Source organism: Strongylocentrotus purpuratus, unplaced genomic scaffold, assembly GCF_000002235.5.
Source record: "Strongylocentrotus purpuratus isolate Spur 01 unplaced genomic scaffold, Spur_5.0 spur5_scaffold_5, whole genome shotgun sequence".
Taxonomy (NCBI): domain Eukaryota; kingdom Metazoa; phylum Echinodermata; class Echinoidea; order Camarodonta; family Strongylocentrotidae; genus Strongylocentrotus; species Strongylocentrotus purpuratus.
In genome coordinates, this window is record NW_022145611.1 from 8446582 (window position 1) to 8558546 (window position 111965).

The following is a 111965-nucleotide window of genomic DNA, read 5'->3' on the forward strand; positions in this document are numbered from 1 at the left end:
TATTCGCTCATCAATAATCGTGATAATAGTCCTTGAAGTTGTTCCTGGTGTCTTTTGAAAAGTTCCTCGCAGATAATGGAAACATATTGATTAAGACTGAAGTGTTAAACCCTTCAGTGCTTCAGAGTGGAAGATTGCGTAAGGATTTGACGTCAATATCGGAACAAATCGAAGACAGATAAGATAAGTCCTACCAGTGGTTTGGGATGTTCTTCATCTCCGCATAAAGTTGGTATCACAAGTAAACGCGATCGGCTGAAGACCCACTGTGCGTGTCGGCTTGTATGTTATGCATACATCTATTGAACACATTGGACTAGGGAGATCAAAATTGTCTCATTTATTGAGTATCGAGGAATTTGGAAGTACTGGTGCCTTACTCCAAATTGGATGGATGTCGAAGTTTCCTTGATCGACATGTGTTTAGTAATAATGTAAACATATTTTGAACCTCCAAGGCTCCAACACACGTACATTTGGAATAAATTGATTGTTAATTGATTAATGTTAACGGCACAAAAGTCAAAAGTAGAAAGAATTATTGCTGCAAAGACAAATTTAAGCGGAGCTGCCTGTATGACAAATTGACAAGATGTCTACTGGAAGTAGTTTTTCTAGCGCCAACAATGTCCTCCAGAAGCGATGGAATCAGAAGACTTATCAGATGCATGTCGCAAAGGTAAGTAAACAGAAAATGTGAAAACGATTTATAAAATGGCCAAGGAGTGAATAAAACTGGTTTGTATTACATCAACATGATCACGTATGATTTATAAATTGTATAGTAATATTCCCATGCAATCATTACTTGGAAAATGTTGTCTTTTTTGTATTGTAACATAATTTCATTTTGTGGGTGTGTGTGACAAATGTTGAAAACTGCCATTGTTTTAGATATAGCAAATTCTAAAATGAATATTGTTTGATGTTATTATTCAATAGACTAGAATGGTACATTAATGAATGGTATGAAATATAACACATTTTAAGAGAAACAGGAACCAAAGATACAACAAATGCTTCAGTAAAAATAGAGTCCAAACTATATACGTGTAACTGTATATATCTTCATGTAATACATGTATATATATATATGTAAAAGAAATGCATGAATTGATCTTACTTGTCATGGTTAATTGATCAAATTGATGACCTCATAGAAAAACTTAATGGAATATGAATATAAGTGCATTTGAAAAGTATGAAAAGAACAAAAAAAGAAATATCTGAATAAAGTTATGAAATTATTATATCATATCATATTTTAAAATTGTCAAAATGTATATGTATTTCATGTTACTGAATACATGACAAATTGTGTGCAGGGATTTTAAAGGCCCTTGACTTTTAAGATCCACCTTATGCTATGGTCACATTACCCAAAAGTTGCCTGCTCGGCGGCCGAGCGGCGAGTTTTTAACAAATTCTGCCCGGCGGCTGCCCGGCCACCGAGCGGCGGCCGCCCAGGCATCGCTCGTTTTTAGGGCATCGCTCGGTCGCCGCTGAAGTTTTAGCGCGGAGTTAAAATTTGGGCGGCGCCTGCTCACTTTTCACTCGCCACCTAAAATACGCTCGGTGCCTGGGTGGTCGCCGCCCGGCACCGACCTAATTGCTGGGCGATGCCTAAATTCCAGCAGCGACCGAGCAGGCTACTGATCGGTCGGTCGCTGCTCAGATTTGTGACCATAGCATTACACTCTTCATTATGAATGAGAACGAGTGCATGACATCACCATGACTCCCTCATCATGTTTTCAGTTTATCATAAAATTTCCTGACAATTGTCTGCTTGGGAATTGTCATATTTGGTTACTGGTAGTTCATCCATAAGTGTGTGTGTGTGTACACAGGTATATGATGGGGCTGGATTCCATCATTCTGTAGTTTAATGTTGGAACCTTTGAAAAAGTGAGAATCCAGGGGGTACAGGGGGTATGTGCCCCCCCCCCCATATATAAACTTTAGGAAGGCTCTAGCGGATCCCAAGGGCACAGGGAGCATGCACCCTGCCTCCTCAAGTGTAGGAATTTTCATGAAGATAATGTTGGATCGGGGGCATAAGGGGTACATATAGGGCTCATGCATACATACTATAAAAAGTATGATCCGGACCCCCTTCCAAATAGTGTGGAACCCTGGGCACATGGCCCCTCCTCTACATTTACATGTACCTACGAACCTGTAAAGGAGGTGGAAGATATAGGGTGGGGGAGGGGGGGTACAGGCCAGTGGCATGTGTGCCCCCTCCCCTCGCCACCTGTTTGTCCAGACCAAACCTGCTGTACCTTTAATATACACTTGACTAACCTGACTAGAAACATATTCAAACCTCCAAATGTGTCAAACAATTCTGCTTCATCTGCAGGAAGTACACAACAACACATGGTGGACATAAAATTGTTAGACAATAAGCTATACACCTGCAGGTCCATCTCCATAAACACCAGCGTTCATCAGATCAATGACTAAATGCTATAGAATGGAATTATTGTTGTAGGCTAGCATTATACATGTAAATCATTGGGGAAATTTTTGTGTGAAATGTACATATAAAGTTTACGGTTCCACCATGTGAGAGAGGGGGAGGATTGGGTAGTCCTGAAAAGGACTGTTGGTAATTTTTATTGAGCTTATAGTTCTAAAGAGAACTGCAGTGTATAGCGCCAGTTGTTGAGGATGGGTAGTACATTGTAGGAGGGCTCAACGTTTTGAACAGGTTGACTATCCGTCATCAGGAATGAGTTATAAAGGATAAAGTTTTACATTTTTCGAGGAACGCCATGGCACTAATGTCCTTTGGCAAGACATTAACCAACATTAGTCACTTTCCACCCAGGTGAAGTAGATACATGAACATGTAGATACCCAGTAGGAAGAAATTCCTTAAACGCTTTAGCGTCTTATTGTGGTACAGCTACAGCTGGGTAATAATGATACTTTGCATGAAGCACAGTTGAGTATAATATACAGTACATGTATATATGTACATGTACAGTATTGCTTGAAGCAAAGTAGACAGAGTCACACCAAAGTCTATGGAATAGTATATGCAGTCACCTGTGACACAGCTCAGGAGGGTCTTTATATTAAGATGACTTATAAGAACATCTATCCACGATATATTTTGACACAGCAAATGGGAGTGTTGTCTGTGACAACGTCACAACACAATGAGATTCGCATTGCTTTAGTGATTCAATTTTTCAAACATTAATATCTTTTTCATTATTACATCTGATTCATTTCAAATTTCACCATTCCCTTTATTCTATTATTCTGCTTTCATACAAATAAATTTACTATAAAGGTTGGGGTACTCTTGTAAATGATACAAGTCAATACTTTTCTGGCTCCGTGCAAACAGACAAAATTCTAAAAGCATGTTTTTGGCCCTATCATGGGAGCAAGTACAGTATATATAATACACTGTATCATCGATTGCTGGACCAAAACTGATAAAGATCAGTATTCATGTGCATTGTACTAAATTTATTATGGATTGCTAAATCAGATTCAATCAAACTGGACACACAAGCAAACAGTTTTGTGCAGTCCCCAAGCAGATACAAGCAGGTGCTCAAACTTTCAATTTCAATTTCATTGACACAAAATCAGATAATATCTTTGAAAATCAATACTAAAATCAATAGGGCACAAGTGGGAGGTACATGTGTGGCATGCTGAGAGCCAGAAGGTTGTTAACTCTTTGTAAGAAGCTATAGTAAGTTCATCCTACTGGCTTCTAACAGATGATTTCATCTGGTTGGAGACAGAAAGGCATTAATTCTTTCATTGTAAAAAAACCAAGTTAATGCCCTTCTGGCTCTCAAAAATGATTACATAAAATTTTTATTCCATTTCAGCAAAATTGCTATAACACTCTATATTGTCTGTTTAGAGCCAGAAGGATATTAACTCTCTGTGAAAGTACATGTAGATGATGTTATTTTCATTTTTGTTATTATTATTATTATTATTATGATATTTGTTGTTTGTTTGTTTATATATTTATACAGTATACATATAGTTTTCCCCTGATAGCTTCCAGAAGTCTGTGGGAAATGCCCAAGGGTCATATGAGTTCCATATTACTTGACACTGAAAGCCCTTTAAAAGAAGCAGCGACCTGATGTCCCCACAAAAGAGTAGAATCAATATCTATCATGACATTATGATTGATTTGCCGAACCACTTGAGTAAAGCAAAGAGCTCGTCTGTGTGCACTTTGTACAGGAGAAAAGAAATATAAGGATGCTTAACTTTGAAAGTGAGGTGGATGGAATATTTTGCACCCTTGCTCCAGTTGCTAAGAGGCACATGTTTGGTCATGAAGACTCATCGAGTACGTGTATGTGTGTACCCTTTTCAAATATTAACGTCAATTTGATTTTAATATTCGAAATGGGTACACACATATAGTCAAGTATAGACAGAAATTAGGACACTTTTCTTAGCCTTAGATAAAGGAGAAAGATGCTAAAGATGGAGAGAAAGAAAAAATTCTATTATCGTTGTCTTTCTTACTTGACCTGTGAACTGAGCAGTAAATTTAAAGTAAAATATAATGCAGCTTAGCTCACTTTTTATGGATAGATTTTTCAGTTTCATAGAGATATTATTATTATGCACACTGGATAAATGGTATACATACGTGTACATGCACACTGAAATGTATGTGTACATTCACATGAGAGTACCATATAAATATGCATGTAGACCTTTAATTTAATATAACACCTTCATAATCAGATTTTTATAAATCAAATAATCTTCAACCATACCCATATACCCGGTGATCTAATTCCATGTGTGGTATCCAGGGCTAGATTTCTTTTTGAAATGTAATGCTCTGCTTGGAGCAATAGAGTACCAAAGCTGTGACATCATACAAATCTATTTTGAGAATTTCTCAATTTTGTCTTCATTTTCCAAAAGAGCATCAAAAATAATGTCTGAATTAAAAAAAAACAATTGAATATGTTAAGTATTGGCTGAAATATGACCATCTGAATGAATATATGTCCCATGGGAACTCAGTGTTATAGTGCCCTGGTTCCTCATGTTATGAGGCAGGGTATCGGAACATAAAATAAAATTAAAAACAGGGAAGGAATCTTCTCTGATTATGGCATTGTGTGTGCCTTAATTTTTATATATTGATCAGCTTTCGCTTACACTTTTTTATATACTTGTTTGATTTATTTATCAAAGTGTATTCATGAACATAAGGCAAATTTTGTTTAATCTCTTTCATTTGAAGGAACATGTATTAAGATCCAAGAGATAAGAAGAAGTTTTAAGTAGTTTGAATAAACAAAATGTCCTTTCTTCAAATATCTCAAATGTCAACTGTACCACATGTCGAACAAAGGGCCCCCATTTGCACCAACACTCAAACTCCTTTCTGCCGTTCCTGAGCAACTACTTGTACGTGTCAGTTGCCTAGCAACAGTGACTAGTTGATTTCACTTTGGCCGTTGTTCTTATGAATTATTCTACCAAATTATGACAATAAAACTGCCAAAGTCTGAAGCTTGCTTACACATTTTTAATGAGGAATTGTAATTCGGAAAGAAGTATAATGTCATGCTCATATGTAGGGAAGGCTCTTGTACTAAACTGTACATGCAGCATATATTGCAAGTTGTCTAATATGCTGAATTAGAATCATTTCCTTTGTTGGTATACATGTACATTGTACTTGTACGTTAAGAAAGAAAGACTACATGTATTTCACCAATACATCAACACTTCAAGTGCACTACAGTATTTCATTAGGTAAAAAATAGAAAACAAAAGCTGTGATTTCTATTGTACATGTATGTCACTAGTCTCAGAATAATTCAGTGTTAAGAAATATTATTACATTTATATAAACAAAGGTGATAAAAATGAAAAGATATTTGTCCCTATATGTTTTATTGGTATCATATTCATAATCCTTTTCTATCAAATCATGATTTTTGTGTACCTCGAATCCATGGATTAGTTGAAAAAGCAAGCTGGTAATCATACAATACATGTAGTTTTGTTTACACATGTAGTTCCATGTTTTAATGATTTTTTAATTAGATTCTGAATCTGTAGACTATTTCATGAATTTTGATCATCGATCAATCTCCTTTTCAGAAAAATGGAATGAGGACCAAGGTGGATGCCTCCTCACCCAAGGTGTACCCTCATCTTCAGGTCAACATGAAGAAGCTACAGGTGAGAATTCAAACTATCAGGTAAAAAATACACGGGGGCTCAGAGCGAGTTAGCCCTCCGAAATGCCAAAAGAGCCCCTGAAAGTCATAAAAGAGCCCAAAATTTTGTGCATAGAGTTCAATGCAAAACAATTTAAAGAGTGTTATTTTCATGCAAGCAAGCTTGAAAAGTAGCCCCCCAAATTTTTTAAATATTTTTTTCCCTGAAAAATATTCAAATTTTATCTTGGTGCAGACACGTATTTTTTATGCCTCCGCTACAAAGTAGCCGGAGGCATTATGTTTTCGGGTTGTCCATCCGTCCGTACGTCCCATTCTCGTGATCGCATTATCTCAAGAACCAATTGATGGATTCCCGCCAAACTTGGGTCATGTATGTATCATGCAGAGCCAATGAAGTGATTAGATTTTGGGGTTGCGAGATCCAAGGTCAAAGGTCACAGGGCTCATTATGTATGCAAAAATAGCTTGTGATCGCGTTATCTCTAGAACCCATTGATGGATTCCCGCCAAACTTGGCTCATGTATGTATCTTGCAGAGCCAATGAACTGATTAGATTTTTGGGTAACGAGGTCAAATGTCAAAGGTCACAGGACTCATTATGTATGCAAAAATAGCTCGCTTCTGTTTTGGTTTGTAAAATTGCTCCATGGCGGAGGCATCATTTTTGACTGCGCGCGGTCCATCTAGTTTATAAAGGATTTTAAAATCCTGCAAAAAATACACTATAAACAGAAAGATTTGGCGGTAAGTACATAAGTTACATGTACAGTGTAACATCCTTTTGTCTCTCAACTCAAATTACTTTTTTTACAAATATACTTATTCCATTTTCAGGCGGAGGAAGAGAAGCAAGCTCAGATCGACCATGAGAATCGCATCTTATTAGCAAAGCTCACCAACATCATCAGATCAGGCGGTCAAGTCGATAACTGGAACTTTGAAAGTGAAGCGCAACCCAAAACGTGAGTTTTCTTCCCATCATAAAGATATTCATGAAGACTTTGCAAACGTGACAATTTTAAATCAGGGTCTTGTTTATTTCAACCGTAAGTTGTCTGTATTTGTTTTTCTTGGTGTAAACAAGAGAATCTGTCATTTGATTTCACCCGTGAATATTGTTGTCTAAGAGTCTAGTTTTGTGTTTCCTTACATGTACATGTTTGTTACATTGAAAACTGCAAATGGTTTTGGCAAAGAAATACAACCACAATTGATGTTGCAAAAAATAATTGTTGCTTTGATTCTGTTACTCCTGATGTATGTACATGTACCTGTAAGTGGTTAGTTTTTGAGCGTCAAGTAACGCCTGGCTGGAATGCTCCTCAGGGAGTGGAGATTGTGCACACAATGTGTGCGGGCAAGCACTGAATCCAATGACCGGGGTAATAGTATATGTATATTTGTAAAGCGCTGAGAGACATTTGTATTAAGTGCTATATAAAAGCTAAATATTATTATTATTATTATTAGATTAGACTACTCTTTTTACACATATTCATTGTCATGAAATTAAGTTTTTCTATTTGAGAAAGGAATTTAAGAACATAATGAATATGATAAATCAAGTTAAAGAAAATGTTCACTTAGTCTGTGGAATTGACAGACTGCGATATATATGCAATAAAGCATAACACATAAAAAGGTAGTTGAACTTAACACTGATAATTTATTTGTTTTTGTCTTTCGTTGAAAGGTTGCATGCTCCATTTAGAAATAGAGAACAGGAGAGGATAGAGCGAGAAAATGCTGCGTTACTCAAACGCCTCAACAGTGTCAAACCACAAGTCAACTTCGACAAGATGGTAAGCTTTGTGAAATGAATGGGTAATGGATGGATAGAAATAGGAGGGCCACAAAAGAGAGATGTAGATGGACAGGAAAAGAAATACATGTGTAGATGACAGTTACAGATACACATGTAGAGAAAGAGAGAGAGAGAGAGAGATACATGTATAGTATAAAGAGAGATGTACAGTCAGAAAAAAGAAACAGATGACAGATACAGAGATAGATATAGTGAAAGAGAGAGAGAGAGAGAGAAACAGACAGAAACAGGAAGAAAGAAAGAGAGAGAGGGAGAGAGGGACATACTGAAAGATACTCAAAGAGATACATAGAGATCGAGATTGAGGGAAAAAATACTGGTACAGACATACTGGTATAGAGAGAGAGAGAGAGAGAAACATATAGGGGGCAGGTAAGAATGATATGAACATACCATCTGTTGAGAGCCAGAAGGGTGTTAACTCTGTGTTTAAAGTATACAGGTTTAATACCGCCCTTCTAGTACCAAACAGATGATACATTGCAGATGAAGCCCAAAGCATCAGAACATAGGCATACGGTGCAAAGATCAAGTGAGGATTAGTAATAAATAACACCCGTCTCCATCTCTTCCACCTTGCCCCTTGTAGGAGGATGAATACCTCATGCATAACTACTTCCTAGCTCAGAAGGCCCAAGCTACCAAGAGCTACGAGGTGGATCTTAGAGGGGTCCAAAAAACAGATAAATTTGTCTTCTATGCCAAGGACAGACATGCAGACAAAGAGGTAAGTTGACGGTAACACTCCGACGCAAACTCTGGCGTCAATAAAGCGTTTTTTTTTTAATTTATTCAATTTTTTTTCTTTTTCTTTGGGACCTATTGAGGAGTTATTCCATTAAAGATAAAGACCAATTATGGTTATGCAATTGCATGGTGAACGAAACGTTGTGGAATCGATCAGAAAAGGTTGATCATCTAGCATATGGTGTGTACTGCAAGGTTCTGGAATCATCAAAATGATAAAAAAATTGGCACAGCCTTTTTAAAGTTACAAGCACTGTACACAGAAAGATGTATACGAGACTACACGACACGTGCGCGATATCTATAAGGTCCAAATAGATATAATAATTTACCAAATATATCACTTGATAGGCGGTTTATCAGCAAAATTTGTATTATCACATATTAGTCAAAACATATTCTTTCACATGATTGGTGATAAGAGCTTCCATTTCATTTTTTGAGAGGGGGCATTTCCAAAACTGATCTTTACCTTTAACATGTTATAAAATGAACTGCAATACTTGGAATTCAGTCTGCATACATTAATTGTTCTTCTTGATATGTCAAGAACAACCTTTGATTAAAAAGTATGCATAATTTTTGAATATGTTAGTAAACCTGTTCCTCAAGGATTTTTTCATTCAGAGTTTTGGGTTGTGTCTGGTTGTAGGTTAGTTATTAGTGATAGGTCCAGGGATAAAGTTATGAACTTAGTTAGTGTACAGTAGGTTCTAGAACACAGTTGTCGCCCGAGCATGTGTTGTTTTACCAAGTGGATTGGGCACTACATATTTGTTACTGCGTTATATGGATATCATGAACGTTTCCAGAAGTATCATCCCACTATCATTTTACATTTTGGTTGACTGACTTATTTTAGGGGGATTCAAAGGTTGGAAATTTGTCTTTATTGGAAAAATAGACAATATTTGTGATTTAATCTTCCATATCAATTATCATGTAGTGAATAAATTAGGAAAAACTTGATCTGAGGTAATCCAATGGTAAGCACATTACTTCTTCAATTGATACATCCTAGTTCCATAGACATTTGACTACTCGTTGCAGTCATGTAACTTTGTTTATTCTAGAAATCATTTGTTGATGGTGACATTGAAGTGATTATGATTTCATTCATTTGTTTAATGATTTCATTTGTTTCCTGCTTTCTAGAAAACATTTGTTGATGGAGACATTGAAGAGACGATAGAAAAGCCAGAAGAAGGAGAAGTCCGGGAATTGACCTCATCAGCCAAAGCGGTAAGTCCCAATTTTGTAGTTCAGTGAAACCTGTCTATAAAGGCCAGCCAAGGGAGACAAGAAAAGTGGTCTTTACAGGCAGGTGGTCTTTATCATGATGTACGGGTTCCTTTAGTACATGTTTCAATGAGAAATCATTTTCTAGGGAAATGAAAAATGCTGTCTTTGTAGACAGGTGGTCTTTCTATACAGGTGGTCACTAAAGCAGGTTTGACTGTATAACTATTTTGTCATGTCTTAGAGGTGGTGTTGTCTAATGGAAATGTTAAGCAAACATTGACAGCAATGTAACCAGACCTTATTAAAAGTTTTACTTTAAAAGTAGGTATTTCAACAGTGTGATTCCAGGGACAATATTGCATTGTAACAGTGAATTTACCCATCATTTATATTTATGTTCTTTTAGGGTGCTTCTAAGAGGTTACCGACCAGGCAGCAACTCAAGAGACGGTCCACAAAACTTCCACTGATAGGACCGGAGAGGAAAAAAGCAGAGGAAAAGAAAAAGGTAAGTTATATACAGAGGTTAAATAGGTCACCTCTGCATTAAGGCCACCTCTCTTTTATAACCATCTTTATGCATGTTCAAAACTCCACTGTAACTGTTATTTCTGTAAAAGGAAAAATGATGAACTCTCTAAAAGCTTTCTAGTCCACCAATTTTTGTAGAAAATTTTGAAAACTGAACTTAAAGATTGAAATTATGACTTAATTTATTCCTTTCATTCAGGCAAATGTATTATGTATGACCTCTGTAGAAAGACCACTTGTCAATAGTGGGCAGTTTCTGGCGGATGGCCTTTATAGGCAGGGTTGACTGTATGTAACGTTAAACCTTCTTCTATACACACAACTGTCCAAAGGTCACCAGTCATGTTCATTATGCATTGTCAATTGTGGTGAAGAGACTAGAAAAGAGTTTGGCGTTGCCTTTTCTATTAGAAGATTAATATAAAGAGCAGGAATTATTCCAAATAAAAGATTTTAAAATGTTGCAAATTGGAATGTTTTGTTGCATATATAGTCTACGCATTTAACTACGTAAGGTGCAGGAGGTATACTTCATGAAATTTATAGTGCTAATATAAAAGCCTAATTGTGTTCTAAAAGAGTGGTGAATTTTGATTGTTTTGCAGAAGGCTACAGTGGTCAAGATCGCAACGTATAACCAGAAAGAGGAAGCTGCTAAACTCTTCAAAGCAACAAAAGGAATGGGTAAGGAATATCGGGAAGACGACAAATATATCTCTGCAATGAAAAACATCCTAAAATTATAGGATAAAAAATGCAAACACGTACTCAAAATGTCACTATTTGGAGCACTTTTTTTTTACCCCATGAACTGACTGTGGAAAAAGGTGGTTATGTCATACACATGTATACCATTTGCATTTATTTTGTTTTTTTAATTAAAATGCACAGTATCTCATGTGAAAACTCATTTTCTCGAAATTATATTTTTTTGTTGTCTTCATCATTTTGCCCTACCAGTAATTTAAAATTGAAAGAAAATCTTTTTTTTTTTTAAATCTCTTAAAGAGTGCGGTAGAAATGTTCCAAGAATGTGAAATGGAATTGGTAAGGTCAGTGTTTATAATGTACCTATGTTTATTGTTAGGAATTGGTCTATTTTTACTTCAAAAATATCCTTTTCGTTGTATTTGCAGGTAATCCTGAACAAATCTTGGTTCAGACGTTAGCAAAGCGTCAATATCAACAGAGACAAGACACAATGGAGAAATTTGAGGAAAATTATGGTCTGGTAAGTGAAGATCGTACATGTATGCACAGCTCGTTCATATCTCTTTCTCTTTCTCTCTCTTTCTATCTTCTCTCTCTCTCTCTCTCTTTACCACTCTCTCTCTCTCTCTCTCTTTACCACTCTCTTTCTCTCTCTCTCTCTCTCTCTCTCTTTCTCTCTCTCTCTCTTACATACACACACACTCTCTGTATGCTACCTTGTTTGGCGTTCAACAATAAGGGATAGAGCAACGTCGATCTGGCGCTGCTCAGTGGCTGCCGGGCTCACGATCAATTGGGCAAAAAGAATTTCCGTTTCGGTTTAATAAAATTTGGAGTGGACTATTAGGCTATTATTATTATTATTATTATTATTATTATATACATGCAATTCAATAACAATGGGTTTGTGTAAATTTGTGAAATTGGTTATACATGTACAATGTTTTCAGAGAGCCGACATGACCCTTTGATTTTTAGAATGATGCCAAATGATATTTGCTCTTCTAGATCATAACTTTAAACCATAAATTTGATTAATTGATAAAAAACAATACTTAATTTATTTCTAGAATACACAGCCGCTTGATATGTTTGATACAAAGTGCCCCTGTAATTTTACATACTGTAATGTTATTACTGACTTGACACTATGAATATGACGGACAAAGAAAGCGGACAAAATATACAGTTCCTCAGGTAGATAAAGGAACATCCCTTCACCGCTATTATGTAAAAAGGTGAATATGCATGTGACACCTGTTCTACACATTTTTACATAATAGCAGTGAAGGGATGTTCCTTTGTCTACCTGAGGAACTGTATATTTTGTCCGCTTTCTTTGTCAGTCATGTTCCTAATGTGAGTCATTGAAGTAGTCTATTAATTGTAGCGCCGTGAAGATGCCCCAATGTTCGCTGGCAGCCTTTATTTGGGGTCTAATTAAAATTGTGAATTTGATATGTGTCGTAAATGGCCCATGGAGTGATTGCGGTTGTAGCATGTGTCAGAGAACTGCCACCTACCATAGAAATAAATGGTTGTTCTCTTGTTTCACAGACGTTGGAGGAGGAGTTAAAGAATAACTTGAACGCAGAGTACGATGACATCGTCGAAGCCCTCTTATCAACCAGAGAGGATTTGGATGCCGTAACGTTACGAAGAGCTCTTAAGGTATGGGGCAAGAACTTACCTTTCCAAAATGAAAATATTTTGTAAAAGTAATTTTAAAAGGTATAAAATGTTGATTTAAATTATTCATATTTTCAATTATCAAGGAAATTTCAGGTTCTTGAATTGGAATTTATAAAAAGTCTAAAATAATAATAATAATAATAATAATAACAATATTTATAAAGCGCAACATATTCATCTCTAGAATACTTGAATTCTCACTTTTAATATATTTTATTTTAAGACTACAAATGGCTCTCAAATATTTTTAAGTCTAACTTAGAGTTAAGTTCGACTAAGGATCTTTGCGAAACACCCCAGGGGGGTGTTTCACAAAGATTCTAAGTCGAACTTATCTCTAAGTTGGACTTAAAAATTATGGACAGCCATTGGAGTCTTAAAATGAAATATATTCAAAAGCAGAAATTCAAGTATTTTAGACTTTTTATGAATTCCACATCCAGAACATGAAATCTCCTTGATGATAGACAATATGGATGATTTGAATAAACAATTAATGCCTTTCAAAATAACTTTTACAAAATATTTTCAAAGATGCTAATGGCTTTCCATAATTTTTAAGTCCAACTTAGAGATAAGTTCGACTTAGGATCTTTGTGAAACACCCCCCAGGTCATATTGAAAGCAACATGGCGAACTGTTTAAAAGATAGCAAAATGTAATGATGTAAATATCGTCTTTTTATCTTGACACTCTTTGTGCTGTAGAAAGTATGAGTATATGTACTCCATATAGAAATAGATGAATTATTAAACGGTATGTGATTTGTGGAGACAAGATATGACAAAATCTTTAAATAGTACCTTGATCTGGTTTCAGATTTGAAGCAACATTTTCGCTAAGATTTTTTTTTTTTTTTTTTTTTTTTTTTGTTCAACAGGGTGAAGATTCATTAGTTGAACCGGTCATTGAAATCCTCTGCACGAGAAGTAATGCGGTAAGTTGATGATGATGATGATGATGATGATGATGATGATGATAGTGCTGGTGAAGATGATAATGATGATGATGGTGAGGACGGTATTGTTCATGATGATGATGATGGCGGTGGTGTTGGTGGTGATGATGGTTGGGGGTAGTGGTGGTACTGGTAGAGTGATGATAATGACGATACGGTATAAAGTTGATATTGTTGATGATGGTTAAAATGATGGTGGTTGCGGTGGTGGTGGTGGGGGCGGTAGTGGTGCTGATGGTGATAGTGGTGATGATGTTTGTCACTTGTGACAGTGTTGATGAAGATGATGGTGATGACGACGATAAAGAAGATGATATTAACTATGATAATTATTTCTATTTTCTGTAGGCCATTGGTTGTATTAAAGAGGCATACAACAAGAAGTTTGGTATTTCCCTGGAGGATGACATTACAGCAGAAATCAAAGGCAAACTCAAGAACTTATTCTTGGCTCTTGCAAAGGTAAGCAAAGCAATTATACTTCTTTTATAACCAGGATTTAAACTTACTATAAATCATGAGGGATAATGGCAGCACAATTTGACCTGTTCACTGAAAGCTTTAAGAAATGATCAAACAAGAATCAAGGTGAATAGAGAGATGTGTTAGTAGTATGTTTAATATCTTTGTGGAATAATGATATTTATATACCTCACTTAAGAAGTCCAGCCATTCAGGAGGGAAAGCATATCTCAAAGTTTTGAGTCAATATTGCCATTCATTTGTAAGTTGGATGTTTTTGCTGGTTGATGATGTAAATAGGAAAAAAAGGAATTTTGACTACTTTAAAGCCACAAACTTTCTTAAATTTTACAACTGGTTGAAATTGTCAAAACTTTTGATGTTGCCACATGATTAAGTTCGGACGAGGATTTTTCAGGCTGGGAAAGATCCTTACCATGAAGCAGCCATCATGTACAGCTTCAAAATTTTCTGTTTTTACATTACTTCTTCTAGTAGTAGTTTATCTTACTGCATGTCTATGTGATCAAGTTTATAAATGCTATTTTCCACCTTCCTCATCTTATCTACAGGGTATTAGATCAGAAGATGCAGACGTGGATGAGGATGTTGCCCTACAAGATGCTGAGGCACTCCGGGATGCAGGAGACGAACGATGGACTCCTAGGAGCGAGAAGATGTCCGAGCTTCTCCAGTCGTCCAGTTTGCTTCATTTCAGGGAGGTCCTCCTGCAGTATGCTGAAGTAAGTGTAAGGTCTTTGCAGTCAATAAGACGTTATAGGGATATCAGTGATAGTGGTATAGCTAGGATTTGTCTCAAGAAGAGGCAGGTCTCCTCCACGGGTCTATATTTAGTTTTATTTCAGGGATAATAATAATATTCCACTTTTATTTAGCACTGTCTCTAAGCGCTTTACAGATATATTATTACCCCAGTCATTGGGATGTCATTGGGATGTCCTCATGCAGTATGATGAAGTGAGTCTAAGATCTTTGTATTGGAATGAAGGGCATTTAGCTACCTACTACTAGAACACTTTATTGTCTAAATTAATATTATATCATAGCTGTCTTTAATTAATACTATTAAATAGTTTTTAAAGTTAATACTATATCATTGTTGGCTTAAGTTGATATTATATCATAGTTGTCTAACTTGAGACTATATCATAGGTGTCTGAAGTTAATACAATATCATATTTGTCTAAGTTAATACTATATTATAGTTGTCAAAGTTGATATTAAATTATAGTTTTTTAAAGTTTATACTACATCATAGTTATATGTTTAATGACAACATGATGACAGTGGTGAGATAATATATATATTGTCAATAGCAACTAGGCAATAAAGAGCATTGCAGCATGACTACTAACACTAGAACAATTTATTAGAGGAAGTTTTGAAGTATGATACAGTGAGTATAAGATCTTGGTAGTCAACAAAAATGAAAGGGATGTGTTAACAGTGCCGCTCAGTCGTGTATCCAGCATTTTCAAGATGATGGGGCTGGGCAATGATTTCATTCAATTCTGTCTGTATTGCTGATCTGAAACCAAGTTTATAGATTTCAATTTTCACAATGCTGAATTAAGAAGGAGCAGGGCAATTCTTGTTCCCTCTTTTAGTTATACATATGTTGTGGATGACCAAAGTAAACATGTAAACATTCTGTTACTATTCATTCTACAGCTATCGGACTCAAGCCTTGCCAAAGAATTAGGGAAGTCACTCTTTGGAGATTTCAAAGATGCAATGCTCTGTCTAGGTAAGTTTCCCTGAACCCATTTCAACCTGTTAGATACACAATGGATTTAGGATGTACCCCACATAGCACTCAACCCAATTTGTTTTATGCTTATTATGTATTGTATTAATTCACTGTAAATGCGAAATCATTGCTGAGGTTTCATCTATTCAAATCAGACTAATTTTTTTTATGAGATTCATTTTTCTATTAATACCATGAAAGTGTTACAAACGTTATTTTGGTTACATGTTATTACAGAAATATAAAATAAAGCAACAACCTGTTGATATGCTACAAGACTTGTTACATTCTTATGAAACATCAAGTCAGGCTCATCTGGTGAAATAAAAGAATTATTTGATGCAGTATGTTAGCTGATAAATATATTTATATATTATATATATATATATATATATATCCATATATACATGTATAAATTAAAGGTATTGATTAAATGGACTAGGGTAGACAAGACGAAATATAATACTCTATCACCTTTATCTTACACAGTGAGGTGTATGAACAGTAATACCCAGTTCTTAGCAGATCGGATACATGCATCTTTAACAGGAGAAGCAGACGACATGACACTCATCAGAATCATCATCACACGATCAGAGGTAGGCTTCCATATATCATGAAATGCATTCATTTGACCTCTGACACCTTAGCCTTATTTTCTTGTTATTGACTGTAACATAAACTATAACAGAAATCGAATTACCGGGACCTGAAAAATGATTGGTAGAAGTTGTGCATGTGATTGTATGTTCAGATACTGAATTGTTTGTAACCTTTTCAGAAATGATTTGGAAAAATCAATACTTTCACTAGCATTAATTGAAAATCAAAAACCCTGTCAAAATACTTTTGTTAATTGACCAGGACTATGGTAAGCAATTTCCTAGAATGTCAAAAATCAATTACTTGTGGCATGAGGCTTATCCCACTACTTGCGGAATTCGCAAAGTTTTACAGCAGAGAAAATTATGAAATAAAATTAATATACATCACAAATTTCCTGTAAAAGGATGTCACTTGTATTACTTTCCTTTCAACAATGCCATCACTCTCATGTCGATGGTACTTTCATGTAATTTTGTTTTAGAAGTATCTTTTCATTGAACATTTTGTATCAGGATCGGGTATGCTCTTTCTAACTTTCTCCTCTCTGTGTCTTTGTATTTCCCAGCTGGACCTTCCATACATCAGGCGGAGTTACAAGAAGAAGTACAAACAGACCCTGATGGAGGCCATCGAGCAGAAGTGTCAGGCCTCCTTCAAGACGGCCCTGGTCCAGATGGTCCAAGTCCACGGAACCTTCCAGAAACAAGACCAAGTAAGGTTCATTTTAAATGGTCTGAAGCTCGACATGCTAAAAGCCTTATTCTTACATGATACCGTAAATTATGTGTACATAACAATAAGAACAATTTTTTTAAATAGAATGACGTACATGTACATGTTAGTGTAGTGCATCTCACATTTCTACATCTTGTACAGTGTAGCACACAGATAAGCAATGTCCCAGTGGGGCCTTTGTTGCATGCAGCTCCTGCCCCCAAGTTGCCAGTCTTTTACACTTTAAATTGTTTTTCATACTGCTGCAGTGTTTATTAAGCCAGTTCACTGTATCATTTGTGGACGAGGCTGAATGGTTACAGTTATATGTGTATTACAATGTGCTTCCCAACATCCAATAAATCTGATTGATGGATTTTTGTTATTGTGATATCACTACATATTAATTTGTTTAGAGAAATTTGAAGTTTGAAGTTTTTTTGTTCCACATTTACATCAAAAAACTATTTTTTTATTTTTATTATCCATTGTATAAGCGTAGATTACACACACAAAAACAAATTAAAGATTAAAGATTAAGTGTGCCCTCATGTGATGTGTAGTTTTCTAAACCTTTATTTTATGTGAAACAGAATTCCGTCATTATACAAAATAGCCCATATTAGGAACTAATCTAAATGTTATACCTTTCTGTCATGTCTTTCCTTTTCTAGCCTAAAGAAGAGGAATCAGGAGAACCGGAGTCTCAAGAAGCTGATAAACCCCTTAAACCTTCGCAGCAGAAGCCCCTTAAACGCCCTCCCCCCAACACCGGTGCCAAGGTACCTGCCAGTAACCCCCTGGTTAAGAGTACCGGTACTCTTGGCTCTTCCAACAGACCGGCCCCAGTGGGAGCTAAGCCGAAACAGGTAATCATCAGTCTATTTTGAAGGAATATGTAGCTAGTCAACTCTCCATTTGGACTTGTACAAAACTTGACTTCTATTGACAACTCGATGATTCTTAGACAGTTACCTCTTTAGAAATCTCCCAGCAGAAGTGATGGGTATTCTTCGTATTAGTTTTTAAGGGGTAGTTATCTGGGGGGTTGAGGAGGTGTCCAGGGAAGTAGTTCAGTTTAGTACTTGTCTAGGTTTTTTTATCAGTTGGGGGTAGTTGTCATCCCAGATTCATACAAACCCATCGATGGTATGATATTTTGAACAATGCATGCATTGAAATTCTAGTTTCAGTACACTGATTCAAAGAATTAAACTTTAGACAACTTGTTCAGTGTTCATTGAAATCATGTGAAATATGATAGTATAAGTGATCAAGTCAACTGAATATAGGAATTAGGGTGGCGTGGGGGGGGGGGGAATTTTCTTAATTCAATTACATTGATGAATTTTATTTCATTTCAGATGTGTAATTGTGTTTCAACATCCACTTTGTCATTGTTTTCAATTTAGCCCGCCAATTCTCCTGGAAACTCTGGAAAGACGAGACAAGCCCCAGGGATCAGGCCAGGTGGAGGGGCATCAGCCGTGGCAAAGAAAACTGCCACGCCCCCAAGAAAGGCGACTCCGCCCAAATCGTCCAAACCCACCAAGGAAACACCCAAAGTACAACCACCAGCCAAGAAAAAGGTTGAAGAGAAACCAGCTGATGACAAAGAGGACAAGGTGGAACCATCAAAGACGGAGGGAGAGAAAAAGAAGGAAGAGGAAGAGCAGAAGAGGGATGATGAGGAGAAAGAGACTATTGAGCAAGCTTCCACAGGGGAGGGAAAGGATGATAGTGAGGAGAAAGATGGAGGGGAAAGAGAGGAAAAATCAGAGGTGGGGTCAGATGCAGAGATGAAGTCTGCAAGTGGTACAGATCCCACATCGGAGAACATGTCTACGGAGAGTGAAGAGAAAGGGGAGATGAAGAGCGAAGAAAGCAAGGAGGAGGAGGAAAGTAAAGTGGAAGAATATGGAAAGGAGATAGAGATGAAACCCAAAGAAGACGAAAACCAGGAAATTTCATCATGATGAGCTGGATATCATTCTGGCATGTCTTGGAGTGGCAGAGAATTGAACAGTTATCTGTAGCCAAGTTTGACCATATTATCATTGAGATCTAACTCAGACACCCAAAGAAGTGAATAGTAAGATAATTCAACAGTTTTTCAGAACCAGCATTCAAATGCAAGATGGACAATCTGTCTTTCATTCTGGAGCATTATGCGAATGTAATGATAATATTTGTTGTTTGCTGGGATATTGTTGATCTTATTTCATTATGAACTCATTGAAAAAAAAGATATATAAATCAATTGTAGATTATTTTCTTTATCTGTCAAATTATAGCATTTGAATTAAATCTCTCTCTCTCTCTTTTGGTTGTTATGGGTAGTGAAACTCTCTTCTTTTTTATAATTATGTATTGGTTATACTTTATGGGGGACAAACGTATCAAAAAGCAAAGATAACATGGCCCCTCCTCTAAAAAATCCTCAAATTTTGTATTCTTTTCTTTTTATTTATATATATATATATATATATATATATATATATATATATATGTTTAGCTTGGCAGATATTTTTGTATCCCCTACAAATACTGTGCCTTTATTGAGCATGACGCTCAAAACTAATATTTCAACTTTCAGAATCATGATCTATCTATTTAGAATTCATCAATCCTTCAAAAAGCATATATTCTAACACCTGATAAATAAAGATATTGGCTTGCATCCCATTTTAAAATATTCCATCCTTTTGATATTAGCACCAGTAAATTGAATCCTTTTGATTTTGTTATTACATGGAACAACATCCTAATTTCAATCAAGAATTAAAATGTCTTGCCTCTTTTAAAACATCCCTTTAAGCATACTTCTTCCCTCAGTAACATAACATGATTTACCTATTATACGAGTCTATGCATTTTATGTTCCTCTTTACACTCTGTAATTTTGTAAGCAATATGGTACTTTTTAATTCTTCACGCTCCTAAATACTCATTATTATTATCATCATCATCATCATCATCCATCATCATCATCACCATCATCATCACCATCATCATCATCATCATCATCATCATCCATCATCATCATCATCATCATCATCATCATCATCATCATCATCATCCATCATCATCATCATCATCATCATCATCATCATCATCATCATCATCATCATCATCCATCATCATCATCATCATCATCATCATCATCATCATCATCATCATCATCATCATCCATCATCATCATCATCATCATCATCATCATCATCATCATCATCATCATCATCATCATCATCATTATACTATGTAGTGAAATAAGGAAAGATCATGTTTATTTCATGTTACTTTGTATATATTCTATCAATGTACAGTACTGTGGAGTAAGATATACTTAAATTTAAATTTAAATTTGGGGGCTATTTTTATACATCACTTGCTGGGATCCAGACTGGTTCTAACTTCATGGACAATATGCTGGAGAAAGTGTTTGTGATTATCTTGTAATGCAACAACAGGTTTCAAGTGTCCTTAAAACGTAATTTTGAAATAATAAATATCATTATTTTTTCTGTAGAAAGTAGAAACCTTGCCTGTTTTATGTATGTATATACTTATGTTATGTAATACATATTGTATTAATCAGGTGGCTTTATAATGTGATTATATAAATATATATTTTGTATACGTATACCGATTCAACAATTGGATTGATGTATTTTCGTTGCCTTATACTCAGTACACTCAATATATGCACATTTTTAAATTCATTTGATTTATCTAATCAAATCTAATTTGATATTCTATTGTATATTTTGATCGTCATTTTGTAATTTTCATCATATAGATTGTACAGAATGAAAATTTAACTTATTATATACTTTGTAAATAAATCAGCAAATAAAAAGATATGACAGAGGTAAAAATGTGTGTTTTCTTTTGAACTACGTATGTTTTGTTAATTAGCTCCTGGTATACCTTTTAAATAATTGATAAAAGAGGAGAGGAGAAGAGAGAGAGAGAGAGCGAGCTTGTTTCCAAATTCTAAAACTCATTTAATAAAGAGGTGAGATATGATTGTTTTTAATCCATAAAATTTTGTCCAATTTCCTCATAAGTTGGATTGCCTACCAAAGGATTTTCACCTCCTTGTGATATATATTTTATGTCTTATTGAGTCAAAACAGAATCACAATATTTACAAATAATTGGAGAGTAACACAATACATAAACTAAGACGAATAAATATCAGAACGTTAATCGTAAAATGATAATGAAACAAATAATTCAGCAGGAGTACAGGCAGCCACAAAAAAATATTTTATTTCAAACCTCCATTTAGCAAAAATGAGTTACCAGTTAGTATTCTTCTTTTGCTACACTGTATTCAAGATCTTTAGTTGAGGCAATATAAGCCTTAGAGCCTTGAAAATTAGGGAATTCGTTTTGAAATTTGCACATATAAATATAATATTAAATCAGAAGAAACAAATATGTTAGATTTATCTTGGTCATCACCCCTATGTGTTTGTCATAAAGTTATAGACATGTATAATCAGAAGCACTGTTTTTGACAATCAAGAGATTTGCCGTGATTTAATTAGGGGGCACATTGCCCCCATTGACCCTCCAACAATCAATTACCCTGGGTATTTCTACCCGAATTTCTATTCAATTTGCCAATCGAGCTCTGATAGGTGCAAAACGCATGCGTGGAAGTCGCGCTGCCATTGTGACCTCATGATGCTACGCTATGCATATCCACGCTAGAGATTTACTGCGTTCTGATTGGCTTAAAGTTTTCCTCGATGACGACATAATGGTTGGTATGGGTGCGCGTTGAATGGTCTCTTTTGTCAACAAACCGTTGCGCTTTGTGTTCAGTTTTGATCTAGCTTCCGAGTGCACATGTTGCTTCTTCTGAAGTGCTTTCGAAACTTTCACTGAATCAGCGAATTCAATCACTTTCTTCAAGAGAGATTTCTCCCGAGATTTCTGCTTTGTGAACAGGTAATTTAGTTAAAATTCCCTCTTTTCCACACACTAATGGATTGGAATAAACCGAATAGTAATAGTTACCATATAATTCCAATTCTCCCAAATTTTAAATCATAAGTGCTGTATGTATTTTATCCAAAGGCCAATGTTACGCGAATTTAATTATATACCTACTTCAAGTTTAAATCCAGTATGACTGGTAGGCCTATGCCAAATTAAGTATGTACGGACAAAATCAACAAAATATGGCTGAAATAAATTTGATAGAATATTTTGGAACCGTTAAAAAATAACTAATAACTTGATTAGCTACAATTTAAAAAAAAAGATTCACTCCAGAACTGAATATTAATTTGTTCGTAGATAAATCGTAAAGTCTCTGACAATGGTAGACATCGGTATGTCAGCTCAGAGAAAGCGGAGGGCTCAACGGATGGCAAATCGCCGTCAAAGACTAGCCCTGGGACCAGTGTCCGACCACGGGGATGAGATCCTTCAAGCCATTGAGATAGTCAAAGCCGTACTGGTCAAAGCTAAGCAAGAAGCCCAAGCTTACCCCGGCGGAGATTTCCCCGAGGAGTCGAAAGACCAGCAAACCGATTCTTTTGCAATCTCAATGTTCATCCCAAAACAGAGGTACAGCAAGTATTCTCTCTTTTTCCCCCTTATAAACATATTAATTCGGAATTCATTTTTTTAATGATACATAAATGAATTACCATCGAGTAGAAGTGTTGTAATTAAGAATAATGATGCCCACAATATTTGAAAGCCATCATGCATTATATTGCTGAGTAAAAAGATCTCAATACATTTTACATGAAATTAATGAATTCGATGGTCATGCACTTAAGGATCGTCAAATACCTTAGCATTCACCCTTAACATTTGTATTCATTTAAAAAGAGAAACCTTCTGATTTTGGTGGCATTTTTTATAACCTTTTAGTTTAATATTTCTGGTCTCTTTTTTTAAAACAGTGATACTCAAGAGCCAGAGAAATCGGCCCATCAGAACAAGAATATTGATGAAGAGGTCATCCAAATGCTGCAGCCTAAGGTCTCATGTCAGACTCTCAAACTCAATGACCTCTTGACCTTTGACATGGGATGGCCTGTAAAGGTATGGAAGTCAAAGTTCTTAAAAATAGAATGTTGCTTTCATGATTCACCTAAAGAGAGACAGAACAGAGAGAGGGGGGGGGTGGGAGTTTCTTAGCAAGAAACGATATATTAGCCACTGAAAGATTGGATGGACTTATATAGTCAGTGTTTAAGTCCTCATTAAAAGAATCCCTCAGAAATTATTGTAAGCTAAAAGAAGTTTCGAAAAGATATTTCATCCCTTATTAGCGATGTTGTAGAACAGATGTCCTCCCCGCTCTCATTTAAAAATGCAGTTACTAAAGAACTTTTTTCCAAAATGTAATCGTCCACCCTCCACCACCTCCAGTCAAAACTCTTCTTCGGAGTATTTAGGAGGAAAAGAATCCAAGATTCCAAGATCCAAGACAAATACATATAATTTTGTGCTGACTTATATTTAATTATAAGTAACTTGCTTCAAATTTCAATATACTTGTTTTCTCTTTTCAGAGCATCATTACGCTCAAAGAAATTGGAAGGGGCAGCTATGGTCGGGTTGTCATAGCACGTCATCGTTCCACAGGCGTTCCTCTTGCCATCAAAGAGCCGTCATGGTCAGACGACTTCGCTTCGCCTGGTGAAATGGTTGAAGAACTCAAGGCAACCAGGACCAGAGCAACCAAGGAGGCAATGATCCAACAGTTGTTGTCAGGCAGCCCATACTTTCCCAAGTTCTGGGGTACCCTTAATCTCGGTAACGAACTCTGCCAGGCCGTCGAGTTCGTGGGGTGCAAGAAAACGGGTACCGGCTACCCTCTCCACGAACCGCCATCGTTGTCGATGTGCAACGTTGTCAAGATCGCAGAGGACATCGTCAAGGGCATGATGGAGTTCCATGATCATGGACTTCTCCACAATGACCTCAAGAACGATAACGTGCTCCTGGAAAAACGTGGCAAGCGATACAACGCCGTCATCATCGACTTCGGTATGTCAAGTACGATCACCGCCCCAGCGAAAATGGTCGGAGTTGCCAGAGAACTAAAAATGGCGTATGTACATGGAGGAGAGGCAGACTATATAGCACCTGAGGTTGTTTTGGATGAGCAGCCAACATCCATCGCTTCAGATGTGTTTTCTGTCGGCCGTATCCTCTCCGATATGGGAGAGATATTTGGAGGTAAAACTGAATTTATATCGTATAAGTTCGTAATTATAGTTATCTTTTTCATAAAATGAGATAGGTTTACGAAAAAAATTCATATTCATGTAAAACTATAATCTTTAGTAGAAAGCTGCTCAGTCTAAATAAATGTCCTCAAAGTTCTTTTTCTTTAAAATTTCGTGGGGACTGCAAGCACATCCAGCTTTGACCTGCAGCCTTGTTTATATCTAAATTATGTTAATACTTATGGAGTATATGAAGTTTAAAAACAGTGGCAAAATATATTTTATCGCCTCTTTTTTTTTCTATTTTCTTTTTTTCTCTTTCTGCAGGTCACCGTTCTCCCGCAGTTCGAGAACTGTCCAAGCTAGGAGCTCAGTGCATGGCTGATAATCCTGACCATCGCCCTAGCCTCGAGACCATCCAAAGTCAAATTACCAAACTCCATCGGCCCAGTAGATGGAGGCGTGCCAAGCGATGGGTTGCTAAGAAACTGCATCTACGTCGAAAGTAGTCTGGAAATAAACACATTTCGGAAAAATAATTTATTATAGCATTCATTGAAATAAAGCAACCCATTGTAAAAATTATCTTTGTGTGCATTTGTTTTTAAAATTCCCCTTATCTTGATGAACGATATAAAGAAAGAGAACAGAGGGATATAGGTTAAAGGTGGAAAGATAGACTGGAGTGAGAGAAAGAGAGTGAAAATCAATGTACAGAGAGAGGGGAGAGAGAAAGCAGAGAGATAGAAGAAAGGGAGATGACAGATAGAGAGAGAGAGAGAGAGAGAGAGAGAGGAGAGATAAAGATACACGTAGAGAGGGGGGGGGGGACGAAAGGGAGGAGAGAGTGTAAACGTAGAGATCAGAGTCAACTATGAATGTTGTTAAAATAATGGCAAGTAAGTTACATAAAGGGTCGATCCTTTGGGGGATTTTTATCGAAGTAAAGCCCATTTTTCGCAACATCCGAAAATTTGAAATTTAAAAAAACGGACCCATGTTTAGGGGTATTTTTTGAAAAAATGACCCGTTAGAGCGGCACACCCCCGTATGTCTTAATATGTGAGTCCCCCCCCCCCCCCCCCCCCACGGGGTTGGTACTCTCAATCTCGGAACTAAAAAAGATGTGATGGGCTCAAATGTATACCGAAAGTCAATTGCATGTCGCCCTCTTTTGACAAAAGGTATACAGTTTTGCCGATGCTAATGTCTTCCGGTATTTCTGCAAGGAAGCAGACGAAAAAGTCGATGAATTCTCACGTTCTGCTGTCCTTTGAAGACCTGATTCAATCTGTTCATTATTCTACAACCGAAGTGCAATGTCATCTCTAAAAGAATTTGCGGTGAGTTAGCTATGTGATGAACCAAAAACAGTATGGCTTGCCTGCTGAGAGTGAGACTTGAGTTGCACTGTGACAGAAGTCAATTGTCATTAATGTCAATGCAAATCATATGCACGTAGACTAGATCTAGGTCTAGATTTTTACAAAAACAACAGTCAGACAATTAATGTTATGAATAACTTTTGTTAGCGATAGAAAAATTTGATTCTTAAAAAATTAGCTACCATTCATTCATACTGCAAAACAATTGATTTGTTTGCAAATCAATGATTTGCCAACAAATCATTGCATGCAACATTTGGTGACGTTTAGTCCAGAAAGAAAGAAAAAAAAAATTGTATTACTTAGGCCTAGTCTAGACTATTAAATGTTCAAGATGTTTTGTTCTTTGCTTTGCCTTTGCAGTGTATGCAGTAGCTGCCACTAGCCTTATGCTACTGAATGAAGGACTTGGACGAAATATGATATTGATTATATCACCAAGCCTTAGTTGGTACCCATACCCCTGTGTAACTCCAGGGAACTCTAGAGTTTATATATGAAAACAGTTCAAGCGGCGGGTTGGGTCACATTTTTTTGAAATGTAAACGGGTAAAGAGGTATGCCTAGTCTAGTATTAGAGACTAGAGTCTAGTTACAATTTTGACTTAGGGTCTACAATGTTTTCTGACTCCTCTGGGCATCCGTTCAACCACTTAAAATTATGAAAATAGGAAAAAGTCTTTGATGGAAAAAAGGGTGATTCCTCGTCTTAACCCACTACATCCAATGTTGTACAACATGGCGAAGAGAAAGTATGCATGCCCGGTAATGGCGCAGCACATGCATGCATACTTTCTCTTCTCGTTTGATTTTTTGAAAAATTTGAATCTAGTAAAAGTAGTAGCTTTAGCTACCTAGAATATATTTCATTCACCATTTTGTCAACACATCATTTGAAAGATTCCGAAGATGTGACATTAAAAACTTGTTCAATTCCTGGATATCCAATCTGTCCTGACAGCAAGGCAGCATATATATAATGCAGTGCTTTGAGAATTTGAACTGTTAAACCTCTAAATTGCAGAGGTAATTATGCCATATCAGTCCTCAAATCTATTACTCTAACACTTCTTGCCTTTTACAATGGTGAATGATCAGGTAGATCTACAAGACTAGTATAAGTGAAAACATTTTGAAACATTGTGGTGACTTTTATGTTACTACAAAAAACTGCATGGTATTTCTAGCAATGGATAAACAAAGGTTCAATCCTCACCTCTTTTGTGAATAACCTTACCTCAGCCTCAGATACAAAGATGCTGCATAAAATACACTGTAAGAACCAACCACTCGGTTCATATAATAATGCGTTAACCCTGCAACAAGACAACTGTGGATGTACATGTAAATATCTGATCTAGGCACACACAAGTGATTCAAGCCCTAGAATGATGATGATGAACTCCTGCTGTTTTGGGTTCTCAAATTCTCTCCCAACTTCCCCTTCCCCTGGCTTCCTACCCCTTCCCTCACCTTCCTGTGTTTCTAGGGGACTCATACATGCGGGGGCGGGTGAAAGTGACCTTCAAGTTTGACTGACAAGTTCAAATTCAGAGCTGAGTTGCCATGTTCTGTCCATGATGCATTGAATTAAAGAGATTGTTTGTTTATGTCAAATGATTTTGATCATTTTGTGTCCTTCATGATGTACCAAAGGAATTACATGTAATGATTAAAGTAAGAAGTATACTTTTTCTTGAAATTTGGTCTGATCCATGGTACAGTTGGGCTATCAACTGATTAAATACTAAGATCTCAAATATTGTCTGTAACCTATCCATCAGTCCAAGTAATATGGGCTAGTTCAACTTTTGTCTTCATTAGCAAATGATTCAAAACAGAAATTGCACAAAGTGTCTCTTTTCTATCTTGGATTACAAAGTAAGCAGTTAGAAGATTGGTTTAAAATGAACAGATACTTTGTAGAGGTGTCGTAGTTAAGACAGTGATTAAAAAGCTTGACTGAAAAGGTTTGGTTGAGCCGCAGCACGACTCTGGTAACCTGTGGAAAGACATTAATCTACATTTGCCGCTCTTTACCCATGTGGTAGTAAATGGATGCCTGTCAGGAGAAGGGAATCTGCATTAAGCACAAAAGAGAGCTTCGACTCCGAGTTATTGTTGTTTACATGTAATTTAGGGAAGTCAGTCAGTTTATGAGCACCTCACACAGTGATTATAAGTGCTTCATGTCTATGAGAATCCAACAATCATGTCTTACTAACTTACTTTAAAACAGCAATGCTATAGGACTATGCATGTTCATCGATTGTAGATTTCTCCTTCAGTGGTTATTCATTATCCTTGTCATTTCAAATAAAATAAGTGGGAAATGACAAAAATGGTATCCTTTAATGACCAACTTTGAACCTGAGAGCTTAGTCATGACATTGTCTCTCCATGTTTTAGTGACTGACAGCTGGGCACAGGGCCAGCCCTCATCTTACTCACAATGTCATGTCTGTGGTGAAACACTTTCACACCGGATGATCAGAGAGGGAGAGAGAGAGAGAGACAGACAGAGTAGAAGAGGGGAGAGAGTTGAAGAAAGCGGAAGAGAGGGAAAGAGGTGAAAAGGGGGAAAAAAGAGATTGAGAGAGATAGAGAGAGACAGAGACAGAAACAGAGAGAGAGAGAGAGAGAGATACAGACAGAGTAGAAGAGGGAGGGAATTGAAGAAAGTGGAAGAGAGGGGAAGAGGTGAAGAAAGAGAGAGACGGGGAGAGAGAGAGAGACGGGGAGAGAGAGAGAGAGAGAGAGAGAGGGTGAGAGTGTGACAAACGAGGAGAGGAGAGGGTGAAAGAGAGCGTGTGTGCATCAGTAGAGTACATGTAGATCCAACCCAACTACATTGTCTTGTGCTGCGGCCAACAAAGTAGGGCAAGTCCCAACACTTTGATAATACCTGTACTTCTAAGCGAAGACACCTACTACTCTCACTACACAGCACACCAGCTTATATCATGGCTGCTAAGTATAGGGTTAGGAGTGTGAAGGGTAAGAAAGTGACAGATCTCACTAGTTTTATGGTAAGTAATTCTGCACTATTTGGAAGATCTAGATTGTGAAAAAGTTTGTGAATTGTTGAAAGTAAGCTTGAATTTGTGTGGGTACTCCATTGATGTTTTAATTTGCTGTTATGATTTAATGCGTAAAATTATCTTTAAATTTTGTTATATTCACCCCCCCCCCAACACACACACATACACACACACACACACACTCCATGTTGCAAATGGCAGTAGTCTACACTCTTGAAAATGTCTCTTAATTTTTTTTGTTTAATTTTGATTTCCACAGATTTTATTTAGATTTTTTCCCTTCCATTTAGTTGTTTCTAATTGCATACTTGGTACCACAACAACTGTAACCAAATAGTGCGGTATGGTATGTAATCCTGTAGGATTTTTTTGCCAAAGTTAATTTTTGTTGTTGTTGCTGTTTTGGCTTCAAAAGGGTCCCAATTGGCCAAAAATGATGATGTTCAAATTTTCAGACCCCTCCTTCATTTCCAGGGGGTCCATATTGGGCGCCAAAATGGCTTATATAAAGCGCGATAGGGAAATTTGGTGTCTTCGGGAAAATTTGAACCCCATCAATTTCTGATAGCTTGGACCCCAATGAATCCAAAAATGCAACAAACAAAAAAAATCAACTTTGGCACAAAAGTCCTACGGGAGCTGTTTCAGTGACATATCGTACCACACTAAAATGCTGTACACCAAATTCATGTTCTATCTAACATATTCAACATAATCATAATATCATCTTGCAACTCTTCTCCTTCTCTGTCTCTCTCTCTCCTACAGAAGTCGGACTTTGACCCCGAGCAGCACGTGGAGCAGCTCGCCTGGCGCGTCCTGGGAGGGGACACCAGGGATGGACCGGGGAGCTTTGATCCCAAGAAGATGCTCAACGCCTTTGTGTGTACCATCGAGGAGCTGAAGCTGAGCTCGTCCAGGGTGGAGGAGAAGATCACCAAGCTGGAGCACGGCATGAAGACGGAGATGAAGCAGCACGCCAAGCGCATCTCACAGCTTCAAGATCATAACAAGGTAATAGATGGGATCTGAGTGGGCATTACAAAACATTTACTCATGTGCAATGTTTATGTATTCTCATGGCTATCCCATCTGTAATTTGATAGAGACTGGTCTTCTTGCATACAATGATTTTTATTTTATTTTTGCCTGTATGTGGAATAATAATCATTTTTATCCAAGCTGTAAAACTTATTCTGAAATTTTTCTGAAATTATATTTTGCTTTGACTCTGTATAATATAAAACCTTTAATAGTGGTTGTTATATTCCAGTCTTTCAGTATATCTTTAAATAGCAACATTTGATTCATTCCATAGCAATGGGTTTTGTCACCTCAGATGTCTTTGTATAACAAAGTGACTTATCTACCCCATTCAATCAAAATGTCAGCCAATCAAAATGTGTTCCAAAAACAACTGAAAACCTATCTAATGTCTGAATTCCTTAGTTAAGACGTAGTGTATTTCACAATATGATGTAATTAACGTTGTTGAATTATATTTAATTATGTTAAATTATTTTTGTTCAATGTACTTACCTTGTTAGGCGCCTTGAGCATCTCTTGGGGTGGATATGTGCGCATTATAAATGTTGTTATTATTATTATTATTAGTGAATTTCAGAGTACATGTTTTTTATAACAAGATGTCATTGCGTAATTATGCTTTGCTTGTTATTTGCAATTTGTGTAAATGAATGTGAATCATATAAACCCCCTTTAGAGAGACCATACAAAGATGGTTCGATAATACATGGTTGTTTTAGGCTTTGATGAATAGAAATCTCCCAAAACCTGTCAATTTGACAATTAAATCTCTTTTTCTTTGTTCTCTCACATATTAAACCCATGCCTTTCCTTGTAATCTTTTCCCTTGATGTACACAGCTTGCCTTCCTTCACTTCCAAGAGCTGGATGAGCGCATCAACAGCGTAGCCACCAAGGTGGTTCACCTAGGGGACCAGTTAGAGGGTGTCAACACCCCCCGGTCCAGGGCAGAGGAGGCCCTTAAGCTCATCCAATACTTTGCAGATTTCATGGATGATTTTGGACCGACGGCGGACATCTTTAATGATCCTGATAAGGTAGGTGCATAGTGGATGAATGTGTTTTTGGAGTGCTCTGATGTTTGCTTCAGCAAGACATGCTCGAGGCTGCATTCCATATGGTTGAACAAATATTGTTTAATCCAGTGACCAGGGTAACAATAAGACTGTAAGTGCATAGGTCTGTTGTCACTGGTAAAGTGCTTTTGAAGTAACAGTTATTGCAATGTTAAGGTCGAGGTTGCTATTGGGTTCTAGGTTATTGGTTAGGGTAAGAATTGGGTTTAGTGTCAGGGTTGAAGTTGGGAATTGTATTACTGTAGAATGACGTAGGATGACGCAGCACAACTGTTGGAGGAGCAGGCTAGGTGCCATACAATATATTTTGTGGGAATGGGATAGGAAGGTTCATGTAGGCCTGGCTGTATGGTAAACCTAAGAGAATTCACATGTGATCTGTCTGAAACCTCTATATGCAGTACAGATGTGCAGACCCAATGTCGTTGAAGGAAGTAAGATTGTCAACTTGCAAGCCCCAGTTATACAATATTGATTCATCCAAGAATATTTTTATGTAAGGCCAATTTGATGACTCAGTTATTGTGTATAGGAGTAGCAGTGTCAAAAGGGATAATCTTGGCAGGTGAATTTTAAAGAATGTAAAATTAAGAGTATATATTGTATTTGAATATAAAGTATAAGGCAGGATAGTTGGGCCACTAGGAATGGGGAGAAATGATAGCATGCTGGATACAGTCCTTACAATGTCAAACATATGGACATATGAATTTTTATGTTTTAGTTTTAGTGCTAAATATTTTAATCTTTGTTTGATTTAGTAGCAACTATAGTGCTATACATGTATGACATAATATCTTATTGTCTGAACTCACTGTGTTGTTCTTTCGTGAAGTACCAAGAAGCTGCAGATGTGATACAGAAGCTGCAACTGATTGCGCAAGAGTTACCACAAGATCAGTAAGTCTGAATTATTGTTAGTTGACTATACTCATTGTCATACTGTACTGCTTCAAGTGGTTGGGCTGCACCATGGTGATGATGATGGTTCTCTGTTGCAAGCTCAGGCAATTTATGTTAGAGAATGTGACAGCAGCAATATATCAGCTTGAAATGTACCTGACTTTTCTTGAATGATGAAATTCTGTTCTCTCACTTTATAAACTTATGTTGTTCGTCTCTGGCAATTTTTGCACCACGTTCCATTTCATTAAAGAATCAAAATAAGGTTGCAAGTTTGTAATTGTGTTTAGGGTTAGAAATTTGTATGTCAGCAGATCTAAGTTTGAAGGAGGAATTGGCTTTGTGTTATTCATTGAGCAGTTGATGATTAAGCATTTATCATATGATTTAAACTTTCTTTGCAAGAAGTATAATCTTTTACAATTTACTCTTTATATATTTCCATTATCTTTCAGATTTGATAAACCAAAGAAGAAGATACAAGGTGAGTTTAGAGTACATGTATTTAAATCTATTCAAACATCTTGTAGGTTCTTATGTATTCCATATAATTGCTTCACTCATAATTTGCTAAATGGAAAAGTTCAAGAAGATGACAAGAGATAAAAGATGAACTAGTTTTGATGAAAGCCACAGATTGAAGTACAAAATGAGATGGATATTTAGATTCGCTTTGGCAATTTCTGTGGTTCATTTTCATTTGAAAGAAAAATCCTTGTAAATGGCCTATCTATACTTATAGGTTTGACTGCACACAATATGTCCCTGTCAATCATTGCCAAATATTCCCATTAATATCCCTTCTATGAATATTCATTAGTTTTCTAAATACATGATTGGTCAATTGGTGGTCACGTGATCAAATATAATTTCACTATTTGAAACAAATCTCTGTCAGAGCTCCGAATATTTTCCACTATTTTTTCATGGTCAGAACTGCGCATGCTCTATGAGATTTTCAGGTAGAAAAGCATTGTGACGTCACATCATGTTCAGTCAAAAATAATGCACAATTAGCGCGTCTCATTAAATGCGCGTTAATATAATTGTGCGCAGGTTAAATTGACAAATTCAAACTGATTATAAACTTCTCTCCCAATGTGGGTGACATAAGAATAAAGTTAAAAACCATAATGCCAGCCAATCATTAATCAAACGTTCGGATCGTAACGAAGTGATATAAAACAAATATACCAAGCATTTAGTTCGTAAGAATAGTGGAAATTATATATCTTCGGAGGGACTGCAATAGTTACTATTTCTTCCTCGGGGCTTTGCCCCTCGGAAAAAATAGTACTTTGCCAGTCCCTCCTCAGATAAATAATTTCCACTATTCTTTCTCACAGCTTCGTATATTTGTACATTATAATTTTGTTCAATGTGCTAGAATCTTATTTCTTATTAATACAGACAAATATAATCAGATAGAGGAGGATCTCATCTCAGATTTCAGACTTTATTTCCAGGAAGCTGAGGTTGAGAGAATGAAAGAATTGGCCAGTATTCTCATTCATTTCAAGGTGAGATTTAATTAAAGGTATCATTTAATGGATTTTATAAGAAACGTGCTAGACCATGAGGCTAGATGACGCAATGATGTATTAAATTGAATTGAATTGAATTGAAATTGACATTTATTTCCTTCTCATTGACAATATGGTCAACACTAAACAATTAGAAAAGTACGGTAAATAAATTTAGAAAGTATAAGGAGGTGAAAACCTAGAAAGCAATTGCTTATGTTGGGAAAGCCCTTGCCAAATAAGGCCAATATTTATGAGTAGTGACTAGGGGTTGGGAACTTCCTTCTTTAATCATGGGATATCCATGATATTATAGTTATTTATCTCATGGAATAAATAAAATTTTCGTTAGTCTTATTGAATATTGACATTGATTTTTGTTCTTTTCTAAATGTTGAAAATATTCTATGTAACTTTCATGTTATGTTAGATGTTTTTAAAGTCATATTCTCAGCCCGAAAGTAATCATTTGAACTAATCTTTAATATCACCATGACAAAATGTCTGATTAATGTTCAGGCTGATAGTGCCGAGTGATGCAGTGCCAGTGTGCATCTGCTATCCTCTCGCTGTTATCACTTGCATGCTGTGAACATGTCTATAAGAATGTCAATGACTATTCACGTTTCATAGACAACAAATATGCAAAAGAGAAAGAAATAGACTAGAATTTGAAGATTTGGGGTTGTACATAGCATAATAATATACTTATTTTCTTTGTATGATTTCTTTTTCTTTCCATTCAGGGTTACAATCGATGTGTGGATGCTTTCATCGAAGAAAGTCAAAGGGTAATTATTATTAATTTCTAAAATTATATGTATTGCATTTATGGATTCATTGTGTATAGGAGAATTTAAAACTTAACTTATATTTTTAGCCTTACGTTTACACTGCAAAACAGGAAAAGTTTTCAGCACTTGTATTTGTCTAGGACATTAATTTTTTTTTTTTTAACATTATACCAATCTAGTTAATGTCAGGAGTGAAATATCAATGATTTGTAAGTGCCAGAATTATAATATTAGGCATTAAGGCATTAGGCATGTATTTTGTATTCTATTATAAAAATTATGTAGAATTGTATTTTAATTCTTCTATTATATTGCAAATATATCTAATGGTAAATAATTTTTTTTTTCATTTTTTTTTCTCTTTAGGATTGTTTCATTCTTCAAGATGTATGTGAAGATCTACTACCACTGTGCAAGAAGGTAAGAAATTCATGCGATACCAGACTAGAATATTTAGTGTTTGTACGTTTGATGTAGTAATTTATAAGTGGATTTGAATAAGCATGTTCATGTCAAGCTAAAATTGCAATGAAATATTACAAGTACATATGTAGATTGTTGTAAAGAGACATGGCAGGGTGTACAAACATGACAACTCTGTAAATGCCCATATTAGTGTTTAAAAAATAAAAAAATAAAATAAAGTCAAGTCACAGTCGTATAATATACAACTATTAACATTATACCTTCGCGTAGTTATATCCCTACAGAAATAAATCAGTTTCGTTATGCATATTAACCCCCCTCCCCTACAAAAAGTCAAGTCACAGGCACATATATATTGCAGTGCTGGGCAATTCCACGGTAACGGAAGGACACTCAGACAAGATTTTTGAACTTCAGGTTCATACTAAAAAAATTGTTTTATTAGTATAAGATGTGAAACAGTACAGATATAATACCTATATAAGTGCCTTTAATTCTCCCCAAAAAATTGTCATTATAGTTAAGTAGTTTAAGAATGTGCATATTAATTATCTCGGTAACGGAAGGACATAAAAATGGACATGGTTTTTCCAGTTAATTAGTGTTTATCCAAACTTTGTGAAGTTGATGAAGCTTTCCACTTGACTGAAGCACATTTTGTTCCCCATAGTTTAATACATACTAATAAAACATTTCTTTTAATATGAACCTGAAGTTCAAAAATCTTGTCTGAGTGTCCTTCCGTTACCGTGGAATTGCCCTGCTGCTTACAGCCAAATGTAGAATTCCAATGCTTTCCGATCTGTCAAATGCCAGTAACATACAAAAACATACAAATTTGATGAATAAATTTGTCTGTCTGCTTATTACTAATTTGTTTCTTAATTTGTGTGTATCAGATTTCCCTTAATGACATGAAGATGAACACCTTGATTCTTAATGTATTCTGCAGCCTTGAGTGTATCACATCACTGATTCAACTATGAATTCTATTTGCAATGATTACATAGATGTCATAACATTGATCCTTGATATATTAATTATCTCAGAGAGTATTTGATCCCTGGTATGACTCTGATATCTCTTTGACTATATGTAGGTCAACACATTATTTAATAACATATTTAGTAGCCTAGCGAGTATCGGATCTCTGATCTGATGATGAATTCTATTTGTAATGATTTCATGTAAAGCCATCCCCTTAATCCATGATGTATTAATTATCTTAGAGTGTATTTGATCATGGATTTGTCTTTATTTTCTCTTTGATTTTATATAGGTTAACACCTTGATTCACGATGTATTCAGTAGCCCTGAGAGTGTGATGGGCAGGTTTGTTGTCAACCTCTATGAAGATAAGTTACAGGTGAGATACGTACACTCTATATTCATTTGTTTATTCATTTGTTTATTCATTTAGGTAGTGTCTCATTCCTGCTTTGAAACCTGAACACTAATAACAGCATTGTGGTAAAGTGTGTTTAGTTTAAAAACTATCACATGAAGCTCTTAAAAGTTGTGGAATCAGTTTGTATCACATTTTCAAATTTAGTAATGTGTATCACAACGTTAGCTTCCGTCTAGTATATTTCATTGATGAATAAATTATTTTGCATTTTCTCTGGGATTTGATTTGCTAAAGATTTAGGGTTAAGGTTAGGTTTGTGATTTGGTTTGAGGTTAATTTTTGTGTTAAGGAAGAGTGTTAGGTCAGTGTTTGGTACGTTGTTGAAGGGGAGGATCTTCGGTTAATGTAGGAAAAAGACATTTATCGCAAAGCAATGATTGCAGGAGCATGTGTCACAGAACCAGTGCAAAAAATGAGAATGCCCGACTTTAATGTATTCACAGAGAGACTAGCTCACAATATTTTATTCAATTATGTTAATGAAATCAGTTATCATGGTATAATGTTCAATTTACGTTATGGATAAGTGAGTTTGTTTTTCATTCTCTCCTTATAGACACATGTGAAAGGCAAGCTGACTGATAAGAGTGATTTAGAGCATTATCTGAAAAACCTGCAACATTTGTATGTAAGGTAAGCAGTGTTTTGAAGATCGTAGTGTAAAGACTTTCCTTTTATTTGAAGTAATGACATGAATAACTTAGAATTATTTCTAGTAAGTTGCTTTGATAAAGATAATAAAAGATAATGTATGAATTATAACGTGCAGATATCCGAAAATTTTGATCATAGTCAGTGTGTAGAGGTGTCGTGGTCTAGTGGATATGTCACCGGACTGTGGATCACAAGGTCCGCGGTTCAAGTCCCGCCGCAGCACTAATGTCCTTTGGCAAGACATTGATCTACATTTGCCACTCTCCACCCACGTGTTAAATGGGTACCCGTAGGATGCGAAAGCTAATGTGGTTGGATTAGCAAGTGTGCGCTTGTAAAAATGACGCCTGGCTGGAATGCTCCCCAGGGAGTGGAGAATGTGCATACATTGTGTGCGGGTAAGCCTGAATCCAATGACCGGGGTAATAATATACTTATCTGTAAAGTGCTTTGAAAGGGCCTCCAGTCCTGAAAAGCGCTATATAAAAACGAGCCATTATTTTTTTTTTTAACGAAAATGCAAATTACATTAAAAACAATAGCTCAACAGATAATCTACAGGTAGTGAAAATATAATGTATGTACCTTTACAGATGTTGTGTTTCTTATTACAATGTCACTACCCAAAAATTCCTTTGAAATACCTATGCAGAAGCTGGACAAAAAAAAAGTACATTTTCTACCCCACACTTGACACAGTATCGCTCCTAGAACACTCATTGCCATACAACAGACAGACCTGCAGAGTATCTGTGAGGATCTACGGTGTAATTCCTTAGTTGGAGAGGACAAGTGTGTGTAAAGTACCTTTCCTTAGACTAAGGTCTTTTTTGGATTTTCTCTCCAGGATAGACAGGCTAACAAGCGCCCTGGTAAAGTTTCTGCTATGATAATATGCGCACCTCCTCAGTTGATATATACATGTTTGTGTACTTCTATTCTTCTACTTGTCAAAGCCTGTTCAGCATCTAGACAAGGGTTCTGCTGACGATGGTGGATGGCTTGTGCGAATTTGTGCCAAAGTGTTCACATGGCGCAAGTAAAGGACCCTCCATTAAGATCTTCCATTGCATGCTCCTTGGCAGAGTACTTGCTAGGATCAAAAGAGCATCTTAACCTAAGATTGGTTGCATAAAGTACCCTTCAGTAAGATCTTTTTCGTGTTTTCTCCCCAGGACGGACAGGCTAACGAGCGCCATTGCGGAGTACCGGCTAGGATCCGATGCCCACCTCCTCAGCCGTCTCACCAAGAAGATCTTTGGAGCTTATCTCAACAAGTACAACGTAGCAGAGACCAAGCATCTGAAGGAGAAGATGGCGGAGCACCTTGAGATGTATTACAAGGGACTTAGTCACACCAAGAAGGGTCCCCAACCTGTAGATAGGTGAGCTTGCTTGCTCTCTGCGTTTTCTGCGTTTATAAGATTTATTATTTATCATCATCATGACTGGAAACTAGAAGTTTGACGGAGTTCAAAAAAATAAATCAGAAATTTTCTTTGACAAATTCTTGTTGGAATGTGAAAGATTTAAGTTTAAAAGGTATGTTTTTTTAAATACATGATCACACATTCAGACCAAAGGACATTTGTGAACATAGTAGGCATGCAGATAGACATCTAGATAGGTAGATTGATAGATAGATAAACAGCTTGACAGCTAGAAAGATAGATAGATAGATAGATGGAAAGATAGATACATAGATCGGATGAGAAAGTACATGGTATGGATGTAATTAGTAGATCAAGAAAGAGAGAGAAAGATGTAGAGAAATTGATTCTATGTTCAGATGCTTTTTTGTTTTAATAGTCATCTAAAAAGAGTATAAAGTTTCCTTTTTTACATTGGAACAGTTGATCTTCATCCCCCTTTCATACATTCTTACACAAGTGACTACTGTACTAACTCCAAAATTTACTTAATCTGAATGTACAGGTAACTGTGCATAACTTGAAGTCACACAAGTCAAATTCGCCCCAAGTCAAATTAATTATTTGGACCAAGCTATGGAAAACCTGTGTTATCTACACTTCCTAAGTCGACTTTTGCATAAGTTGAACTATTACTTGCGATCCCAGCAGATACGACTTATGTGGAGTTATAACTGTGTTTAAATCTAACTTGGACCTCTTTTATGCTCTCCCTTCAGGTTCCAGGACCTCCAGAACAAGATCAGGACCAAGGCCCCTCTGAACATTGTAGGAGCAGCCCCGGTGGCAGACTACAAAGGAGAGACCTTCCTGTCCCAAGAACTAGCCCTGAACCTCCTCTATGAAGCCAAACTAAGCTTTACTAGATGCCAACTGGTAAATAATTCTCATATAAAATATATTTATGGCTCTTATTGAAAGAACTTGAATGGTCATGTCATCTTTGTTTAAAATATTTGTTGAAGTTCTGCCAGAATTCAATGTTCCTTGTCTTACTTTGAGATTATTTAGGTTAGTTTGAGCCCATCGTGACTCCTGAACTAAAGAATACAATTTCTTGGTTAAAAACTTTTCTTAAACTGGTATAGAATTCTGTTAAAAGGACATTAGTGTCACGGCGGAACTCGAACTGCAAACCTTGTGATCCACAGTCCGGTGACGTATCCGCTAGACCATGAAACCTCTACAAAGATACACACCCCCAAAATGGATAATAATTTGTGTTTTATGAATTAAAGATCATTTAGATTGAGATTCACCTGCATTAAATATTATCAGCATATAATCTCTTTGACTTAATACTGGCCATATTTCATGAATGAACATGGATCACACTTTACCAAGTAAATTTTTTAAACTTCCAGCTGTCAAATCAGTCCAATATTGCCAAGAATGCTTACGACATCTTCTGCATCCTGATCGACTTCATGTGCATTGAGCACATCGACTATGCCCTGGAGCTGGGGCTGACTGGGATCCCGATGGGTGAGCCTCGGTCTCCTCCTGCGAGCTACTTCTTTGAGATCGTCTGCCAGGCCAACGCCATCTTCCATCTCCTGGAGAAGCAGTTTAGTGATATCCTGGTTCCTCTCATTAGGTGGGTGGTTTTGATATAGACAATTCTCTTTCACTATGTGTCATATTGATGATTGATGATTAAGTTGAAAGTGTAAATCCATTCCAAGAGATGCTTTTAAAAGGAATCTTGCAAAGTTAAACGGCATTAGAAAAATTGTGTTTACAGATTTTATTTCAAGATTTGAAAAAAGAAAAGTTGAGATGTCACCATCACGATTATCATGATCATCATTGTCACCATCTTCATTATTATCATCATTATTATCATCATTATTATCATCACTTTTATCTTCATTATTATTGACATTTCTATCAACACCTCCATCATCATCATCATCAACGTTATCTTTATTATCATCATCATCATCATCATCACCATTATCTTTACATCATCATCATCATCATCATCATCATCATCATCATCATCATCATCATCATCATCATCATCATCATCATCATCATCATCATCATCATCATCATCATCATCATCATCATCATCATCATCATCATCATCATCATCATCATCATCATCATCATCGTTACTCTCTTACCAACATTATAAATATCGTCTGTTTGGAGCCTGAAGGGCTTTAAAGATCTCATATACTGAACATCATTATCATTATGTAACTATCATTATTATGTCAATCTTTCTGTGATTCCACAGTTCCACTGAGCAGCACACAGAGTGTGTGGCAAAGAAGAAGACCTTGATGGAGCAGATGGAAGGGAAACTGGAGACAGGAGTTGACAGGTAAGGAGACAAAGTGATTAGTATTGCTGCAGTTAGTCCTGAAAATTTGAAAGCAATCTTTTAGTCTTCTCATTGTTCTCATTGCTTCTTGATCTTTGATGTCCTTTTTCTGTCGATATCATACTTCCTGGCTGTTTTTTGTCTTCCATCCGACCAGTTCCCATATCTCATCAATATAGTGACCAATATAAATATTTCATATCTTAGAATCTTCGGATGACAGATGTATCAATATTTAATGAATACAAGTTTGTATAGGAAAAGCAATTATTACAACTAGATTATTATTAAATTATTAGAATTTAGCATCTTAATTAATCTAGGATTTTGAATACAGTGTGTATTCCAATTAGGCTAGGTATTTGGTTGTGTTATAATTGTGATGTATTACAACACAGTTTGACAGAATTGGTATGTACTATGTCACTGTAGAAAAATATGTGTTACATGCATAGATCTGAGACAAGAATTGGTAGACAATAAAAAAGATAGGTATGGAAAAATTCCACATTTTATGAGCACAGTATGGAATACGGTATGTGTATGGGTCAAGTTGAACTTGTTTATTTTCCTTTGCAATAATAAAAGATAAGTATGGAAGGACACATGTTTATGAGCCAAGTGTGGAATGCCACATAATTATTACCAAGTCCAATTCCTATGAAGTACCTTGCAAACTTCCTCTGGAACAAGCTGCCAAGTGACATTCGAAATATTCAATGCCTAGAAACCTTTCAGAAACATGTTAAAAAGGTTCTATTTACTGAGAGTTACTAATGATAATATGTTGCTAAAATTCTGGAGAGAGATTTGTGTATTTTGTTTTGTATAGCGCCTTGGGTAAATTATTAGTTAAGTGCGCTTTATAAGTATTTATAATTATTATTATCAACTTGCCTCATGTTTCTTCTCAGGCTAATAAGTGCCATATGTGGATGGCTCAAGCACCTGCTGTCGTCTGAGCAGAAGAAGACTGACTTCAGGCCTGAAGCAGAGGCAGGGATGGTGACACCTTTCTCCCCCGTGAGTTTAGCAGATTCTTTTCTAATTCCAAATAACTTAAATTACTATTAGGATGACTCTAATTTGAAAATTCTGAGTAGAGTAAGATGCAGCACTTCTCCTTTTAGGTATACAACCCAAGACACCAAAGGCAATAAGTTTATTTTCCTTCTATTTGTTTGTCTGTCTTCGGTAGTATTCTGTTTTTATATGCTCACACTGACACCTTCAAAATAGACAAATTCTTGGTGTACCGCTGCCCTTTTTAGCCCCATTAGTATTACACATGATTAAAATATACTGTACATTTTGTTTCATTGTCCTACACCCCATTTGTGCTACCTATTTATTGAACAAATGTGAACTTTCAAGAGTAAAGTTATGACTTGTATTTAAATGCTTTGTTTGTTGTGTGATAATGCATGAAATATAAAATATATTCCATGAGAATAAACGTGGTGGTACCTGTTTCTGTCAATCCTCGCCACGACACCAACCTGTGGCACATCATTAATCTACATTTGCCACTCTCCACCCAGGTGAAGTGAGTGGGTACTGGTAGGAAAGGATTCCTTCAGTGCTTTCAGGGCAACTTAAAGTCCATTGGCACATGGTTAATCTACATTTGCCACTCTCAAATCAGGTGAAGTGTGTGGGTAATAATAATAATAACAGGCATTTCTATAGCGCCGTCTATCTAGAAATTCTATTCTGAGGCGCATTTATTATTACCCCGGCTTTAGCCTAGCTGCCATTACAATGCTCTATCATTTCAAGGAATTAATCCCTGCCAGGGACCCATTTCCCTCACCTGGGTCAAGTATGGCAAATGAAGATTAATGCCTTCCTTCAGTGCATCAGTGCCTTCATCAGGCAGCCGGGCTACAGCTCAGGTAGTAATCCAACAAAGCTCTATAGGAAATGCATACCGTAATTAATGGTGTATAAACCGCCCTCGTGTATTAACCGCACCCCTCTCTGTCGGCAGCAAGCCAGGTCCTTGTTAAAAAAAAACCCATGCGGGAAGGCCTTTCATTTAAGTGCGAGGTGCAGCTGAATGTGTAAGATCATTAACGTAAATTAAAAAACAGTAGAGGACCTAGGATAGAACCTAGTGGTATGCCGTGTAATAGAAGAAAAATTGGAGGAATTATTATTATAAACTACATATTGAGATCTATCAGAAAGATTACTTTCAAACCAAGATGACTGAAAAATTTGAGTGTTCTAGTTTCCGAGTGGTAAGTCAACACACCGATTACTTTTTTTTTGTTGGTGTACCGTGTATAAACTGCACCCTCGACTTTGAATTCTTTTTGGCGGCAAAAAGGTGCGGTTAATACACCGTTAATTACGGAAGATACATTAATGGATATGCATGGATATATTAATGGATATGCATCATACAAGAACAACTGAATATTATTGTAATCTTTTATAAATGTAATGCTTCCTGGGAGAAATTTCAAGATTTTTCAAGATTTTCTCTGACTTGTTTTTCAATACAGTTCGATCAATCGATCTTATTTACTGGGTGTAAGTCACAAGAATGTTTAAATAATTATTGCAATGGTTATTATTATTCTTCTTCTTTCAGGCTTGTGCTAAGGTGATATCCTACATGGAGAAGCAAGTGGATACGATCAAGAGATGCATGGACGGCAAGAACATCAATTCAGCACTAGCTGAGCTTGGGATACGGTTCCATCGGGTGGTGTATGATCATCTTCAGCAGTTCACCTACAACTCAATGGGTACGCTGTCTGTTTGAATCAGTTTTGTTTGATAGTCATTTCGAGAAACGAGACAAGGATGTTCAGTATTGCATCCAGTAGCAAATATCTTTGTGCTTTGCTGTGTTCGTAATATTTTTATAGAATTTTCAACTAATTTCATTGAATGCATCAACCTTTTCTGGAAACTTATCATGCACATGTACATCATAAAAGGATTCCAAAATAGATTCCATTGTATTTTGGGGGGATTTTTGGATACTATTAAGAGGGTAGATTTTTAAAAAAGGATTAAAATGCTTCCGATATTAGCTCTGAAATGCATGCTTTTTCAAGGAATCACATGGTTACTGTTGATTTTTATGATCTGTGTGAGACCAATAAATCTGTTGCATTATGGCTGATTTGCTAAAGGATTATCTCATGGATGATAATGTTCCCAAAATTTAAATTCTTAGATGGGATTTTAATCATGTTGATAACCTAATTTAAATTTGTAATTTGTTAAAGAAAATAGTATATTAATAATTAATTTAATGAATAATAGGATTTATATAGCCTGATGGATGACTTCAATAAATGTTGTCTTATAACTTTCAAAACTAATTGAATTAAACTAATAATTGATTTGGTCTTACACCAACTATATCCCGCAAAGATAATCATATTTAACAAAATCTATGACTTATAATACTACCTATTATCTCTGATCATCAAATATTGATCGAAATAAATCTTTCTTCTTTATGCAGGTGCTATGTTAGTGATCTGTGATGTCAATGAATACAGAAGGCTAGTCAAGAGCTTCAAGGTAATTGGTACTAATAGGTGGAAAGACAAATTACTTTTCCTCAGTATATTACAGTAAATCATTAACAGTTTTATACAAATGAGAAAAAAGGAGTGTTGTTCCTGTAAGACAATTTTTTTCTTCATTTCATAATGGTAGGGACACTTTCCAGAAATGTTTTAAAACAGCTTGAAGATAAGCTTGAGTTCTTGTAATGATAGAAAATAAATTCTCACAGAATCCAACAAAACTTACACTGAATGTTCAAGATTACAAATAAGTGACATGTGCCAAACGATTTTGGTAGAATTTTGTTTTTATTTTACTGGTTTAAACAATCAATCTAATGCAGGATAAACAATCCAGAATGATTTATAGCCATGTTCTCTTGACATACGATTCCCATACCAGAGCTTAAGATTAGCTTTAAAATGGCATAGGTGTAGAAGGTTCTTAAAAAAAGAAAAAGTTGTAGAAAGAATGGAATAGTGTATTTGTAATAATGTGAGAGCAGTCATAAGTGAAATTTTGAATAGATGAATAATTCTGCAGCCTGTAAAGTTAGTGAAATCTGTGGTGTGATACTATACAAAAGCGTAACACTCTCCTTGTATTATTACTATTATTGCTATCATAAGTTTTCTTATTGATATTACTGTTATTATTACTACATACTATTAATGCTGTTAATACTTACATTATCATCATAGGTACCAGTGGTGAACACCCTATTTGAGATGCTCCATTCCCTGTGTAACCTGTTGGTCGTAGCCCCAGAGAACCTGAGACAAGTCATTACAGGAGAACAACTGGTAAGTCTGGTACTAAAGAAAGGAAATACTACTCATGTTTGAGCCATTTTGAAAATGATTTCATGAAGAGAAGCTCATCTATCATGACTGTTCCTTCACAACATTGTCGCACCTTGATCAAAAGTCTCTGATTATGTATTATAAAGTTATATCACCTGTATTGTCATTATTTGATGTATTAAATTTAGTTATTGATTCACTATTACTGTGAAATTTGCAATGATCTTTCAGAAATTGTATGAGTCAATAAATATCAGAAAATTCAGAGGTGTTTTCTTAGTTAGGGAATCATCATCAGTGATTTGTAGGGCTGTATAAAAGTGTTTTTTGAGATCTTAAATAATTTAAGAAGATTTTAAAAAGAAACTTCCTATTTTTTCTGTTGGAAGAAGCATGTATAAAAGTGTTTTTTGAGATCTTAAATAATTTAAGAAGATTTTAAAAAGAAACTTCCTATTTTTTCTGTTGGAAGAAGCATGTATAAAAGTGTTTTTTGAGATCTTAAATAATTTAAGAAGATTTTAAAAAGAAACTTCCTATTTTTTCTGTTGGAAGAAGCATGTATAAAAGTGTTTTTTGAGATCTTAAATAATTTAAGAAGATTTTAAAAAGAAACTTCCTATTTTTTCTGTTGGAAGAAGCATGTATAAAAGTGTTTTTTGAGATCTTAAATAATTTAAGAAGATTTTAAAAAGAAACTTCCTATTTTTTCTGTTGGAAGAAGCATGTATAAAAGTGTTTTTTGAGATCTTAAATAATTTAAGAAGATTTTAAAAAGAAACTTCCTATTTTTTCTGTTGGAAGAAGCATGTATAAAAGTGTTTTTTGAGATCTTAAATAATTTAAGAAGATTTTAAAAAGAAACTTCCTATTTTTTCTGTTGGAAGAAGCATGTATAAAAGTGTTTTTTGAGATCTTAAATAATTTAAGAAGATTTTAAAAAGAAACTTCCTATTTTTTCTGTTGGAAGAAGCATGTATAAAAGTGTTTTTTGAGATCTTAAATAATTTAAGAAGATTTTAAAAAGAAACTTCCTATTTTTTCTGTTGGAAGAAGCATGTATAAAAGTGTTTTTTGAGATCTTAAATAATTTAAGAAGATTTTAAAAAGAAACTTCCTATTTTTTCTGTTGGAAGAAGCATGTATAAAAGTGTTTTTTGAGATCTTAAATAATTTAAGAAGATTTTAAAAAGAAACTTCCTATTTTTTCTGTTGGAAGAAGCATGTATAAAAGTGTTTTTTGAGATCTTAAATAATTTAAGAAGATTTTAAAAAGAAACTTCCTATTTTTTCTGTTGGAAGAAGCATGTATAAAAGTGTTTTTTGAGATCTTAAATAATTTAAGAAGATTTTAAAAAGAAACTTCCTATTTTTTCTGTTGGAAGAAGCATGTATAAAAGTGTTTTTTGAGATCTTAAATAATTTAAGAAGATTTTAAAAAGAAACTTCCTATTTTTTCTGTTGGAAGAAGCATGTATAAAAGTGTTTTTTGAGATCTTAAATAATTTAAGAAGATTTTAAAAAGAAACTTCCTATTTTTTCTGTTGGAAGAAGCATGTATAAAAGTGTTTTCTGAGATCTACAATAATTGAAGAAGATTTTTTAAAAGAAATTTCCTATTTTTTTCTGTTAGGAGAAGCATGTATAAAAGTGTTTTCTGAGATCTAAAATAATTGAAGAAGATTTTTAAAAGAAATTTCCTATTTTTTTCTGTTGGAAGAAGCATTTTAAAAGATATACCATTATAAGTTGATGTAAGCTCAGATGTGATAGTCCAAACTCCAGTCACACAATCACGACAAATACCAGACCAATAATGCAGTCCAAAAATTACATTTCCAGGAAGATGCCAGAATTTGTTTCAGTCAATGGTCTGTTTGGACCCGATACAGTCTGGTGGTATGAAACTGACTCATGGAACTATGCTGTTCAATGATTTGCAATATGTTTGACATGTAAACTGAGTATTTATTTCTCATCCATGTTACTACGCTCTTGTATTCCATCTTTCTTTCAGACTGGGTTAGACAGAACGGTGGTCATGTCGTTTGTGCAGCTGAGGTCGGACTTCAAGACAGCAAAAATTGCCCAGCTTCTCAGATAGCAACATCCTTTAACATCATAGTGGCCCAAGGCATCGTATATCAGTGGCGTAGTTTAGTCCTGGCTTCTTCTTGTTATCTTCAAAAGGCTCTGCAGCCTGTCCTGAATATCTTGACACCAAGACTTGAAGGAAAACGTTTGGTCACATTCACATAGCTTTAGGTCTTGAGGTCGAGACCTAGACATCACCAACCAGAGGCCAAGACTGATCTTTATTTCCCCACTGCTCAGACTGCCTCGTAGATGACGACATATCTACATCCTTGAGGACCTAGGCATCATTATAAACTATAGGAGGCTTGGTCAACAAGTAGCCAAAATCAGAATTCAACTTTGCATAGCCCTTGTGATGGAAGCATCTCTCTAGCATATACTCATTAGGAATTACATTCAGCAATTTTAGCTTGCAGCCAATTGGGGTTAGACTTCAAGATGTCCCATGGTATACTCAAATCAATGTCATGAAATCTAGGAGATGTCAGGCATTGCCGTATGCTTCTGAAAAATGAGCTTTGACGCAGATTGGATTGGACTTTAGGACAGCCAAGACAGAACAGCTCAAGAGATATAGAAACATTTTTCCAGCAAAGGAACATTATTTATCATCGTATGCCTCATTAATCTGAGTTATCTGACTCTCCTGGCAGCAGGGATGAGACTGTTGGACAGCTCACTTCCCTGAAGCAACATACATCACCATACCCTTCAACGGTCTAGTTGAGAAAAGCCCATGAACTAGCTTTCACACGTATCAGGGTCCTGTTTCATGAAAATGTTCATCAGTAGCAACTGCTCTCAGCCCATCAAATGCAATGATTTCAGGACCTTACATGTACATCAATTATTGTAATCTGTTATTGATACCAAGTTTTATGAATCAGGGGACAGAATGGATTTCAAAATTACACAGTTCTTGAGCACCTGTTCTAGAGGGTACTATTCCTAGAGCCATCAGACATCTCACCAATATCCCAAATTAAATTGTTATGTGAAATACTTGAGACATGGTGCATTATACACCACCAAAATGTTACATGATTTATTTTGGGCATAGGCAAACCAATATCGACAAAATAAAATTAACAAAGAAGAATAAATGTTAGTTTATGTTCATCAAAGCTTTAGATTCTTGGTTGTTTCATACAAGTTGAAACATGTTAAATAATGGATTACTCCTTATACAGTAAAGTTCTGTACCTATCGTGCAACATAGATATTTGTAGTTGTCATGGACATGGATTTATGCTGCCATCTGCAATTATATTGTGCATTCCAATTTGATAAAGATGATATCATTTAGGAAACGTATTGTTGGGGTTCGTAATTTATTATTTTACATGTAGCAGAACTGATCAAGCATTACATTGTATCTGACAAAAATTATACAGGATAAAAATGATGATGTGAAAATGTATTGAGTGATATTTACTTTGCAATGAGGCTAGAAAAAAGTCTACCAGTACAAGATTTGTTTGTTGCTTTCTTCAGTCTATTTTCCTTTGATTTACTGTATTGAAGGCAAAGACGATAAAAATATTTAAAAACTAATTTATAAACAATGTAACATACATTGAAGTTCAGATGAATGGCTTGAAATTTTAGCTCGCTTCTTTTTATTTACAAGCTTTGTGTCAGAATCTATGCAGAATAGAAAATAGCTGAGATATGGATAAAAACATCTGGTTACATATTTTCCATTATTCAAGTCTGCTTTATGTATTTCTTTTCACAAAATATTTCCATGTCAGTATGGATTACATTTTGTATTATCATTTGTGACAATATTGTCTTGATCATAAGAAAATTTGTCTCTTTCATTGAAAGCCTGGAGAATAGTCATTCCTTAAAAGGCAGTGGTTCTTATTTCTGCAGCAAAATCGTGGGGAGTGTTTAGGACAAATTATCTCTCCCCCCCCCCCCTTTTTTTTTCTTTCTTTAACCCATCCTGACTTATTTTCTTTAAAAAAAGTCACTTGAGGAAAGATGAAAATACAGCTGTAAGATTTCTATTAATGGACAGACCTCTGTTAAGTTTGGATTGTCCCATACATATACCAGTTATAATATTAGTTTACTTGGTCATTATACTACTAAGTACTTAGTTCCTTGCCAGCCACTTTATCATTAGATTTCTAATCAGATGATTATTATTTATATTTCTATACCAGATGAAAACATGAGTCTTTATTCCAAGTCTGCATGAATGTATCATGTACTTAAGTGTATTGTTGTGTACAAAAAAAAAAGAGAAAAGTGCAATATTAAAGTTGAGAGAATTTAAGAATGTTTCACGTTAATCTTTTGTTCTTTGTCCCCTAGAACCTTTATTAGCCTGAGCAAGATTAGACGACCTATATTATTTAATGATATTTCAATCAACTGGGTGGAAGGAATGGCTTTTTAAATGATTCGTTTTTGTAAGGGAGGTTTAGATACCTTCATTTTTCTTTAAATATGAAGCACATACTTTGAAAAGAACTGTGCTGCCAAAGCCTTGTAAAATGGATGGAAGTATTTGAACAAGAGAAAAATGAAAATCATATGATGAAGCTTTATTTTTCCGGATAAGAAGGTTGGGAAATTCAGAGCAAGAAAAAAACGTTATGGTAATCTTCCATTTCAAAGAATGTGAGAGGCGTGAGAGAGATTTGGGATGTATGTGAGGTTTAGTAAAAGATAGTGAACCCTGTCCTCAAATTTAAGATGGCCAACATCCTCCAACAAGTAGGGGATGTTGACTGGGGTGCTATGGGAAGACAGGCAGGTACGGCGAGTCGGGTTCCAAGAGGAGCCGGGTGGAGGGCGAGGGATCTCCTATACCATGGCAACCTTCGCCAGATTTAAGGAAAGGGCGAGGCCCGTCCTGATACTCTGAAGTGTACATGTTCAGGATATATAGCTTAAATATCACATTTGTTTTACAGTTACTCAAAAATACTACCTTCCAGACCACGATTATGCATATTCATCAGGATGTAATTAGAATATCCTTTATTCTAACCATTTCTCTTGCTCATGATTGGGTATGGCAAGTAGTACATGCAAATACCTACTAATGAATATGCTCGACGTAGAGGTAGACGTGGTACAAGAAGTGTAAACTTTTAGTAACTGTAAAACTTATATGATATTTAAACTATAAATAGCCTGAAGTTTCATTTGTCGTTAAGGCTTGAAATGCAATAATAGCCAAGTAAGGTGATGCACAGTGATCCCTCTGTCATCGCCATTGCACTTTCTCAGGCGGACCCTTGCTCGGGACTGGGTTATGTCTTTCGGATGGTGACGCTGTAACCAGACGTGTGGAAAGTCCGCCACGCACCAGGGTGGGTTGTTACTGGGTGGTTCTTGTCATAATATCTTGTCTATGATATCAGGAGGGTGTTATGTTATGATAATACTTGATAACAACTATTATATATATATATATATCTCTCTCTGTTTATTCAAACAATCTACTTTCATAATCTATATTCAAAATTTCTCAGAGATTAAGAATGAACTTTGTAATAAAAATCTAGGAAAGTTTGGGTCTCTTCCAAATCTCAGCCGTTGCCAATCCCTCCCACCCCATGATGAATTTTACTAGGGTATAGGCTTTAGATATCATTTTTGTTGCACAGTTAGTACAACCTCTCATGTGTCAAGCATGCATAATTTAAGTATTTGCATGTACCTCCTACCATGCCCAATCATGAGGAAGAAAGTGATATTCAGTATATAGCAATAACCAATCATAAAAGATATTCAAATAAAATCTGATGAATATGCATGATTTATATACACATGAGAGGTTTTACTAACTGTGCAACAAAAATGATATCTAAGGCCTATACCCTAGTAAAATTCATCACTGGGTGGGAGGGATGGCAACGGCTGAGTTTTGGAAGAGAAACTTCTAAGAGAGACTTATTCTAAACTTTCCAAGATTATGAATTACAAAGTTCATTCTTAATATCTCTGAGAAATTAGGAATATGAAAGTAGTATATGTTTGAAAGTAGTGTAGACACAAAGAGAGATATATAGTTGTTATAAAGGTATCATAACATAACACCCTCCTTGTATCATAGTCTTAAAACAAGCATCTATATTACAAGATAATAACCCCCCCGAGTGTGGGTGTGGTGTGTGTGTGCGGACTTACCACACATGACCTTCCCCAAAACATGACCCAGTCTCGAGCAGGGGTCCGCCTGAGAAAGTTTATAGGCGAAGACAGAGGGATCACTGAACAACGACTTTCTTGGCTTATTTTGCATCTTGAGCTTATATTCACGAAAGAATTTCATGCTATTCATCGTTTAGATATCATTTAAGTTTCACAGTTACTAAAAGTTTTCACTTTTTGTACTACGTCTACGCCGAGCATATTCATCAGTATGTATTTGCATGTATTACCTGCCATACCCAATCAGTAGCAAGAGAAATGACAAGACTAAAGGATATTCTAATGAATCCTGAATGCATCCTGATGAATATGCATATGCGTGGTCTGGAAGGTAGTATTTTTGAGTAACTGTAAAACAAATGTGTTTTTTAAGCTATATATTTTGAACATACACATCCGTGATAGGGTCTAGTCCTTCCCTTCAAGCCGGCGCAGGTGGCCAAGGTTAACAAGGTCCCTTCCTTCCTGCTTCTGCCTTGTGGCCGGCTTGAACTCGTGAACTCACCACCGCCCAGAGACACTATACTCTGGGTTTGGCAGGTAGCACAGTTACATGGGAACGGCCGCTTGGACAAGAGACAGAAGAGAATGGAAATGTTACGAGGAGGGCTTTTTCCAACGTCTGGATGAACTATAGCCTGATTGATTGATTGATTGACAGTTAGAACCCATCTCTTCAGTGCCTCACTCTTTCCTACCAGTTATTTGCTTTCCCTAATTAAATGGAATGGGTGGTTGATATGGCTTCCACGTTCGAGTGAAGTTCAGCTGCATCTCTTTTCAGATTCGATGATGGTGCTTATCAATCTTTAGTGAAGATCACTTATGTGCCACTCATTATGTGGGATGTCTGATAACTAACACCTAAAACTTCAGGGTTGTATAGTTTGGATACCAAATTTGTGTCACAGTTACTAAAAATATTTCCCACATTCGCAAAACTCTCGCATATTTATTAGCATCACTTGCATGAAGTGATAATTATGCATGATCCCTGGTACGTCCAAATGTAAAGGCTTTAAAGGTATTTAAATGCTTGTTGTTGAATATGCAAGTCGTCTTGGCAGAATAGTTGGGAATTTTCAGTAACTTTGAAACAAATGTGCTATCTCAACTCTCAAGGGTTATAGACTAAAATGTTGAACTGGGAGAGAGAGACGTTTTTTTTAAAGCAATCCAAGAAATACTGGGAAAGGTGACCTTTATAAACTATGATAGGATGTTCGGAAGGATAAGGGGTGGTACTGAGCAACAAAGAAAGTACTCATCAAAGTAAATTTTCAACCCATGCATGATTTATGTAAACCTGATATAATGCCCTGCTAGTACTGGAAACATGATTATGCAAATAAATGCTTATGAAGATGTATACTTCTATGCGAGTGATGCTAATAAATTCACATGAACATTGTGAAGATTGTGTATTGACTATTGATAAAGGTGGTGGTTTTCTTTCATTAAATGTATGCTAATGGAAATATAGCCTATCACTGGATGCAAATACATCTTGATGAAGAGAGATCATGAATTTCTTTCAGTTTCTCACTGGATGGGAGGGGATTATAGTACATACTTATTAAATAGGGCTTCCCATAAGACACAGGATAAATTTACTTAATCATTAACAGAAAGAGAATGCAAAATACCTGCTGATAAAGACATGTTTTAAATCTGACACATGTTTGTATGTATGTACCATACAAAATATTTTGCAAATTCCAGTCGATCAATTTCCGCCCAGTGGTTAATGTTATATAAAAAAAAACTAATATATTATTTGTGGTCATATTTTTATTGAAAAGAAGTTTGGGAGGCTCTATGTGGACTCATAAAGGGAACAAAAGATTCAATGAAGGTGTAAACAGGTTTCTAAATCACTGTCAAAACATTTTAATTGTTTATATCATATCATGTAGTATAAAGTCATTCACAAAATACAATATTGATGTATGGGGTAATTCATATCACTGATTGGCAGTAAGACTTTACAGAGGTGGTAACACAATGATATGCTGGTGCTATTATTATTATTATTATGAAGTTTATGGTTGATCATAAGAGTGAATTTGCAGAATGATGAACAAGTAATAATAGATGTACATATACAAACTAGATTGCAATTGCTAATGTTTCCTGAAGTGCACTCTCAAATTCAAATGAATAAATGGCTAAAATATCTAATCTTTTGACCATTTAAAATATTCAGTCCTCTAACAAAAGTGTGGTACATCATAAACACATTGCCCCATATTCTACCAACAATTAACCTGGCTGTTTGGTTTAAAGGCACACTGTCCTACTTGTAGCTACTTGCTCCCTCTATATAGAAAACTTCCCAAATCGGTGCCTGTTGGTCCCCCATGATCCTCTTTTTCTTATGTTAAATGAGAGCTGAGTTAATGGGATAGCCACCTGTCACAGTGACCTCGCTGGCTCACTGGGTGGTCTAATCCCTTCTGACTGAAGTAGTAAAGCCTCCCTTTAAGCTCGATCTTAATTCCTTTAACACAGGAAGGTAGACCAATGACAACCATTTCTTTTGATCAAGATGACGTTTAGTTGTTAGTACCAGTTTTAGGATTAATTGAATTAGTAGAATGCCGACCATTGTGTCTTTGCTTAATTAGGAACCAATGTTTGTATACCTCCCCCCTTGAATAACCAAGAATAATAACTTTTTTTTAGATATCTATATGGCAACTTGCAAATACTAGGAGCCACGTTTAACATCATAATAAAACAAAAGTAAAGGGTTGATAAAGGTCATGAAATCACATTGAAAAACGAAAAGTATTTATATCACAGGTACTTTAGAAAAGCAATTAAATCACAAATCATGTCATTTTCATGAATTAATTTGTGCGCTTATATACATGTATAAGTTATACCGGTAATGATAAATTTGCATAGGCCTTAAAAACATGTACTTCCATCAAAGAATACAAGGCATAACATGCAAATCTGTACTGTTTAAAACTTTCTTTTGTTTAGTAAACTGGAACATAAATTTAATTCAGTTATATGTTACATTGCTAAATATTTCTGTCAAATTTATGTTAAGGTTTAACAGATTGATAGTTGATACCAATGGTTACTCAGTCTTAATAGATTTACAACTTGCTACTGCCAGATTACATTATCATAGGAATAAATGTGATGAAACAATACAGTGATCAAGTTCAGTTGAATTTTGATAAAGATGACAATTAAACTTAACAATTTCTCATTCTTTTTTAAAAGTCAGTTTAGAAGAATATCATAGCATAAATGTCCCCTCAAAGGTATTGCCCATTGAGAATGCCCTTATACTTGAAATATGGTGAGAAATAACTGAAAAGTTTAAATTAAAATTTCATACTACATTCTTGTGTTATGTAAACATTTATGTGCAGTACATTTCTTATCATATTGATGTTTCAAAAACCTCACAGTATGCAGTGTATGCACCAATTCTGATTTACCATAATACTCAACCATTCTCAAATACTTCCAGACAATTTCTTTCACATTGCAATCACAGGACAAGAACTCAACTTTATCTTTAATTCACCTATGCACAATATAGCAATTTACTTGGAAAAACAGTAAATACAATATAGTTTCTATGATTTTTGATAGCCATCAAATTTTTTCCAAAATTGCCTATAGGAACACATTCTCAATAAAGAACCAAAGTATGAAACAGAAGTAATACATCATGCAGGTGGTCTACTAGGGGTTTAAACATGTAACAGCTTTGAATTTTGATTGTACATGTGTGAAAATCAGATACAGGTGTGAAAATATGAAACAGGATATCCTTTCTGAAATGAATTTATTTATGAAAAATTTTGTCATAAAATTTTGTTTGAAAATGCTTCATAACATGTATTAGAGTGCATCTAAGAACTTTAAAAGCCTATAAGTAAGTCCTAGAGCCCAGCCATAAGGCCAAATAAAAAAAAAAAACATGTTTAGCGTCCTGTTTTTTTGAAAAATAGGAAGGAGGCCCTTTTTTTTTTTCCTTTCAAAATGGCCTCTCATAATGGCTGACAGTCAGGCTATTTTTAAAGATGGTCGCCGACATTTGTTTTCTTTTTTTTCTTCAAATCAGAAATAGATCTATTTTAGCAATGTTTTTCTTCTTTTTTTTCTTAAAAAAATACAAATTAGGAGGCAGCCCCCAAAAAGGAAGCGGGCGGGGACGCTAAACATGTATATTTTTTCTAATAGCCTAAGGGACTTTGTGCTTTGTGTACATCAGCTCACACTCCTTCCACGTGCAAATTTTACACTTTTGAATTTTTGCTTGTGGATCACCCCGAGACATGTGAGCTGTTGTCCATGCAAGCCTTGCACTTCTCTAATAAGAAAGCACTTGAAGGCACACTCATTATTTCTTTAGGTGGTTTGAGGAATACCAGAAAGTGAAACTTGAGTGATTTTGGTACTTTAAAGAGGTAACAACAAATGCTATATATGATCACATGAAATAAAATGCTGACACTACTTCAACAGTATCCACAGCACATCATATCGAGGGTTCAGTGAGACAAAGACGTAACTCCATATGTTGTCAAAATGAGTATTTGATATCAAAATGTTCAGAAAAATGTGGGCTTTCCAGGAAACACAAAGACTTAACTCCACCCAACACCCCATTGAAGTCAATGGCTAGTGAAACATAGACTTAACTCCATAAGGCCGAAGTGCTCAGTGACGCATAAACCAAATTTTCTCAAAATGGCCACACTGGAGTTACGTCGTTGTGTCACTTACCCCTCAATATTCACTTCATCCAAGAGGATTCTCCATTTTCCAAAATTGTCCTAAATTCAAATCTCCAATCAGTATGGAGTATCATTTTGAAGGCTCCTCTTCTTTGGGTGCATCCAGTAACGCTGATCGGATTCCAATCTTTTTGAGTTCATCAATCAAGTCCCCCGTCTGGTGCATCTGTATCACGATATCACACCCCCCTACAAACTCTCCTTCCATGTAAATCTGTGGGATCGTGGGCCACTCGGAGTATTCCTTGATACCTGGACAGGTCAACAAGCAGATGAAAAACATTACAATATTTTAAAGATACAAATCAAATCATACATGTATTGAATTTATATCATAGTGATTTTTGTATGAAGTGATTTTTGTATGGAGTGATTTTTAATGGAGTGATTTTTAATGGAGTGATTATTAATGGAGTGATTTTTGTATGAAGTGATTTTTGTATGGAGTGATTTTTGTATGGAGTGATTTTTAATGGAGTGATTTTTTTTATGGCGTAATTAGACCATCTGCCACTGTGCCACGACTGCCAGTGAGTTCCTCCTTCCTCCATATGGCAAAATCATGTCATGTCTATCATGATGCAGTTACTGCCAGGCTGCCAGCAGACTTGAAGGATCCACAATCAGGATGGACACTTTCCAAACTTATTGGTTCTCCCAAAGTAAAATGAGTACTATCCAATCTCTGGTCAGCCATGCTTGGAGTACTTCTGAATGGATGATGTCCTAGCTATAGGACTCTGGTTCTTATTTCTTTACATTAGTGCGGGATCTGGACATGCCCTTAGTTTCAAAATCTACTACAAAGTCGCAATTAACACAATATAAATAACTTATGGCCCACATCATTGACCCAGAGAAATGATTTTACACAATTTTACCTGAAAAAAACACCTGAAATTATTTTGAAAAGTTAGTACTTTTTACTGGAAAGCTCATTTCTGGAGTTGTTATTTTATTAGGAATACATCTTGCTTTAGACTCTTATTTGCAAATTAATGGAGTAAAATAAAAAATTGCCTTCATTATTTGTTTCAATGTTCTTTTGGCGTTAATTAATGATACTATTTTACGTGTTAAATGGTAATTTTCCATTAATTTGGCTTCATTTTAATTCAAAATAAAGATAACTAAATGAAAACAAAACAAAAACATAATTAAATACAGAATGTAATGAAAGGAAGAAGAAACAAAGGGGGAACGTTCTATGACAAGACAAGTACCGTTCTATGAAAAAAAAATTAAAAGTTAATAACTTGAGAAAGAAAACCCAGTCTAAGCCTCATCAATCATGGTTCATGCAGCTTCAAAGACAAATGTTGTGAATTCATATTAAAAAAAGAAACAAATTTCATATCACAGGTCCACAACTTACCTTCTCGAAGATCTTTATCTTCTAAGACGTTATGACTTTCATAGTTATCTACTCCGTGCATCCTCATGATCTGCACAACAGCATTGCTGAATCCACATTGCGGCTCCTCAGGGACACCCTTCATGAACACGACCACCTTCTTCCCCTGAATCAGCCCGTCGATCCGCTCCTTCAGCTCCGTTGAGAGCAATCGCAGCTGGCAGTGCGGAAGACCAGTCGCCTGGAAACTGCGAAAAAGCCTGGTGGACGGCCGAATAATTTGAGTAAATAGTGACATGATCTTTACCTATGATTTACGATGGTGGATGAGTTACAGATATGCGGATAAATCCCAAAGAACGGAATGTATTCGTTACGAATTTGAGAATAAGTCGTGACTATTCGCAATCATTACGCAATATGCATGTGATAAATAGTCTTTAATAAAAATAAATGTGCGATACATTTCACACATTTTCAGTTAATATCGTCTAATCGTAATGTATTAAAACAAAAAGAATTTAAAAAATATTTTGAATAATCTTTAAAAGACATGTATGATATATTTTTACATATACATACATGATTTATGGTACAAAAAATGATTATTAAGAAAGTCAATATTTAGCTACGACTTTAAAAAGGCTGCTACAATCAACTCACAAATTATTTTGTGTATTGCATCAGTGGTCAGCTCAGAAAAGGCTGTTAATTTCTAGTCAAAATGGTTTTCCCGATTATAAAACTTGGAACCCTTGCAATAAAGCAGGTCAGCAAGCCTTTGTCAAAGGCGATTCGAAATATGGCAAAAGACAGTCCATTTATGAGGAAATACGTTTGCATGCCTCCAGCTCAGTGTAAGTACCAACATCAATTTAGGCATGTGGGGCAGTAATATAAGCAAAGTAAGATATGTACATGATGTAGATCTATGATTCTGCTACTCTCACAATCAACAAGTTAAAAATTATTCCTTCATTCTTTATATTGAAATGACATGTTGATATTTTTGTAAAAGATTATGGTTATTGTCGCCTTGATTTATGATTTATGACAAATTAAAGGTGCAAAGTCTGCCAGTTTATAATTCCATTTCAACCGTTTTCTTTAGCGAGTTTTATCAACAATAAAGTGCTGTATTTTCATTCTTTTCCTCTGTCAACAGTTTACCATTGGCTGGACGTGAACCTGAGAATGAGAATTCTTGGTCTAGGAAAAGCCACTGAAGTCAAGCCTCTGAGTAGCGAAGCAGCAGTAGAACTTGGAGCAGAGATCATCAGTGAAAGTTTTCTCTTTTCCGTTGCGACGGCAACAATCGCATTTGAATATTGGAGATCTTCAAAGAAAGAAGACCAGCACGAATCTCAACAGAGTTCGGACATTAAGAAGATGCAGTCTCAGGTTCAGGAGCTTGGGCTCCTCATTGAAGAACAAGATGCAAAGTTACGAGAATTCAATCGATTACTAGTCGAATATGCACCATCGTCGAAGAGAAAGTGAAGATAATTAATCATTTTATAATTGTATAGAAATAATTTATCAAGATCAAAGTCAATAATTGATTTATAAGTCTAACTTTTTGCACTATTGCAAATATGATCTGCAGATTAAGGTCTCACAACTACATGTATGTAGGAAGTGATAAACTATAAAGTATATATTTTGAAAGCAGAGTGTGATAATTATGTAATGTTTATGTTACTCATATGCAATGGTTATTTATCACAGAAATGCAATATGTTGACTTATTGTGATTGATGCACCTGCCTTATGGATTCTTTATTTCTTTTACTTTTTAAATTTTCTCTTCAAATAATTCTTTGAAGAAATGTTTGTATATAAATCTGCTTTCACACAAGAACCAAATGAGAATAACATTTATCTCACAAGTACTTGGTAGATACAGGTATTACAAAATGTCCTAGTACTAAATTTAGAAAAGTGTAAATTTTACAGATCAGTCCTGAAATAGTTATGTTTGTCACAGAATTGTGTCACATATGAAATAAGGATTTTGTTCATCATGCATGTACCATACCTGCTCCCCACCATTGACAACTCTAAAATGTTTCTAGCTTTGTTAATATACTAGCAATATCTCTTGTTTCAGTAAAATAATAAATGAGGATAAAGTATATATACGTCCTAGGTAAAAGAGAAAAATCATCCAGTGATGTCTAAAAGAGATTTGCCTCTTTGTATTTCTATTTGGTTCTTCATAGTGTTTCAGAATGGCATCTGGGATAAAATATCATTGTCGTTCGTTACATCTGTACCTAAAGCAATATTTTGTTTGTTTTAGTTGTTGTCTATCTGGTTGTCCCAAACACTTCAGATGGATTTTTCAACGTGACCCCCACCCCCCCCCCCCCCAAAAAAAAAGAAGAAGATAGAAGTTACCATGCTCAACAAAGTTCGAGAATGGAAGGGAGAATCTTTAACAAGGAAAAGGAGACTGAAGGCAATCTATGTCTATTAAAAGACTTTGGGAGTTTTCACTTCCAAGTTCTTGATCCATGGTTTCCCAGCACAAAACACCATGTTTTTGTCATAGCGCCAGTGTGAACATGTTCCAAATAGGGTACAAATATGAAGAAGTACAATGTCTATGGAGATGATCAAGGCTGCAACGTGGGTGTCGCCGCAGAAACCCAAGGAGTGAACCCTGAGCACACAGAAGAGCACGGAATCTGCTGGTAATTCTCATGGTCCTTTTACAGAGGTACACTGTTTTTACTAGGTTATAAATGTACTCTGTGTTTATTACATAGGCATATCGGGAAATAACACAGCATATCAAGGAAGATCCTGAAGAGACCATCCGTGTTGATCCGTGGTGTTATCCTTGGAATGAGTGAAAGCTGCTTATAGTCATGCAGCAAGAAAAACATATACATGTATGTCTTTGATACTTTGCAACTTGTAAGAAATACATCAGACTGTCAGAATTACATAAGCTGAGGGTTCTTCCTCCAATTTTATTAACAAAAATTGCTGTACACTATTCACAAGTTCACATCAAGCTTATGAAATTGTTTTGTATAAAATGTCCATTTACAAATATATACATTTGATATGTACAAATAAAATATTTCATGTAACATGGCAACTTTCATTTCATGGCTGGTAATTACGTGTAATCAGAGTTCATTTTTGAAAAAACACGTAAGGATTCTCTTACAATATTTCATCACAATACAAGGTCTTGTTCTAAATGCAATGTTACTGGGTATATTGATAATCTATTTTGTTATTCTGTACTTTGAAGTTTCTTCTCCGACACACACAGACACAAAAAAAGAATGCTGTTTCATTAATCATAGATTGAATTGCCAACATAAGTATGCCTTACAGTACGCTGCTACGCTACATAAGGTAACGGTCTAGAAAGTGGAATACAAAATTTCAAGTTTGGCACTTCCTCATTTAAAGGGATCCTTATTTGGGCAAAGCTGGAGTAGATAACATTTATCCATATAGCCCGGCTGGTTTATTTGCTTTTTACAACTCATTCAAAATTATGGAAGTATAAATTTTGTGAAATCCTATAAAATTGAGTAAAAGAAATATCTTGAAAATCCTTGACCATGAGCTTCTACAAAATTATGAAATACGACTGACTAGCTTTCAAGACCTTTTTTTAAAGTAATGGGAGAGACAGAGAGATTGAGAGAGATAGAGAGGAAGAGAGAAAACAAATTCTTGAGTCTTCATTAGGGTGAAAGAAAGATAAATTCCTATGATCGAGTATTAACGGAGCTCTAGATGTATCATTGAACCTAGCAGTTGGAAAAAAGTACCATTATTTCCTGGGTGATGACATTTGTCAATTAAAACTTAAAAGCATGATAAAACATGAATATTGATGGAAGGCTTGAAATAACTGGAGGTGCCAGCTCTGGTATTAGACAAGAAATCCAACAACTCGTACACAAAAGCCTAAACTGACCTTCCGACGTCTCTTTATTAATAGAACAAGAAAGAACCTCGAGTCAGAAATGATTTTCATATATACTTTTCATGCATTGGTTCTATAACTGTGATAAAAGCCCTTGAAAATTAACTGCAAATACTAAAACAAGTTTGTTAATTTGATTTGATTATAACTTGATTTTTGCAAATTGCGAATTGCAAAATTAAATGCAGGTAGTATTTATTTTTCTTCTCTGGAGTGGGCAATAAGCAGATCAGAGGTGGTAGATAGTTCATTCACTAACCAGGTGGCAATCAATTAAAGTTCCTTTCTGTTTATTTCGTTTGTTGAATACCTGTCGAATCTGTACACAGTACGTGGATCCCAGGCAAATGGCCTTTAGAAAGTTGCCTCCAGCCACAAAATAGAAGATCACCGCATATTTCTTCAGGTCTGTGACATTTAGTGGCGGTAATTCCCACATTCTAATGCTTCCATATTCTTCCAACTTGCCGACAGTCTTTTACAAATTGTGTTTCATAAAATGCTGCAGGGCGCTGAGTCTTGCATCTATCTCGGACATCTCGTTGGCCTCACTGTACAGGGCAGCGCTCCGATCTGCAATGTAAACAAGATGGAAATCATCACCTTCAGATTACCTCTGCCGTTCTACAACTCCAGTCAGCTTGCGAGCTATGCATTTAACATAATAAAGAGCAGAGAAATACAATAACTGCTATTAGTTTGTTAGTAGCAACACTGTGAATAACTATTCTGTCACCCCTTTACCATCACATTACATGCAGCTTTCAGACTTGGAACCTGCCTGAGGAACTACCTGTATTGAACACTGCATTTCCTGGAGTGGTGTTTATATATAAAGCTTTGGGGATACTTTATTTCATCCCAACTTTGTACTTTCAAGTTTAAAAATCTACAGTTAACAACTAAATCATTCTTATGAATTTAATGTGTTTTTTTTCTTCATAACTCAAGAATGAAAGGTGGACTGGTTGAATTACGGCCTTCGTTGAAAACTTTTAGATGCAAGCTTTAATATGTTACATTTGCAAGAAACGTAAACTGGGACAATTACAATTTTCCCATACTTAAACAAATTACAAAACATGGTAGGGGTATCGGTATGAATAATTTAGTTAACTGTATGTACATGTGTATGATGTTATGTACCCAAAATATTATTGCTAGCTTTAACTATTGAAAGTGAATACATGTACAAACTTCAAAATTTTAGCCCATATTTGGTATCTTTGATATCGATCTTCCTACCTTGGCCATTGTATTCAGAGAGTGGTCTGCTTCTAGTCTTGCCACCAGACCCTCTCCTTGATGTGTAGTCTGGATCAGGGGTACTCATTAACGTGATGAGGTTGGTCAAGGAAAACTTTGAAATCTTCTTAATCTTTTAATAGTCCAAAGTTTGGAGGATACTCTGTTCACATCATATTAACTCAATGGGGAAATAGAAAGCATCAAAAAAGATTCTCTTTTCGTGTGATGGGACATGTGATTTTCAACACCCACATGATGTGTATTCCAAGGTGTGTGAGTAAATTAATTGCACACCTGTCAATCCATCATCTCACTGAGCTAGAAGAGGTTGGCCTTGACTAAGCATTGTGGTGGGAAAAAAAATAACCCTAACCCTAATACCTAAACTTAACATAGATAATAGCAATTTTGAATGCAGCAAAACACTGATCAGCTATTCACTTTCAAATGTATTTATTGACTCTGTATTTGCTGTATGTTCTAATGTCCTAAAACTACAATTTCTATTTTTACTCTAGCAGCTACTTTGAAATTTTGTTAACAAATAATAGCCATAAATTTTCATTCTTATACATCACCAAACACATCTAGTCTGTTCCAAATGTTATCCTTTCACAAATATATGACATATTTAGTCGATATCACTTGTCAAAATTATTATGAATTTTATAAATAAACTCCATCACACTTACAGATATTGGAGAAAATCGCCAATATAACGACTGTGCTTAAACTATACAATCAGTGGGAAAAGGATATCTTTTAGGCGCACCTCCAGTTTTCCTTCTGAATGGCTAAAAGAGAAGAAAAACATGGCATGATTAGCTTCATCACACACATGGTATCTTATGAGCATATTCATGATCTATGCACTTGAAAGTTATGTACTCAAGATTTTAATAATCAAATGAGCTGTGATATGTCCCAAGGTCAGCTAGATGGTCACACAAACATGAAGGAGGATATCAATACATATGTAGCTGATGAGATTTACAAAAAGACCTGATGCCCATCCCATTAAAATACATTATCTCAAAAGAGTTGTCATTCCATTTTAAGCATGTTACATCATTAGACAATCATTTGTACAAGGCAAAATAAATTTTTCAGAAATATATGCAGATGAGAAAGTGTTGTAAGATATTATCGCAGGTCATTTTCTGATGCCATTCATCTCTCTAAAATCAAATGAAAAACCTAAGATCCATGATAACTCACCACATTTGGACTTGCCCATGCTTTTGAGGAAGATGTTTTGCCTGGCTTCATCACTTCACGTAATCTCCTATTCAAATAAACGATATAAATATAACATGTAGTTTAGGCTTCTACCACCTTTAAATTTAGTAGGCAAGCTTTCGTCCACTCCTATGGACTTTCTCAAGCCAAGTGATTGTTTGTACAGTTTCTTGTTGTCTGCTCCCTCAAGATCATATGAATGTATGATGGCCATGTTACATTCCCTAAACCTTTACCTATATTATATTAAATGCTATGCCAGCACCTAATACTACATATATGTTATATAAAATAGGGCCTTGTTGCATAAAACTGAGCATTGATGGTAACTTCCATGGAAACCTTGATCTGATTGGCTGTTGAGTGATGTTGCCATGGAAGTTACTATTGATGGCACAGTGACCATCCGTGGTAAGCTTTATGCAATGGGGCCCCTGGACATAACTTTTTGAATCCCTTTTCTCTGCGAAAAGCAGAAGCAAACAATAGAGAAAGTCAAAGATTAACAGCTCTTGTTTTTACACATAATAAAACTAGTTATATTCACAATATTGTATACAATTTTCAAGGTTTCACATTATTTCTTCGAAGAATCCCCCACACAGAAGAAATCAGCATGCATTTTGAAAACCTGAACTAAAAGTGTAACAATGTCATCAAGGACTTTAATAGCTAGTTGTAGTTGTGGCTAGCTATTTTTGGAAGCGATTACGCAGGGAAGTAATAACTGCTTAGAAATAACCATCAATGATCAAGAGTGATAGGGAAAGACAAAGTAGACAGACAGACAGAGAGCGGGAGCCGGAGAAAGAGAGAGAGAGAGAGAGTGAGAGAGACAGAGAGAGAGAGAGACAGAGAGACAGACAGAGACAGAGCAGACAGTCAGAGAGCGAGCGCGAGACAGAGAGAGAGAGAGAGAGAGAGAGAGAGAGAGACAGAGAGCAGACAGACAGACAGACAGACAGAGGGAGAGCACGAGACAGAGAGATAGAGAGCAGACAGACCCAGAGACAGAGAGAGAGAGAGAGAAAGAACAATACAGTATAGAGATGAAAAGTCAAAGGTCACACTACCTTCTCCTTCCTTCTGAGGCATCGGAGAGCACCTCTACATCACTGACTCCTCCTGCAGAGGATCTCCTACTTCCAACGCTTCCAGCAGATGAACTCCTGGAACGGAACCCTTGGACAGAAAGATCATCGTAAACCATTAAACGGTACAGACCAGTTCTGGTCATGCGATTGCATTGTGAAAGAAACGTTGTAGAACCGATCAGAAAAGGTTGATCATCTAGCATATAAGTATTGGTGTGTACTGCAAGGTTCTGGAATCATCAAAATGATATGAAATGTGGCCCAGTCTTGGTAAAGTTACACTGTACACAGAAAGATGTTTATGGGACTACCCTATATCTATCCAGTCCAGATAGATATAATAATTTACCAAATATATTAATTAGTAGGCGGTTTCCCGGCAAAATTTGTATCATCACGTATTAGTCAAAACATATTCTTTCACATGATTGGTAATAATGGAGGCGTTTCCAAAACTGGTCTTTACCTTTAAACTTAGTAAAGGGCTATTGTAAGGAAAACAATTCTCAAAGCATACACAAAATTTAGATTGAAGATGACCACTTACAGAGTTTACTCAACAGAAATTAATTTCTGTTTGGCTATCCTCTGTCACTAGTCGGTGGTATTTATCACTTTCTTTGTCTCTGTATTTTGTTTTTGTTTAAATTCACTCTTACCTCTGTACCCATCGGAGAGCCGTTTCCTAGTTCTGCCTCTCTCCCCTGAACTTGTTAACCTTGACTTGCCACCAGACCGAACTCCACTGTTCTGTAACCTGGCACTGGTGAGAGAGATGACATCACAAACAGGCTAATGATGATAATAACTGTTTCTTATAAAGAACTTTACCAGTTACAACGTACCCAAACAAAGCCCCTACAGTATTAATACCCTGGTCACTGGATTCCGTTACGATTTTGCACTTTTGCACATTGACGTTCGCATCCTAAAGGCATTGGAAATTAGCAAGAACCATGACATATGTGATAACAGAATAAAAATCTGAGATCTAGACAAATCAGTGATCAGCCTTGTAGACAACCAAGCACCTCCAAAACAGAATTTAAGTGATGGTGAAGGTACTTTATTAAGTAGAAGCTACAAACTGAATGCCTGTTGAGGAACAATCTAAAAACAATGCATTTTCACTGCTTGGCTCACTATTAACCAAATGTCTTCTCCTTGGAAATAGGGACAAATACGAAAACCAGTTATGGCAAGACATTCAGGGGAAAATAATCATCAACATATCCCAGATAACGAAGGTTTAGAAAGAAAAAAAAAACCTGAGAGAATTTAACAGTAGTTAATGGGTGAACAGTGAGTTGCGTGTCAAGTCATCAAATCTGAATCTTACAAAGTTGAAAAAACACTTGAAATGTTATTGGAACAGAATGCTTTGGGGCTGCAGAATATTCATGTGTGTGTATGAGAGTATTACAGGAAAAATCTTCCACATTTAATTAAAGATTCAAAGACCAACCTTTTTAATTTGGATTCTTCTTCCCTGCGTTTCTTCTCAAGGGTGTAAGCAGTGGGATCAAACCTGGGTGCTCTGGCACCTGATGAATAAAACAAATATCACAGTTTTAAAAAACTATTCAGACTGTAGACTGACTGCAAAATTATCGTGGCATAAGAAAACATTTTGAGAGAAAACGAATGTTTCTGTCGATTGTAACTCACAGAGCATTGAATCGATGTAGGGTAAGCTGAAGGTATTTATTTTTTTTAACTCTACAGAATTGGCACCAGGGGCTAGTTTCTTAAAACCGTCAAAAGTCTAACTTCTTGGACATCCCATTATGGGATGTCCACAAACTTCAATAGACTCATGAGTTTTGAGAAACTGGCCCCTGGGCTCCCACTTGATTGTTTATAAGGCAAAGGGAAAACAATTCATCTTACTCTTCTGAAAGAAGTACTTTAATCTCCCTTATGAGTAACATTTATTCTATATAAAAAAAAATTATACTTTGATAATGACAAACTAAACAGACCTGCGGGTGAGACGCTTCGATTTCTACTCCCAACTGATGACAGGCTTGACCTCCGACCCCTGGACAGCGACCTCTCTCTGCTGCTTGTTTCTACTCTTGAGCGGGGCCTGGACCTCGCTATGTCGGCTGACGGTGGTCTCCTAGCAGCAGGCCTGGACTGACGCTGAGATACAGGGGTGGGGACCATCGGAGAACGGGTACTCCGCCTCGATGGACTGGTGTCATGAAATGAAAACAAAGAGCAGTAAGGACAAGATACACAATTTTATATAGGGCTTGTTATATATTTACCAAATGAATGATGAATATAACATTGACAATGTCAAGTCCGTCATAAACTCAATAAAAGTTTAATCAAAAGATTAATGAGGAGAGGTCACATTAAATATTAACATTTCCTTTGAATATGCCTTCAATCATGGTAGAAATTACATCTCTGGGTTTTTTTCTTGAAAAGAACACATTACGTTCATTTTCAAAGTAAAATAATTTGAAATGAAACAAAAATAGAAAGGGAAAATTGATTTGTCAAAGAATTACCGTGCCAAAGCCTGTGTAGACCACTGGACGAGACTTGTGTAGTGACTCGATAAGAAGAAGATATGTCAAAGAAGAGGTTTATCTATCAGAGAGTTTCATGTTGTAGATGAACAATAACAGAACACAAATAGCCTACATCATTTGTAATATGATTAAACCAATAACTATCAACATCATCATGATTAGTATCAGAAGGTATCACTCACTTTCTTCTCAGGATGCTTAGCTCGTTAGTAAGACTCTTGACTCGTACTTTGAGATTCCTCTCGCTGGCTCTCAGTTCTTCCACCTGCAAACGAATATGGTTGGCAGACATTCATCAAATGAATATGGTTGAGGGATATTCATCAAATGTATTATTTCACTGAACATGACATAAAACATACACATATATAACTGTAGGATATCTTACTGCACAACCGAAATATTTGGCACCATGAAACTTTTCTGAATTATTATTCTGATTCGGATTACTTCATGGCCTCAAACTTTTTGCAAATCTTAACCAATCACCAAATTTGCGGACATATCATGCGGATAAAAGTTTCTGGTTAACAGTACTTATCTAATTTATCATTAATCACAATGCATGTTTAAGTTTAAGTACACATGGTCATGTTATTGCATCTTGAGATCATTATCCCCATTAAAGCATAATTACAAAAATCCTAAACAGTAGCACTAGCTTTTTGGCAATTTCATTACAGTTACATAACCAAACCTGATCCTAAACTCAACTGGAAACAGGCAGAAGTACCTACCTCCTCCAGCAGTTCCCTGTAGTTCTGGCTTCTCTTGCTGGACGACCTCTGGTATTTCCTTCTCTCATTGCCCAGTTCCTCCTCGAGATTCTGGATGGCGGTCTTGAGGATGCGTACCTCCTTGGCTGCGCTACCGGTAGCTGTGTTCTTCACCTCTCTTCGGTACCGGAGAAAGGCATCCTCTATTTCTTGCTTCTCTAATAACAGATTCTCATAGCTAAATGAAGGGCAACAAAGGAAAAGAATAATTATCTAAAGCCCATCTGTACTAGTTTACAGGAGGGATTAGACCACCCTGCAAGGTCACTGACAGGTGGTTATCTGATCAGATCAGCTCTCACTTAACATAAGAAAAAGAGGATCATGGGGGACCAATGTGGTCACCGATTAGGCATTGGTTGCTATACAGTGTGAGTCAAAAAAAAGTTGCTATACAGTTGCTATACAGTGTGAGTCAAAAAAAAGTTTACACCTACAAAATTGCTAATTATTTTAAAAATCATCTATGAACAGTAAATTATTATACATCTTATGGTATCATTTTTGTGTAGTATGTGTTCACGCTTAGATGAACATGAGGCTTTGAGTGCGAGAGTGCAAAAATCGATTTGCGCCAAAGTTGCTTGTGTGATGTTTGAATAAAACAATTGGGATTTAGATATTATTCGGTCTTTGCATATCCAAATAACATCCCTAAAAAAATTAATCATGCCAAACATATCAAATATCAACGAACATTTGTGTGTGTGTGTGTGTGTGTGTGTAACTTTGCTTCTGCAAAAAGCATATGCAATGCATTACATCTGATACATTCAATTCATTCTGTCACTCCGCTAATCCCAACATATTACATGCTGTAGGCATCAATTTGGCGCAAGTCGATTTTTGCACTCTCGCAAACGATGCCTCATGTTCATCCAAGCGTGAACATATTACACACAAAAATGATACTAAATGATTTGGGATAAAACACTCTTTCATAAGATGTATAATAATTTACTGTTCATACATGATTTTTAAAATAATTAGCAATTTTCTAGGTGTAAACTTTTTTTTACTCACACAGTATAGAGGGTGCAAGTAGCTATAAGTAGTGGAGTGGGGCTCTAAATGGACCCCTCTTTTAAAAAAAAAATGTAAATGAGTTGTAGAAAATTGTATTGATGAGCTGGAACCAATTCATAGTATGTGATATCTGTGTAAATATCAACATTCAACTGCATCATCTCAAGGTTTACGAATATCATCTCCCATAAAGATGGATTCAGAATATATAGAGAAAGGAAGAGAGGAGATAGAGAGAAAGAGAAAGGGGTGGGTGGAGGAAAGGACGGAGAAAGAGGAGGAAAGGAGGGAGAAAAAGGAGGAAAGGAGGAAGAAGAAAAGAAAAGAGCAACACCAACAGAGAACAGGTGCTTGAATTCTTAGTCTGGACCAAACATTTTTGAAATTTTTGCATAGGGCTCATGCATAGAGACTGTAACAAAATTTGAACCAGACCACATTCCAAACAATACTGTGGAGCCATGGAATAGCTATAAATATAAATATAACTGTTTAAAGGTATGTCATCAATTTCTTCATTATGTGACAATATAATTATGTAGGATGGGTTTTAATCTTGTCATTACTGTCCACTTCCTTTTAATCTTTCTATCCAGGATGCAAGACAGTTTCCAGTAAGTTTAATGGCCTTACAATCACTAGACATTCAAAAGTAACAGAGGAACATATGCAGGCATTTAACTTTAAAGGTAAAGACCAGTTTTGGATATGCCCCCCTCTCAAAAAATGAAATGGAAGCTCTTATTACCAACTATTATATCTATTTGGACCTGATAGATATCGCACACATGTCGCGTAGTCCCATATACATCTTTCTGTGTACAGTGCTTGTAACTTTACCAAGACAGGGCCAAATTTCTTATCATGATGATTCCAGAACCTTGCAGTACACACCAATACTTATATGCTAGCTGATCCACCTTTTCTGATCGATTCCACGTTTCTTTCACAATGCAATCGCATGACCATAATTGGTCTTTATCTTTAAAGTGAAATAAAGCCATGAAACATTACTTACTCTTTGGTCAGCTTAACAAGCTCTGAAGATTTGCGATCTGAATGAAGCTGTTAATGAAAATATTGAAGAGAAAATTTGTTGACAGAAATTACATGAAAGAAACCTTGTGATGATTTATATTTGGACAACTTCTGCAATCTACTGGAAATGCTCCTTGTAAGTAACTGCATTTCCAGTCAGTCAGAGCTGTAAGTTATCATGCAACTTTTTGAATAAGAGTTGACTTTCCATCTCTTGGCTGTGACTCAAATTTCATTAGTACTCAGATATACCCACTCCATTATAATTATATGCTCACTTAGACCTACAGATGAAAACTGAATGATTACAATTCACCTTTTCTAAATGCAAAAACAATACCGATTGCCATATTATATGTTTGATGGCGGTTCAGCTTATATTTAACCCATTGCCTACTGGATCCGGGTGGTTCCTGTATAAAAGCCTATGGGCATGTGAGAATTCAGTAGTCAAGGAGTTAATACAAGTTAAACTCAGTTGGAGGAGGCGGCTTGGAAAAAGCCAAGGTTTAAGAAGTGTAAATAACCCATGTTTTGCATAGTTTGGTCCCCCGAAAATTTATTTGACATAGGGAAAATTCGACATGATTATTAATAATAATAATCTTTTTTTTTTAAAGTCCACTCCAAATTTTATTAAGTTAAACCGAAAATGGAAATTCTTTTTGCCCTATTGATCGTGAGCCACTGAGTAGCGCTAGATCGACGTTGCTCTATCCCTTATTGTTGAACGCCAAACAAGGTAGCAGCATCTCCCGTCTTTTAACGTCTTTTGGTATGACGCGGCCGGGGTTCGAACCCATGACTTTCCGGTTGTGAGGCGGACGCTCAACTGACTGAGCCAATTTAACCTTTCTTCATAGCATAGCTTTGGTGTCCTGGTGAGCAATGGAATCTAGGCCCCGTTCACATAAAACTTATCAACAACAGATGCTAAATTTCTAAGACAAGTCTGCTCTAGCTCAGCCAATTGAATGCCACGGTTTCTGTAGCTTATAACAGTTATTGTAACTTGTCATTGATAACAAGTTTTATGAATCAGGGCCATGGTGTCCTTCATAAGGAAAAGAGACCAGGGAAATGCAGATTCAGTGAAAAAAATACACAGGGGCTCGGGGCGACATAGCCCCCGGAATGCCCCAAAGAGCACCCAAAAATCAGAAAAGAGCCCTGTAAATTTGCATAGAGTTCAATGCAAAACAAATTTTAGAATGTTATTTTCATGCAGGCAAGCTTGAAAAGTAGCCCCCCCCCCCCCCAATTTTTTTTTCTTTCCCTGAGCAGATTAAGCCCAATTTGAACAGCTTTTGACCTACGTGTGATTCGAGCAGTTTGACTTCCTTGCGTAACTCCCTGACAGTGTCCTGCAGGGCCACAGGATCTGGTTTGCCTTGGTAGGGCAGGGGTAGGGGATAGTGGATCCTAAAGAGAGAGAGAGGGGAGAAACATTTCATACACGTAAATGTATTAGAGAATCCCTTTAACATGGACTAAGGTTTGAGCTGTACTATATATCAGAGTTTCAAAGATGCATTCAGTTTCCATAATGCTTTTATTCACCTGTATATATATATATACAGTTAACAACTCAATTATTCATACTCTTACCAAGGTTTGTAATTTTTCAAGTATGTGAACAATTTATTTGTTCCGATTTATGTTTCATTAGAATGTGCTCTTAAATCTTAAAGTAAAATGTGATATCAAATCTTATTTCTATACAGGTATTCAACTAAACCCCTAATTCTACCAGTCCATTTTTTTTCCTCCTTCTTTTTGTGGTATTTTGGTATTCTTTTTTACTGGTATTTACCACTTTTTACCGGGAAATACCAGGAAATATATTTTTCCACTCACTTGTTCATAGGGATTGTCCAATTTTTAACATAATAACAATGGTGGTGAGTATGGTTGCTCTTGTGTGTATTATTCGTGTGTGTGTGTGTGTGTGTGTGTGTGTTTGTTCGTGTGTGTGTGTTTGTTCGTGTGTTTGTCTATGTCTGTAATTATGTAATGCTGTAATGCAGGAAAAAGAAACCAAATATACACCTAATCTAGATATGATGTTCTTCATTAAAGGGAACCAAAACCTTCATACTAAGTTACTTTTATTGTAAAGTTTGAGATATTTGAATAGAATCAGTGAAAAATTGAACAAAATCGGGCAAGGAATAAGGAAGTTAAAGCTTTTTAAAATGACTAGTCACTAGAGGGCGATATTCAGTTTGATGACATCATTTGTGGACAACTCTCCATGCCTTTTGTACATCAAATTTCACAAGTCTTTCGTTTTTTTCCTATTTATTTGTATTCTTGATTGGATTTCATAACATGTGAATTAGAATATCATTTTGCATTCTATTATCTCAATCACAAGAAAGAAGGAAAAACATAAAATTTGATGTACAAAAGGCATGGAGAGTTGTCCACAAATGATGTCATCAAATTGAATATCGCCCTTTAGTGACTAGTCATTTAAAAAAGCTTTAACTTCCTTATTCCTTGCCCGATTTTGTTCAATTTTTCACTGATTTTATTCAAATATCTTAAACTTTACAATAAAAGTAACTTGTATGAAGGTTTTGGTTCCCAGTTGCTAATTACCATATTCATGAATACATATTAATTAGCATATGCACAAAATGCCATTTGTTTGGGTGTGTACAATTTTGTATGCAGTGAGGATTTTATAAATCTGTTTGTGTGTTCCTACTATGAGCATTGTGCTGCTAATTATTTCAGAACAATATTTTCAGTTATGAGGCTAAAAACAAGTAAAATTATTAATAAATAGAGAATTAAAATCATATTTCCCGTTTTTTACATATTTACCGGACGCACATCTTATTTACCGGACGGTATTTACCGCCGTTAATTACCGCCACCGGTATTTACCGCCCAACCCTGGTCGCTGGTTTAATACAAAATCAACTATAACATTTCTCCCAATTAGTTTTGAAGGTTAAGAGGACAAGCTATAAAGTCAGAGTTATCTGTCTGGGCTATTCAATTTTCAAATCAATTTCCCCCCCCCCCCCCTAAATACATTGTTATACTTCATGAATCTCTTTTTGTTACTTTAGAGATTTATCAATATTAACACCTTATCAATGCATTGTATGTTTGGAGTTATATTTGAGACGTTGACTTCACTTTAGATTTGGGTAGGCATATTCCTGCGGTGTCATAGGAGCGCTTACCTATCAAATTCCACAGTGTAGGTGACAATGAGATAACGTTTGGTGTTGAGGGCAGACCTCTGACCTCCAGGGATAGCACGGGTACCAAGACCGGCCTTGCGGTTACGAAGTGACTCGAGGTCAGCATAGGTCAGCAGGTCCAGGCTCACAGATTCAGAGTTCTGCAGGATTAAGATAGGATACAGTGAAACCTGTCTATTAAGGACGTTCTGCATATCTTAGCTGTAGCTGTGTACACATGAGCATTACTGCGGAACATCCCTCAAGGCAACCCATGGGAAACAGAAAAGTGGCCTCTGCAATAAGGTGGTCTTTCTAGACAGTTTCCACATACAAAAAATGTCTTCCTAAAGGAATTCAATTGAATGTATAACCACTATAGAGAGCGGGAGGTGGCCACTTGATTAGGTTAAGAGATGGGATTAGGCAGGGTTCCTCACTTACTGAAATGTTGGCATCCGGACAGAGATTTAGGATGACTATTTGTCCAAGGCGCCTGGGTTAGGGTTAGGTATAGTGTTGGGGCCAGGGTTGAAGTTTAGAATTTGGTAATTGTATGAAGTTGACACGGAGCAACAATCGCATGAGCAAATGTTGTGAAAGCGACTATTTACCAATACTCAATTTCTTTTGAGGGTGGAACAAAACTCACCTGCAACAGTGCAGATTCTAACATACTCAAGAAAATGGAATATTGTTTGTAGTTCCCAGTTTTGTGTGTAAGGTCTTCAATATCTGTAGAAGCAAACAACAACAAAAAGTATAAATATCAACAACAACAAATCACATAGAAATTAGAAAAAAATAAGACTATAGCATATCCTCGATATAACTGCTGCCAAAATGATTAATGCACTGAACAATTTTTTTCATAGATTTAACTTATGTATTGCATGTAAATGAAATAAAGCATGGCAAACAGAAATTAATGTCTTGCCAAAGGACATTGGTATGGGACTCAAACCCTCAACCTCTTGATTGAATGAACCACTGTACCATGACATGACTTCATTCTCTACTTTCATAAACACATTCTTCTTTAAAGACTATCAGGAGATGAAAGAAGTCTGTTAATGATAAAATGATTTCCCAGTGATTTTCTTTGATTCTCAACTGCTCATCATTCTGATGAGATCGTGAAAAAATACTAGGCTCCATGGGAAGAAGTGTTAGCTTAAAGGTAAAGACCAGTATTGGAAATGCCCAAATTTCAAAAAATGAAATGGAAGCATGTGAAAGAATATGTTTTGACTAATACATGATGATAACAATTTTGCTGGGAAACCGCCTACTAATTGATATATTTAGTAAATTAGTTTATGTATTGGTGTGTGAGAGATAAACGCACGTGTCGGGCACGTGTGCCTAGTCCCATATACATCTAAATTTCTTATCATTTTGATGATTCCAGAACCTTGCAGTACACATCAATACTTATATGCTAGATGATCAACCTTTTCTGATCGATTCCACGGCATTTCTTTCAAAATGCAATCGCATGACCATAACTGGTCTTTATCTTTAAATGGAGCCTTCCAGGCTAGCCTCTGACCCTCCTTCCAACAAACAAACAAACTTACATGCCGGTTCAAACGATCCTCTCCATTGGTCCGCTGTCAATCTATCCTCTACCTCTACAGTGAGTAGGTTGTCATCGTTCACCCACATGCCGACTATGTAGTCAACTCCACGGAATGTGAACCGGGAGCTCACCACACCCCTTTCTTCCTGCATCCTGCTTTAGTCTGTTTTCGTCATACTCTGAAATCTGGTGAAGGTAGAAACTATTTTCAATGCCCACAAAAAATTTAAAGAAAACTTAAAAGCCAATTTGTGTTTAGAATATTGTGTTTTCTCTGGGTGATACCTCGAGATGGTTTTTACTAGGTCTAGGAGAGCATAATTAGGCCAAATGAAACATAATTCCCAAAATCAAATCCATAATATACTGTTAGTTTTGGTGAATTGGTGCATCATGGTCATTGTCTTCCATACATTTCTTGGTCAATGCTAGTGCTGAGTCTCTACTTTAAAAAAAAAAAAAAAAAAAAAAAAAAATCAGTCCTAGATGACCCATATCTAGAGTCAATGCAGCACACACAAAAACCCTACATTTGTAAAGATGCGATACAGACGATCAATTTTCATCACAGAGTTTTTGGCAGTCGATTCTGTATTGATCGAGTTGAAAATAGCTGGAACTAAACAATTCACAAACGTTAGAAAAACAAGGTCGAATGTAGAAAAATCAGCTGCGATTTCTTTGGGTTTTTTTAACTGGAAAATTATCTGGAAAATACAGAACTTATACGGCGCTAGTTCAGAAGTCTATCCAGACTTTGACTCGGAACTACGACATGGACATACCCTACTAAAACATACCAAAAATCAACTAGATCTTCATCAATTGTTCAACCAATGATCATGATTTAAAAATTGTTATGTTTCTTACCTGTTTTGTGTCAATTTTCTTATCTTTTTTGGAGTATTTATCCTAAGACTTATAATATACACTTTCTCATGGGATTCTTGGCAAACAGACTGGTGCAATAAGCAATTCATCAATATGGTCGCGCCCGCACCCCACCGTCGGTACGGTATGCAATTGTATTGTGCAGCAGTTTGCCGTGAATCCCGTGAGAAATTGTATCTAATAAGTCTTCCTTTTTAGGAAAAATGCTCCAAAAAGATAAGAAAATTGGGCGCTAGTTCAGAAGTATATCCAAAATTTGACCCGTAACCCCGGCCCCCCCCCCCACTCCGAGAACGGACGGACCCCATGCGTGTTACCAAAATGTACGGTAAAGGGGTACTTTTCGTGCGACAAAGTCCGACCCGAGAATTGTAAAAAAAGGGGTGTATTAACTTTTCACCCAGAGATTTCTTTAAAAAGGGGGTGTTTTTTCTTTTTTTCTCTGATCTCTTTGGACTCCTGAGAAATTATTCCGAATTTAGTGGGGTACATTGAGCATTTTTCACGATTTAGGGGGGTCTCCAAGGCAGGAAATGCCCGCGAAAAGCCCGCGAAAGGGGGGTTCGGAAATGTTGGCAGTCCTCAGATAGGGGGTGCTTTCAAAAAGAGGGAACAAGCATATGCGTACCCTAAATAACACTGAGTGGGGGGGCCGGGCCCGTTACTCCGGCGTGGAGATACCCGAGTGCCGAAAATTGTCACAAAACAGGTAACAAACATAACAAATTTTAAATCACGACCATTATTTGAACAATTGATGAAAATTTAGTCGATTTTCGGTAGATCTATGTTTTAGTAGGGTATCTCCACGCCGGAGTTCCGGGTCAAAGTCTATAGACTTCTGAATTAGCGCCGAACGTTCTGCGCATGTGTAGTAAATGTAAGCTAAAGTTTTAACTTCTACAATGTGTCAGTTAGTGTTACTGACACTGTTACAGTCATAGATCTATACTTGCTGGAGTGCCCTAGACCTAGATCTAGATCTACATTCTAAATTTTTAATGAAAACTGTTCCAGTCAAACGGATAAACATGATAAACATGATTAAAACTGTCACAAATTTACTTTCAAAAGACTCAATCTCCTGCGTTTCAATTGAACTGATAATGAACTGATAATGAACTCCCATCAGTTGTTAATGCATTAGCATTGCAGCTAAGCACGATCACGATCACGAGATGTAGCTACGGCCACGGCCTCAGCTCCTTCACGCCCCAGGAGTTAGGGGGCACAGCTTCCTCGCAGTCTAGTCGCACTCGCAATGCAATGCCACAGAACTCAAGATTCACTGGTCACAGCACAGTCAGATTCGAACTAAGTTACATGCAAATGCTGTACAATCAGACCAATATGAAAATTCTCATGTTTATCAGGACTATGAGCACATATGCCGTACTGAATTTAATACAAATTATTTTGATATAGGCCTATATATATATACATAAGAAATTTAACTGACAATTATACTCACTATATTTTTATTTTGACCCGTTTGAAGTGAGCGCCGATTTTCTGAGACTAGGATCCGAAATCTCGATCTGGCTTATTGTTGTTGTGTTTTGAGTTATTGGCGATTAGTCAGTGATTTGACTATTGTCGCCAAATTACTTTACGGCACGTGTTATATCTCTCAATTTTGGATTTTTTTAAAAATACATTTATTTCGTTTTATATTTATCTATCTTTTAAGATAGTATCGTAAAATAATATCGTAAGCAAAACATTCATGGGCTTTGTTAGTGTTTCTTAACAGTACGTGCAGATTATTTGTTATATCACATACACACCATACATAAATATGTATAAGATAGCACCTACACAAGCTTCTATATTCAGTAATCTTATCATACCTTTTATCATTGTTGTTACTTTTTCTTATTTTATTTTCTTAATACATTATGTTATTATATTTTTAATGTACTGAGTGTAATTTAACATATTTATAATATCGTATTATGTTTTACTGTTCTTATTTTATTTTCTTATTACATTATGATTGTTATTATATTTTTAATGTACTGAGTGTAATTTAGCATATTATAATATTGTATAATGTTTTACTATTCTTATTTTATTTTCTTATTACATTATGTTATTATATTTTTAATGTACTGAGTGTAATTTAACATATTTATAATATTGTATTATGTTTTACTGTTCTTTTTTTATTTTCTTATTACATTATGTTATTATATTTTTAATGTACTGAGTGTAATTTAGCATATTTATAATATTGTAATTATATTTTACTGTTCATCAAGGGAGGTATTACTTCCTGATAGGGAACCGTTTCGTTCTGAGAAAGAACCGTACAATAGCTTTTTGTTTACTGGACTCACTCTTTTTTAAGTATTCCATAATTTTTTCAGGTTGGGATTCGTTAATTTCTGTTAGAAACATAGCCCTTTCTATAATATAGTTAGGGCAATGTACTAAAAAATGTTTTACAGTCTCTATTTCACTGGGGCATCTATTACAGAAACCAGTAGCATGAATTCCCAATCTGAGGAGATCCTGGTTAAGTCCAAGGACTCCAAAGCGGAGTCGATGTATTATTGTTGAATGTTGTCTCTCTAATGAGCATATATATGGTTTATTAACATCTTTTTGATATGTTTTCAAATACGAGTTGGTTTTGTTCCACCTTTCTTGCCAAAGGAGTTTGGAACTTGTAGTAATTAAGCTTTTCATTTCTGACATATTTAGGTTATTATTGACTTCTATTTTCTTTACTAATGCGGCCTTTGCGTGGAAATCCGCCATCTCGTTCCCTTTTATTCCACAATGTCCAGGTATCCACTCTACATATATATCAACTCCTTTATTCTTTAAGTGAGTAGTCATGGTGAGAATTTCCAGAATAAAAGATTCGTCCTTCTGTTGTTGTAATGCAATAAGTGCACTCAGTGAATCACTAAAAATAACAACCCCCACATAAATGTCTAATTCATCTACCCATCTGAGAGCAAGAATGATGGCAGCCAATTCAGCCCTGTACGAAGAGGTGAAATTTGCTAACCTTTTGCTCCGATGTACAGAATAGTAAGGGACGTAAAAAGCAGCTGCAGAGGTCCCTCTTTCAGGTACTTTTGATCCATCGGTGTATATATGTAATTGAGTCGCCCATTTAGTATGTATGATTTCCAGGCTGCTTTGTTTTTGTTGTGTAGGATGATCTGTTTTCTTTATTCGAGTACTTAATTCCGTTGACACTGCCGGAGGGTAGAATAACCATGGTGGAAATGGGGAGTAGGTTATCGTTTCTATACGTTTTCCCAGCTTGCTTTGTATTCTATATCCAAAAGGTTTGTTTACGTTTTTCCCCTTCAAGTATTCAAAATGCCAACATGGTTCAATGTTTTTTAACAACGGATGATTCGCCCATCTTTCGATGTTTTGTCTATATTTACTTGAAAGCATTTGTCTTCTTATATCCAAAGGCATTTCCCCCATTTCCACCTGTAGTGATTCTAAGGAGGTTAATGGCAGCCCACCTGCGCATATCCTCAGTGCTTGGTATTGGACAGAGTCAATGGCTTTTTTGGTGGTAGCAGCTGCACTGTCATACGCCTCACATCCGTAATCAAAAAGAGACCTTATAATTGCTCTGTACACCATGATAAGTGATTTCGAGGAACTTCCCCAGTTTGTTCCAGTTAGACATCTTAAGATATTTAATTTTCTTTTACTTCTCGTGATTACATTTTCGATATGTGGTTGCCAAGTTAACCTTTTATCAAATATAACCCCTAAAAAGCGATGAGATTTTTCGTACATTAACACATTTCCATTCAGTTCTATATCAGGCGGTAGAACGGCATTCCAGCTTTTCGTAAAAAGTACGGGCACTGTTTTGACAGGTGAGAGTCGAAACCCCCACTCTTCAAACCAACGATTTAAAAGATTCAAATATTTCTGTATTTTTTCAGTAATATGTACAATGTTCCTGCCTGATATCCATATTGCGCAGTCATCTGCATACATAGATATGCTTACATCTTGGTCTGTAGGTATATCACCCATCATTATATTATATAAAAGAGGACTTAAAACACTCCCTTGTGGTAACCCGTTATGCGTTTTATAAGTTTTAGATTCTGTATTTCCAATTCGTACTTGAAAAGTTCGTGCTGTTAGATAATTTTCTATATATCTCAGCATGTTCCCTTCTATTCCATTTTTTGCTAATTTAAAAACCAGACCCTTTATCCAAACTGTATCGAAAGCCTTTTCGACATCCAAGAAAACCGCTATTACATGTTCATTACAATTTATACTCTTTTGGATGTCATTTTCTAATTGTACAATATTATCCGTCACACTACGACCTTTCCTAAATCCACTTAAAAAATTGGGTAATAATTCATGCTTTTCAACATACCATTGTAATCTTTCTTTTATCATTCGTTCAATTATTTTGGCAAAACATGATGTTAAAGAGATTGGTCTATATGACGATGTATTTCTGGGATCTTTTCCATGTTTGAGAATAGGGATTATTATAGAATGCTTTAGTTGAATTGGAATTTCCCCGGTTTTCCATATTAAGTTAATAATGTTCAGCATGATTTCCTTGTTTGCTTTTGGCAGATTTTCATAAACAACGTAAGGTATATTATCTTTTCCTGGGGCAGTCTTTTTTCGCGATTGCACTGCCTTTTCAAATTCTGTTATAAAAAAGGGTTCATTTATAACATGATCTACATTTAAATTATGAATGTCATTATTTGGTGCCTTCGGTAATTCCTTATTAGTATCCCTGTCTTTTATTCCTATTTTTTGAAAGTAATTTCCAAAGGCATTTGCTTTCTCCTGATCGGAGACAATATCTTTACTATTTACAATCAATGTTGACATATTTTTTTATTTTTTTATTAGTACACCATTCAGCCGTTTTATACAAGCCCAGATCTTAGATTCTGGCATATACTGATCAAGCTTTGTGCAAAATGCTCGCCAGTAATTTCGTTCTGCTTGGCGGAGCACACGCTGTGCTTCTGCTTTCTTTTTTAAGTACTCATCTACCTTTTCAAAAGTTATTTTCCGTGACATCTTATTACACATTCTATTTCTCTCTTTGATTTTCTCTGTACATTCTTTGGTCCACCAAGGCACCGGATTTTTAGAGACATTTCTCCTTTTCGGTACAGTTTCTTTTATACACAGTTTTAAATATTTCATGAAATTATCATATATTTCCTGTATATCATTATTTATAAGTATGAGATCATTTGTAATCATCTCTTCACATTTCTTAGCAAATTTTTTCAAATTTATATGTTTAAAGGAGATAAAATCATCTGCACTTCTTATTGAAGCATCATTATATTCAGAGCTTTTCCCGTCTAAAGTTGTTTGGATATTTATTGGGAAGTGATCACTTCCAAAAAGGCTTTCCATGACTCTCCAAGTACTTCTACATGCCAGTGAAGGAGTGGTTATACATAAATCTAAGCATGACAGTTTTCCTGTTCGTGGATCCAGTCTGGTTCCTTCGCCATCATTCAAAACAGTTAGATTATGATGATTCACGAATTGTTCTATCACTTGTCCATTCTTGTCTGTTTTGTCACTTCCCCACATGGTACCATGAGCGTTAAAATCGCCTACTATAATAACTTTATCATTTTTATTAACGTCTTTTAATAGCACATTCATAATATATTCATTTAATTTCTTACAAGGATTATAAAAGTTCACAATTGATAACTTTTCATTTCCTGCGTGTATGTTTACTTGCTGCATTTCTAAATTTACATCATTCATTGGACCTTCATACTTGATTTTATTATGAACGTATATCGCACATCCTCCCCTCGCCTGATTTTCCCTATTTCTTGGGAGACATGTGTATTCAGGAATTTGAAGAACTCTATTTTCCTGAAACCATGTTTCTTGTATACATATCAAATCATAGCAATGTTTGTGTGTGTTCAAATACTTTATAAGTTCTTTTCCATGCCCTAGTAATCCCTGTGCATTCCATTGTAGTATGGAAAACAGTATCATCAATGTTTTAAGTATCGTTATCAACATTGTTAGCACTACTTATTTGCTGCAGCGATCTTTTCGCTGCGACCAGAACTAAATTATTTATTTCTTTAAGAGTTTTGCCCTCTGTGAGTGAGAGGATCAATTGACATATAAAGTCAATTATCTGATCATCATTTGCTGTAGCTATAAAGTTCTTGGTTACAGAAGGATTTTCTTTCTTTTCATTGTCTTTTTTTGAAGTGATTGTTGTGGAGTTTGTTGATGTTGTTGAAGGATTTTGTGGGATTTTTCGAGGGATTTTCGAAGGATGTTTTGAGGTTGTTCGAGGTGGTAAGACATTTTGAGTTTGTTGGGTGCTGGTGGTTACGGGAGGTACGTTTTGTGTGGTTGCAGCGATGGCATATGAGCCAGGTATCGTATCTCTTGTTTTAATTTGTGTGTTTTCTTGTTCCTCTTTCCTCATTTGGGAGGTTTGTGTGACAATGTTAGTTTGAGGGGTATTTTGTTTATTTGTCCATATTTGTGATGCTTGTGCATATGTGATTTTTTCTGTGATTTTGATGTGTTGTACTTGTTTAGCTTTTTTTGCTTGTGTGCAACCATTATATGCAGCAGAATGCTCGCCTCCGCAGTTTACACATTTCGGGGTGTCTTTTTTGGCGCACTCCTCAAACTTGTGGCTTTCGCCACATCTAACGCATCTCATGTTAGACCGGCACTCTGCTGCCCCATGCCCAAATCTTTGGCACTTGAAGCACCTGACTACTTTGGGAATGTATAATTTTACCAACTTTATTTGGTAGCACATCCTTATCGATGTTGGTAGAGTGGATGTACTAAAGGTCAGGATGACGCTTGTTAGAGGAATCTGCTTTGATTCGTTTGTTTCCATTTGATCTTTATCTTCTCCATTCTTCACCCTTTTTGTCATTCTTTTAACCGCTGTTACCTGTTGCGTTCTTAATTCAGACAAAATTTCTTCCTCAGTCATTTCTATTGGAATGGCGTAAATTACCCCTTTGGCGCCTCTTGCACCCTCGGTCACTTTGACGGGAATATTCCCTATATTATCCAACTGTAGGATTGCTCGAACTTGTTTTATGTTCTTACACTTAACTAGTAATCCAGAGCTAACAGGTTTTATGAATTCCACGGGACTAACACACACATCTTTAATCGCTCGTGCGATTTTTATGGGACTCATATTTTTTAAAGATTTATGTTTGTCTATTGGGGTAATGAACAGTTTGAAATCTGTTTGCTTTGGATCTTTGCCAGGAGAAGGGGTTTGATAAACCGTGGTGTTTGAGTCTGATTCTGATGTTTTAGTGTTTAAGTTTTCTACCGCTACACTTTCTTCTCGTCTTCTTTTTTGATTAGGTTCTCCTTTCCTAGGTCGATTATGAGTAACAACTCTGAACACGTCATCACTTTCACTTCTCACAGACAGTTCCGGCTCAGAGAGAGCCGAAGCCGTCGCCATGATTGGCCTCCCAGAAAAGGCGGGAAATTTGAATGCCGTCGCACGTGCTATACTGTTAGAAGGTGCAGGATTGTGTTAGAAGCCCACAAAATAATTGCTTACCTACAGAAATAATCCAAATTCATAAATCTTTCCAAATGCTACCATTTGAATTCCAAAGTACGTTTCAAAGATAATTCCAAATATTTCGGTATATTCCGAGAGAGAACCAAAGACACGTCCGTCACACGTGGCAAACGTGTGACTATGGTGTTTGTGAGCAAGCTAATACAAATTTATCTTAAAATAAAAATCAATGTTGTACTTTAGCAGGACCGCTTTATATTTTACATATTTATTAATGCTTTTTTGTTTGTTTGGGGGGGGGGGGGGGGTTGCGGCCTAGAGCTTGAGAGGAGAGGGGGCTTGGGGTCCATGTTTTTATTTTAACTTGATTTATAATTTGTTTTAAAGGGGCTCACATTTTATTGTACAAATGTGATATGCAATTATTTTTTTTTTCTCACTGATGCAAATCATAATTATCATCATCCCGAGATGATTCGACAGGGTTTATCATGTCAAGGTTCAAGTTATTTTTTTGAGGGGGAGTGCAGGAGCTTGATACATGCATAGCAATTGTCCGGTCACTTTCTCTCTTTCTCTCTCTGTGTCTCTCTCTCCCTCAACCCCCTTCTCTTGATCTCTCTGTCTTCTTCTCTTCTATACCGTTTCCCCTCTTTCTCTGTTTATCATTCTTTCATCTTTATTTGTCTTTGTCTAACGTCCTATTTTATCTTGTTATCCTGCCCCTGTTTTTTTCTTTTTTGGTGTGTTTTGTGTCTAGCTGTCATGTTGCTTTGACTCTGTGTAAGTTTTCAATATTCAGTTATGAATGTATAAAGTTTAAATTATTATTGTGAGAACCTACACCTAAGAATATGCAACATTGTGGCCCAAAGTTAAGAAAGTTGAAAGACAATAATGACAATGAAAATGTTTTTGTTTATTATTTATTTTCTCACGTCACCCCTGCAAGGGCATTTAAAAAAATCACAACTCAATAATGATAAATCAACTGTATTATGTACAATAATATAAATCAACAGTATCATGTACAATAATATAAATCAACAGTATCATGTACAATAATATAAATCAACAGTATCATGTACAATAATATAAATCAACAGTATCATGTACAATAATATAAATCAACAGTATCATGTACAATAATATAAATCGAAAGTATCATGTACAATAATATAAATCGACAGTATCATGTTAAATAATATAAATCGACAGTATCATGTACAATAATATAAATCAACAGTATCATGTACAATAATATAAATCAACAGTATCATGTACAATAATATAAATCAACAGTATCATGTACAATAATATAAATCGAAAGTATCATGTACAATAATATAAATCGACAGTATCATGTACACAAATATAAATCAACAGTATCTTGCAGATATATAAATCAACAGTATTATGTACAACAAACTAAATCAACAGATTTTTGTACACACATATTAATCAACAGTATCATGTATCATGTACAACAATATAAACCAACAGTATCTTGCATACAAATATAAATCAACAGTATTATGTACACAAATATAAATCAACAGTCTCATGTAAAATAATATGTTAGTTATTTACAAATAATATCTACAATATTTACATACAAGTTATAATACAGATATACTAAGAGTTTTTAATTGTTATATGCAACGATTTAAACTGAAGTTAAATAGCATTATATAGGCCCATATACGAAAATGAATCATAAACAAAAGTAAGACTTGTAACACGACATAAATATGAAAATAGGTGTTTACACATTCATTATATTGTGACGCGGGACGCAAAACACCTTCTCAACAAATGAGTCTCAATAGAAATTGCTGCCACCACATGGTGATATAGGGACATGACCCCTGGGTCAACTGTGGTTTCTCCAGTTGATCCCAATCTAAATGGAAAACTATGTCACAATATGAATTGTCTTTCCTTGTGACGTAACAATACAAGACTGCAAAGGATTGCCGCTGAGTAATGCGTGTCTAGTACCATTCAATCAGACACCATGCGCCCAGCATGTTACAAATTAGGAGCCATTCGTCTTAGTGTGCTCTAGAAATCCCGACAGAATTCTACAAGATGTTCCTCGATCATGATGCATTCAGCTTCTTGTAGATTGAAAAGGAACAAGTCAAGAAATACTGGTAAATATTCTGTACTCTGATACTCTGTCTAATTGTTTATTCTGAATAATCTCTTTCTTCCATCATAGGCTTGTCGCTATACTCATTCACACACCATTAGCACATGTGTATAAGTACTTGCACGATAACCACATAAAGAACTTAGGCATTTTCTCGCACATGCATACATCTACTCCACACTACTCAGGGATAGGTACCAATTAAAGAGTACTCACTTATAGCCTCGCGCATGCATAGTCTCGCATTTCCTCACTCTCTGTCTCTCAAACTTATCCGAGCTGGAATCAATGACGTAATAGGGCCGTTTGCATCAAGCAACGGTTGGCTAAATAAATCAATCTAAACTCATCATTTTCTCTCTCTCTCACACATGACCATTGTAGTTAGTCTACCTCTCCATCAACATTCATTTCCAGTGAGAGAAAGGGGGTTTGCATATCACTTTGTCACAGAAAGCAATTTAACATTCTCGACACAGTAGACTGCCACCATCTAGTCTTTATTAAGAGCGCTAGATTCTCTTCTCTTTACATTAGGCGGTGTCAGGTAGAGGCCAATTATCTAGAAAATAGCTATTTAGATAATTCGCTGTCTACAGTCATCAATTATTCGCGAAATATCCTACAACACACGAAGACAATTGTATAGTTGTAAACGTAAGTATAATTCTAATTCCTACTTGTTCTAATCCACAATTAGTATAGGTATCGTATGTAAGATAGACAACAATTTACAATTTTTATGAGAAGATGGCCAGGAAGATGGCGGAGGCAGGATTTAAACGGACAGGTGATCAAATAAAAAACAAAGTAAATCTCTGTCAACCATGTACAAGAAAACATGTCAACACAACAGCAGATCAGGCAATAACAGGACGGAGTTTCGTACTATGATGATTTGCATGAATTTCTTTTGCATCAACGCCAGTGATTCAAATGCGCATGCACTTGCATTGCATTGGACGGAATCTTGGCAACTGGCTTCACATTGATGACAATACGGAAGAAGAGTATAGTCGTCTGTGCTAAATCCGAACTTCAAGCTAATACGATCCTCTTTACAAGACATCAAGTTTGTCGCGAGTGTTTGGTGCACAGAATATCACATCTTCTTCATGAAAGCATAGTACATTGATAAGATGTATATATCAATAATAACGTAGTCAACCAGAGAACAGTGAGACATTGCTTAGTCTTCTGAGTGAAATTGTAAAACTAAAATTTACACATAGGGGTTGAAGATTGTCACCTGCCTCATATATCATGGGATCCACCTGAAACCTCTCGATTCTATTGGAGATTATAGTTACAGATTTTAGATCATATCCAAGAAATGTACTTCATCCGACTAGTATATTGAATGGCTTTGAGCTATGACGGTGCATTGTGTATGTAGTGTAGCCGATGTACATGTGTTGTAATGTACTGTAGCCAGCTAGGTGAGATCTGAGGTAGATGTGATATCACCCAGGGCCGGAACAACTCGACTCATCTTAGTATTTATAAGCCAGGGCCAGGGCCAGGGCAGGCTATATCACGTCTTCAAAGATGAAATACTTGAATCACGAATGTTATCTATTGATAGACTAGGGGTCTTTTTTATGTTGATTTTTGTTTTGTGTAGATGGATGTTTGTTGATGCTTTAATGGGGGTGTGTCATTGTGATGTGTGTGTTGATCTAGATCTACATAGATATTATATCAGGAAAGTATGAATGAAAAGAGCCAATAGAATTGAAGAAATTTCCATTTTTTAAATCCTGAAAGCTTTGGGTGAGCGAATGTACTCTTCACCCCCCCCCCCCCCCCACGCTATTTATGCCCCCTTTGCCCCCAATTTAATACAAATGTAGAACATGAATTATGGGGAATTTATTTTCTTGTAAAATACATATTCAGCTTGAGATCTATAAGATAACAATGTTTAATTTAATTCAGAACAATATCAGATTAGCTAATTTTTTTTTTCTTCTTCAGTTCATGTCAGATACCTGACGAAGACTAAGATGGAAGGAGGGGGTAAACTACAGGGTCCTTGCTCTTGGCTAACCAAAACCAGGTGAGGAACAATCAGGAGACAAACAAAATACAACAGCACGTACCTGCATGGCAAAAGGAAAAATTGTGGAGAGTGCAAGTTACTGACAAAAAAGTTTCTGATGGGGTAAAATTGGTAAAAGTTCACTACATCAAATGGCCATCCAAGTATGATGTAGAGGAGTTCTGCCAGAGACCTTCCGCATGCTACTGATGAACTGCGATAGACTTGTAGAGCCCTGTGGATATCCTGTCCACTATGCTGTAACTTCAATATGATTTTTTTTTACAATCTTCACAGCATTCTCTGCGAGGCCATTGGATTGCGGATAATATGGACTCGATATAGTATGGTGAAAATCTGATTCTTTTGCGAAGCTCTGGAACTCTTGGCTTGCAAATTGAGGACCATTATCCAACATCAGTTCACATGGCATTCCATGGCAAGCAAACACTGCTTTCACGTGGTTGATCACGGCCTTGCTATTAGTTGAAGTCATAGTACATACTTAAATGAACTGTGAATAGTAGTCGACGATGACCATGTACTCTCTATTGTTCAGTGTGAACAAATCAACAGCAATTTTTTCGGCACGTCATAAGGATGTAGACTTTCAGCCTGCTGTTTGGTCTGTACATAAGCCATGAAGTACAACTTTGGACCATTTCAGTGATGTCTGTAGCCAATGTACATGTGTTGTAATGTACTGTAGCCTGCGTGAGATCTGAGGTAGATGTGATATCACTCAGGGCAAAGACAGCTTGACTTATCTTAGCATTTATAAGCCAGGGCAATGCAGAGCAGGCTATATCATGCTTCCAAGATGAAATACTTGAATCATGAATGTTATCACTTTATTAGCTCCCACCTCCCAAGTTTAGATGTTGTTATATTGTTTTTTGTTTCGTCTAGATGGATGTTTGTTGATGCCTTGATGGGGTTGTGTTGTTGTGACGTGTGTGTTGATCTAGATCTATATAAATCTAAATAAATATTATATCAGGAAAGTATGAATGGAAAGAGCCAATAGAAATTTTAAAAATTCAATTTTTTCAATCCTGAAATCTGTGGGTGAGTGAATGTACACTACCGCTATTTATGCCCCCTGCCCCCAATTATATACAAATATAGTGCATGAATTATGGTGAATTCATTTTCTTATAAAATACACATTCAGCTTGAAATCTAAGTTCAAATGTTTAATTTAATTCAGAATATCAGATTAACTACTTCTTTTTTTCTTCTTCTTCAGAGCTGTAGATCGAGCTTGAGAGTCATTTTTGATGTGATCAGAGAGCCTTGGAGAGGAATGGCAACTGACTTCTGAAAGGAAGACGGGATATACGTAGTTAACGAGCCAAAGCCACCCGGGGAGAAAGTGGCAGGAAATTTGAGTTATCCTCCCGCGCCAAGTGGACCTTGAGGTTTATTTACTGTGACTATGAGCTCAATCGTTTGATTTCTGATATCATTTGCACCTTATTAGGTAAGACTTAACTGTCCTGGCGTTTTATATTCATTCCCTCGTCTGCCATTTAATATTTCCAAACATAACAAACTAAACTAATAAATGTGTCTGTGAACCAATGCAATAATGACTACCGGTACCTCTGCCTCTTCGGGGGAGGAGCATATGAAGACTTTGCTAGTGTTATTTGTAAAGAATCACAAGGTGAAGGCGGCGTACGCCCATCATCTCCAATGGTGACTGAGAATGCATGTATTCAGTGATCACACAATTGCGGAAGTTAGGGGGGAGACCACAGAAGATGAAGAGTGATTAACCATACCAAAAAGGGCAAGTAATAGATCTAGAACTAATCAGAGAAAAAAAGAGAGCAAGGACAAGCACTATCAATGACTCTCCAGTTAAACCCAATGTCTGACAATTATTGTGGAGGGAATACAAGTGAATGTAGTAAAACTCAATCCAATAAAAAGGGCAAATACAAAGGATAGAAAGAGGAAGGCAAAACCTAAAGATTACATGTAAAAATCCAAATCAAGTGGACAAATTGAAAACAATGACATAATTTACAACCTCTTTGCACCGCTGCCAAACGCAAAGGAGAGGAGATCATTTACTTCAATATGCACATTTTATGTTACTATTAATATGAAATAATATAAATAATTATATTACCGGATTTGTAAAGATATGTGCGTTGGGTGTGTTTGAGTGCTGATAATATTATTAAGTTAACAATTTGGTAGGCCTATGTATTGTTTTTATTTTTTCTGTTAATCATAGTTTGTTCTTGAATCGATTTGGGTGAGTGGTACATACGCGGCATTATTTTACTTGTAGGCTCTGTATAGCTTGGCTTGTTAGAGCTCTTGTGAGCAGTGTGCTGCGGGGTTTCATATCCTTAAACTGCTGGCAAACAGTGCAACAAGACATGAAGCTCTGTAATTGTTAGGTTTATCCAATTGTTAGGTTTGTCCAATAATGCCAAGTTTGTCTATACAAGGAATGTATGAGCACCAGAGGAGGATCAAGTACAGTAGGATTATTCCTTTTTTCGATACATTTTTTGACGAGCCATCTCCAAATGCATTCTTATCAAACTCTGCCCTAAATCAAACTCAAAGTCATGATACTCCTGATCAGGTTACCCTGTCAAATTCCTACATCATTTCGTTTTCGTTTGCCACAAAGCAATACCCAGGTAGAGGACTCAAGCATTCCAACACCCCGTTTTTGGGCCTCCCTCGAGGACGCCTTCCCTTGTTCATTTTAGTGAATTTATTAGCTGGAGATATTAGCTTGAATCCAGGCCCATCGTCATCGGCAACAACTAAAGTTGCTGATTTAAGTAACACTAGTAGTCCTACTACTACTAGACCTACATGTAGATCTACTAGTACTAGTGCTGGTACTACTACCAGACACTGAGGTAGAAAAGGCCGTAAGCCAAAATATCCTTGCGGCCTGTGTGAATATGCTGTTAAATCAACTGGTATACAGTGTACAAACTGTACGGCGTGCATGGTTTCACTTAAATTGCAGCGACACCTCAAATGTAGAAGTGAAATTTCTAATGTAGATCTACACCCAGATGCAATATGGTTGTGCCCCGCCTGTGACATAACAAACCTTGCAAGCTCATTTTTTTTACCCTAGCTGCCAGTGACTTTGCTTCTAGCCTCGACTTAAGCAATCCCTTTGAAAGCCTTTCCTCATCCGATGAGCGTGGAAATGATGCTGTTGAGCCCCCTCGGCCTCAGCACAGAGTAAACAAGATTTTGAGATGTAGCAAGTTCACGGAAAGTAAAACTGGAGAAATAATTAAAAATGAGCCAGTCTAAGATCACAAATGTTACTAAGTCGCCCTATATCATCCTGGGAGGAGACTTTAATGTACCAAACCTTAGTTGGAAAGACCCGGAGTTCATTGTACCAAGCGGTAACCTCCAGTCCTCGCTTTTCCAGACTATAAATAACAACAATTTCATGCAAACTGTGACTTTCAAGACCAGAAGAGACCAAAATGGAACAGGAAATACACTCGACCTACTTCTAACCACGCACCCACCATTATTGACTAATGCAAGACCTAGTGCGGGAATTAGTGATCACTGCATCATCTTAGCCGATATGTCCAATAAAGTAAGGCTTTCTTCGAAACCACCTCGTAATGTACCACTCTGGAGGAAGGTTGAAAACGAGGATCTGAAACAAAAGAGTGCTGGCATAAGAGACAACTTCTTTGCTGAAACACCTGATAAGAAGAGTGTGGAAGAGAATTGGTCATGGTTCAGAGATGCGATAAATAAAATTGTTGCTGATTTTGTACCCCACAAGCTCCTCAAATGGCGTTCAACTACTCCTTGGTTTACTCAAAAGCTAAAACGACTCTGAAGCAAAAAGGAAAAACTGTTCATCAAAGCCAGAAGTAGTAGCAATGAAGATGCTTGGAAGAAGTTTGTCAGCGTGAGGAAACAAATTGACAATAATTATTTTGATAAACCTGTACGCGTGCCCCTAATTAGGATGCGCGTGTATGCGCTATGCTTTAATAGCTGCCTATTCATGCGCGCAACCACAGCAACGCGATGTTCTTAATTCATGAGGCTTTTGATTTGCGGTTCGATAAGAGGTACTTTGTTCGGTTTGCCCTCTTCTTTGATAACTTAGCTGCCTAAAGTGATAATGTCCAGCCAACAAGGTGTCAGGACAGAGAAAGTTTCAAAGAATTATTTAATCATAAAGTTACAATGTTTAGTTTTAAGAGTCAAGAGATATATTATTGTTAGGTAGATTGTCTAACTACTCGGTCAAGTCAATGTCAGGAGGTTGAGATGTAGAATTTACATTTGTTATTATACGCAGTATAATATATCAGTAGATAATATTTTCAAGTGATTTGTTACATAACTTGTATAGATCTATATATTCATAGATCCTACTTTGACCTACTTTACAATTTTACAATTTTCAACCTGTGTACAAAACAGGGATACTGTTTTGTATCCAATGAGTATAACCAACAGAGGAGCCTGTGAGACCTTTACATACATCATGGCATACTTGCGAGACTTGGAAGAGAATGGGACAAAAACTGTTGATTTCTTTCGTGATAGTTGCTCCGGTCAGAATCACAACTTGATTGTTCCTTCTATGCTGCAGAGCTTCTTGTCATCATCAAAGAACATTGAAAAGTGGCGAAAAGTTATTATAATTTAATGCTAGAAAGGAAAAAAGAAAAAATTGGTTTCTATTTTTGGCAAAATATTTTAGGCCTACCAGAAACATTTGTTTGGAAAGATGTATTTCAGTTCAAATTTAATAACATAAGAGACAATAAGATCAAACAATATAATTTTAAATTAATTCATAGAATATTGCCATCTAAAGACAATCTCTTTATATGGAAAATCGTACAGTCTAACGAATGTGAAATTTGTCGTGAAAAAGAAACTATTGAACATTTTATATTTCGTTGCAAGAAATTAAGAGTTTTCTGGAAAATTATCTCAAGAATTATATATTTCATTTTTAAAATAGAAATTGAAATTGATATGAAAATGTTATTGATTGGATATAAAATAGATAACAGAAAATATACTTTACTTAATTTTTGGATAAATTATGCTCAACTAGTTATATACAAAGACTACGTAAAGCGGAACTTTGGAGAAGTACCAACCAATCCAATGAGGTTAATAAATAATTTTATTTCATCATTAAAATGTTATTTGAAATACAAAGAAAATATAAAATACTTCGATATTGAGGAAGTTAAGAAAGTATTAGAAATGTTAAAATGATCATTTTAAGATATTATGTTGATCTTGTATATAATTCATGTTTCATTTTACTTGTTTTGTAAATAATATATATGTATTTTGAAATGGAACAATAAAGTCCCTCTGAAGAGGTAAAGAGAGAAAAAAAAAAAGAACATTGAAGTCGTCACTATATCCAGTAATTCGAGCCTTCTCATGGCCAGAACTATGGAGACTATGGATTCATTCACTCAAACATCAATGAGTGGCATCATCTTGGGCAAAATGGAGTCCATCTCAATAGATCTGGAATACGTCTCCTGGCACCCAACCTATCTTGTAATATCTACATAACAGAATTGGTCAAAATAGAGCTCCATGCAACTCTAGGTCAGAAGTCCTTTGCCGATGTGGCTGCTGATAATTAGACGAGGGGTTCATCTGAAGTCTTCACGGAACAGAGGAGACCATAAATTCAACGCAGAATGATGCTCAGTGAATTACGAAAGGTTTCTACAAGTTCATCGACTGGTGAAAAAGAGCGTCTGGATTTACACCAATCGTCCAACAAGGCCCGGCTGAAAACCACAAAACAGGAGTGCATGGTACGATTACTTCCAGGTTGTACAGATGTTAATTAACAGTCAATTGCTGATAACGTAAAGGATAAACCTAATAGATCTTATGAAGTAATACCAAAGTCATCAAGAGTTTCATGTAATTGTACAAATGTCAGTACCGAAAATCTTGGTAACGACAAGTCAATTACTGACAGGCTACAGGATTTAGTAAATGGATGCTTCCCCACATTAAACAAAAGGGGCATTAAGTTTTCTCACTTTAACATTCACAGATTTATATACAAAATTGAAGAGCTGAAAATCTTACTTAGAAATGAGCCTTTTGATATGATTTGTTTGAACACTATTTTGTGTGACTCATCAATACCTGACTCTGAACTAAACACAGATGACTTTCATTTTGCGAATAATATTTTTAAAGCTTATACAGCCAAAAAAGGAAAAATTCTATTAGGTAATCATAATTTCATAGGGACCCATGTTCCGTAAAGAAAAGTTGGTTTAAATATCCCAGACCGTAATGCATATTGTTCTTCGGCATATAATGATAGTGATATGAACAATTTATATAGCACTTCATATCAATGTTTCTAATCACCGTTATGTTATATGGGAATTAAATAATGAATGATTGTGAGAAGCTTGATTAACATTTGTTTGTAATAAAAAAGATTCAGATTTGGCAAAAAAGTGGTGTAAACTCAAAATATGTATAACAATTTTATGAGTTGTGTTTGTATTTATTTGAGATATCTTTTTTTTTCAGGGAAAAACAGAAACGCAGGAAATTTCTCCCTTGAGGAGGTGCAGGCGTTGTCTACTTTTGTACGCCAGAATACAAAAGACCTCTTTGGCAAGGGGCAGCATCCTGGACTTAAAGGTAATAGGGTTGTGATGAAACACAATTAGGTAGGTTACTATTAAATACGTAGTGTATGTTGTCCAATTAGAAATGTGAATATTGTTCAATTAGAAAATGATATTCAAAAGAGCATGACTTGCAACAAACACACAATAGCAGTTTTCTTTGATGTCGAGAAAGCATTCGATACTCTTTGGATAAAAAGACTGGTATTTAAATGGTATCGACGGCAACATGTGAAGGTATTGTAACGATCCGTTTCGCGGTCGTGACATAACGGGGCAACATGTATAATTAAGCTCTTCCTGGAAATTCCCCCAGAGGAGTTGGAATTGGGCGCTCGTCGGGATAACAGCTATTTAGGTTCTCCATGAAAATTTCCCCTCCCCCTATAGCCATCTAAGGAACTAGACGTTAATTACAACTGGAATATGAAGGTACAGAACGAAGTCGCCGCTGGAATTAAGATGTACCACTATTAAGATGCTGGCATTAATATACCACTATTAAGATGCTGTAATTAATATGCCACTATTAAGACGCAGGAAGATTGCTAAGTCCACCTCTCCCCATATGATGCTATGGAATTAAACTAAGACGGAAAACTCCCAAGTCCCATAATCCCCAATGAATCATTGCCCTTCACTTTATTACATGTATTAGAATATAAGAACGACAGTATAAATCACTTAAGTATAACTATGAGCACAAGGTACTTGTGACAGTGGTGATATTTGAAAATATTTGAAGTACATTTATTAATAAAAGTTGACCATTTTCTTTTGTCTTGAAACTGAAATTACGAGTCTTTAAACACTTTGTCTTTCTTCTTAACTGGTACTCCGTCATAAGTTGTATATTTCGACAAAACGAACATAAATAAGTATTGTAGCTTCCCCCGTCTTTTCAAATAAAAGATAAGACCTAATTCCTTAACCGCTCAGACATTATAAATAAGATGTAGGCTGACGAATATCCTGACAGATATAAAGAATCAAATCCCTGGCTGGGAATGGAAACAATCACGACATAGAGGTCGAGGTTGAAGACGGAGGTGGGGGCGGCCGCCACAGTATATAGAAACTCATCCAAAAGCATGAACCTTTCAGAACTTACAAAGCACATAATAAAGGGTTACTACCAGGGAGTGTTTGAAGTCCTCTGTTATTTAACATAATGACGAGTGAGATACCGATGGACCCAGAGGACAGTAGCCCAGGACCGGGTACTCCTCTTCCGGTACTCTCTTTGAAGTATCTGTACAACCACATTATCCTTGTCTACAGGAGACAATTTCTCACACTTTTCAGACAACCCACAACCTTTCCCGGTTGCTACCGTGGACCGACAACCTACCTAAGATGACCCAAGACCTACCCCATATCGCGAAGAAATGACAATTAGTTTAAGCCGGGTGGCAACTGAAATCGGTCGTGTGAAATTAGTGTCAATAACCGTAGTGACAGAGACCTTCGGTCATGTTCATGGTAAGGAAAAGAGAGGTAAGGTGGAGAAAATTGAGACATTCAATTTTGATGAAAACCATTATGAAGAGTAAAATCGGCTGGTAAAAAAAGAATTTTAATTATTGTGTAATTATAACTATCAACTATATAAACAAGTATAAACAGGATAGATATCAGGCAGAAATATTGTACAGATTACTGGAACAAATACAGAGATATCTTAATTGTTAATTTCAGATTAGCCATCATGTACATGCCCAGGCAGATAATCAGGATGACGATTTCGACACCAACGTACGTGCGCCACCGCATTGATGCTCTTCATTCGGCAGGGGGGCTTGACCAAGAGGTTGAGCGTCTGTATGCTCCAACTATTAGGATGAGGACGCCGAGGAATGCCAAGCGTGGACCTCATCGTGCGCCGCATTGTAGGATGCATCTCGTTGCCCTGTCATATAGGAGATTGACATTTCTTGACAGGTCAACGATTGCATCCCTAAATGCAAGTGGTTTGGGGGAGAAGAAAATGGACAGGATTAAAAGAAATACGAGCACAAAAGAGTTTCACAGTCTGCTATTTAATTTAAATTTGGAGATGTTTTGCATTGGACGTATTCGCTCCCCTCACCCCTAGGTCCTGGGAAGACCTTTGCCCTGCACCGGTCATCAGTTTCTCCTGTTGCCATCAAACCATCAATGGCCACATCAACACAAAATAATGATAGCCAACTCGCAAGCAAGCTTCTTATCGAATGCCTCAAGAGTTCCTCAGAAAAACAGCAACTCGAGGAATGGCTTCTTGGAAGTCTTTAGTTTAATTGAGATTTCAACATGAATTTTAGAAATATCTATCTGCAAGGGACAATTTCTAAATTACAATGATTATTCTAATTTGTTTAACAAGAGTTTAATATAAATACAGAGAATAACATCTTTTCTAAATGAAACCTGATATACATCTTCCAAGATTTGTCAGTTGTTATACCTTGTTAAAGAAAAAGAAAGAATGTAAGGTCAATGTGCGGGTACCCCACAAGCGTACCAAAGGATCATGTGAGTCGTGTCAAAAATACGACGATACATCTAAAAAGGGGAGAACAAAGTAGACTCACAGAGTGCCTTACTGGGGACAGGGTGTTGTTCAGAGTGAATATAGCAAGGCACTAATCACTGTGTGGTGAGAAGCAGACATTAGGAAAATACCGGAGGGCAAAACCAAGAGAAATCAATTAGCTTACCAAAAAATTACCAAAAAATTAATTACCTGAAGACCCAGTTTACGAATGGAAAGAAGGCCAACCAAAGCGGCGTAGGCAAGGTATGATATCCTTGCCTCCTTGAGATCATAAGTGAGAGGAAAGAATCCTTACTCTGTAGAAAAACTGACTATCAGGAGTAATGCGAACAAAGCGAGTGCTTAGAAGGATTTGGCACATTCTTTTCATGCCAAATTTGGAAAGAGATGGAGCACCACACAAATAAAAGAATGGTAGAGAATGCGCATGAAGTTGTGACAATTATCAATAGTGGACAGTTAAGTGTAGGTTAAGCACTGAATTACAGACAGCAAGGGAGGAATGCTTAAACAAACTGGTTGTCTTAGGATTGAAGTACGTTTAAAACTTAGTTAATTCTGAAAGTTGGCGATAGGTATAGGAATTGGAAATTCGAGGCTATCCTGTCGTAGAGACCCAAGGATAGAAATTCGCATGGATATAGCCGACAAAGAGAGCTACCATGTCGAGACTAGGGGTGGATAGACCCGTGAGGAAAACTCACGTTGAGCGGTGACTAGGCAATAAGAAGATAGGATGACGATTTCGACACCAACGTGAGCCACTGCATTGATGCTCTTCATTCGGCAGGGGGGCTTGACCAAGAGGTTGAGCGTCTGTATGCTCCAACTATTAGGATGAGGACGCCGAGGAATGCCAAGCGTGGACCTCATCGTACGCCGCATTGTAGGATGCATCTCGTTGCCCTGTCATATAGGAGATTGACATTTCTTGACAGGACAACGATTGCAAGTGGTTTGGGGGAGAAGAAAATGGACAGGATTAAAAGAAATACGAGCACAAAAGAGTTTCACAGTCTGCTATTTAATTTAAATTTGGAGATGTTTTGCATTGGACGTATTCGCTCCCCTCACCCCTAGGTCCTGGGAAGACCTTTGCCCTGCACCGGTCATCAGCTTCTCCTGTTGCCATCAAACCATCAATGGCCACATCAACACAAAATAATGATAGCCAACTCGCAGGCAAGTTTCTTATCGAATGCCTCAGGAGTTCCTCAGAAAAACAGCAACTCGAGGAATGGCTTCTTGGAAGTCTTTAGTTTAATTCAGATTTCAATATGGATTTTAGAAATATCTATCTAAAAGGGACAATTTTTAAATTACAATGATTATTCTAATTTGTTTAACAAGAGTTTGATATAATTACAGAGAATAACATCTTTTCTAAATGAAACCTGATATCCATCCTCCAAGATTTGTCAGTTGTTATACCTTGTTGAAGAAAAAGAAAGAATGTAAGGTCAATGTGCGAGTATACCTCACAAGCGTACCAAAGTATCATGCGAGTCGTGACAAAAATATGACGATACATCTAAAAAGGGGAGAACAAAGTAGACTCACAGAGTGCCTTACAGGGGACAGGGTGTTGTTCAGAGTGAATATAGCAAGGCATTAATCACTGTGTGGTGAGAAGCAGACATTAGGAAAATACAGGAGGGGAAAACGAAGAGAAATTAATTAGCTTACCAAAAAATTACAAATAATTAATTACCTGAAGACCCAGTTTACGAACGGAAAGAAGGACGACCAAAGCGGCGTAGGCAAGGTTGATATCCTTGCCTCCTTGAGATCATAAGTGAGAGGAAAGAATCCTTACTCTGTAGAAAAACTGACTATCAAGAGTAATGCGAACAAAGCGAGTGCATGGAAGGATTTGGCACATTCTTTTCACGCCAAATTTGGAAAGAGATGGAGCACCACACAAATAAAAGAATGGTACAGAATGCGCATGAAGTTGTGACAATTATCAATAGTGGACAGTTAAGTGTAGGTTAAGCACTGAATTATATATAGACAGCAAGGGAGGAATGCTTAAACAAACTGGTTGTCTTAGGATTGAAGTACGTTTAAAACTGATTAGTTAATTCTGAAAGTTGGCAATAGGTATAGGAATTGGAAATTCGAGGCTATCCTGTCGTAGAGACCTAAGGATTGAAATTCGCATAAATATAGCCGACAAAGCGAACTAGCATGTCGAGACTTGGGGTGGATAGACCCGTGAGGAAAACTTGCGTTGGGCGGTGACTAGGCAATAAGAAGATAGGCAGTTGAGCATTTGGACTCAAACTTGGAATGGAGTGATTATTGGATGGCTGCTGGTCAGCCTAGATTGACCATAAGTTGAAGCGGCTATGGTGTGTTTAGCCCAGAATAGAATTACTTCTCAGGTTTTAGTAGGAAAGGAAAGGTACACTTTGCAGTAGAATTTAGTTGCTAGTAATCTATTATTGTTACATCTTAAACCTGTCCCTAGAACATAATACTGCATCTCCCAATAAACAGAACACTAAAAAATAATTTCTTTGGGAGTGTATTTTAAGTGATTTTAAAGAGGTGCCTTTTGAACTAGACTTAAACGTTATCGACACGTGCCTTCATTTTTTTTAAAAAGGTACTCCTGTTCACGTTTTCATCGCACCTAAAATCCACCAATTTATCACGCGACTGGAGTGACATGATTCCACCTACCTCTGTAAATCAAGTGTTTATGACCAAATAACCACTTGACCAAGCAACGAGTTATTTGTCCGTTAACCGATGGTGGTGATAAATAAGTAATTATTTGGTCTTTTAAGCACCTTTATTGATTGGTTTCACAGGTTATCCAAGGTTGATGGTAATGATCACGTTACTTACACCGGCTAATCGTCTTTGTAAGACAGGGCCCTGATCAATTGTTAATTGATTTTATTGTATTCTGTAGCTCCTGCTACTTCTGACGGAACACAGATACAGATTGAGAGGGTGAAGCTCGGCATTAAAAAACAAAGACTCAGTGTTGAAAAAGAAAAATTGCAAGTGTTGAAGGAAATACTTGCAACAATCAAGAAAAATTCCACTCTACAAAACGAATTGTAGATTTCCTGCAATACTTTCATCTGTATTTTTTCCATTTTGTATCTCATATGTGGCAAATTTCCAGATAATTATTTTGAATAAATGAATACTTCTATAATGTGGGATTGGTGATAGCTACAATCGTTTCACAGAAGTTTAAAAATCGGGGTCTATTCGCTATTCATAAGGACCGCTATTCATAAGGTCCGCTATTCATAAGGACCGTTATTCATAACGTGGAAATACCCGTACTTCCTGGTCCGCTATTCATAATGGCAAAAGAGGGTCACTATTCATAAAGAAATAAGGTTCGTTAATCATAAGGACCTCTATTCATAACGTGAGATGAGGGTCGCTATTCATAATTCATATTAAGGGTCATTAATCATAAGGACCGCTATTCATAATATGAAATCAGGGTCGCTATTCATAATACGACGAGAGGGTCGCTATTCATAATACGAAATGAGGTTCATTACTTATAAGGGTCGCTATTCATAACACGGGAAGAGGGTCGCTATTCATAATACGAAATGAGGGTCGCTATTCATAATAGGAGAAGAGGGTCGCTATTCATAATAAGAGAAGAGGGTCGCTATTCATAATACGAAATGAGGGTCGCTATTCATAATAGGAGAAGAGGGTCGCTATTCATAATAGGAGAAGAGGGTCGCTATTCATAATAGGAGAAGAGGATCGCTATTCATAATACGAAATGAGGTTCGCTATTCATAATAGGAGAAGAGGGTCGCTATTCATAATGGGAGAAGAAGGTCGCTATTCATAATAGGAGAAGAGGGTTGCTATTCATAATACGAAATGAGGGTCGCTATTCATAATAGGGTCGCTATTCATAATAGGAGAAGAGGATCGCTGTTCATAATACGAAATGAGGTTCGCTATTCATAATAGGAGAAGAGGGTCGCTATTCATAATGGGAGAAGAGGGTCGCTATTCATAATAGGAGAAGAGGGTCGCTATTCATAATACGAAATGAGGGTCGCTATTCATAATAGGGTCACTATTCATAACATGGAATGAGGTTCGCTATTCATAATACGAGAAGAGGGTCGCTATTCATAATAGGAATAGAGGGTCGCTATTCATAAAACGAAATGAGGGTCGCTATTCATAATACGAAATGAGGGTCGCTATTCATAATATGAGTAGAGGTTCGCTGTTCATAAGAGGAGTAGAGGTTCGCTTTTCATAATACGGAACGAGGGTCGTTATTCATAATAGGAAATGATGGTCGCTATTCATCATAGGACTAGAGGTTCGCTGTTCATAATAAGGAAGGAGGGTCGCTATAGCAAAGCATTATATAAGAGGAAGGGGGAGAGCAGCCGGGTCACCGTGCCCCAGAAGAAGAATACCCCCCCCCCTCGTCTTCCTTCGGCAATAATCGGGCAAAAAGTCACCATTTGGGGCCGAAAGGTAAATAAATTTAACTGGGAAAGTGGAAAATAAAGCAGCGGTGAAATAACAACTGCAGAATATCCCTCGCTGTTCTTTTTCGATAAGCCTAATATATAACCCGGGTGTAACCATAACAAACTTGCCACATGATTTTGTTTTTAATTTATACCTCTAACATTTATACCTCTGACATTTTTTCCTCTGACATTTTTTCCTCAGACATTTTTTCCTCTGACATTTTTACCTCTGACATTTTTACCTCTGACATTTTTTCCTCTGACATTTTTACCTCTGACATTTTACCTCTGACATTTTTACCTCTGACATTTTTTCCTCTGACATTTTTACCTCTGACATTTTTTCCTCTGACATGTTTACCTCTGACATTTTTACCTCTGACATTTTTACACCGAGCCCATTGGATAACAAATTTCAAACCTACTTAAAAACAAGACAAATATTCAGGGCCATGTGTCGCCTTGGGGGTGTCCTCCGTCCAATATTTCCATTTGTTATGAGCATTTTGGATATTGCTTAGGCCTATTTCATTTTATGAATAAAAACCCTCATCACGTATTATGAATAGCGACCCTCTACTCCTATTATGAATAGCGAACCTGATTTCTTATTATGAATAGTGAACCTATTATGAATAGCGACCCTCATTTCGTATTATGTATAGCGACCCTCTTCTCCTATTATGAATAGCGACCTTCTTCTCCTATTATGAATAGCGAACCTCATTTCGTATTATGAATAGCGACCCTCTTCTCCTATTATGAATAGCGAACCTCATTTCGTATTATGAATAGCGACCCTCTTCTCCTATTATGAATAGCGACCCTCTTCTCCTATTATGAATAGCGATCCTCTTCTCATATTATGAATAGCGAACCTCATTTCGTATTATGAATAGCGACCCTCTTCTCGTATTATGAATAGCGACCCTCTTCTCCTATTATGAATAGCGACCCTCTTCTCCTATTATGAATAGCGACCCTCTTCTCATGTTATGAATAGCGAACCTCATTTCGTATTATAAATAGCGACCCTCTTCTCCTATTATGAATAGCGAACCTCATTTCGTATTATGAATAGCGACCCTCTTCTCCTATTATGAATAGCGACCCTCTTCTCCTATTATGAATAGCGACCCTCTTCTCCTATTATGAATAGCGACCCTCTTCTCATATTATGAATAGCGAACCTCATTTCGTATTATGAATAGCGACCCTCTTCTCCTATTATGAATAGCGACCTTCTTCTCCTATTATGAATAGCGACCCTCTTCTCCTATTATGAATACCGAACCTCATTTCGTATTATGAATAGCGACCCTCTTCTCCTATTATGAATAGCGACCCTTATGAATAACGACCCCGATTTTGCATTATGAATAGCGACCCTCTTCTCGTATTATGAATACCGACCCTCTTCTCTGATTATGAATAGCGGTCCTTATGAATAATGAACCTTATGAATACTGACCCTTTTCTCCAATTATGAAAAGCGGTCCTTATGAATAGCGGTCCTTATGAATAACGGACCTTATGAATAGCGGACCTTATGAATAGCGGACCTTATGAATAGCGACATTGACCCTAAAAATCAACCCTCAGGAAGGAATATGAATGTCACAGAATGGAAGTGACTGTGAAGTGAGAAATATCAAGCAGGCAATTAGCAGGCAAGAGAGAGCTACACAAGAAGCATACAACAATTCAACAGTGTTTAACTTGCAACTAAATGTATAGTTGCCAAGTCCAACAGGGGTGAGCTCTTACAGCTTACAAGCATCGCCTCTCGAAGGGGGCCCTGCCGGGGTCCTCAATTAAGGCGCTTGGCATTGTACATTTTGAGAGGTCTTTCTACACGAGTTCTCGCGCTGCACAAATCGTTTACCACGGGCCTAAAAAGGAAGTCAAAGAAAAGACAAAAACACATGGATGCATAATGTTGGATCTGAGTGTGACATTATTAACCTTATTCAAGATTTCCTCAAATATATATTCTCTTCAATTTCTCTTCCTATTACAGACAATGGTGGTACCTTGCAATCGATGTAAGAGAACGTTCCATAGCTACCCAGAGTATAACTATCATCTAAGAAAGGTTCACCAACGGTTGTTAACCTTAAAGTGTGGAGTGTGCCCTTTTGAGGGAGAGGAGCGAGCGTTAATGCTAAATCATTACCAACAGCTACACCAAGAAGAAGTAAACCAAGTGGATTTTCTGGTATACAGTATGGCAGGTTCCAGATACCAGAAGGAGGGGAAAGTAGAGCAGAGACAAGGAGAGGAAGGGCAGAAGAAGAAACAGAAGGAAGAAGAGGAGAGGAAACTAAAACGCAAGGAGGAGGAGAGGAAACGCAAGGAGGAGGAGGAAAGAAAACGCAAGGAGAAAGAGGAGAAGGAAAAAAAAAAAAAAGACAAGACAAGAAAGGAGAAAGAGAGGAGGACCAAGCAGGAAAGGGAGGCGAGGAAGGAGAAAAAGGAGAAGAAAGAAACGGAGGAACAGAAGACAACACAAGAGAAAGGAGAGGAGAAGACAGGGAAAGAGAAGACAGAACAGAAGAAAAAGGAGGAGAGAGAAGGAGAGAAAAAGGAGAAGAAAGAACACCAGACCATCCTACTATCGATCTACATGTACACGAGGAGGAAACGGATTTCTCCGACTCCGACTCCGACAGCAGTTGCAGCGAAAGCTGCGAGGTATGCATTCCAATTAGAAAGAGGCCTTACCTCGCTCTCACTACACCTAGCACTGCGGAACAGGATAATATCATAATAATATCAAGAGGGTCATCACCAAGGTTACGGTTCATACCAGCTGGTATGAGGAGGGCGCACAGGGACATCTGCGATTGAAGAGAAGGATGGTGGAGACGTCATACCCAGAAAAACTACCTGAGCATGTGGAAGAGTAGATTGTGTTTTGGGAGGGGTTTAAATATGCATGTAAATAGGTAGTTAATATTCTCATTGTTATTGTAAGTCGTGTGATGAAATGTTTGAAGAGCAAATGTTATTGTAATATATATTGTAATAGATGTGCAGAATATTTCTGAATGCAGTGATGTTTTTTTTTTTTTAAACCGAAATATATTTTTCCTTTTGTATCACTGGGACAGTGATTTATTTGGTAGGGGGTAGTGTGATGAAAAGCCCTCTAGATGGATTCATTTATATTTCTAATTCCTGCTTATAATTGCAGCTTCAAACGTGAGAGGATTTTCTTAGTGTTAGTCGGTGGCTCTTGGAGTTACACCGCACTACGTTACTATGTGTATTGTCACTGTTGTATTGAATGAATGAAATTCCAGTGATCAGCTGTTCGATCTGCAGAACTGTGGCCTATATCTCTGATTAGACTGAAATACTTTCTTTTATTATCTATTAAGTGCGTACGCACAGATTTATGACTGAGAAACTAGTGCAGTCTTATAGAATTTCTCAAGTGCGCGTATACTTTCACCTGAAAGTCACAGGAAGGTTACTACGGCAGATTCCATATATGGGACAGGTAAGGTCATTATGTGTTGATAAAAAGATGTTTGATTGAAATAAGACAAAAATGATGACTCACAGTATTTGTGATTTCCTTGGAAGTTGATTTTATTGACATTTATTTCATACATCCATAAAATATACTGCATATATGTGTTATTTTCCTTAATACTGGGACAAGTTCCCGTGAAGGATTTTTGTTTTATACCACTGCGTACGGACGGTGCCTGCACAGTTGCTTTACGTTACGACCTATGGAGGTTTCGTGCGTAAGCCTTTTTGTATAGAATACGCGGGAGACACAAATTTTGGATAATTTGGGAGGGCAAAAAAAAGTATAAATAGGGGTCCCTTTCGCCAGTTTGGGCACTTGTTTTTGGAGACAGAACCAAGTTGGTCAGAACCTTCACTCTTCTCAGAGTGACAGCATAAAGTACAGACTACAGTACAGTACAGACTACAGTACAGTACAGTCCCTAGTTTCCCCATATAGACTTTAGACTTGAGCATATAGCTTTGTGAGTACTTCTTATCTTTAATAGATAATTCTGAATTCAATTCAAGGGTTTACAGCGAGATGGTTAATTCATCTTGGGAACCAAATTTGGATTTTCGTCACCCTTTTGGTTAGTGACGATTTGGCATCTTAGTACATGTACGTCTCGTCACCGGTACGGTTGACTGCAAATTTATCAAACATTTTATAGCATTTGGACAGCAAAACCAAAGTCTCCCTCTTATTCTATTACAGACTTGAATTAAATATTACAGGTCTATGAAAGATTGTGGAATTATTTATGTATTTTCAAGATATTTATTGACATTTTAATATGGTCACTTCATGCTCAGGAAAGGCATGAATGTGAAGTGATTGGAATTAAAGAAGATTGATTACTGTTTTGATAGTAACATCAAATTAGCTGGTGCAGATGTGGGTGGAGAAGGTGAAGACGATGCATCTCAGTTCAAGATGACTGTCAAAGACCAGATTGTAGACTTTTTTGAGACCCACCCAAGCTTCTATGTGAAGAATGATGGAGACTACAAGAACAGAGACAAAAAAAATAGATTGCTGCAAGGCTTCGTCAAAGAGCTGGGCCACGGATACACTGCATTATAAGGAAAATCTCCTTGTCAATTCTGATCATAGCTATTGTGATTTTAGTGACTTTATTACAGTTCATGCATTTCCTTTTCATTTTAAGGTCCTGAACTGTACAATTTCCTTTTTAACAATTGGTACTATATCTGATGGAGGCAGCTGCTCACCAGAACAACTGGGGATTCATGTTCACAACTCAAACATCAATGAGTGGCAATTAACATCTTGGGCAAGATAGAGTCCATCTCAATAGATCTGGAATACGTCTCCTGGCAGCCAACCTCTCTCGTAATATCTACAGATGCCAGTTGACGAGAGGTCAGAATAGAGCTCTAAATCTAGGTCAGAAGTCCTATGCCGATGTGACTGCTGATAAGACAGGGGTTCATCTAGCCCCTATCCGATATGCGTCGGGCTTTACAAGACGTATGCTAATCGCGTTATGGAGACTGACATCAACTTTTTTCAACACATTTTTTATTTATGTCTCAGGTAAAGGATAGGAAGAACTCAGCGTGGGATCGGGGTTGGAAGCCCTCAAAGCGCATGGAGTGGCACCATCCAGGACAGGAGCAGACTTGAGACTGGCGTGGAATGAAATGGCATATAGGGCGCGTAAATACGTAGTCGTGACGAAATAAACCGTATATTTATGAGATCAAGGAAAATAACCAAAAGGACAATAGCCCAGGACCTGGTACTCCTCTTCCTGTACTTTCTTTGAAGTATCTGTACGACACATTATCCTCGTCTACAGGAGACAATTTCTCAGACTTTCCAGACAACCCACAACCTTTCACGGTTGCTTCTGATGACAAACAACCCCAGATGACCCAAGACAAACCCCAGATCTAGAAGAAGTGACAATTAGTTTGAGCCGGGCGGCAACTGAAATTGGACGTGTAAAATTAGTGTCAATAACCCTAGTTAGAGAGACCTTCTATTATGTTCATAGTAGGGAAAAGAGAGGGGAGGTGGTCAGGTGGAGACAAGGACATTCGATTTTGATGAAGACCGTCATAAAGATTAACATCAGCTGTTAATAAAGATATTTACAACCGAAAGCTTAAATTGTAATATTGCTTTCTCTTTTATGTGTAATTGTATAGGGGAGAGGAGAATAGACAGTGCAAGGCGTGACATGTCAAGAGAAGAGTTTTGCAACCTAGTTGCGACAACATACCCTACGATGACACAAGGATATACTCTGGCCGTATGCAGGAATAGGCATCTTGAGCATCTTCCTCCAGATGTTGCTGATTCAAACAGCATTTATCAACATCTTGGAAGAAGATTCTCAGGACGCGAAGGCGAGGGCAATAGAGCAGAAACATCTTGACTTTGCCATGAAGGTTCAATTGGAGCAGGCTGAGGCCAGAAGACAGAGAGATGCTGCTGTCAAAGATCTCCAAGTAAATATACTGCGTGTGTTGATTTAATGACAGTGACTGCATTGTTCACTTGCATTACAATATAATGCTCAAGAGCTGGCCCTTCTAAATGCTGAAAAGAAATGAAGAAAAAAAACTTTATCTATCTAGTCCAATCAATCACTTTACACTGGACACAGGACTTATCAACACCATAGCTTTGCCCACTGGGTTATGGAAGCAGGAGAATGTCAAAAACATGGATATACGTTGTGTCGTAATTCGAATTACCACACTACCTAAATAATTGAGTTGTGTAGTAATTTGAATTGCCACACTACCTAAATAATTACGTAGTGTGGTAATTTGAATTGCTACACGACGTAATTCCGAATTACTGCCCAACGAATTAATGTCATGACGTTAAATAATTAAGGTCGTGTAGCAATTCAAATTAACTACACAACCTAATTAATTACGTAGTGTAGTAATTTGATTACGTTGTGTGGTAATTATAATGACTGCTCAACGATTTAACGTCATGATGTTAAATCAACCAATCAGACCGTTCGTAATATATGCGATGCGAAGATCAAGCTTTGCATGTATTATGCATTCATAGTATGCTCCGACGATATGCTCGCTGTATGTATGTGTAGCGTGCGCAAAAATCAATATCTGATAGATCTAGATCTAGCTATCTTATATCTCCGGTAGCTCCATGTCCCTGGTCTAAGTAGGCAGTGCCAATATCATCATGGCACTCCTCAATAGTTTCTTGTCAAGAATTTCATCATTGGTAAATCAGGTAGTTAGATGTTTAGAACAAGAGCAACCGTCAACAGAAACTTTAAATGGTGTCCACAATCAGATGCACAGCAGTTAACAACAACTCTCAAGAATACGGGGCACGGTCGAGGATGGAGAATACACACAGTTACGTGACGGCTTACAGGTAAAGTTTTGGTTTTCTATAAATACCAATACTAAATACAAATACTAAATATCTTTCTAGGTGGAATTGATCTATAGTGAAGGTGTAGACCAAAAATTTCTGTCTCTTTCGTTCAACAACAAGAACAAAACAAAACAAAATATTGATCGCGGATACCATAGCCATGCCCATGTTTCCAGTCAGCAGGTGCAAGCCCCTACATATCACTTTAACAACTATACTGTAAACATTTTTAACGAATAGTTTTATGGAGTTATTTTCTACAGAGTTCTACCAGTTGAGTTACAGAGTTTTTTACCGAGTTCCACCTGTTCTACCAGTCGAGTTGCGGAGTTCTACCTGTTCTACCAGTTGATTGGTAAGTTGACACTTCGGCATATAAAAGTATTAATGACTGCTTTAATATTCGAGAAATAGTAAAAGCACGCCTCGGGCAATAGCACAATTGTAACCTTCCCTTGAGCGTATAAAAACAACTATTTCTCTCAAAGCAGTCATTAATACTATACTGGATGCTGGAACTTTAATATGAAGGTACTAAACGAAGTCAAACTTTAGACGCTGGAATTTAAATGTGCTGCTTTTAGACGCGGGAATATTTCTAAGTCCACCTCTTCCCCTATGATGCTGTATATTAGAAAAAATGGGCAACTTCCATAGTTCTTACCTAGCTCATGTTAAATTATAAATAATTCATTACCCTAGAAGTTTAGAAGTTACATGTATTAGGATAAATATAAGAACAATACTAAAATGAATTATATGAATTAGTATAACTATGAGCACAAGACATTGTGACAGTGGCGAGTTACATATGTTGTAAATATTTAAAGTGTTAATAAAAGTTGACCATATTTCTTTTTGTCTTGAAACTTAAATCTCAGTTATTAAACAATTGTCTTTCTTAGCTGGTGCACCTCCATCATAGTCATATATTTGATGAACTGAACATAAATAATTAATTGTAGCTTCCTCCGCCTCTTTGCAAATAAAAATTAAGACCCAATTTCTTTGACCGCTTGGAAATTATTGAAAAGATGTCATCTGACGAAAATCCGGACAGAGTTGATGAGTAAAGAATCAAATTCAACAGCTGGGAATGGGAAGAATCCTGACGTAGAGGTCAAGATTGAAGGCGGAGGCCGCCACAATATTCTTTACCCTCAAATGTGTATTTTCTTCATTAGACTACCAAGATTCAGTTCAGAGGCTAGTGGTTTGGTGCCAGAAGAAGTCAACGATCCTCCTTGACGAAAAAGTTCTAATGAGGTAAAACTTGTAAAAGTTCACTACATCAACTGGCCATCCAAGTATGATGAATGGATTGAATCTTCAGATATTGTAGGAAAGACTGCTGAATTTGAGACAAAAAATGCTTTCTCAATAGTTGCGAATGAGAATGTATTCAGTGATCACACAATTGCGAAAGTTAGGGGGGAAACCACAGAAGATGAAGAGTGGTTAACCATACCAAAAAGGGCAAATAATAACTAATCAGAGAAAGAAAAGAGCAAGGACAAGCACTATCAATGACTCTCCAGTTAAACCCAAGGTCTGACATCAATTATTGTGGAGGGAAAACAAACAAATGAAGTAAAACTCAATCCAATAAAAAGGGCAAAATTTGTGCATGAAAATCTAGGTCAAATACAAAGGATAGAAAGAGGAAGGCAAAACCTCAAGATTACACGTGAAAATCAAAATTAAGCGGACAAATTGAAAACAATGACAGAATTTGCAGGAATAGCTATTAGAGCTGATGTATATGATCCTAACAAGAAGAAAAAGAAAGGAGTAATACTTAGTATTAAAGTTTGGACATTCGGACAAAGATGAGGAAATACTGGAATTTCTAAAGAAAGATAATGTCATAGCAGTAAAAAGGTTCAAAAAAAGAATAGAAGAGTTGAAAAACACTCTTTTCCTTTTAACCTTTGAGAGAAAAGAAGTGCCAAAAGAGTTGTTCTTTGCTGACGAATGCAACAAAGTCTTTGAATATGTACCTCCTGTGCCCCAAAGTTACAAATGTCAAACCTATTTGGCCACATTGCTGACAGTTTTAAGAAAAAAGTGCGCTGTGTGCGTTGCGATCAAATAAAAGACAAAGTAAAATCTCTGTCAGCCATGTATAAGAAAACACGACTGCACAACAGCAGGTCAGGCAATAGCAGAATGGAGCTAGTATACTATGACGATTTGCATGAATTTCTTTTGCATTGACCTGCCTTCAATCCCCTTAAATCCTTGATCATTGATACCAGCCTCCGACAAAAGGAATAGGGGTGTGGATGTGGGAGGGGACGAACCTGATATCCATCCTCCCAGATTTTGTCACAGTTGTTATACCTTGTTGAAGAAAAAGAAAGAATGTAAGGTCAAAGTATGGGTACCCCACAAGCGTACCAAAAGATCATGCGAGTCGGTGAAAGATAGGACGATAAAACCATGCACAGAAGTCGGTCTTTTCAACTGTTACAGATTATTTTCATGATTTTTGGAGGGGGGTCAGGTAGCGTGGATGATGGTAGACCCACTCTGAAGTCGTAATCAGGATCATTTTCTTTGTAGTGAAAATCCACACTACAAAAAAACAAAAAACAAAAAACAAACCACTACTTTCAAGTAGATTAAACTTTCATTTCGGAGTGAATTCAATTGCAAGGCAAATTGATCCATTAAATGCAACATGAAAAAGTTGATTTCATATTCATCACTATTATATAGAAAGAACTGTGGCCAGAGGACGACAATGCTAAAGCCACTCTTACAACAAAGTACAAAGCTATAACCTCTTTATCTCACCTCCTACTGAAAAATACAACATGTAAACTTTAAATAGTTTCTTTTTATAACCAACAAGAGATATACGTCCACATCGCTCCAGAATGTGCCCTAGATGAAAAGGGTACCACCATCATGAGTGACGTCTTCCAACTTGGACGACTTCATAAATTGATGGGAGTTATACTGCTAACAATGCCAAACTCAATTCCATCGGTAACCTCTTTATGCAGAACTCTCCCCTCAATCCATCAACCATCAAAGAAATCATCAACTTGTTGGGGTGTATGATCTAGACAGACACTATTTTAAACTGTGATATCAGGCTCAATGCTCAAGTTCGGCATTAGCAGGGGTGATAGTGAGCACTAAAAAAAAAATAGGTAATTTGTTTTCCCCTCAACCACGCCCCCCTTGAGTAAACAAAAAGAAGAGGATTCGCGGGAAAAAATGGCATCTAACAACATTCCCCCCTTTCGAGTAAGAAAATTGGGAAAAAAATAGGGCAAAATAGGGAAGAATAGAGAAAATAAGCGGGGAATCGGGAAAATCAGGATAAAATAGGGAAGGGAACAAAAAATCTGGTAAAAAAAAATAAAAAAATAAAAAATAAAAAAAATAATAATAATAATAATAATTTTTTTTAATTTTTTTTAATTTTTAAATCGGGAAGAAAAAAAAAATCGGGAAAAAAAAAAAAAAAATCGGGTTGTTATCAGGCCTGCATTAGCCAACCAAAATAAGGAAGCCGTACACTGCGGAAGAATCGACGAAAAATTGATCTTCGCCTTGGCAAGAG

At 36.5% G+C, this 111965-nt stretch overlaps 6 protein-coding genes across 6 annotated transcripts; 4 read left to right on the forward strand and 2 right to left on the reverse strand.

The window, feature by feature from the left end:
• The first annotated feature begins 287 nt into the window (after window positions 1-287).
• Window positions 288-19448, forward strand: LOC585513 (DNA ligase 1). The gene is made up of 18 exons (XM_030998539.1): window positions 288-679; window positions 6130-6210; window positions 7048-7175; window positions 7907-8015; window positions 8628-8765; window positions 9941-10027; window positions 10434-10535; window positions 11164-11242; window positions 11695-11789; window positions 12827-12940; window positions 13842-13898; window positions 14268-14381; window positions 14954-15124; window positions 16074-16149; window positions 16642-16751; window positions 17324-17470; window positions 18147-18341; window positions 18885-19448. Exons 1-18 carry the CDS (start codon window positions 593-595, stop codon window positions 19446-19448), a joined length of 2454 nt encoding a protein of 817 aa, XP_030854399.1. The 5' UTR covers window positions 288-592.
• Window positions 19449-22807: 3359 nt separating this feature from the next.
• On the forward strand, window positions 22808-25186 carry LOC105437095 (cyclin-dependent kinase 1-like). Its single transcript, XM_011663330.2, has 4 exons — window positions 22808-23058; window positions 23403-23544; window positions 24018-24687; window positions 25005-25186. Exons 1-4 carry the CDS (start codon window positions 22808-22810, stop codon window positions 25184-25186), a joined length of 1245 nt encoding a protein of 414 aa, XP_011661632.2.
• Window positions 25187-25842: 656 nt separating this feature from the next.
• Window positions 25843-48929, forward strand: LOC578817 (exocyst complex component 5). Its single transcript, XM_030999402.1, has 19 exons — window positions 25843-26020; window positions 29872-30117; window positions 30990-31187; window positions 32062-32126; window positions 32585-32613; window positions 33540-33649; window positions 34399-34443; window positions 34813-34866; window positions 36152-36238; window positions 36837-36913; window positions 38110-38319; window positions 39084-39240; window positions 39729-39961; window positions 40610-40696; window positions 41611-41719; window positions 43296-43452; window positions 44184-44242; window positions 44932-45033; window positions 47051-48929. The coding sequence occupies exons 1-19, from the start codon at window positions 25997-25999 to the stop codon at window positions 47135-47137; spliced, it is 2136 nt and encodes a 711-aa protein (XP_030855262.1). The 5' UTR covers window positions 25843-25996; the 3' UTR covers window positions 47138-48929.
• Window positions 48930-54093: 5164 nt separating this feature from the next.
• Window positions 54094-57855, reverse strand: LOC578887 (glutaredoxin-related protein 5, mitochondrial). The gene is made up of 2 exons (XM_779029.5): window positions 57451-57855; window positions 54094-56327 (listed from the first exon to the last, which is right to left on the reverse strand). The coding sequence occupies exons 1-2, from the start codon at window positions 57725-57727 to the stop codon at window positions 56146-56148; spliced, it is 459 nt and encodes a 152-aa protein (XP_784122.2). The 5' UTR covers window positions 57728-57855; the 3' UTR covers window positions 54094-56145.
• A 208-nt stretch (window positions 57856-58063) lies between these two features.
• LOC579385 (putative OPA3-like protein CG13603) lies at window positions 58064-59795 on the forward strand. Its single transcript, XM_779505.4, has 2 exons — window positions 58064-58286; window positions 58595-59795. Exons 1-2 carry the CDS (start codon window positions 58154-58156, stop codon window positions 58927-58929), a joined length of 468 nt encoding a protein of 155 aa, XP_784598.1. The 5' UTR covers window positions 58064-58153; the 3' UTR covers window positions 58930-59795.
• Window positions 59796-60377: 582 nt separating this feature from the next.
• Window positions 60378-75544, reverse strand: LOC100889050 (coiled-coil domain-containing protein 61). Its single transcript, XM_030998540.1, has 16 exons — window positions 75135-75544; window positions 74207-74289; window positions 73555-73715; window positions 71637-71776; window positions 71224-71249; window positions 70335-70381; window positions 68252-68468; window positions 67697-67779; window positions 66951-67165; window positions 66434-66512; window positions 65628-65731; window positions 64948-65056; window positions 63854-63920; window positions 63394-63429; window positions 62633-62723; window positions 60378-61960 (listed from the first exon to the last, which is right to left on the reverse strand). Exons 1-16 carry the CDS (start codon window positions 75286-75288, stop codon window positions 61866-61868), a joined length of 1707 nt encoding a protein of 568 aa, XP_030854400.1. The 5' UTR covers window positions 75289-75544; the 3' UTR covers window positions 60378-61865.
• Between the last annotated feature and the right edge of the window lie 36421 nt (window positions 75545-111965).

Excerpts from the sequence above, each read along its gene's own strand:
- LOC579385 (XM_779505.4), top strand. The coding sequence starts at position 58,154 with ATGGTTTTCCCGATTATAAAACTTGGAACCCTTGCAATAAAGCAGGTC. Across the intron at positions 58,287-58,594 it reads TTGCATGCCTCCAGCTCAGT|TTTACCATTGGCTGGACGTG; the intron begins GTAAGTACCAAC and ends CTCTGTCAACAG.
- LOC100889050 (XM_030998540.1), bottom strand. The coding sequence starts at position 75,288 with ATGCAGGAAGAAAGGGGTGTGGTGAGCTCCCGGTTCACATTCCGTGGA. Across the intron at positions 67,780-68,251 it reads ACAGGGAACTGCTGGAGGAG|GTGGAAGAACTGAGAGCCAG; the intron begins GTAGGTACTTCT and ends ATTCGTTTGCAG. Across the intron at positions 62,724-63,393 it reads CTGGAGGTGCGCCTAAAAGA|TTAATGAGTACCCCTGATCC; the intron begins TATCCTTTTCCC and ends AACCTCATCACG.
- LOC578817 (XM_030999402.1), top strand. The coding sequence starts at position 25,997 with ATGTCATCTCTAAAAGAATTTGCG. Across the intron at positions 32,127-32,584 it reads CAAGAGTTACCACAAGATCA|ATTTGATAAACCAAAGAAGA; the intron begins GTAAGTCTGAAT and ends ATTATCTTTCAG. Across the intron at positions 44,243-44,931 it reads GGCTAGTCAAGAGCTTCAAG|GTACCAGTGGTGAACACCCT; the intron begins GTAATTGGTACT and ends TTATCATCATAG.
- LOC585513 (XM_030998539.1), top strand. The coding sequence starts at position 593 with ATGTCTACTGGAAGTAGTTTTTCTAGCGCCAACAATGTCCTCCAGAAG. Across the intron at positions 10,536-11,163 it reads AAGCAGAGGAAAAGAAAAAG|AAGGCTACAGTGGTCAAGAT; the intron begins GTAAGTTATATA and ends ATTGTTTTGCAG. Across the intron at positions 14,382-14,953 it reads TATTCTTGGCTCTTGCAAAG|GGTATTAGATCAGAAGATGC; the intron begins GTAAGCAAAGCA and ends TCTTATCTACAG.
- LOC578887 (XM_779029.5), bottom strand. The coding sequence starts at position 57,727 with ATGTCACTATTTACTCAAATTATTCGGCCGTCCACCAGGCTTTTTCGC. Across the intron at positions 56,328-57,450 it reads AGATAAAGATCTTCGAGAAG|GTATCAAGGAATACTCCGAG; the intron begins GTAAGTTGTGGA and ends TGACCTGTCCAG.
- LOC105437095 (XM_011663330.2), top strand. The coding sequence starts at position 22,808 with ATGGTAGACATCGGTATGTCAGCTCAGAGAAAGCGGAGGGCTCAACGG. Across the intron at positions 23,059-23,402 it reads ATGTTCATCCCAAAACAGAG|TGATACTCAAGAGCCAGAGA; the intron begins GTACAGCAAGTA and ends TTTTTAAAACAG. Across the intron at positions 24,688-25,004 it reads TATGGGAGAGATATTTGGAG|GTCACCGTTCTCCCGCAGTT; the intron begins GTAAAACTGAAT and ends CTCTTTCTGCAG.